The sequence below is a fragment of the Saimiri boliviensis genome, chromosome 2 (genome assembly GCF_048565385.1).
Source record: "Saimiri boliviensis isolate mSaiBol1 chromosome 2, mSaiBol1.pri, whole genome shotgun sequence".
Lineage (NCBI taxonomy): Eukaryota > Metazoa > Chordata > Mammalia > Primates > Cebidae > Saimiri > Saimiri boliviensis.
The window spans coordinates 157060674-157182569 of record NC_133450.1 but is presented as its reverse complement, the minus strand read 5'-3'; the positions used below and the strand labels follow the sequence as shown (position 1 = coordinate 157182569).

Below are 121896 nucleotides of genomic sequence, written 5' to 3'. Positions count from 1 at the left end.
CTTAATTTTTCTTATGGAGCCTTCCCAGATTAGAGATGCTTCAAGTGTGCTGATGCCCTGAGGCTTCCTTCCTGCTGACTTGGGTGCCAGGTCAGCTAACTTGTTTCCTTCAGCTATTTCACGTGTTCCCTTCTGATGTCCCTTACAATGCATCACTGCTACCTCTTGTGGGAAGGAAAACTGAGGATAATAACCTGTTAATTTCCTGATGGTATTTTATAGGAGATCCATTAGCAGTAAGAAAGCATCTTTCCTTCTGGAAGGCAGCATGAGCGTGGAGAACTAAGAAAGCACACTTGGAGTCAGTGTAAATGTTAGCTACCTTTCCTTTGCTTAATTCAAGCGCCCTTGGAAGAGCTCTCAGTTCAGCTAATTGAGTGCTTGTGCCTGGAGAGAGAGAGATGTACTTTCAGTGACATTATTTAGAGTGGCTACTGCATATTCTGCTTTACGAATCCCTTACTCTACAAAAGAGCTGCCATCTGTGAAGAGGGTCCATCTGTATAAATAGCCTATGAAGTAGCTGGGATTACAAGCATGTGCCACCAGGCCCAGCTAATTTTTATGTTTTTGGTGGAGATGGAGTTTCACCATGTTGGACAGGCTGGTCTCAAACTCCTGATCTCAGGTGATCCACTCACATGGGCCTCACAAAGTGCTGGGATTATAGGCATGAGCCACTGCGCCTGAACAAATTGTACACTTTGAAATGATGAGTTTTATGGTGTGTGAATTATATCTCAAACTTTTTTTTTAATCCACACTGATTATTATAGGGTGGTGAATATCATAGTTTGGTGACACAAATCCATTTCAACTCTCTGGAAGCGAGCCTTAATGCATGCTAGAGGCAGAAGGGTTTCTGCCAAGCAGGGAGACCCAGGAGAGTGTTCTAAAGCCACAAACACTGCGGAAGCATGCATCACTTCTAATCTACCTTGAAAGAATTTAGATTTTTAAATTTAATATGTCTTTTATCGACAGAGACAGCAGAGTTCCCAGAGTCTCAGTTTTAGTTTCATGGGTACTATGAGCTAGGCCTGGCACACCCATTTTGCTGGCATCAGCTATAGCTGAAGGTGTGTTGTTCTGGAGCCAGCAGAGGCAGCAATACCTGTCAGGTTCCCCCGTTTTTGATCAAGGCAAGATGGTGGCCCCATTGGAAGGCCAGCTTGCGTTTGTGGTAACAGTTGTAGGAATCACTCCTCAAAGTACAGCCTTGGAATTGCTTACATAGTTCTGATGATTTTCTAAGCCCCTGTTTCTGTATATTAAGTCTCTTTTTGTTTAATCTAGCTAGAATAGTTTTTGCTCCTTCAGCTAAAGCCTAATGGACGGACATGTACTCTGAGGCTCCTGCTAGCTTTCTCCTCCTGTCCTTCCTGGCCCTAGACTTTGTGTTCCAACCGTATCAAACTGGTATCGCTTTCCACATACACCCCTCTTTTTCATGACTCTGTGTTTTGTACCTGCTGTGACTCTAACTGGATCAGGTCATTTTCACTTCTTTGTGTAGTAGTAATTTTTTTAAATATATATTTTATTGCGTTGTAGGTTTTGGAGTACATGTGAAGAGCATGCAGGATTGTTGCATAGGAGCATACATGGCAGTGTGGTTTGCTGCCTTCCTCCCCATCACCTATATCTGGCATTTCTCCCCATGTTATCCCTTCCCAGTTCCCCACCCCCTGCTGTCCCTCCCCTAGTTGTGTAGACATTTTTAAAGCCTTAATTTAGAGTTCTGTCCTACCAGTCTCCTGGAACCCCTGCCCTCTTCTCCAGATCTGGACAGGGGTCTTGTTACGTGCACACCGTTACTGTAACGCTATTCCTGTCACAACACTCAACTTGCAAGTTGAGGTTATGAACACCTTGAGGCGCGACTTCTTCCTGCTCCGTACTGGCCTCTCAGTTAGCAGAGAATGGCACATTACAGGGCCCCATCAATGCTTGCAGAATTGAGCCAATGCCTATAAGCATTCATTCCTACTAATATTTGTGTGAGGACTAAAGATCAGCTTGAAAAAGTAAATTATCAGAATATACCTTAGAGAAAAGCTAATAATTTGAGGCTCTGTTAATAGGTCCATTATAGAGCGTTACTATTTCTTAATTTATGTTACCCCTCCAGGGTAACTTAAAGGTTTGTAGCAATGAGAAATACTTTCCACAAAACTGCACATATGGTAAAATTAGGGCATATTTTAATCTACTTATATAAAGAATGGTATCTAATAAATGAAGGGGATCTAAGTTTAAAATTTTTGTATGATTTGATAATTAGTTGATAAACACATCCAAAATTACTGTTATTTTCTGTTTATTGCCAAATACTACCTTAAACCTGTATTATGTATAAGAGACATATTTTTATGACTCTAAATGTGTATGCATACATACATGTATTTTAGGGTAGAATATTTCAAAAGTTGAGGATCTACAGTCTGAAAAGCTCACAAGATATCACAGTGATAGAAACTAGGTTGAAAATATGGCAGAGAAGAGAAAATAGGGCAGAGAAAATACTGGATTCTATGATTTCAGAGAGTGGCTTTAGTTTATAGATGGCTGGACACTCAGGGTCTCTCACCTGTGCACAAGTCTCAAGTTCTGAATTTATTAGAAAAATTTAACAGATGAAGACAGTTAAGAAAAAAACCTCATAGAAACAGGGAAAAATTGCAGCTTTGTGAGGATGGGGGCTGGGAGAATTGGGAGATGTTGGTCAAACGACACAAAATTTGTTAGGAGGAAGTTCAAGAGATCTATTGTACATCATGGTGACCATGGTTACCATATTATATACTTGCAAATTACCAAGAGAGTAGATTTTCTGTGTCCTCGCCCCCTCCACACACAGAAATAAGTATGCAAGGTAATGCATATGTAAAATAGTTTGATTTAGTCATTCCACAATGTATACATATAATTATGTTTTACACCATAAATATAGAAAATTTTTACTTGTCAATTAAAAAAAGCAAGATACTAATTATTAAGGAGGCTATCAGACCCAGTAAATATAATGTGCCACTAAGGTCCGTGAATGTAAAATATGTACTAAGGGTGGTTTTCCTATAAAGAGTAAGATATGGATTTCAATGATGTGATGAATTCATCATCAGTTATCTCCTCCACAAAAAAATAAGAAAAGTAAAAAGAAGAAAAAACAGGTGCTCAGGTCAGGAAAGCTCACAACTCACAATACAGCATGGCAGTTTTAAATAAAAGTGAGTTTGGAAGATATGCATATACACCATACTGTTTATGAATTTACACTCATTTTTGGGGGAATCTGTGAATTTTTAGGGGAATGTGGGAGGTCAAGGACACTCAGACTTGATTTAATCATTCTTGATGATGTACTTACCAAATTTCATGTCAAATGCTTTCTAATAATTCCCTAGAGTGCAGAATCATAAGGCCTTATGGATACATGACATTCACTTTCTGTGGCTTTGAATTTGAAATAATAATAGTTATTATTACCACTTCAAGGCATATGAGATATACACTCCATTTCTCTTTCTCTCTTTTTTGTAGAAATAACTTTTTTGTCTTTTCTTACTAAAAAGCAATGCGTATTAATTACTGGAAAAATTTTTATACGGAGACAAGCAAGAAGAAGTAAACCATAATTTTACCTACCAAGAAAAAAACACCTTTAAAACTTTATTGCCCATGCTCCCAGACACTCTTCTAAGTGTATATATTTTTTCCTTATAAAGTTGAGCAAAACATTTTGTTCTTTCGAAATACATGAGGAACAACTATCTGTGTTAACATTTTTGGCGATTTCATGGTGTCCTTTATGTGGAAGAACGAAAATCTATTTAATTAATCCCCTATTGCTTGACATTTAAATTATTCCAATTTTTCAAAAGTGCAAGCAGCACTGTGATGAAAAGAATTGCAATTAAATCTTTCCATACAAACTATATTGTATTCTGAGGATAAACTAACCAAACTGAAATTACTAGGGCAAAGGACATGGTCATTTAAAAAATTTTTTATATATATTACCAAATAACTCTTACAAAATATCATTTACACTCTTATTGTATGAGCATGCTATTTCTCTGCATCTTAGTCTACTCTCACTAAAATACTGAAAAAATATCTTTACAAATTTGGTAGACAAAAATTGTTATGTAACTCTTCATAGGTCTTCCAAGATATCCTCTTGTCATGTATTACAGCCTATTTTCCAGTTTGCGGTTTGTCTTAAGTTTATGTGCTTTTTAAGAATATATTGCCAAATATATTTGGTCCATTTTTCACGGATACTACGTGTAGTATCATGCCTGGAAAATATGTAGCTATTATACAGCCCAAGTTGGTATAGTCATTTTCCTGTGTGTTATATTTTTATGGTTTCATTTTTTCTTCATATAAATGTTGAATCTACTGATTCTTATTTTGGGGGGAGAAGTAACAGGTATATATGTAATTATTTTTGTTTCTCAAATGTTTATTTAATAGTCTCAATACAATAATTGAACAAATAATCCCATCCCCACTTATTTGTGCTTTCTAAAGTTGAAAAGTACTTCAAATGATTTGAAAATTTTCATGTGTTTTACAAAAACATGCTGATCTAAATATTTAAGCATCGTTTTGTTGCTGCAGTAAAAATACAAGTGCTATATCAGATCAAGTCCCTTAATGCCTTTTATAAAGGGACTTTAGATTCCTTTCTAAAGCGATGACGTGGAGTTAAATTATCATTTGACTGACAGTGGGGACACTCTGAGATAGTCATCTTGTCACTCTTTTTTTTTTTAAATTTTACTTTAAGTTCTGGGGTACATGTGCAGATCTTACAGGATTGTTACATAGGTATACACATGCCGTGGTGGTTTGCTGCCTCCATCTGCCCATCCCCCCATTAGGTATTTCTCCTAATGTTATCCCTCCCCAACCTCCCCATCCCCTGCTATCCCTCCCCTAGCCCCCCACTCCCTGTGTCCATGTGTTAACATTGTTCAACACACACTTATGAGTGAGAACATGCAGTGTTTGGTTTTCTGCTTTTGTGTCAGTTTGCTGAGAATGATAGTATCTAGATTCATCCATGTTCCTTCCATGTAAAGGACATAAACTCATCGTTTTTTTATGGCTGCATAGTATTCCATGGCGTATATGTGCCACATTTTCTTTATCCAGTCTATCACTGATGGGCATTTGTGTTGATTCTAAGCCTTTGCTATTGTAAACAGTGCCGCAGTGAACAAACATGTGCATGTGTCTTTATAATAGATCGATTTATTATCCTTTGGGTATATACCCAGTAATGGGATTGCTGGGTCAAATGGAATTTCTGTTTCTAGGTCCTTGAGGAATTGCCACACTGTCTTCCATAATGGTTGAACTAATTTACACCCCCACCAACAGTGTAAAAGTGTTCCTATTTCTCCACATCCTCTCCAGCATCTGTTGTCTCCAATTTTTAACGATCACCATTCTAACTGGCATGAGATGGTATCTCAATGTGATTTTGATTTGCATTTCTCTATGACCAGTGATGATGAGCATTTTTTCATATGTTTGTTGGCCTCATATATGTCTTCTTTTGAAAAGTGTCTGTTCATATCTTTTGCCCACTTTTTGATGGGGTTGTTTTTTTCTTGTATATTTGTTTTGGTTCTTTGTAGATTCCGGATATTAGCCCTTTGTCAGATGGGTAGATTGCAATAATTGTTTCCCATTCTGTTGGTGGCCAGTTCACTCTAATGATTGTTTCTTTTGCTGTGCAGAAGCTCTGCAGTTTAATTAGATCCTATTTATCTATTTTGGCTTTTGTTGCCAATGTTTTTGGTGTTTCAGTCATGAAGTCCTTGCCTATGCCTATTACCTGAATGGTTTTGCCTAGATTTTCCTCTAGGGTTTTTATGGTGGTAGATCTTATGTTTACATCTTTAATCCATCTGGAGTTAATTTTTGTATAAGGTGTAAGGAAGGGGTCCAGTTTCTGCTTTTGGCATATGGCTAGCCAGTTTCCCAACACCATTTATTAAACAGGGAAGCCTTTCCCCATTGCTTGTTTTTGTCAGGTTTGTCAAAGATCAGATGGTTGTAGATGTGTGGCATTACTTCCGAGGCCTCTGTTCTGTTCCATTGATCTATATCTCTGTTTTGGTACCAGTATCATGCTGTTTTGATTACTGCAACCTTGTAGTATATTGTGAAGTCAGGTAGCATGATGTCTCTGGCTTTGTTCTTTTTGCTGAAGATTATCTTGGCTATGCGGGCTCTCTTTTGGTTCTGTATGAAGTTTAAGGTTGTTTTTCTCCAGTTCTGTAAAGTTCAATGGTAGTTTGATAGGGATAGCATTGAATCTATAAATTACTTTGGCCAGTATGGCCATATTCACGATATTGATTCTTCCTAACCATGAGCATGGAATGTTTCTCCATCTGTTTGTGTCTTCCCTTATTTCCTTGAGCAGGGTTTTGTAGTTCTCCTTGAAGAAGTCCTTCACGTCCTTTGTTAGTTTTATTCCTAGGTATTTTATTCTCTTTGTAGTAATTGTGAGTGGGAGTTCACTCATGATTTGGCTCTCTGTCTGTCTGTTATTTGTGTATAGGAATGCTTGTGGTATTTGTGCATTGATTTTGTATCCTGAGACTTTGCTGAAGTTGTTTATCATTTTAAGGAGATTTTGTGCTGAGACGATGGGGTCTTCCAAATATACAATCATGTTATCTGCAAATAGAGACAATTTGACTTCCTCTTTTCCTAATTGAATACCTTTTATTTCTTTTTCTTGCCTGATTGCTCTGGCCAGAACTTCCAATACTATATTGAACAGAAAAGGTGAGAGAGGACACCCTTGTCTATTGCCAGTTTTCAAAGGTAATGCTTCCAGTTTTGCCCATTCAGTATGATATTGGCTGTGAGTTTGTCATAAATAGCTTTTATTATTTTGAGATACATTCCATCAATACCTAGTTTATTAAGAGTTTTTAGCATAAAAGGCTATGAATTTTGTCAAAGGCCTTCTCTGCATCTGAGATCATCATGTCGTTTTTGTGTTTCGTTCTGTTTATGTGATGGATTACGTTTATAGATTTGTGTATATTGAACCAGTCTTACATCCCCAGAATGAAGCCTACTTGATCATGATGAATAAGCTTTTTGATGTGCTGTTGCATTTGGTTTGCCAGTATTTTATTGAAGATTTTCACATCAATGTTCATCATGGATATTGGCCTGAACTTTTCTTTTTAGTTGTATCTCTGCCAGGTTTTGATATCAGGATGAGGGTCTCAAAAATGAGTTATGGAAGATTCCCTCATTTTTATTGTTTGGAATAATTTCAGAAGGAATGGTACTAGTTCCTCTTCATACATCTGGTAGAATTTGGCTGTGAACCTGTTTGGACCTGGACTTTTTGTTTGGTAGGCTATTAATTGCTGTCTCTACTTCAGACCTTGTTATGGGTCTATTCAGGGATTTGACTTCGTTTTGGTTTAGGCTTGGGAAGGTGTAAATGTCCAGGAATTTATCCATTTCTTCTAGATTTACTGGTTTATGTGCATTGAGTTGTTTATAGTAATCTCTGATAGTAATTCATATTTCTGTGGAATCGGTAGTGATATCCCCTTTATCATTTTTTATTGCATCTATTTGATTCTTCTCTCTTTTCTTTTTTTATTAGTCTACCTAGCAATCTATCTATTTTGTTGATGTTTTCAAAAAACCAGTTCCTGGATTTATTGATTTTTAGAAGTTTTTTTTTTGTGTGTGTCTATCTCCTTCAGTTCTGCTCTGATCTTAGTTATTTCTTGACTTCTGCTAGCTTTTGAATTTGTTTGATCTTGCTCCTTTAGCTCTTTTAACTTTGATGATAGGGTGTCAATTTTAGATGCTTCCTCACTTCTCATGTAGGCATTTAGTGCTATAAATTTCCCTCTAGAAATTGCTTTAAATGTGTCCCAGAGATTCTGGTACATTGTGTCTTCATTCTTACTGGTTTCAAAGAGCATCTTTATTTCTGCCTTCATTTTATTCTTTTTCCAGTAGTCATTCAGGAGTCCATTGTTGTTTCCATGTAGTTGTGCAGTTTTTCATGAGTTTCTTAATCCTGAGTTCTAATTTGATTGCACTGGGATCTGAGAGACTGTTTGTTATGATTTTTGTTCTTCTGCATTTGCTGAGGAGGATTTACTTCCAATTATGTGGTCATTTTTAGAGTAAGAATGATGTGGTGCTAAGAAGAACGTGTATTCTGTGGATTTGGGGTGGAGAGTTCTGTAAATATCTGTTAGGGTCACTTGGTCCAGATCTGCATTCAAGTCCTGGATATCCTTGTTAACTTTCTGTCTTGTTGATCTCTCTAATATTGACAGTGGAGTTTTTAAGTCTCCCACTATTTTTGTGTGGCAGTCTAAGTCTGTTTGTAGACTGTTAAGAACTTGCTTTATGAATCTGGGTTATCCTGTGTTGGATGCATACATATTTAGGATAGTTAGCTCTTCTTGTCACATTGATTTGATTGTTTTACCATGACCTTCTTTGTCTCTTTTGATCTTTGTTTAAAGTCCTTTTTATTGGAGACTAGGATTGTAACCCCTGCTTTTTAAATTTTTTTTTTTTTTTTTTTTTTTTTTGCTCTGCATTTGTTTGGTAAATCTTCCTCCATCCCTTAATTTTAAGTCCATGTGTGTCCTCGTATGTGAGATGGGTCTCCTGAATAGCACACTATTGGTGCTTGACTTTTTATCCAATTTGCCAGTCTGTGTCTTTTGATTGGACCATTTATTCCATTTACATTTAAGGTTAATATTTTTTTGTGTGAATTTGGTCCTGCCATTTTGATACTAGCTGGTTGTTTTGTCCATTAGTTGATGCAGTTTCTTCATTTTGTCAATGGTCTTAACCATTTGGTATGTTTTTGCAATGGCAGGTACTCGTTGTTCTTTTTACAAGAGCTCCTGAAGGAAGTAAGAGCTCCTGAAGGAAGTCACTCTTTTTTAAAATTAGAAATTCTTGAAAACTTGTAATAAAGATTTTCTGCATTAGAAGATCACTAGAAAAACATTGCTTAGTTACTCCCTAACAGGGAAAGAACATTGAAATTGTTCTACATCTTAAAATTCTAAATGTCTTATCTGTCTATTTAGTAACCACTTTGAAAAATGAAACATTAGCTGCTTTTGCACATCTTAAAAAAAAACTTAGTGCTTTAAGGAAACCTAAAAATGCCTCCAAAGTCATTGATTATTGTGATAGCTGGTGAAACAGAGCTGCACCTACTCAATAACTGATTAGATTGTTTCTTGTTTTGCCTTTATGCACACAAAGAAGCAAAAACATCAAATTATCTATTTTTCAAGGTAATTGAAGCAGTCATTGAATTAAGCCTAACTTATTGGTGTTAGAAATTACTTTTGAATGGGACAGAGATTTACTCAAATATCTAATAGCTTTAATGGTATTTTGAAGTCTATATTCACTTCTTAGGGATTTTATTTTTTCATAAAGCAAAGGTGCTGAGAATAGAGGCCTGTGTGCTATGAATGAAGGAATTAACATAAAAGGAAAAGAAAAAAATATATGTGGTATGGTGTAAAAAATAGGATAGCCAACGCTCACTTTTGGATGGTTAGAACAGTAATTTTTTTCAAACTTTCTTGTTTCACGCATGACCCTAGGATCTTAATATACGTATTCTGACTCAGTATCTAGGGTGGGCCTGAGAGTCTACCTTTCTAGCAAGCTTCCAAGTAATGCACGCTAATGGTCATGGAGAACACTTGGAACAAAAGTAAAGGAATTTGAACAAGAAATTTGAGTTCTTTTCAGCTCTATGATTCTAGATTAATGAACAGTAAGAGATTCTTCATTTACTTGGTAAAAAAATACTTAGGGCCTAATCTTTCCAAATATATTCCTGTTTTAATCATCCATGCTAACATCTAGCATCTTGATCCTCAAACAAATTACTTATCACCTGAAAGTAATAAGGAAGATGATTATGTGTTCTCAGATTTCTCCAGGCAGAAATGGGAAAACTACCACATAGCCAAGAGAAACTTGCTAGTGCAGAACGATGAAAATGCAGTGATAGCACATGTAACAACAACATGTGCAATATCTTAGATGCATAGAAAATGCCAATCACTGTGGAGTATCTCTGCAGTAACCTGTCTGAACTACACATGAGCTGCTTCTGGTTGGCCAAGAGTTTCAAAAGGCCTGACCATTTTTTCATCTGTTCTCTAATCTATGATAATCATTATCGGTGTGAAAAAGGATTTGTGAGGGAAATCTGTGTGCATATAAATTGGGGGATAATTTTAGGTTTTTTTGAATGAGTGTTTTAAGGCAAATGTAACCAACTGAAGAAACTTTTAACTGCAGATTTCCACTTGCAAGGTGTGGAGGATGTTAAAGTTCTAGCTCCAGATCTGCTGTGAACGAACCACACAGTCAGACAAATCACTTTACTCCCTGAGCTTCAAGTCCAAATTTTAAATAAGAAAGTTGAATGAGATGACCTCTAGTATTTTTTTTTTTAATTATACTTTAAGTGCTGGGGGTACATGTGCAGATTTTGCAGGATTGTTACATAGATATACACATGCTGTGGTGGTTTGCTGCCTCCATCCTCCCATCACCTACATTAGATATTTCTCCTAATGGTATCCCTCCCCAGTATCCCCACCCCCTGTCATCCCTCTCCTAGCCCTCCAACCCCCAACAGACCCCAGTGTGTGATGTTCCCATCCCTGTGTCCATGTGTTCTCTAGCTGTCTTATACAGCTTTAAAGTCAATGATTTTTTGAAAAGAGGTTGGCATAAAACTTTAACTTTGGGCTGGGCGCAGTGGCTCACATCTGTAATCCCAGCACTTTGGAAGGCTGATGTAGGCGGATCACCCTGAGGTCAGGATTCAAGATCGGCCTGGCTAACGTGGCAAAACCTCATCTCTATTTAAAATTACAACAATTAGTTGGGTATGGTAGTGTGCATCTGTAATCCTAGCTATTCAGGAGGCTGAGGCAGGAGAATCACTTGAATCCAGGAGGCAGAGGTTGCAGTGAGCTGAGATTGCTCCACTGTATTCTAACCTGGGTGACAGAGCAAGACTCTATTTCAAAAAAAAAAAAAAAAAAAAAAAATTAAACTTTGGCCTTGAGCCTTTTGATTTCATGAGGAATTAATAGATTCCATATTTTGTGACCATATAGTTCACTTTTCAAGCCAAAAGTACTTAAAAAATTTCTGATTCTGAAAATTGTTTATAATGGGACCAGCAGGTCAAGATATTGCGACTGTCCTGGCCAACATGGTGAAACCCCGTCTCTACTAAAAGTACAAACAATTAGTTGAGTGCGGTGGTGCACACCTGTAGTTCCAGCTACTTAGGAGGCTGAGGCAGGAGAATTGCTTGAACTCAGGAGGCAGAGGTTGCAGTGAGCCGAGATCCCACCACTGCACTCCAGCCTGGTGACAGAGTGTGACTCTGTCTAAAAAAAAAAAAAAAAAAAAATTTAGGAGCAGCTTCCTTTCTTTTGGCAATGCCAGTATACTTTTCATTCTTTTATAGTGGATTTGTTTTTTATTCTCTGGCTGCTTTCATTATTTTACCTTTGATTTGATATACTGAAATTTCACCACAATATATCGAAAGATAGAATTTATTTTCTGTATCCTGATGCAACTCATGCTCCTAGTATATAATGATTCATATTTTCCATTAGGTTTGGAAAATTCTTATCCATTATATTTGCAAGTGTGACTCTTCCCCTGTTGTCTCTATTCTCTCCTCATATAAGTTAAATATTAGATGTGTATTAGATCATCTTGCTGTGGCATCAGTCTTCTAACTGCTTTTATGGTTTCTGTCTCTGTCTTTCTCTCACGCATTCAAAAAGATTGCCTAAATTTGTTTTAAGTTCATTAATTCAGTCTGTCCAATCTGTTTCCATACTCTTTTATGGAATAGAATGGTGCTAGGCTTTATCTAAGTCCTCTACCTGAGCCTAGAGAACTGTACCACAGACCAAAGTCCCATGCACCATCATAAAACAGTTGATAAGAGACATGCAGGATTTTGAGAAGGTACAACCCGTAGTGAATTGGAGTTCCAGAAGGAGAAAAGAAGAAAAAATGAGCCAAGGGCTGTATGCAAAGAGATAAAGAACTAATAATTTTCAGTAACTTGTGAAAGGTGAATCTTTGACTCAACAGACCCCATGAATTCAAAGTAGAACAAATTAAAATGACGTAAACTCCAAGATATAATATAGCATAATCACAGGAACCAGAGAACCAGAGATTAAAATAAAGTAAAAATAAGCCAGAGAGGAGAGAAAAGGCATGTGCACCTACACGTGTGTGCAGTAATGTATGTAACATGATATTCATTGCAGTTTTGTTTGTAACAGCAAGTGATATGAAATAAACCTGATATAGCCTTATGAGGGAGTATGATACAGCCACTGGAAAGGCTGAAACATTTCTCTATGTACTGACATGGAATAATTGCCAAGATATATTCTTAAGTTTAAAAAATGCAAGATGCAGAACCCTTGATATACTTTTTAAGATGATATACAACAAGACACAGGATAGAGTGAATGTTGAACTTAAAATGGATGTAGCCAAACATGGATTGGTATGTATATAAGGTATCTGTAGAAGGGTACTCAACTGATAACAGTGATTACCTTTAGGAAGAAGAATTGGGGACTGGGGGTCAAGAGCATGAGGGAGACTTACTTTCACTGTGTATTTCTTTTCTACCTTTCGAATTTTGTAGAGCATTTATATATTCATCCTCTTGAATGAATAAATGAATAACTAGCAAATTGCCTAATTTCCCTTTCCCTACTACAGCCAAATCTTTTCCCTCTCCCTGGACTTACTCATCCTTTTTTGTTTGTTTGTTTAAAGAGGCCATGATACAGAGAGATACTATGGACCTTGGAGACTCATAAGGGGGAGGGTGTGTGGGGTTAGGGATAAAAACTGCATACTGGGTACAATGTGCACTACTTGGGGGGGTGAGTGCACTAAAATCTCAAACTTTACCACTATACAATTCATCCATGTAACCAAAAACCACCTGTACCCCAAAAGCTATTGAAATGAAAAAAAAAAAAAAAACAGTAAATTTTTTTAAGAGGCCATGCTGGAAATCAGTATTTAAAGAAACATCTCCTAAGAGGGCAGGGGTGTTCGTGCTGAGGGAGAAGGGATTTCTTTGTAGCTTTGCCTCCCCTTTTGAAAATGTTTTCCAGAAAGTGAGGGTATAAAGCATGCCATATTGCTGTGTCTTTATTTCTCATGAATGGTTCAGTTGTTCCTGCCCCTGACAACTTTAGCTAGACAGTTCTCTTTTCCACGTACTTTTTTTGAATGGATGATTATTTGTGCCCATTCAGATGTACATAGTTTTACTGAAGGAGCCCATGGTAAGTCCTTTCTGTAATGGCCAGCAGGTCTCTGCTGAACCCAGCACCAAGTAGGGCTAGCTCAGGGCATGAAGTGAGTGAAGCTGTACACTCTGCCCGGAAGTAGATCTCTGACCCGGACTCTTCCTCACTGCCCATATTTCTAGTTAGTCTCTTCTTTGCATTAGTGAAATTGGTTAAGACATATGAACTAAATCTCTTTGTCACTTAATAATGAGTGACTTGGTTGCATATGGGTTTGTTTTTCTCTGGACTGCTTTGTTGCCCAGCTCAAGGTGGAGCTATTTGCCTGAAGTTTGTATGGATGGTGATTAGTGAAGTTGTAGAAAAACAGCCTACACAATCATAGGCAGCAACCTTCTCTTACTGAATTGTGCATCCCTTAGGGCCAGGACGAAGCCATATTTATCTCAACATCCTCATTATCTAGCACACTCCTCATAGTAGATGTTTAATAAATGTCAAAGTACAATGAATTTTTATGAATTATACCGCTGCACATTTCAAACAGACAAGAGACAGTCAGTGTTGCAAGACAAAAAGCTTGAGATTTGGGGTCCACTAGATTCAGAGATGAATTGGAACCCATAATTTGCCAGTTGCAAACTTAGGCAAGTTGCCTTAACCACTTTTAGCTCCACTTTTCTCATCTCTAAAGCAACAGCCTTGAAGGGTGATTATGAAAATTAATTAAAGAATATACGTAAAGTGCTCAGCACATATTAGGTAGCCCATCCATGAAGATTTTTATTGCTGCTGACATTGCAATCACATATTATTATTGCTGACTGATGTTACTATTATCAGTATTATTTATATAGTAAAATTTTAAGTTTCCAAATAGCAGAGAGTATTTTTACAGTGGACACTAGGTGGCAGGGAAATTCTTTATATATATATATATATATATATATATATATATATATATATATATTGCATTTTAGGTTTTGGGGTACATGTGATGAACATGTAAGATTGTTGCATAGGTACACACATGGCAGTGTGCTTTGCTGCCTTCCGTCCCCTCGCCTATATCTGTCCTTTCTCCCCATGCTATCTCTTCCCACCTCCCCACCCCCATCCCTCCCCCGTTTCCCCCCAGTGGACCCCAGTGTGTAGTGCTCCTCTCCCTGTGTCCATGTGTTCTCATTGTTCAACACCCGCCTATGAGTGAGAATATGCAGTGTTTGATTTTCTGCTCTTGTGTCAGTTTGCTGAGAATGATGGTTTCCAGGTTCATCCATGTCCCTACAAAGGACGTGAACTCATCGTTTTTGATGGCTGCGTAATATTCCATAGTGTATATGTACCATATTTTCCCTATCCAGTCTATCATCGTTGGGCATTTGGGTTGGTTCCAGGTCTTTGCTATTGTAAACAGTGCTGCAATGAACATTCGTGTGCACGTGTCCTTATAGTAGAATGATTTACAATCCTTTGGATATATACCCAGTAATGGGATTGCTGGGTCAAATGGGATTTCTATTTTTAGGTCCTTGAGGAATTGAGGTGGAGGGGAAATTCTAAGTGTGGCTTCTCATTTGGACTGAACGTATCTACAGGCACATCACAGTGACTATTGTGAAGTCTCTTTCCATCCTATCCTTAGAATTTTTAAAAATCTGTTTTATTTAATGGCTCTTTAAGCTTCTAGAACCTACTCAACTTTAGTGCAGGCTGCAACTATTGCTTTAAAAATGAGGAGACCCCGTGGACAGAGAAGTTGTTAGCATGTAGCTGAGGTAGTACATGCACGGGGAACAAGTAGTCTTTGGGGTAGATGAGATGGCCGGCTTCTAATACCAGCTTCCCTGCTTTGACGAAAAGTATCTGAGTCTCATGAAGCTCAGTACGTAATGTTGGAAGTGTTTCATGAATGTCTGGCTTTTTGGTGGTTATTAATTTATTTCTTGCTGCCTTTTAGCAAGGATTGAAAATGTCTGCAAAGATGCCTAAGGAGCAATGCAGTTAAAAAAAAAAAAAAGTGAAGAGGCTCACTATGGGCTAAATGTTTGTATCCTAAAATTTGTATATTTGAAACCTAACCCCTTGTGTGATGGTATGAGGAGGTGAAGTTATTAGGTCATGAGGATGGAGCCTTCATGAATGAGATTATAAAAGAATCCAGAGAGCTGTGTCCTGCTTCTGCCATATGAACACATAGTGGAATCACAGCTGTCTGAGAACCAAGAGGCAGGTCGTCAGCAAACACTGAGTCTGCTAATATCTTGATCTTGAACTTTCCAGCATTCAGAACTCTGAGAAGTAAATTTCTGTTGTTTATAGCCACCCGGTGTATGCTACTTTGTTAAAGCAGCCTGAACCAATCAAGACAAATTTAGAAGGATTATTACTGATTAACAATAGTAATTTCTTATCATCCTTTTGCTCACCAAATCCTTAGTGAATGTGAAGTACAATAGCTGGACCTGAGGCATATGAAGACAAAATAGCCAAAAAGGCAAATTATAAAGACCTATCTAGCATTTCAAACTAATCTAAATATTTGCCTTAATGAAAGTATAAGAAGTTTGTCCTGATTTGAAATAAGATAACTCTACAGCATGCAAGATGGAAATAGAGCTTCAGAAGATCCAGAAGGCATGAATGAGTGAAGTGAGGGCAAGAGGGATAAAGGGAATCTCATAAGCCCGGATATGGATGTGAGAAGTGCTGGTTTATTCTGGAGGTGGCACATAGTTGGATAGGGCTAAAATGTGAGTTGAATGTTGGGAAATCAGTCTTAGAAGGTAGGCTGCAGCCAGACCATGGAGGATCAACATGAATTACCTTTTATAGATTAACATTTTCAAAAGGTTCTTATATAATTTTAGTCCTGAGGAATGTTTTCTAATAAAGGGATTTTTGGCTAATAAATTTATCAAATATTGCATATCTCCCTCTTACAGAGATACATGTGGTGTTGGTGTTTCTAGGAAAGAAAACTATTTTCCTTGGCAATGGATTTGAAAAATCTGTATTTAATAATGTTAAATAGGGTTATTGGCTGTTTTAGGACTTCTCAGAGCCTTGATAGTCTATAGTACATGGAAACACTATTCTAAGAGACTCAATATGGATAACATTTCTGCAGGCAAAGAGGTGCCATACAAGCATACTGAGCACTATCCTACCAGTAGCCACTGTGCTGGTATCTTCCATTTTATCCTCAAATGATCCTCTAAGCCTCCATGAAGGTTTAACAGATATATTTTACTTCTGGGAAAACTGGGGCTCAGAGTGGTTGCATTTTTTACCAAGTCCTCATGGCTAGCCAGTGATGGATTTAAGCCCAGTATTTGAGCTTATGATGCTCTGTCCCTAACCTTTGTAATGTTTGCTCCACTCACTATCTATGGGGACAATATGGAGGATGAATGGGGCACCAGAAAACTCAAGAAAGGAAAGACGAGAAAGGTGGGAGGATGCTTCAGCGTGCAGTTGAGGAGTAATCAGGCCCTGAACAAGGGCTGGGGCCGTGGCTGTGGTGAGAAGGGTGTGGGGAGAGTTCAGGAGTGATCCTGAGCTGGCACGTGGGGCACTGTCCTTTCTGTAACTGTCTCTGTTGGGTACTGTAAAGTCGTTGCTAGAATTGCTGTCACTCAATCTTTGAACGTCCACTCATTACTGTCTGGAATGGCCCTGCCCGAAGCCTTGTGGATCCTTGGCTTGATTAGTTAATGGCATTCAACTTCATGTCTAGCACCATGTGACCTGGCTGCCTTAAGCATTTCCTGTATTGCTCACATTTGAGGTTCTGCTTATTTGTTTTCTCTTCTTTCTGTCTCCCTGGGTGTGGTTTTATTGGCATTCATAATGAGAGCATGGAGAGTGCTCTTTGGATATGACTCTGTGCACCCTGAAGTAAAGTGATTAGTTTTTGGTTTAACTGAGTTGGAAGGATTCCTCTGGCAAATAATTTTCATCAGTGTCAACTGGGCTGTATTACTTACTTATATGTCAATCAGTTTAATTTGCTCTCTCCTGAGATACACGTGGGTCATAGATTCAGGAGTATCATGTGAATGCCTCCATTCTTACACACCAAAAGAAGTTTCTCTTTAATGTGACTTAGTTTATTGTTCAAATAGATATCCTGCTTTCGGAATAATTTGTTGATCTGTAATTCTAGCTATTCCACTACATTCTAACCTTCCCAATAAGATCGTATCAAAGAAATGCTTTGAGCGACAGATGGAAACTCAATTATTTTAAGCTTTATTGATGTATAATTGATATATGAAAAAAATTGCACCCATTTAATGTATACATTTTGATGAGTTTGAACATATGCATGTACCCACAATACCATCACTACAATCAGTATACTAAACATATCCGTCATCTCCAAACATTTCCTTATATTCGTGTGTTTTTGTTTCATTTTGTTGTTTGGATAAACACGCCACATGAGATCATCCTCTTAACATATTTTTAAAGGCAACATGTCCTATTTTTAACTGTAGGTACCCTGTTGTACAACACATCTCTAGGACATGTTCATCTTACATAACTGGAACTTTATACCCATTGAGCAACAATTCGCCATTCCTGCCTCCCCTCATCCCCTGGTAACCACCATTCTATTCTCTATTCACTGCTTCTGTTAGTTCAACTGTTTTAGATACCTCTTATAAGTTGAGACATGTAGTATTTGTCCTGTGACTGGCATATTTTACTTAGCCTAATGGTCTCCAAGTTCACTGATGATGTTGCAAATGCTAGGATGTTCCTCTTTTTGAAGGCTGAACAATATTCCATCGTATGTACATATCACATTTTCTTTATCCATTCATCCATCATTGGTCATTGGAGAATTCATCCATGTATCTGGTGATGCACATTTGGAATCTCAAGTCTAAAGAGAAGTTTTTATGCTATTCTGATTGTCAGTGGAAATAACTTATAAAGCCAAGAACTATGATCCACTCTTATTCAGTACAAAAGTTCCACCTGGGTCTGATGTTGTAAAGAAGAGTCTTAGTGAAAAATATGGGGCTGTAGTTTAAGATTTGTAAATTATAATCTGATTCAGACAATCAGTATTCTTTTTCTGTTGCTGTTAAATTTTGCTCAATTATAAATTTAATATATGTTAACTACATAAAATTTTCAAGGTGCAGGAAAACTCCAAAAGGATAAACAAAAAATCACCACATGGATAGAACTACTTTTGATATTTTGTGTATATGCTGATGTAAAAAATACAAAACGATTATTCTGAAAATATTTTGTATTTTTTTCTTTTCTATTACAATATATTTTGAATGTTTTCTCATGATTTTTTAAACTAAATATTTCTAATGGTTGAATGATACTGTTTCATGTGTGGACAGCTTTTATTTAATTAGTCTTCTATTTGAACTTTTAGTTTGCTTCACACTTGCACCATTATATACATTGTTACAGCAAAATGTTTTATCAGACACTGTGACACATTACTATAATAATTTTCCTAGAACAAATTCCTTTAGATTTGTGAAATCAAATATTGTAAATATTATGTAAGATTTTTGACAGATATTAATAAATTGTCCTACAGATCAAGTTATAATGATAATACTTCTGCCAATATTGTATGAAGGTGCCAATTTCCTTGAATACCCACTAATTCTGTATATTAAACATGTTTAAAAGAGTGAAATTTACAAGAAGAAAAAAAGTCCCCATTAAAAAGTGGGCAAAGGACATGAACAGATACTTTGCAAAATAAAACATTCATGTGGCCAACAGACATGAAAAAAAGCTCAATATCATTGATCATTAGAGGAGTGCAAATCAAAGCCATAATGAGATACCATGTCCTACCAGTGAGAATGGTGGTTATTAAAAAGTCAAGAAACAGCAGATGCTGGCAAGGTTGTGGAGAAATATCAACGCTTTTGCAATGTTCATGGGACTATACATTAGTTTAACCATTGTGGGAGACTGTGTGGTAATTCCTTAAAGATCTAGAACCAGAAATACCATTTGACCCAGGAATCCCATTACTGGGTATGTACTCAAAAGAATATAAATCAGTCTGTTACAAAGATACATGCACATGTATGTTCATTTTAGCACTATTCACGATAGCAAAGACATAGAATCAATCCAAATGCCTATTGGTGATAAACTGGATAAAGAAAATGTGGTACATATACACCATGGTATACTATGCAGCCGTAAAGAGGAACATGATCATGTCTTTTGCAGGGACATGGATGGAGCTGGAAGCCATTATCCCCAGCAAACTAACACAGGGACAGAAAACCAAACACTGTATGTTCTCACTTATAAGTGAGAGCTTAACAATGAGAACACATGGATACAGGGAGGGAAACAACACACACTGGGCCTGTTATGGGGTGGAGTGGGAGGAAGGAGAGCATTAGGAAAAATAGCTAGTGAAAATGAGCTCAATACCTAGATAATGGGTTGATAGGTGCAGCAAACCACCATGACACACAGTTACCTATATAACAAACCTGCATATCCTGCACATATATCCTGGAACTTAAAATTAAAATTAATTAAAAAAAGAAAAAACAAAGAAATAGTTGGCAGTTTTGTAGACAAAATGGTATCTTGGTTTAATTCATATTTTTTTGGAATACTAGTATTTTTATATAGTTCACATGTTAAGAGGCCAATTATAAATCTTCCTTGGAAATTGCCTCATAATATTGTTTATTCAGTCACTTGGGACCTTTTCCTTACTAATGTATATAAAACTTTTTGTTTATTAAGATAGTAATTTCAAATACCTTTTATATAAATATTTCCCAAGATGTACATTTTCTTAATTTTTCTATTTAAAAGAGTTTAATTCTTTCATTGTCACTATTTCTTTATATATTCTGCCTTTATATATAAACTTAAGCCTTATCTTTCCTAAGTTTTGAGAAATATTTCTCTATAATTTGGCTTATTTCTAAAATGTCTGCTTAAAAAGCCATTGTTTATTTAGGTTTAAGTTGTTAGGTGGGAATCTGTATCAGGTGGAATTCAGCTCAATTGCATATGACAGAAAACTCCCAAATAACAATGTCTTTAAAAATATTGAAGTCCAGTTTTCTCTCACATAAGTTCTGTAGTTACCAATCCAGTGTTGGCTTCAGGACATCTTTAGGTACCGCGCTTTCTTTAAACTCACTAGTCTGTCATTCAGTTTCTACTCACATTAATGGCTACAGAATGGCTAATAGAGCTCCAGCAATCACATTAGCTTTTGAGACAGCAGAGTTGGAGAAAGAGTGAAGAAGGGTGGACTTCCTCTATTTAAAGGAAATTTCCCCTCTGCAATGGAACTAAATTTGTTTATTCTTTGTTTAAAAATTAATTCATCCTACATTGACTTGAAATGCCATCTTTATAAATTACTAAATTATTAGGTACATTTATTTTTGTTTTTCTTTTCTCTCTGTTATGTTCGTTTATCTGTCCACTTATGTATCAATACAACACAACCTTCATTTATAATTTGTGATAATATTGTATCTGGCTTTTTATTCATTCCATTTCTACCCTCCAAGAAAAGAAATTCATAGATTTTTTTCATCTTTTTACTTTTTTGAACAAAATTTAGACTCATAGAAAAATTTTCTCATAAAACTGTTGGAGTTCTTGTTGGAATTACAGGTAACTTCTAGACGTTGCATTTATCTGTTCTTGATGCATCCTAGATTTTGCGGTTCTTTTCTGTTCATATGATCTGGTCCTTCACACATCTTGCTAAATTTATTTCTAATTGTTTTATAATTGTGCTTCTATTTAAAATAGAACTCTTTGAATTAGACTTTGTATAGCTTTGGTTTTTTTGCAAACATGTAGAGCTGTTTAGTAATTTTATTTCGTAACCAGTTACCCTTTTTGGACTCTTACCAGTGTTAATACGTTTTAAGTTGATCCTCTTGATTCTTTCAGATCCAAGATCAAACCATCTCCTTTGTAATACTTAGAACTTACTATAGTTGGGATTTCCCCCCCTCTAAATATCATGTTAAAATATGCTCCCCATTGTTAAAGGTGGGTCCTGGTGGAAGGGATTTACATCATGGGGGCAGATCCCTCAAAAATGGCTTGAAGTCATTCTCACAAAACCGAGTGAATTCTCATTCTTAGTTCCCTTGAGATCTGATTGTAAAAAAGCATGGCACTCCCTCCCCTCTGTCTCACTTTCTGCCATGTTATTTTGTACACCAGCTCCCCTCAGCCTTCTGCCATGAACAGAAGCCCCCTGAAGCCCTAACCAGAGCGGATGCTGGTGACATGCTTGTACAGCCTGCTGAACTGTGAGCCAAATAAACCTCTTTTCTTTATAAATTACCCAACCTTAGGTATTGCTTCATAGTAGTGCAAAAGGGCTAAGACAGACTTCTTGTTTATTTTCCTGCCTTATTACATTAGCTACAATGCTCAAAATAATGATCATTAGAAATTCAAAGAACAATTTAAATGAATAGAAATTGCTGCAAACTTACTGATCTTTATATATATACTCACATATATATTTATTTATACTTTAAGTTCTGGGGTACATGTGCAGATCTTGCAGGATTGTTACATAGGTATACACATGCCATGGTGGTTTGCTGCCTCCATCCCCCTGTCACCTACATTAGGTATTTCTCCCAATGTTATCCCTCCCCAATCTCCCCGCCCTCTGCTATCCCTCCCATAGTCCTCCACTCCGCAACAGACCCCCAGTGTGTGATGTTCCCCTCACTGAGTCCATGTGTTCTTATTGTTCAACACCCACCTATCAGTGAGAACATGCAGTGTTTGGTTTTCTGTTCTTGTGTCAGTTTGCTGAGAATGATGGTTTCCAGATTCATCCATGTTTCTGCAAAGGACATGAACTCATCGTTTTTTATGGCTGCAGTCCATGGTATATATGTGCCACATTTTCTTTATCTAGTCTATTATTGACGGGTATTTGGGTTGGTTCCAGGTCTTTGCTATTGTAAACAATGCCACAATGAACATATATGTGCATGCATCTTTATAATAGATCAATTTATAATCCTTTGGGTATATACCCAGTAATAGGATTCCTGGGTTAAATGGTATTTCTGTTTCTAGATCCTTGAGGAATAGCCACATTATCTTCCACAATGGTTGAACTGATTTATACTCCAACCAGCTGTGTAAAAGTGTTCCTATTTCTCCACATCCTCTCCAGCGTCTGTTGTCTCCAGATTTTTTAATGATCACCATTCTAACTGGCATGAGATGGTATCTCAATGCAGTCTTGATTTGCATTTCTCTAATGATCAGTGATGATTAGCATTTTTTCATGTTTGTTGGCTGCATAAATGTCTTCTTTTAAAACTGTCCGTTCATATCCTTCACCCAGTTTTTGATGGGGTTGTTTGTTCTTCTCTTGTTTTAGCTCTTTGTAGATTCTGGTTATTAGTCCTTTGTCAGATGGCTAGCTTGCAAAAATTCTTTCCCATTCTGTTGACTTATTGGTCTTATTTGAGACTTTAATAGAATTTCAAAAGTCCAATATTTATCTTTGGTTCAATACAAACATTCTTTTTGAAATAAAGGTGTACCCCAAATTGTTTAACATTTATTTTTCAATAAAAGGCTGTTGTTTTTTTTCCTTCTTCTTTTATTTTTCTGCATTGATAAAATATGGCTTGTATTTTCCTTTGCCACATTAATATGACACTAATATTATTGACTAGAGGAGCTGCTAAGAGTATGAGACCTGGAGCCATACTACCTAGGTTCAAATCCTGTCTCAACTTAGTTTGTTTGGGCAGCTATCACAAAATACCATAAACTAGAATGTTTGTAAACAAAAGAATTTACTTCTCACAGTTCCAGAGCCTAGAAGATGCTAGCATATTCAGTACCTGCTGAGGGCTGGTTCGGCATAGACAACACCTTCTCACTGCGTGCTCACATAGCAGAAAGGGAAAACGAGCTCCCTTGTGCCTCTTTCATAAGGACATTAATTCCGTTCATGAGAGCTTTGTCCTGATAATTTCATTACTTCCCAAAGGCCCCACCTCTTCCTTTCATCAAATAGCAGTTTGGAATTTTAACATACAGATTTTGGAGAGACACAGACATTCAGACTGTGGTACTATCATTTATAAGTTGTGTAACTATGGTACTTCTCTTCATGCTATCTCAGGTACTTCACTTGCAAAGTGGTGATTAGAGTAATACCTACCTCAGTGTTGTTGGGACGATGAGGTATTCATGCATATAAATGTCTTAGATCAGTGCCAGACAAATAATAAATGTGAGCATCATCATCATCATGATTACTTTTATTGAACCTGGAGTAGCCTTATATTGTCATACTATACTGTTATCTTATTCATCTTATCATTAGTAAAACTGCAGTTATGAAAAGGTGGAATCACACTACCAAGAAGATAAAGCTTGGGTCAGTGCTCTAACCCAGATGAAAAGCTATGTTGTCTCCATCTTGCTTCCTAATGGGAATTCATCTTTATTTTGGGAGTAACTTTGTCAAGTTTTATTATTGTATCATATTGGCTTTGTAAATGATTTAGGATACATTCCATCTTTTCCTTTGCTCCAAAGCAGTTTAAATAGCAGAGACATTACCTCTTCCTCAAATGTTTGGTAAAATATTGTTTGTGAAACCATCTGGCTTCAAAATTTTCTTGGAGAAAATTCTGCAGAGTCTTTTCAATTTTCTTCCTCAGAACCGGGCCAAAGAGTCCTGATTTACACTCAGGGAACCAGCATGTAGGGAATGTGTGTTGTGTGTAAGGCATTGAGGTGGGGGCTGTTGGCAAAAGGCAATGAGCAAAGCATCTGAAGGAGCTTATCAACTAAGAGAGTGATAAGACTGGTTCAGAAAGAGAAGATCAACAATGTATGGCAAGAAATGAATGTAATGAAGGCTATGCTTAATTCCTGGTAAGGTGATGCTCATGAGCCGGAGTGATTCTCTGCCCTTCAAAGTAGGGCTTAAAATGGGCTTTTAAGAGTAGCTAAGATTAAGTAGATAAGGGGATGTTTATACCTACTTATAAACAAAATACCGCATTCAAAACAGGATCCTAGAAGTCATATACAGAGAAATTTGAAGTCCCTTTCTTTGTCTTCCTCCCCACTGCTCTTTTTTAAAATTTGTGAAGGGAGGAGATACGTAATGCAGAGCAATGAGAATAGACTTTGAAGCAACAAAGACTGGGGTGAGCTGAAGCAGAGACTTAATAACCTAGGACCCCAGGTTTCATTTGTAGAATGGGCATAAGAAACTCCACCTCACAACATAGCTGTGAGGCACAAGTGAGGTAAATGATATGAAAATACTCAACACAGGCAGCTGGATGCTCAGTTCCCCTATATTTCTTCCTGTTACTATGAGCAATTGTTGTCAATAAAAATAGAAACATTAACTCTGGTAAATCAAAACCTTTAAAATCCCTGCTCTAATCTTCCTATGTAGACTAACATTTTAAGACTCATTACGCCATATCTACAAACCATGGGGAACCACTTGTTCCTGGACCTGTCACGCTCATTCATGATACATTTATTCACTAGCCTTTTATATAGACTGTTTCCTCTCCCTGTAACGACCTTTTCCCATCCTCCCCGTATGTCCTTTCTACTTGGCAAGCTCTTATACTTCTTCCAAGCCTCAGAGTCAATGTAATGTCTCCTGTGAGGAACCTTCCAGGCAAAATTCATTGCTTGTTTTTCTGAGGTACCATAGCATTTTGAATACACCTCTTCTCCTTGCACTGTGCACTCACTCAAGGCTATGGCTACAGTTTATTTATTTTTGCACGTTAGTGCCAATCGACAGTGTCTTTCTTACGTCAGATGCTCATAAATGTTGCACATGCCTGTTAAGAGTCAATCCCCAAATCAAGGCTTGCAGATAGATGTCACTTTCACCATAGACACTGCAGGGCAAAAACCAAAATGAATTTCTAAGGTGGCTCTTGACAGTGAAGTTATTTTATGTCTTTTCATTGGCAGCTCCCACTTTTTTTGTTAGTATAGCTGGTGAATCTACATCAGAGCAATTCTCCTTGAGTGGGGGACTACAAGAGGATAGTTAAGAGTTTCTCGAACCACAAGGAGAGCTGAAAAATCTCTACCCAGACAAGATGTAGACTCTACAATATTTGGTTACCTTAAAGAGACATTCACAATGAAGCCACATTTAAATTTGAGAGAGGCAGCATTTTAGGTAAAGTAGAAAGAATTTTACATTCCTATGGGGAAATGAGGTGCACATTTTCTAGATGTATTACTATAATGCAGAAAACATTTTAAATAAACCAATATATCCGAACCATTCACCAGTGTTAAAAAAAAAGTCAACTAAAAATACTAAGTTTTTGATTGACATTTTGTTATCTGTAATGCTCTTTTATTCTCTGTTTCTAATGTAGTTTAGAAAGCTAACAAGGCATCAGTGATTGTGTTGATTTGCTTGTTTAATTCAATGAGCATTTAAAAATTATGATCTATGTGCTCAAAACAGAGGTTTGTGTATTTGATAAGAAAGAGTTGGGATTGCAAAAAGGGAAAAATCGATTACTCCCTTTCTTGGAAGTGCTAGCAAAACAATGGACTCTCTGACACCTAGTTGCTTTTCTGCCTTGAATTTCAGGAATGCTGAAGAATTGCCAAGATGGGAGTTCTAAGTAAATTTGAGGGAGCAGTAGGTTCCTAGAGAAGTTGTTAGAGGCATGGCACACTATTTCACTCAAGACAGAATGAAAAGTTACTTCTGATTTGAAAATATTGCTCATAGAGGTGTTTAAAATTTCAGTGTGGAGTCAGCTTCAGCATTTATTTCTTTTTCTTCTTTCTGCTTTGGTTATGTGTAGGGGAAAGGATGTAGAAGAAAAGAGAGAATAGTTAGAAAAAAATTTTAAAGTTGGCCTGGAGGCTAAAAAGATGAGCATAGTCTGCTTTTTTTATTCTCTTTTATATGGTAAATAGGCCATAGGCATCTGAACTGGAATGATGCTGATGTGGTTCCAGTCAACTAAGCAGTTCTGGGTCCTTTCTGTATACCAGGTCCTACAGGGAAATCCAAGATGAGAAGGACGCAATTCCTGCCCTTGGGCAGACTGACATCTTGCAAAATGTATAAGACTGGGGTACAAATGGGAGAATAAACTAAGTGCTATAAGAGAGATGCACTGTGCTGTTGGGTTAGTGGAGTGAAGGAGATAACACATGCCTTTTGGGGTCAATCAAGAACAGTTCCCTGAAGACGATGGCATTTTAAATGGACATTGATGAATTAGGTAGAACTTTCAGTGGCAGGCAGGAAGTTTTATGTATCACTTCAGAAGTCCTATTCTTTCCATTTCACATCCCTACCACTACCATGATTATAAGTGCTTTTTGGAGAGAAGCTAGTAGTTGGTTTGCCTAGAATATGGCATGTTAAGGGGGAAGAGAGTTGGCTGGGCAGAAGCAGAAAAAGTGGCAGTGTAGGGGGCATGGGTTACAATTCCAGGCAGGAGAGACTCTATGCTAATATTCAGTGGGGGCCCTGGAAGGTTTGAGGACAGCGTTTCTGTGATTTCACCTGTGCTACATTAACTGTAATCTGGCAGTCGGGGTAGGATGAATTCATTTTCAATGGCAGGAGTAGACAGCAGTGGAGAGACTATCATGGTTGTCTAGTTGAGGTGTCTCTAGAATGGAAAGTGTCAAGGGATTCAAGGAAAATGTTCTTAGGCTTGGCACCAAAAGCACAATCCATAAAAGAAAAAATGGTTAAGTTGAACCTTATCAAAATTAAAAACTTTGGGTCTGTAAAAGATTCTGTTAAAAAGACGGAAAGACAAGGTATAGAAGGGGTGAAAACATTTGCAAGCCACATACCAGACAAAGGGCTGGTATCTAGGCTATGTGAAGAACTCTTAAAACTTAACAGTAAAAAACCAACAATCCAATTTGAAAATGGGTAAAAGACATGAACAGACATTCACCAAAGAGGTTACACAGATGGCAAACTGCCATATGAAAAGATATTCAACATCATTAGGCATCAGGGAAATGCAAATTAAACCCACAATGAAATATCACTGTACAGCTATCAGGATGTCTAAAATAAAAAACAGTGACAACACCAAATATTGCCGACAATGTGGAGAGACTGGATCATTCATCCATTGCTGATGGGAATGTTACATGGTGCAGTCACACTGGAAAACAGTTGGGCAGTTTCTCAGAAAACTGTAAGTGTGATTACCACACAACCCAGCAGTTGCACCCTTGGGCTTTTCTCCCAGGAAAATGAAAATTTATGTTTACACAAACTTGTACATAAGTGTTCATAGCAATTTTATTAATATTAGCCCAAAATGGAAATAACCCAGATAAATGGTTCAGCATTTGAATGATTCCACGAACTATGGTAAATCCACATAATGAGATACTACTCAAAAATACAAAGGAATGAAATATTGATACATGCAACAACTTGGCAGAATCTCCAGGGAACTTTGGTATGTGAAATAAAGGCCAATACTAAAAGGTTGTGTACTATATTATTCCACTTATATACCATTTTTGAAATGATCAATTTTTAGAAATAGAGATTAGTGGTTGACAGGGGTTAGAGAAGTAGGGTGGGGTGGGAAGGAGGTGGTGTGGTTACAAAAGGACAATGTAAAGGATACTTGTGGTATTAGAACTATTCAGTATCTTGACTGTTGCAGTGAATGCACAGATTTACATGTGATGAAATACATACATACACATAAAAGCATGCATAGATGAGCACAAGTAAAACTGGAGATATTTGAATAAGATTGGTGGGTTGTATCAATGTCAATAATCTGGTTGTGATAGTATACTAAATGTTACCATTGCAAAATGTTATCATTTGAGGAAACTAGGCAATATGTACACAGTAACTTTATATTTCTTTTATACAACTGCATATGAATCTACAGTGATCTCAATGACATTTTCAATTAAAATGTAGTAGGGGCTTTCATATAACACCTGGATTGGATTTGGTCGTAGTCTAGATCTGCGTCCATGTTAAAGAAAATACATCATTCTGCATGAGAAATGAACTGAAGTGGCCCTGAGACAGACACTAGTGCTGGCTGAGCCTCATTCTAGTCCCTGCCATGCATGAGTTGTGTGATTCAAGGGAAGTAACTACGTCTTTGAGACTCAGTTTCTTCAGTTGTAGAATTGGGCTAGGTTATCTGTAAGGTTCAAGTAAAGCTTTGACATTGCAGAATGGCAGGGCACATGTGGGACATCTTTGCTCTGCACCATGCTCTAGCCAGCGTCTGCCTGGCAGCTTCTCTTTTCATTTTTTAGCCATTTCACCAGCACCCTTCCTCTGTTCTCAAGCACCCATCTTCCTTTTAACAAGTAACCTCTGACCTTTTTGCCCTGTTACCCATCAGCCTTCTTCCCTTGCGTAAGGTATTAAGGCATTCACCTATTAGAAAGGAATTAATGTTTTAGAAGCAAAAGGTTCTTAAAGAGTGGAAAGTCCTAAAAAATGAATTTTTAATGGTAGAATTTTCAGGTTGAATTTCAGAATCCAGTTGAGCATAATCATTTTGGCTGGGGGTGTCTTCTCAGCTGCACTTACCTTTTGTGATCTTAGACAAGTTATACCAATGTATGTGAGCCTCGGTTTCTTCATCTGTAACATGGAGCTACCTCCCACAAACTGTTTCTGTTATGTGCCCTGTGTAGTATCCGTGACATAGAGGCATGCAAAACAATAGGCTTGCAGTTCCTTCTGCTTCTCTCTCAAGTGACTCTCAAATAATAGTGAGTCCAACATGATTAGCTTCATGAACTTGATGTTTAGTTACATCACATCACTTTTATTTTTCCACTTACCATTTTGAGGTTCTTTTTAAGCTCATTAAGCAAACATTTTCTTCAATGTCTCTCTCATTTTCCATCTAAGAACTTCAGGAGTTTACTTACTGTGAGGGGGCTGCTTTGGCTAACCCTATTTTCAACATAAGAGAGCCGAAGGGCCTGACTCAAAATTGGTCATTCAGCAGTTTTGACTGGTCATTGCTACCAGTACTAGTGTGGTTGCTTTTGAAAACCGATGCCCCACAGTCTCACCTGTCATTATCCAACTGTTACGGTTACCTACAGCGGCAGTTGACTATCATGCTCGATTTTATCTACTTGTTATGGTTACCTACAGCAGCAGGTGACTACCATGCTCGACTTTATCCACTTGTTATGGTTACCTACAGTGGCAGGTGACTATCATGCTCGACTTTATCCACTTGTTATGGTTACCTACAGCAGTAGGTGACTACCATGCTCAACTTTTGTGTGAATGTTCAGACTGATGACCCCACATGCATCAAGAGGCTATGAAAAGGTTTATTGCTAATGTAATTTAGATCCTGCCAAGAGCAGGGCAGACCTCTCAAGCAGTTCTGAATGGCTTGAAGGAAAGGAGACTGGCCTATGTTTTTATTGTGGTTAGGAGGTGGGACCAGGGTGGAAATTTCTGAACATGGGCAGCAGATTGCCTGTTTGAATCAGGAATGATAATGTAGGCTTTCTTACCAGTTTACCCAGATGTGGGTCACAAGAGGCAGATGGAGGGGTGGGGCTTAGAAGCTGTCAGTTGACAAATATAAAAAACTGATGACCTCTCATTTCGCCATTGCTGTGCAGGAAATCTCTATGTGTACGCACTCAAGGTGATAGCTCATTGGCTCACACTCAGCTGCTCAGTATTATGCTTGGGTAGCAAACATAAAGAAACTTCTAGATTCAGCCAAACTGTGTCAAAACCAGAATACCTGCAAACCCCACGGTCTGCTATTGAACCCATGCCCCTGGTCCAGACTCTCTCTTTCCTCATGGTGAATTTCTCACTGGGGAATGCACTGGCTTTCCCTGCTAAATGAATCTGCCTACCTTGGTCCAGGAACACATTATGGTAATATTGCATTTCAAAAAGGATAGAGTCTGGGGGCTTAGGGCTTTCCTTTTCAAAATGTATCTTGACCGCTGTGCAAATGCATCCACTTAGTTCTCTACCTTCTCTCCCTACGCTTGCTAAGAACGTGGCCTCTGGAGTGAAGCCTCCTGGGTGTGAATCATGGACCCACTAGCAGCAGTGCCATCTTGGGCTGGGAGCTTCATCTCTGGATGCTTCAGATTTGCAGTCTATAAAAAAACAGAGTAACATTTACCATTTCACAGAGTTTTCAGAATTATATGAGATTAGGTACATGAAGTGTCTCCCGCCTTATTTACTTAGTGCATAAAGTACTAAGTAAATGTTATTTATTATTTGATTTTTTTTTCAAAATAACACATTCATGTAATTAAAAGTCAAATAGAATTTTAAAGCTTATGTTGAAAAATGAAAGTTCCTTGTGCCATCCCTTCTTCTGAATCCATCCCCTAGAGGCAACCATGTTTAGCTTACTTAGCTGTTTTCCCTTCTTTTCTAGTGTTGACTCCATTTTCTAAAGAATCTATTTATGATAATATTTGATGATTTATCAATGTTGAAAATTCTCTAATGACTCTGGTGGGTGAAAATTTAATACCCTCACAGTATCCTCATAGCCTACCTTCTCTTCTGCCCCTTTCCAGTATGATTGTATGGTAATATTCTTGTGTTTATGCACATATTCTTTATTACAGCTGTGTAATTTCCTATCTTGTAAACATTTTTTGTTTAAAGTTTCCACCTGTGACATGAGCTGTCATCAGGGTACTTTCCATTACTCATTCCTTATATTTGATCTTAGAGAAAACCCTTCTCTCTGGCTTTTCCATTTATTTCTCTGTGTTGGTTATTATTACTGGGATGTTCTCTAATAGTTTCCTAATAAAAGGTTCTTGGGAGGTAAACTGTTTGAATTATTTAATTCCTAGAAATGTATCAGTCTACCTTTACATGCTTGATTGGCTGATTTGGTATAGATTTCTAGGTAAAAAAATTATTTTACCCTACAATTTTACAGAAATTCTTCAATTTACCTCAAGCTTCCAGGGTCACCATAGAAGTTGGCTGTCACTCTATTTCACTTTGTTCATCTGTGCCCTATTTTCTTTTCTCTTTATCTGGAGACCTTTAGAATTTTAATTTTATCCCTGATTCTCTGAACTTCACAACAATATGCCATGTTGTATGTAATTTTTTATTCACTGATCTAGATACTTGAAGAGTCTTTATCATCTGGAGACATGTGTCTTTGATTTCTGAAAAATTCCTGGTTTCTTTGCTAAATTCTTCCCCTCTGCTTTTTCTGTGCATTCATTCTGAATGAATGAATGAAATTCTATTGGTTGAACAGTAGAACATCAAAAGTAATTATTTAATGTTCTTCTCTTTTCTCTCATCTTTTTTTGGGTCATTTTTCTTCTTGTTCTATTACCTTTTTAGGTGACTTCCTTGACTTACCATTTAACTCTTCTATTGAATGTATTATTTCAGCTACATTTAAAAATTCACTGTTTTTCTTGTGCTGTGTTTCTTTTTTGTAACATTCTGTTGGTAGTTTATTAACATAATATTTTGATATCTTAGCCTCTAAAATGCTACCTGATACTTAGCGGGTGCTTAATAAATAATTGTTGAAAGAAAAAGCCTTCTATATTAATTACATTAAATAATTTTCTACTGTTTTCTGTTTAATCTCTGTCTCCTTGAAGTTCTATTTTCCAGCTTTGCTTTGCTTTTCATTTTGGAGGCTTTCCTCAGACAGCTGTTATACTTTGCCTGATCATTCATTTTGACATGAGGTTCTAAGAAGGAGTGTGGAAGTTTTGATTATTGGTATGACTTGCAGGGGTAATCTGGTGAGTAGCTGTCTGTACTAGGTTTTTATTGTTGCTTAACAAACTGCCCCAATCTTAGTGGCTCACAGTTTCAGTATGTCAGAAGTCCAGCACAATATAGCTGAATTATCTGCAGGGTTTCAGAAGGCTGAAATCAAGGTACTGGCTGGATTGAGCTCTAGTCTGGAGGTTCTGAGAAAAAAATCTGCTTCCCAGCTCACCTTGTGGTGAGCTGAATTCAATTCCTTGTGGTTGTTAAGACTGAAGTTCCACTTCATTTCTGGGTGTTAGCTGGGGTTGCTCTCACCATCTAGAGGCCACCCACATTTCTCATTCCCTCCATCTTCAAGCCTGTAATAACATGTTGAATTCTTCTCATACTTCAAATCTCTAACTTCCTGTATCTAACCTATAGACTCAGATTTAAAGGACTAATGAGTTTACATCAAATTCACCTAAAGAATCTCCAAAACCAAACCAACAACAAAACCAAACAACTATTTCAGTACTCATAATTGGTGGTGATATTATTAGTTTCAGTATTTTGAAATTGATGTATGCTTTTTAAAAGCTTTCTTTCCATCTCTTGTGGTTCCCTCATATTTCTCTCAACCTCACATCTCAACTCTAAAACTTCTTCCAGGTCTTTCTTTTCTAGCTTATTTTTCCGTTCTCTTCATTTCTCCTCTGCTATTCTTTTGGCCCTTTCAACCTGAATCAATTATTTTCAGTTTTTCTTCCCTATCATCACTTCAGTGAGAAAAACCTAAAATGTAATCTTAGAAACAGAATTATTCTTACTAGGTAGAGGAGGGACAGAATCTGTGAATATGAAATTTATTACTCTTTTTGTTACATCTCATAAAGAACTGTAGTATGATGAGTATTGATAGCTAATTTTAATATTAGGTTTTTTGGGAGTTCCAAATCATACATTATGGAAGTTTCTTTCTTTTTGAATTATGGAACAGATCTTTCTTTTCATTCATTATCTGTAGTTGTTTATTAAGAATAATAACTGCATAGTTATCTATATACTTTACTCCACCTGTATAGGAACTGCCTATATATTTTTTGTTACCCATTTCTAGGAAATACAGTCATTAGGTAGACTAATTTCCTATTTTTGGAAAGGGAAATATTAAGAGGGTTACTTAGCATAGAGTTGGCATCTATACCATATTATTAGGTAATAAGTGCTGTTCTGTTTAGTATAATAATTTACGGAAAAAAGTATTTTGTAGAACCCCTGTTCTAGATTGTGCCTGATATCTAATATTCTTGGTTAACTAGTCCTGTAGTTTTCGTATAAAGATTGGACTTTTGCATTTGCATAGGCTGAAAGGAAAGGGATATATATTTAAAAAGTAGAGAAATGTTGGTTAAGAGAAGCAAGGACAATACTCTTGACATTACCCCATGGTGTTTTCTATAGTTACTCATCTGGACTTGTAAAATGGGTGAATCCTGGATTTCTTGGTATGCCTTTGGAAGTTTTGTCAGATGAGGCTGGGGCAGAGGGTAGAGTAAGGCATCTGGAGTTGTTATAATTTTCTTTGAGAGACCTCTGGGCAAATGTGATTTTTCATCAAGGCTCTGGGCTTGCCTGAAGCTAAGTTCTGTGCACATGAACCTTTTCTGCTTGTTCTTTTGCTGCTGCTGGCAACTCAGGCCTTGCTCTTTGAAGAAGTAGCAAAGAGTGTTGCTGATGGAAGCAAAGTTCAAAAGTAAAATGATAAACACACAGAGGCAGCCAGCCAGCCAATTGTGTCACTGAAGAGATGAAATGGGATGATTGTGAAAAAGAGTCAGAGTGTTCTGCAAATGTAGTTATTCGTAGTTATTCATAGTAGTGGCAGTAATAATAACGTCATAGAAAGATAGCTGCCCTGAGCCTCAGACTAAGGCATCTGGGAGGCGGTACTCACCACTTCAGTCTCCATCAGTGTTGTGGTTGTTGCTTGTTCTTGGATTTATGTGTGTTCTGCAATAATTTTTAAATCGTATTTCATTTTCCTAATGTAAATTTTTTACATTAAAAAAGATGCAAGATACATTTCTCACTTGAGGATATATTTTCCCCTAAAATAGTCATGCTTTAATCTTGATTCCATTAGTTAACAGAAATCATTTAGAATGCTTGTTTTATGTATCAACCTGATTAGTACAGGAGAGAAAAAATATATATACTAGGTAACCTAAGAAGTTATAAGATTAGCAAAAAGGCATGGGAAGATGTTTGTTCTTATGGATGATTAAAAATGGGAATTAGGCCAGGCATGGTAGCTCATACCTGTATTCCCAGTACTTTGGGAGGTTGAGGTGGTCAGATCACTTGAGCCCAGGAGTTGGAGAGCACCCTGGGCAACATGGTGAAACCCCATCTTTGCCAAAAACAAAACAAAACAAAACAAAAACAATTAGCTGGCCAGGGCAGCATGTGCCTGTAGTCCCACCTACTCAGGAAGCTGAGGTGAGAGGACGGCCTGAGCACAGGAAGGGGAGGTACAGTGAGCTGTGATCACACTACCACACTTCAGCCTGGGTGATAGAGCCAGACCCGTCTTAATAATAATAATAATATTGGATACAGTAATTCTTCAATAAATATGTTTAAATGAAGTACCAATGAATAACAAATGAAAAAATTAATAGAATGAGAATACCTACTGAGAATGAGACTGTAATGAAATAGAATAATGGTAGTTCTTTTTGTTTGATTGCTTTTTACCAGATGAAAATAGTTTTCTTGTTTGCTTCTGATTGTAAAAATAGGTAGTCACCTAGAAAATTCAAACAAGGCAGAACTGCATAGAGGGAAAAATTAAAATGACCCAAAATCTCTTCATCAAGAGGGAACCACTGTTGACATTTTGATGAGTATATTATTATTATTATTATTATTACACTTTAAGTTCTGGGACACATGTGCAGAATGTACAGGTTTGTTATATAGGCATACACATGCCATGATGGTTTGCTGCCATCAACTCGTCATCTACATTAGGTATTTCTCCCAGTGCTGTCCCTTCCCTATCTTCTGACCTCCTGACAGGCCCCAGTGAGTGATGTTCCCCTTCCTGTGTCCATGTGTTCTCACTGTTCAACTCCAACTTTGGTGAATATCTTTTTAAACACCTTTCTATGAAGATAAACACAAAATTAAATTGCTGTTAAGATAGTATACATGTTGCCTGAAACCCGAACATGAGGTATACTATATTTGATTTAACCAACACTTGTAAGCGATGGACTCAGCTTCTCTGCATTTTCTAGCTATAGTAAACAACTCTAAGAACATCCTTTAATATGCATCCATCTACACATGAAAAAGTACAGCCTGGAAGAAATAATAAGTAGAATGTCTAGCAAAGAATATATAAATTTTAAATTTTGATTCCAATGGGTGGAATACATTCCAGAAATAAATACAGAAATGTACAGTTCCAATAATAGTCATTCGCTGATTTCTTATATCCCCACCAACATTTGATATTATCAATATATTTTTAAAAATTAATGATAAAAATATATTTTTTAAATTTATTATTACTGAGATTGTTTTTTTTCACTTTTTTGCTATCAGCATTTTCTACTTGCTAGTTGCCTATTCATACCTCTTACAAACTTTTATTCTATTTTTATTTTTATTTTTTTGAGACAGAATTTTATTCTCTTACCCAGGTTGGAGTACAGTGGCCCAATCATGGCTCACTGCAGCTTTGACCTCCCAAAGCTCAGGTGATCCTCTCACCTCATCCCCTATGGGCCACCACAGCTAGCTATTTTTTGTATTTTTAGTAGAGATGGGGTTTCAGTATGTTGCCCAGGCTGGTCTCCAACTCCTGGACTCAAAAGGTCCACCAGCCTTGGTCTCCCAAAGTACTAGGATTACAGGAGTGAGCCATCACACCCGGCCTCTTTCTTATTTTTCTTTTTTCTTTTTTTTTGAGACGGAGTTTTTGCTCTTGTTACCCAGGCTGGAGTGCAATGGCGCGATCTCGGCTCACCGCAACCTCCGCCTCCTGGGTTCAGGCAATTCTCCTGTCTCAGCCTCCTGAGTAGCTGGGATTACAGGCACGTGCCACCATGCCCAGCTAATTTTTTGTATTTTTAGTAGAGACGGGGTTTCACCATGTTGACCAGGATGGTCTCAGTCTCTTGACCTCGTGATCCACCCGCCTCGGCCTCCCAAAGTGCTGGGATTACAGGCTTGAGCCACCGCGCCCGGCTTCTTATTTTTCAATATGGATGTGCGTGCTTCTTATTTTTTAGAACTAATTGTATATTGGGAATATTAAGTCTTTTAATATTAAGGGAGAGGTGAAAAAGAGAATAATATATAGATAGGCATTTTGCAATTTATAAAAGTAGGCCAAAAAACTCAATTTATATTTTAATCAAATCGTAACAAACAACTACAAAACAAAAAAATTCTGAGTCTATCTGGTTAAAGAGAATGGAACTGGCTAAATTTTGAAGGTTTTTATCTTTTCTGGGATGGTATTCAATCGGTACATGAAGAAATGCTTTTACTGATTCAACAAATATCTATTAAGTATCAGGTACTGTGCTTTAGTTCTGACTCAGAAAAAGAAGGTATTGATTCTGAAAATAAATTACTACTGCCAGCAAAGAGCTTACAGGCTACAATAGTCATTTATGTACAAGGAGCCCAGAATCCTCCTCCCTTCTTTATCTTATTCTACGTCTAAACCATAGGAGAAACAGTTGGCAAAATGCTAAAAATTCTAATTTCTTGAAAAATATTTCTTGTGATTTCAAGAGAACATGCTTAGCAGAGCCCCCAGGTCCCTTCTTCTGCATCTGCATCTACGGTTGCCTCCCTGAAAGGAGGCACTGATGCCTTTGAGACACCAACTGGGCTGTAATAACTAAACCTGTAATCATGTTTGATGCCAGGAAAATGTTTTCAAAACATCTGCACTATTTAACCAGCCACGACATTTTGTGAAAAATATTTGTGAATGCTTTCATCTAGAGACACTCATTCACCTGAAATAACAGATGAAAACATTTGAAAATATGTGGTCATCTTAACTCTGTATATGTGAGCATGTGCATGTTGAATGTGTGTGCATGAAGGTACATATGCTCATGTGTAACAGTAGAATTTTATATATAATTATGTTTTGAAGTTAGTATACTTTCTGTATTTGATTTTATAAGAAAAAATGAAAGGCCTTAAGGATCTATATTAAAAACTGATGAAATGGTAATAATCCCTTATTATTTTAATAGTAGTTTAGAAATTATTTTATCTTTATTATTCAGTCTTCACTGAAAGCCTATGAAATAAGCACTGATATTTTCATTTTACATGATGAAAACATATGACTCAGTGTGATTAGGTGATTGAAATTCCTGTTTGCTTTCAAAGAGAAAAGTAAAACCTCATGTTTGTTGCTCTTTCCACCACACTACACCACACTATGCTAAAGCCTTTCTAACCTGTAAAAGGAAGGTTAGCAAGTTAGTTCTCAACTATCTCAGCTGCCTCTTTATCATGATTCATTGGCACATTGTGGTAGAAGGAACATGAGCTTTGGAGTCAAATACTGTTGAGTTTAGCCTAAAGCTGTCTCCTTGTAAATTCAGCCTAAAGGTTTCTCTGGACATAGTGAACTGTTGTTCACTATGATGTATAAACAGACTATAATCTACTCTTGTACCAATCACCAAGATTCAGCTAATCGCAGGCAACCAACTATTCAGGTAAGAACAAAGCTAAGCTCTCATCTATCCAGCTGATGCTGCACCTCACTTCGTTCCTTTCTCTGCACATCACCTTCCTGTTTTCTGTCAGTAAATCCTCCCCGACCACATCAAAGAGCCACAGTGGCTCTGAACCTATTCTAGTGTGGGAGTTTTCTGATGCATGAAGGAGTCTTTGCTTAATTAAACCTGTTGGATTAAATAATTTGTTTAAAGTTTTTCTTTTAACAATACCTAGGTTTGAATTCTAGTTCTGCCACTTAGTAGCTGTGCATATTTGGGCCTAAACTCTGCCTTGCCTTCACTAGGAATCTTGGCAATGATAACATGATGGAGATTTGTTGTGATGGCTCTGGCCAATAACAGGTGATCAAGAATGTCTTTGAGACAGTGGCTGCACTCTCCTGGGATGCTGTCAAGACACACACAATTGACTTGGGCAATCTTAAGAATTGTGAGCAATGGGGCCCTGGACATAAAAACAAGAGCTGATAGGAATGAATGTTGAGCCCTGCATTAATACACATGCAGAGAATTGGTAGGGGAGCTTTGGGAACATGAGAGAAAATGATGCTCATAAATAGTTTTTACAAAGGCTGAAGTGAGTTTATCTAATCCATTGTTTTTAACCCTTTATAGCCAATGGCGTCTGGGTCTTTAAAGGCTTACTCAACAGAGACACTGAAAGTTGCCGTGTGGGGAAGAAGTCCACCTTGATTACTCTGGTGTACTGCAGTGCTTTGCTGAAGTTTGAGTCTCATGCTGGTAAGTTTTGTGCCTATCTAGACCCCTGTATTATCCAAAGAATAATCTCCTGATGGGCTCACTTTCAGTGGTTACTGATTAGTTGGCTTCCCTGATACCAGTCAGTTCTCATGGATTGATGAAATGATTTTAAACTGGTCTTGGTACTTACTTGATGCCATAGCTAGAGAACAATCAGTCCTCTCTTAGATTATGAGAATGTTTTTATTCTTAGCCCTCCTTTTGGTCTTCCTTTGTCCAAAGCTGCAGGAGAGACCACCAAAGATTTTCCACATCTTCGCCACTGTTGTCAATTCTCCTTGAAGATGAGGTTGTTTGCAGAAACGTGACTTTCAGTTAGAGTGTTGGTCAGAACTTCATCCTGTTTTTGTCTTTGAATCATTTATTGAGCATTTTTAGACTTTGGACAATAAAAATCAAGCAACAGAGAAGTAAACTAAAGTGTAACTAGAAGTATTTTAAGAACGTAGTGCACCACCCCCTGAAAGATTTCCAGCCTGATAAAGAAAATTAGAACCAACAGTGCCTTGGGTCAACCTTAGATGGTTATGTCTCATTTCTTTAACTTAGATACAAGTTGTTCCATCTCACATATGGTGTTAATCCACATACGATGTAAAGTGCTAGTAATGATAGGAATTCTTCTTTGGTTAGCCAAAATATCCAAAGCTCTTTTGTGATTAACTACCTTGGGATAAAGAAGTTAAACTGCTTTCTAAACTGAATCTGGAGTCAGCCAGACTGAAGAACTTCCGTTATACATATATGTATCCATACATCTATCTCTCTATTCATCAATCTATCTTGTTTTTAATCATGAATTTCAGAGTACATTTTGTTAGTCAGCGTATTTCACCCCCATATACTTCAACTTGCATATCATTAATTAGAATTCAAAATTGGTTTATGATTTTCATTTGTTTCTGTTGAGGTTAAGTTTACATACTGCCCATTGAAATACACAAATCTTAAGATGCTGTGTTGTTCCTGAAAGTTACCTCATGCCCTTTCCCAGTTATTCCCCACTGCCCTCCTGCCAGAGGTAATCATCACTGTTTTGATATTTTTCCCACCATAGAATAACTGTCTTTTCTAGAACTTCCTATAAATGAAATTATTCAGTATATACTCTCTTGATTAAGGTAACTCAGCATAATGTTTTCAGACTCATCTATGTTGTTACAAGAACGAGTAGTTTAAATTTTTATTTCTAAGTAATAGTCACAATGTGTTTACCTATTCTTATTTTGATGAACATTGAGGCTGTTCCAGATTACGGCTATTGTGAATATGGCTGCTATAAATATTCTCATTCCAATATATTTTTATACATATTTTTTTCATTTCTCTTGAGTCAAAATCTGAGTAAAATTCCTGGGTCATAGAGTAAATGCATGCTGAGTTTTATAGGAAATAGCCAGAATTTTTTCCAAAGTGGTTATGGCATTTTACATTCTCAGCAACAAATAATGGATGAGAGTTCTGGTTGTTCCACATTTTTGTTAATATTTGGTCTTTCATGATATATGAGTTATATCCCATTACAGTTTCAATTTCCATTTTCCTGATGTCTAATGATGTTAAGCACTTTTTCATGTGCTTATGAATTCAAATCATTTGCCTGTTACTAATTAGTAATGTGTCCACAGAGTAGTTATTCTGTATATATCCAGGATACCAGGTTTGTATCAGATATGTAATTTACGGATGTTATCTCCCATTTCATAGCTTGCTTATTCATTTCCATAATGTTGTCTTATGTTGAGCAGACGTTTAAACATTTGAAGTCTAATTTATCATTTTTCTTTTTTGTGTATTGCTCTCTGTGTCCTAAGAACCCTTTGCTACTTTCAGTACTGAATGATCTATCCTAATTTCCTTCTAGAAGTTTTGTCACTTTAGCTTTTATATTTTACGTATGTAATCCATCTTAATTATTTTTCATATGGTATAAGGTATGGGGTCAAGAATTATTTTTAGTTCATATGGATATTCCACTACTCTAATATTGTTTATTGAAAAGACATTTTCAAGTCAAATGACCATATAAAAGTTGGTCTTGACCACTTTATTCTATTCCTTTGATTATCCTTATACCAATGTCATGGATTACCTTTAAAGTAACTCTTGAGGTCTCATAGCCTATGTCCTTCAACTTAGTTCTTTTTTGTCGTGATTGTTCTGGATATTTTGCTCCTTTGCATTTCTGTATACATTTATAATTAAGTTGTCAATTTCTACTAAAATGCTTGATCCAATTATGATTGAGATTGATCGAATAGATGAGAGTTATACTTTGAACAATTTATTGAATGTATTGAACAATTTATTGAATAGGAAAAAGAGAGCAACTGTACTTGACATTTTCCAGATTATAGATAAAAGTCCAATAGGCTACCATGAAATATATTATTTGTTGTATGTTTTTGTGGATGACCTTTCTCAGATTCGGGAAATTCCCTTGTATCCTTAGTTTGCAGGAAATTTTTATCATTATTGGGCATTGAATTTTGTCAAACTTTTTTAAAACAATTGATACATTCATATTCTGTAACTTTGATTAATTGCTTTGAATGATATATTTTGTGTAGAATTGGTATTATTTGTCTGTTAAATGTTTGATAGAATTCACCTGCGAATTTATTGAGGCTTGAAATTTTATTCAAGGAAATATTCCTGAGAATTCTTTAATATATATGGGGCTCTTCAGATTTTCTTCTTGTTTCAATTTGATATTTTATATCCTTTCATGAAATTTTCCATTTCATCGAGCATGTCAGATTCATTGGCAAAACTGTTCATAATTTGCATGTTTTCCTTTTAATTTTGTAAGATCTGTAATAATTTCTACTATTTATTTTCTGATATTTGTTATTAACATTTCCTTTTTTTTCCTTCATCAGCCTACGTAGGGGTTTATCAATTTTACTGCTTTTTCAACAAATCAAATTTGGCTGTATTAGTTTCTCTATAGTTTTTCTATTTTCTATTTAAGTAATTTCTAGTCTTATTTTTATTATTTTCTTCTCTCTACATTCTTTAGGCTTACTTGGATCTTTTGTTATAGCTTCTTATAGTGGAAACTTAGGTCACTAACTTCATTCTTTTATTTTTTTCAAATATAATTTCTTAAAACTATTAGGTTTCCACTAAGCATGGATGATCTATATAATCAAATTTTGGTGTGTTGTATCATCATTATTACTCAGTTCAAAATATATACTACTTTTTATTATAATTACTTCTTTGACCCCTGGGATAATGAGAAGTGGTTTAATTTCCATGTACTTGAGAATTTTCCATATATCTTTCTGTTATTGAAGCTGGACATCCTAAGTCTTGTGCTGTCAAGTGTCTGGATTTTGTAGCCTTCCTTTAAGGAATATTGAGGTTTGCTCAGATAGGCAGATTAGCTAGTATAGGTCAGCTTAATTTTTCTGAAGCTTATTTTTAGCTTTGCTGTGGCTAAGAAATCTTTATTCCGGGTCTAGTTTAGATATGATACTAAAGTGTGACCAAACTGTGTTTTCTGTTTTGTGTCTAAAGTGTTCAACAATGTCTTTCCACATTGACTGGTTGGAATTATAATTCTCCTTGTTGTATTATCTCTGGGAATTGTTCAGCTAGAACAATTAGAGCTCCTTAAAATTATTCTTTTCCAATAGAGTTTTTGTCCATCTGTGGAAACTTAACACTATACATGTGCCACTTATGATTTATTAAGCTAGAAACTCAAGGGGAGCCTTTTGCAGATATTTTGAGCTCTTTCTTGATATAACTCCTTTCTCTCTGATAATGTGCTGTAAAAATTTCAGCAGCAGCTTCCGCCTCCCTGAATGCCATTATTTATATTTTCAACTCAACAAGACTACTTTGCCCTGTTTTTCTTCCCATACCCTATGCTGAAGTCTGGATACTGCCTCAAGATAGAAAACCAAGTTAATCATAGCACTGTCCTTACTGGTTTACCTTCTTTCAAGGATCACAGTATAGCATGGACTGTTCTCCATCGTGTGGCAGGTATTGTTTCACATACTTTGTTTAGTTTTCTTATGGCTATGGGTGGGAAGATATGGTAGTAGTTAATGTCATGATTATGAGCAGAAGTCCCCCATATTTCTCTGACGAAAAAGAAATTCATACACTTAGAATCCTTTAGATTTGGATGAAAAGCCAGAATCAATCAACATTCCCATTCCTCTTTATTCTCATTCTAACACGCATTCTTGTGCATTTATACAATTGAACAGTTAGAACTGTATGCTCTCCAAGCCAGGCAAAAAAGACTTCAACTCATAATATTTGCAAATGCTTCCTTCTCTTCAATGATAGCTCAGCCTTTTTGACTTCGATATTCCTATAATGTATGCAAATGACATGTTTCTTTTTTTTTTTTCGTTTTTCCTTTTTTTCATTTTAAGACAGAGTCTCGCTCTCTCACCCAGGCTGGAGTGCAATGGTGTGATCTCTTCTCACTGCAACCTTTACCTCCCAAGTTCAAGCAATTTTCCTGCCTCAGCCTCCCAAGTAGCTGGGATTACAGTTGCACACCACCACACCAGCTAATTTTTGTATTTTTGATAGAGACAGGGTTTCACCATGTTGGTCAGGCTTGTCTTGAACTCCTGACCTCATGATCCACCCACCTTGACCTCCCAAAGTCCTGGGATTATAGGCGTGAGCCACCGCACCTGGCTGCAAATGGCATGTTTCAATTATCTTTAGGAATCCTTCTGTGACCTTAGTGTGTCTCCAAAATACTGACCACTGACACATAGGACTACCATTACAGACCTTATTAAAAAGCCAATTTTTTGATCAAGAATTGTGAAGAATCTGAGATTTTGTCCTATTTGCAAGGTGACAAGTTATATTGCCAGTGTTTCATGGTTGCTGACAAAGGACACAGGGATCCTGGGTCAGAGATAACAGGCTATCACTGAGAGAAAGAGCAGTATCCAGCATGTTGGCACATTGTCAGTTCTATGAGCCCCAGTTCCCACAGGCAGATGCAGAGGCTAGATGGTTACCTATAGATGCAGTCAGTTGCATCATAGGAGAGGACCACTGAGCTTGGAGAACCTGCTATTTTATAGCAAGAAGTAAGCAAGCCTGCTCTCTGTTACAGAGGGAGATGTCACTTCATCCCTTAAGGTTGCTTGCCACGTACATAACTCTGAGAAACAGCCCAGGCAAGGAGTGGTCAATATCTTGCATGCTTGACATACCCAGTAAAACCTGTAGGCACCTCAGTATTAGACTGATGGAGGAAAGTCTCCCAACACTTTTGCTCCATGCAGAGGAAGGAAAAGATATTCTCATGTATAGAGATGCAAACACTGAGAGAATGGTAGTATAGGAAGCTTAATTCATAAATCAGATCAAATCAGACACAAACCCATCAATGAACAATCTTTGTAGGAAATACAGGCATGGATGAGGGAATTTAGAATTTCTTCCGCAGCTAAGATAAAATGATATTTGTAGTGCAAGACATTCCATAGCGTACCTTTCTTAATTATTTCTTAATAATTCAATTGTGGCAAGCCTCATGTCTTGAAAAATTATGCCCCCACCAACTTCGTTGTAGAGAAGTAGGTGCTTCAGTCATTCAGTATTTCCTGAAAACTATAGAGAAACAATGTTGAATGAGGATAAATACCGGCCTCAGTGCTTTTCACTTATTTGAGGGGACCAGATATCCATCAGATAAAAATAAGTAGGCTTGAGACAGAAATACAACCAGATATATGGATAGCAATAAACCAGAAGTAATTTAAAAACAGACTCAGTGAGAGCAAAATCACTCTCTCGGCACAGTTAGGTATACCCCAGAAGTCAAGGAAGACAGGCCTGGAAATGAGGGGTTTGTAATTCGTACTTCTTGGGCAGTGCAGCTTGGTACAACCTGGTAGATCAGTCCATGTGGACATCTTGGTGGGTCCTTTATGTTAAAAGTCAAAGAAAAAAATAAACACTTTTTGAATACTGAGTTTTATCTGCAATATTACATATGAAAAAATTCTGCCTTCACAACCACTTACTCTCAGATAAAGAGAACCATGTTAACTTGAATTTATAGGTCAAATATGCCATCTTACAATTCTGCTTGGATTGCATTTGGGTCAGTTTTAATGAAAGTGAGAAATTCCTGTCTTCAGTAATGAAAATCAGGGTAAGCCTTATCTCAGGATGTGACTTGGAAGGTCCCTGATGGCCCAGATCCCAGGTGGCAGCGGATCTTGATTGTCATTTGTCAGCCTGGGTGTTGACAGAAGGCTGTCTACTTGTATCCCTGCCTATCAGATATGATCGCTGAGTTTTCAAGATGTGTGCTGCGTTCCTGGAATAAGAGGATGTGGAGTTTGAAATGCAGGGCTTTTATTTTATATTTAGAAGTGAGTGAACAGCTGCCAAGTATCTGTAACTTGGGTAAGAAAAAAATCTATTTTTACTGGGGAGTTGACCTGTATTGATAATTAGATGGCACCCCTAGGAAAGAAATGATCAAATATCCAAATATGACAGTGTGAGGACTACTTCTCTCTCTTCCTTCTTCAGAATTGTGACTCAGTGATTTCTAAGCCCAATTTGGTCATATGCCAGATAATCTCTAGTAATCTCAAATACTAGTATGAAATCTTAAAAAAAAATTTAATTCATTGTATTTTGGAGGCAGTGGGAATATTTAATGAGTGTCAAGTTTTTGTTTTGTTTTGTTTTGAGACACAGTCTCACTCTGTCACCTAAGCTGTAGTGCAATGGTGCTCGGCTCACTGCAAGCTTTGTTTCCCGGTTCAAGTGATTCTCGTGCCTCAGTCTCCTGAGTAGCTGGGATTACAGACATGTGCCACCACATCCGGCTAATTTTTCTATTTGTATTAGAGACAGGATTTTGCCATGTAGTCCAGGCTGGGCTTGAACTTCTGACCTCAGGTGATCTACCCGCCTCAGCCTCCCAAAGGGCTGGGATTATAGGTATGAGCCACCACACCTGACCAAATGTCAAAAATTTTTCTAAGTTACTAAAAAAAAGTTTTCTAATGGACTTACGGTAATATCTGTGAAGCATTGACTATGTACTTACAAGATACGTGCAAGTTAATTTCTGTTCATCTGTCCATTCATCCAGTCACTCATTCATTTAATAAATATTTGTTGAGAGTCAGTTATGTGCCAAGTGTTTCTTTATGTGCTGAAGAAATAGAAATTCTTAGTTACAAAGCTTACATTTTAAGGAAGGGATACAGACATTAAACAAATAAACATATAGTGAGTTCTGTGCCTAAGTGTGGAAAAGACAAACCAGAATAAGAAACAGAGAATGGGAATTAAATGAATGTACTGTATATAGGTAATTTTGGAGGGAGGTAGCCTCGTAATAAGATGACATCTGAGTAGAAAACTACAACGGGGATGGGAAGGAGCCATTGCATCTGCGCTAAGGCTGGTCCAGAGAGTGGGAGCAGTACTACAAAGCCACTGAGGCAAGATGTATCTCAAAGCATGGAGGAGAAGGCAGAAGACAAGATCAGATTGTTAGAGGTCTGGTCACGTGAGATACTGGGGACCATAATGAGGACCTGAGCTACGTTCTGAGGGAGATGAGAAGCTTTGAAGAACTTGTAGCAGGGGCTTGACATGGTGTTGGAATTATATCATGTTTATATGCTTTTTAAAGGCATTTATTTATACCCACTTTCATTGTAATTCTCATAGCAGACCTGTGACGTTGGTATACTTTTTGTTATCATTTTCAGCAGAGACGCTAAGGCTCACAAATATTAAGGAAATTGCTCAAGTGACAAAAATAAAATGTAAAGCCCCTTCTCTTTCCATGTCCTCCAGACCTCCCCTTCACCTTTTCTTGCGTTGGCTGCTGGCTGCCATCTAATGTAGAAAACTCATGTCATTATATGGGATGATATCAAGAACATGGGAAAACCAACTTTTAACAACATTTCACTAACTGACAGAAACAAATGAAGACATTGGGAGACTTTATTCTGGGGATTTATGAGTCATGGAAAAGTTTCTTCATAAATTTGAAAAATTTTCAGACTTACAGAACAGTTACATAAACATAACAGAAAACTTATGAATATGCTTTAAATAGATTCATTAATGTATAATATTTTGTCACATTTGGTTTATCTCTTTCTCTGTATGTGCACATATTTATAATCACATAATTTCATTTCTGAACATTTTGAGAGTAATTTACATATGACACATTCCTTTACCCCTTCTAATTCATTGGGTATTGCCTATGAATAAGAATATTTTCTTACATAACTTCCGTAGAGTTATCAAATGCAGAAATTTAACATTTATACAATATTTGTTTGATCTACATAGTCCAATTTAATAAATTGTCCCAATGTGTGGGTTTATAGCATATTTTTTCCCTCGCCATTCTGAATCTGATCCAGGAACAGGTCTTGCATTTAGTTGTCATCTTTCCCTTTAATTTGAAACAGTTTTTCAGCCTTTTCTTTCTTTCATGACACTGAGATATTCAAATAATAGGACCAGTTATCTTATGGAATATTCCTCATTTGGGTTTTTTCTGATTTCCTCATGAAAACATTAGTTTACACATTCCCAGACAGAAAACTACCCAAGTGCTATTGTGTCCTTCTCAGGATATCAGGTCAGGGAGAACCGAAGCCCATCTACCCCTCATTAGTAATGTTAGTTTCGATCATCACCAGGTCCAGGTGTTTTCCAGTTTCTCCACTGCGAAGTTCCCCTTCTTTCTCCATTAGCCAAAACTCATAAGCAATCTGTGCAAAAGCGCTTTGAGATTCCACAAATATCCTGTTCCTCATCATACCGCCTCCCCACCTCAAATTTAGTATCCAATTGTTATCCATTGCTTGGGGAAGACAGTTGATCTTTTTGTGTGTTAGGCTTGTATCCTTGCTAACACTTTGCTAAGTCACTTAGTTCTTATAAGATTTTTTTGTATAGATTCCTAGAATTTTCTACATAAATGGTTATATCACCTGTGATTAGAGACAGTTTTACTTCTTTCTCTCCTGTCTGTATGTCTTGGCTTCCTTCCTTTTTTTGCCTTATTGCACCAGCTAGGACCTTTAGTATAGTGTATAGTGCTGTATAGAAGAGAGTGAGCATTCTTGCCTCGTTCATGAACTCAAAAGCATTTAGCTCTCCCCGTGTTAGCTGTAGATTTTTTTTTTTTTTTTTTTTTTTGAGATGAGTTTCACACTTAATGCCCAGGCTGGAGTGCAGTGGTGCCCTCTTGGCTCACCATAACCTTCACCTCCCAGGTTCAAATGATTCTCCTGCCTCAGCTTCCTGAGTGGCTGGGATTACAAGCATGTGCCACCATGCCCAGCTAATTTTCTGTTTTTAGTAGAGGCAAGGTTTCTTCATGCTGATCAGGCTGGTCTCAAACCCCCAATCTCAGGTGCTCTGCCCACCTCGGCCTCCCAAAGTGTTGGGATTACAGGCGTGAGCCACTGCACCTGGCCAGCTGTAGATTTTTAAAAAATAGATGCCCTTTATTAAGCTGAGAAAGGTTCATTCTATTTCTAATTTGCTGAGAGTTTTTACTTTGAAAGTATATTTCATGAAATGCTTTCTCTGAATTTACAGCATTGATTATATCATTTTTATTTTACTCTGTTAATACAGTGAATTAAATTTATTGAATTTTTCAATATTAAAACAACCTTGAATTTCTGAGTTAAACCTCGTTGTCATGATGTATGACCCTTTTAATATATTGCTAGATTAAGTTTGCTAGAATTTTGTAAATAATTTTGATGTCTCTGTTCATTTGGTATTGCTTTGCAATTTTCTTAATGCCTTTGTGGGGCTTGGGTATCAGAGTTACATAGGCCTTATAAAATGAGCTGGGACATGTTCTCTCATCTTTGGGGAACTGTTTGTATAGAAGTGGTGTCATTTCCTCAAAGGTCTCATGTTTTGTCTTGATGATAGGTCTTGTCTTTTTATTTTATTGATTAGTCTAATGAGAGGCTTATCAACTTTATTGATTTTTTTCAAGGAAATGTCTTTTGTTTTCATTCATTTTTCTCTATTTTGTCATTTTCTAACTTACTGATTCTCTTGCCTTTGCTACTTTCCTCTGATTATGTTGCTTCTCTGATTACACTTCTCTAAGTTAAGCTTAGATTGTTAAGTTCTTTCCTTTTTGTAATGTACTTATTTAATGCTAGACATTTCTTTCTACATTATTCTCTAGCAACATCTCATAAATTTGAGTATGTTGTGCTTTCTTTGCTATACAGTTCAATATATTTTCTAATTTTTATTGTTATTTGCTCTTTGACCTATGGATTTATTTTTTCATTCATAGATTATTTGGGCATGTATCATTTAATTTCCAAACATTTGGGGATTTTCCAGATAGCTTTTTGTTATGATTTCTGGTTGAATGCTTTCGTGATCTGGGAAAATGCTTTGTGCGATATTAATGGCTTCGCATTGGTTGGAGTTTGTTTTATGGCCCTCAGTATGTTCCATGTTGGTGAATGTTCCGTGTGCACTTAAAAAGAATATGTGCTTTGTTATTGTTGGGTAGAGTCTTTTCTTAAGTATCAGTTGGGTCAAGTTGGTTGATCCTTTATGGTTCTTGTTCTACTTGTTCTATTGATTATTGAGGGAGGAGAGTTGGAATTATAAGCTACAGCTGTTCATGTTTTATGTCCCTTTTCTATATGAAAGATGATATTTCATTCAGTACATGTGAAGTTATGCTTCAGACAATGAGATATAAGAAGGCAAAAAGTAAAGACTCCAAGTTTCTAGCAGCTGTTTTTCAATTTTTTTCCAGCAGCTGTTTTTCCATTTTTTTTTTTCTATTATAGGGAAAACTCATACTTCACTTAAAGCCAGCTGGAGCATGACTGCTCCATGCCTCTCTGCTCTCAGTGTTTATTATAGTAACCATATTCTCTTGTCCCTGTTTCCTGCTGAGCATGTGCATAAAATATGCATTCTACTAAAAGATTTATGGGCAAAAAAACATGATGTCTGGAATCAGCTTTAAAATGTATGGCCAAAAAAAAAAAAAAAAAAATTTCCAAAAGGCATGCCAGTACAGATGAATTAAGACTGAGAAAATCTTAACAAATTTTGAATCTTGGGAATAGGATTCTCTGTATTAATCTATCTATGTACATTTGAAATTTTTTATAACAAATGTTTTTACGAAACTCATAATGTTTGAAAAGTCCAGAAAAACTTGATTTGGGGTGTGAGGAGCTACAAACAATGACGCTTATCTACAAGTTGATTGATCTGCTGGCCATCTAAAGTGTATTGATCAAGAGTTTTGGAGCTGCCTTGAAATGCCCTCTTAACAATTACAGTAGCAATAGCAGGAGGCTGGGGTGGCTGACTAGTAGAACTTGAGACTCTTTATAGTTTGGATTTTACTGTGTTTGACTATTAGCTTCTGGGAGAAGTAGGACATAGTTATTTGTTATAGGACACATGTGCTCAGCATTAATATTTGTATTCCCCTCTTTCTTCTTCAACATGCTTTCAAATGTCTTAGCTCTCTTAGGAACATGAAAGGAATATGGATCATATAAGTTAACACCAAAAAAAGAAAATAATAATAATGTTCTGGCAGGGTGCAGTGGCTCACGCCTGTGATCCCAGTACTTTGAGAGGCCCAGATGGGAGAATTGAGGCAAGAAACCAGCCTGGGCAACACAGCAGACCTTGTCTCTACAAAAAAAAATTAAAAATGAGCTAGGCATAATGGTATGCCTTATCATCCCAGCTACTCAGAAGGCTGAAGGGGGAGGATTGCTTGAGTCCAGGAGTTGAAGGCTGCAGTGAGCTAGGATTCTACCACTGCCCTCCAGCCTAGGTGAGAGAGCAAAACTCTGTCTCTAAATAAATAAATAAATAAATAAATAAATAAATAAAGTTTTAATAGAAAAAGTTTATTTAAGTTTCCTTATTCATTTAAAAAAGCTGTTAATGTGATATATTTATGATGATATAGGGAAAGAGGCATTGTCTTGTGTGTATGTATATGTATATATGTGTGTATATATGTATGTATATATGAGTATATGTGTGTATATGTATATATATGCATGTATATATGTGTATATATGTGTGTATATATGTGTATATGTGTGTATATGTGTGTATATATGTGTATATGTGTGTATATGTGTATATATGTATGTATATGTGTGTGTATGTGTATATGTGTGTGTATATATATGTGTGTATACATATATATACACATACACACATATTTTTTGAGGCAGAGTCTCACTCCGTCACTCAGGCTGGAGTGCAGTAGCATGATCTCATCTCACCACAGCCTCTGCCTCCTAGGTATAAGTGATTCTCCAGCCTCAGCCTCCTGAGTAGCTAGGATTACAGGCATCTGCCAACACACTTGGCTAATTTTTATATTTTTAGTAGAAATGGGGGCTTTAACAAGTTGGCCAGGCTGTTCTTGAACTCTTGACCTAAGTGATCCACCTGCCTCAGCCTCTCAAAGTGCTAGGATTACAGGTATGAGCCTCTGCACCCGGCCAGCAATATATTTTAAAATAAAATTTTAAAAAATACGTCTTTTGATCGGACTTCTAGAAATTTAAATTACCTATACTCACAAATGAGCACAATGAAATTTAAGAAAATATTAACACTAAATCATTATTTGTGACAGCAAAATACTGAAAACCACAAAAGTGTTCATTTTCAAGCTATGGGTGATTTGAACTACTATACAGCTGTTTTAAAAATACGAATCTCTGCAATAAACAATTAGAAATTTCAATTAAAAAATATTAATCTCTTTGTGTACTTATGAAAAGAACTTTTAGTTCTATTAAAATTTTCTGTTGTTGGCTAAAATTAAAGCAAGTTTATTAAGAAAGTAAAGGAATAAAAAAAGTCTTCTCCATAGGTAGAGCAGCCCCATGAGCTGCTTGACAGAGTGTACTTACAGTTATTTATTGACTATGTGCTAAATAGGGGGTGGATTAGTCATGAGTTTTCTGGGAAAGGGGTGGAGATTTCCTGGAACTGAGGGTCCCTCCCTTTTTTAGACTTAATGGGGAAACACTATTCATACTGTCTTTTTCTCAGTTTAAGAAATATTTATTCAGTGTTTAGAATTCCCAGCTATTCAGGGACTGTGATGGGTGCTAAGGATGTAATATTTTCTTTTATTGATTTTCTATTTCTTGAGCACTTTGTCACCAAAGTGCCTCCCGCAACCCTCTCAACTTCTCTTTGTGAGAGAAATCTCCTTATGCTTCCCAGCTAAGGTAGTGATACCCCCAAACCAGTTTGATTCATGGAATCTTAGGAGATGTTGCATTCTATGGGCCCACTGAGCACATATATGAAGAGGCAGTGTTCTACACTAAACCCATCTCAGTGAAGGAAACTCTTTATTAAGAATTTATTGATGAGACAATGTGTTGTTTGTCCACTTATAGAATTTCCATATTGGGAAATTTCTGTATTGTGCTCTCCAGTGTAGCTTTTTACAACCTTCCTTACTTTCTAAAGATACACATACTTGGCCTTCTTCACCTATTTATAGCACGGGTGTGACTGTGAAGGACTTGAGTATGCCGCCCCTTTCTAGGGTAAGCCATAGAGGAATAGGCAGAGACTAATGTGTGAGCTCAAGGACTATCATAGTCCACGTGGCACCTTGTGGAAATTGGGAAGAAAAGAAAACCTTCCTTAAGACAGTTTTTTTCTTTTATCTGTCAGAAAGTTATCATGATATACTAATTTTATTAGAAAAAAATAATTTACTACCATTTGCTAAATAATTTATAATAAACAAATCTGTGATGCTTTTGATCAAAAATGTCCCAGGATTTGTGCAGTGCACATCCTGCACAACTGTACGTGGCTGTCTTGTATATTCAAATTAAGTAAGGTCTGTATTTCATAAGGCAACTTACGGAAAATGTATAGGCTGGCCTGGGCATTCCATTAAGTGATCTGAGTTTGGAGCAGGTTGTTAAAAGAACAAGGAAGATCACAGAGTGACAGCAAGATTACCCTTATCTTATCTTCTCTTTGGTTAAGAGAAAACGCCTTGCTCTTTCTTAACAGGCAGCTGTTCTAGCTCAAACTCTGTTCTGGACCATTCTTTGGGGTAGGAAGAGCAAACTCTAGGGAGGGATGGCTGAATGGGAGAAGGAAACAAAAGCGGACATTTCTGAGAGGTGACGTCAAGGAGGAAAAGAGCTGTTTCCTCTTGGGCTGTGGCAGCTAGACCTTCTTGCCCATGCAGAAATGATCCTGGAAATCTGTTCTTTCTGGGCCTGAAAACGACTTATCTTATTAGTGATTAATGTTCCCTATTCAGGGTTCTTAAGAGAGGTGGCCCTTCCATTTTCATGTTCTGGGTTCAACATTCATTAATTCATTTTTATTTGTTCTTTATTCATTTATTTATACAGTAACTGTTTTTGAGCACGTGCTAAGGCAAGACCTGCCACAGATCCCTGTTCTCCTGGGCAGACCGTGTTCTAAATGGAGTTTCTGTCCAGGAACCTGCTTCAGAGAACCCCCCTCAACTGGAGATACGTTTTAATTTGTTCAGATTCCAAAGTTTATTTTTTATTATTGTATTTGAGATTAAAAATAAGGTTCATATATCTCTATTGGCATTTTGGTTTAATTATTTTCAGCATTTTTGTTTTATATCCATTTTTGAATAGTTGGGATTATTATTTAAATGCTATTTTATATTTACCATCTTCATTTAACATTCTATAATAAGCATATTTTCATGTTAGACTTTATGACTTCAGAAATATATAAATAATAGTCAACACAAGAATTCCTATAATTTGCTTAACCAGTTGCCTATAGTAGAATATGTAGTTTCTGCTTTTTCCTATCATAAATACTATTTTTTTCTATTATAATTAGTAATAGCAACTTTGAAAATTATAAATAAATAGACATCTTTGGGTGGGTAGCTTTTGGATGGTTTCATTCAAATCAATACTAAGAGGTTGGACAGCTCTGCCAAAGGATATGAACTTTTGTTTCTTTCTCTACTACGTGCTGCCAAATTGCTTCCCAAAACACATGTTCCGTTTTGTGATTTATGATGATTCCAGCAGTGTTTGAATGTATCATTCCATTGAAACCTCACAAAAATTGGACATTGGAGGTTTTTAAAAACTGCCTTACTAATTCAGTTGTTGTACAAAATAGTACATCCTTTAAAAAATTTGTATTTCTTTACATTCATTGATGTGAAATTGAGGAGGATTTTGTTAGCCTACCAGAATTTGATCTTGGGGCACTGGTTGGCATCATCTCTCTGCCATGGAGAAGCCATCTACTCAGGCAGTGGTGGTCATCAGAGCTGTTCACGGGCATTCATTCTTGTCTCCTTCTTCTAGTCATGTGATGAGATTGCACTTCCCTACTCCCTTGAAGTTAGGCATGGACATACGGCTTGCTTTGTCCAATGAGTGTGAGTGAGGGCAATATGTCACTTCCGGCTGAAAATTTTGCACATCATTGTGGGAATCATCGTGTTCCTGTTTTCTTGCATCTATGATCCCAGACACTTTCTAGCCTGGGTTTTTGTGTGAGGGTAACATGAAGCAAAGGTCCTGCAGTGACCTGTGCTGGATGTGCAAAATAACTGAGAAGTCAATGTGTTCTAGGCCACTGAGATTTGAGGAATGTATGCTACAAAGCAGAGCCACCTGTCCTGCCTGATTTGGCCAACATGAGCAGTTGACTTGCCTGCACTGCTGTGCCGTGGCGCTAGGGTGCCAGGCCACTGCAACACCACAGAGCACTGCCGCGCATCTCAGAGTCAGGTGCTTTTCCAAACAAGGAAAGAGTTCAGTGGTATTTATGTATAATCCATTCACTTCCAAGCAACAAAGTGGGTGACAACACTATGCCATCTGCCAGCTCAAATTATTTTTGTCATCTCAGATTAAAAATTCTGTTTTAATATTCAGCAGGGAAATGACTTAATGCTGGTTGGCTTCGGGCAACTTTTTAAAAATTGCTTTTCTTTTACAACAGGCCCATAAAAGCTAATAAAAGGAGCCAACGTGTATTGATCATTCATTGTGCTTTAAGGGGCTATGCCAAGCATCCTACCAACATAATTCCCTTTATTTCTCCTCAAAAAATCATGGGGTCAGTGCTGTAATCATCACTGGTTTACAGATGAAGAAAGAGGCTCAGAATCAGTATCTCTTGTCAGGGTCATTTGCTGATTAATAGTAGCACCAGGATTTGAACCAAGTCCCATGTAGTTCCAGGGGCTGAGTACAGCCACTGCACAACAGTGGGCACACTGGTTCTTCCAAAGCTTTCTCAAGGCCCCTCGTTTGGCCCATTTGATTCTGCCAGGTCATTGTTCTTTATTGCTTCTTTCCTTATTTCCTGCCTTTGCTACATTGGCACCAAGGCTTTCATCCTGTGCGTGATTTCGTCCATCCGAGACTCACCCAACAGACACCATGCAGATGCTAGAGATGCAAAAATCAATAGAACTTAGTTCCTGCCCTCTAGGAGCTTACACACCAACTAGTAGAAGTATAAGCCATAAATGCAAGCCTCAGATGTACATGTTAAAAAAGCCAAAACAAACAGGTGACCTTCATTTAAATAATATATTTCATTTAACCCAGTATCTGAAAAGTGTCATCATTTAAACATGAAAGCAGTATAGGAAATTTGTAATGCGCTATTTTACATTGTTTTCCTTTTAACTATGCTTTTGAAATCTAGTACATTTTATTTTGCAGTTAATAGCACACGTGAATTTTGATTAGCCCGGCTCCATCACCTCCTGTCACTAGTGGCTGTCGTATTGCTCAGCGCACTAGTGACAGATAAAGGAAAAGATAAAGGCTAGATGGTTATTTGAGGGAAAGATAAAGGCTAGATGGTTATTTCAAAGTAATGGGGAGAGTGATGGGTCAGAAGTCCAGGGAGCATTGCGAGACCACAGCAAAGGGATGCTTAGTCCAACCTGGAACTCAGGGAAGCTTCCAGAGAAAGACACCGGGGCTGAGTTAAGGCAGAACGAGGCTCAGTCATGAAGAGCCTTGTAGGAGAAGCCCAGGAGTGTCATTCTGTGTGCATGACCCTCTGCAGCTTTATCATGTCCTTCCATAGGACGTTTAGGAACAGCAGCCGCCCTTGAGCGAGGCATGTGTGGTGGTGGAGAAGACTGCTGTCTGTCTTCCCATTCTATTCTCTTCTCCCACGCTAACAGAAGTCCTATATTTTTTGGCGTGGCAATGAGTGTAGTTAAAAATCTGCACCTTCCAATGAGCCTTGCAAGTAAAGATGGTAGCTGAAGTTGGGTAGAGGTTCTGGAAAATTTCCTTAACACAGGCCAACTCAGAGAAAAGGTCTGTCATTTCTTCATGGCCTCTTCCTGCTTCTTGCTGCTGGGAATGTAGACATGATTTCCAGAGCTGCAGCAGTCACTTTGTGACTTCAAGGCACTCTAAGGATGAAAAGTGTGCTCTAAGCACATCAGAGAAGGATGCCTTTGCCCTGTCCTTGCCTGTTCTGCGTAACTGTGGAACTGCTGAACAGCCATACACTCTGGACTTGTGTTATGAGAGAGAAACATAAATCACTAATTCATTTAATCCACTATAATTTATGAGAGTGTTTTGTTGTTATATGCATGTAAATCAAATCTTGACTCACACAAAATACGTAACTCGCAAATTAACTACATTAGCTCATCTTACAGGGAAGTTCACAAAAAATCTGAAAAATTAAGTGACCCAATAATGATCATACAAGGAGTAGTAGTGTCAGAGGTGAAAGTGAAGCCTGGGGATTCTGGCTTCTGAAGCCTGTGCTTTATTTATTATACCGTTTTGTTTTCCAAGGATATGCTTTTCTGCTACCCTCGTCCCTCCGTTTCTGCACGTTTTCAGGATAGCTGTGCAGAACAGTAGCTGCAGAGTACCAGGCCACAATGAGTGACATCCTGTATGGGGCATCTGGTCTGAACCAGTATAGTGGCCACTTTGTCCCAGCCCCTACTAGGACATGGTCCTTTGCCTTGACCATCTGGTAGGAGGTCCATAAAATATCTGGGTAGTCATGTGACCATCTCTTCCCCTTTCCTGAGCCCCCCATCCCAGGGCTGGTTTCTAGCCTCCAGGGTTCCCTGCTGGTTCCACTGGGTTCTCTTGGCTAAGCAGAGAGAAGGTTCAGCTGAGCCCTTCTCAGCCTGCTGGTCCTGGATTGTGCAGGCACCTGGCTTGTACCTCTCTCTCCCTTCCTGCTGTCTGCCTCTGGCTGTGGCATTCCTCAATGACCATCCTTAGCACACGGTGGTCATTCTCAAATCTGTCAGTTTCGCAACTTGTTGGCTGCTCTACAGAGAGCCCGGTGGGAAAGGAGGTTGCTGACTCAAAAAGCTAAACGTAATTTTATATCATCTGTAGAACTCAGTCAACCGCAAGACCCATATTGCTTGCAAGTTGGCCAAATCAATCAATGGTTTTTTGAGCATCCTCATTGACCTTCAGAGCTACCGTTAGCTTTACCCTCGCTGCCGAGCAATGTCCTGAGCCAAGCGCCTGGTGCTGCCTGCCTTACTGGTTTTGGGTGTGGTCAGGCTGTAGCCATGGCCTTTGGGATAGGATGTAACTAAGCCGACCTGGCACTCATCACTCCAGGGCTTCTCTAGCCTTGCATGTCAATCTCTCTTCAGTTTTGGACAGAGGAGCATGTCTACCTCTTAGTGCATCTGGACCTGGAGCAGGGATGAAAACTTTTTTTCTGTAAAGGGTTAGATAGTAAATACTTCAGGCTCCATGGGCCATGGGCATTTTGGAAGCTCTCAGCTCGGCCACTGTAGCATGAAAGCAGCCATACACAATATGTACACAAATTGTGCCATTGAATGGTACAATTTGAATATGCCTGTGCTGCCACAACACTTCATTTATGGACACTGAAATTTGAATTTCATATGATTTTCATTTATCACAAAATATTATTCTTACTTTAATTTTTTTTAAACCAATTAAAAACATGAAAACTATTCTTGGCTGATGTACTATACAGAAAGAGACAGGGAACTGAATTTGGCCCCGGGCCATAATTTGCCAACCCTTGATCTAGAAGCAGAGGAATAAGGTGGTTAAAAGCATGGCCTTATGCAAAACCTGGGGATGTCAGCAATCAGCTGTGTAACTCAGCGTCTGCTGCTTCATCGTTCTACTCTTCAGTGTCCTCATTTGTGAGGTGGGGGGATAGTTCCTGTGCATACGACAGAGAGCTGCTGGTTGATTAAATGAGATAATCCAGCTACTCGGGAGGTCCTCCTGAGCCCAGGAGTTCAAGGCTGACATGAGCTATGATTGTGCCACCGCACTGCAGCCTGGGTGACAGAAAAAGACCCTGTCTCAAAAAAAAAAAAATAAAATAAAATAATAATAATAATAATAATAAAGGAAAAAGGAAAAAGGAAAAAAAAAAAGACGTCTCTTTCTCAGGACACTGTGAGGCTCCACTGTGGGCCCAGTGGTGAGCTAGGCACTCTAGGAGATCCAAAACTGAACCAGACACAGCTGCACACTCCCCAGGAACATGGAGTCTAGCAGGGAGGTGGCTGTGTGCCCCAGTAATTGTCACGCATGGCAGAGTGATCTTGTCTGCAACGGAGGCACAGCAGTGACAATTTGTCATCTCACTGTGTGCAGTACTGCTTCTTAGGGTTTTGGAATGCTCATGGTGTTTGCTCAAAGAGACAGCAGACCCACCTGGGACTGCCACGTAAGGTCAGTCCTTGCACTTCTCCTAATCCCCTACAGCACACAACTGCGCTGCAGCACTTTAAATCCAGCATCACCAGAGCCTTTGCCAGCACCCCTTGCCTGTTCATCTGTTCACAGTCCCTTGGCAGCCACAGGGGTAGAACTTCCACTTACCATCATTTGTAATATAGTCCAGCTCAGCTTATGGCAGATAGCACCTTGTCATTGGTGAATTTCTATTAAATAGAAGGCATTCTAATAAAATGTATACAGTTTTTGGTAAGTCATTTACAAGTGAGGTGAGAAATATGGTAATCTATGCTTTTATGTGTTTGCATTATTTTAACTTCCACTTAGAAATGAATCATACTCTTAACCTCTTTTTGTAAGAAAACTTATTTCACCCAGTCTGGCCACCAACCAGAGTCCTAACTGGGCTCATCACCTGGGGACCACATAGGCTATACTTCTGTCTTTAGTTATAGAAGTTTTAAGCTCAGCCCTTACAGACAAAGATAACAAAGTGACAAGTGACTTCTTGTCAATTACTGAAACCTCCATATGGTTTTAACGGCATATAGTTCTCTAAATTGTTTTCTTTTATATTATGTACAAATCACAGGATATATTTCTGAGACTAAAACAATAAAAAGCAATGTTTAGATACTAAGAGCTAATCTCACTTCCAGAAAGAATTGATAAGTCCCTTAGTAACCATCCTGATAATTTCAGTTTTTCTCCTGAAGTCTTCCTGGATCAACATGACCCACGAGTTCTTTTGTGTGCTTTCTGCTCACGTCCTGTGCTGTTCCATGCCCTGCTGACCGCTCAGGCTCTTGAATCAGGGATTGGATAAGAACCGCAGAGCTTTTTTTCTGTGTCTTTGACTGTAGTGACTCAAGTTCATGCTTTTAAAGTAGTGATCTTTCCATTCTTCCTTTTTACAAACCCTTTAGGAAAGTTCTTGTCTTCCAATGCCTGTAAAAATGCTGCTGCAGTTACCAGCTACCTTGGGAATTACTTCTCTTATTTTTGCACTGCTACAGTTTCTTTCTCCTCTGTCCGCTCTTTGATCTGCCCTCTGCTGTGATGGCAGGAAGGGTTTTAAGGTTATTCTAGAATTTTGAAGTATTAAAGGAGTTTCCAAGTTGTGTATGACATGAAAAGCTTATCTGCACAGGGCTCCTATGTAACTTAATTCCAAGGAACACTGTTCTCTTCATAGCCTGTGTGAGTGTTGTAAACTGGAGTTGTGCACTGCCCAGTCTGCATTGGTGATACCCCGCTGCCCTGGGGTCGCAAAGGACAGGACTCATTTGAGGTAGTGATGAGGACTGTATACTATTGCCTTACTCATGAAGGAAAAGGAGGAAGAGGAGGAGGATGCAGAGAAAGGGGAGAAAAAGAATAGCAGTGCTTCAATGGAGCTTCTTTTGTGCTAGGCATTCTACGAAGCCCTTTATACGTATGTGATGGTTAATATTGAGTGTCAACTTGATTGGATTGAAGGATGCAATGTATTGTTCCTGGGTATGTCTGTGGGGGTATGGCCAAAGGAGATTAACAGATGAGTCAGGGGATTGGGAGAGACAGACCCACCCTCCGTCTGGGTGGGCACCATCCAATCAGCTGCCAACATAAAAGCAGGCATGGAAAGAGCAGACGTGCTGGGTCTTCTGGCCTCCATCCTTCTCCTGTTGTAAATGCTTTCTGCCTTCAAACGCTGGACTCCACGTTCTTCAGCTTTTAGAGTCTTGGGCTTACACCAGTGATTTGCCAGGGGCTCTCGGACCTTCGACCACAGACTGAAGGCTGCACTGTCAGCTTCCCTGCTTTTGAGGTTTTGGGATTCAGACAGGCTTCTTTGCTCCTCAGCTTGCAGACGGCTTATTGTGGGGCTTCACTTTGCGATTGTGTGAGTCAATATACTCCCCTTCATATATACATCTTTCCTATTAGTCCTGTTCTTCTACAGAACCCTTACTAACACAATATGTTAAGTTTTAATTACTAAATAAATGGCTGGGTGTGGTGGCTCACACTTGTATTCCGGCCCTTTTGGAGGCCAAGGTGTGAGAATCACTTGAGCTCAGAAGCTTGAGACTAGCCTGAGCAACATAGGGGGACCTCATCTCTGTTAAAAATAAAAAACCATTAGCCGGGTGTGATGGCATATGCCTGTAATCCCTACTCTGGGGGCTGAGGTGGGAGGATTGCTTGAATGCAGGAGGTCAAGGTTGCAGTGAGCCCTGATGGTGCCACTGCACTCCAGCCTAAATGACAGAATGAGACCCTCGTCTCAATAAATAAACTAATTGATTAGTTAATAGGAGATTTTTTTTTCTTATTCATCATAGGAATGATTGGTTTCTGCAATGCACCAATTACTGTCCTGGATAATGGTGAACAAGCCAGAAATAGTATTCCTTCTCTCTAGGTTGCAGCCTAATGAATTTTGATGGACATGATCATAAAGTCAGCTAAGATATCCGTGGCAGGACCAAAGTCCACACAAAGAAAATTGCCAAAATTGCCGTCAGACCCTTCTCAAAAATCCACACAGTTGCATACAATGACAAATCCAACCTTATATTTAACATTACATTGCCAAATCGACTTTCCGTTTAGTCTTTATTTTTTCTGTAACTCCATATCCCAGTTCTTTCACAATGGAAAATCAGGCCACACCTTTGCCTGCATAGTGACTCCAAATCCCCCTCCACCACCCGAAACTTGGCCTCAAGCCCTTACCTTCCTTCCTCCTTTCTGCCTCCTTCTTCCTTTGCCTCACAGTTCACTTCCTCTAAGCAGCCTTCCCTGATGGAATGCACAGAGCTCTGTCTCCCTGGATCTTTGAATACAAATTATTCTAAAACCATTTTGTGTGTAATAGCGTGTTGCTTTGCAGTAGTTTTCATGTGTGTCAGTTTCTTCTGTCTCCATCTCCTCTCTCTCTCATCACATAATCCTTGAGGGGGAAGTCTCATTTCTAATTTTGTTTGTAGCCCCCCTCCTTAGCCCCCACTCCTGTGCCTAGAACACAGCAGGTGATCAATAAATCTTTTTAATAAGGAGCTGACTCACCGCCAGCACTCTGGCCCCCTTGGCTCAGGTTGTTCTGAGGCATGCAGCCTTCCAAGAAAAGCTGGTTTTTTTGGCTTCCTTCCATAGTGCTGGTATGAATTTCAATGCTAGACCTTCAAAGAAAAAACTCAGAAAGGGCCATCCTACCGTGGGGTAATTGTGAAAGAAACAGATCCCCAGTGGAGAGGAGACCTAGGGGCCACTTGGATAAAATTCACACCTATGTCCATTTTTCTTTATCAAAATGTAACAGAATTTCCAACCTAAGCTAACACTCATTTAAGTGCTTACTCTATGATATCTACAAGGGTGTGTGCATGCCCATATGCACTCATGTGTAAATAGGTATTAACATATAACACATGGACATATAATATATATGCATGTGGATTTTATCTGTTTTCTAGCAAGAGAGAAAGAGAGGGAGACTCTGAGCTCTCTGTCTCTGCACTGCCTACTTCTATAGCTCTTATGATTAATTCATGTCTTTGTGTGTGTTGTGTGTGTGTATACATGTGTATGTGTACCTGTGTGTAGATAACACAGGAAACAAGGTGCAATATGGTATAAACTTGGTGTTCTTGTTGCTTTACTGTAATAAATCACACATTGTGTAATTGATAGACACCTGCTTTATAAAGACAGGAGGAGTTCAGCTAGAGTATTTTTTCATAAATTTCTGGCAACACTCTGCCAACCCAGAATAATAGATAACTAGTTTTCAAATAATTCGCTCCAAGGGAAAAACATCTGCAGTTTCACAGAGAACTTTTTACTATCTTGATTTTGTAATATTTGGGATCAAAAAACATTTCCCTGTCTAGCCAATCTTTCTAGTTGAAGCTGAAGTCATTTCCCTGTTACTTGTGTTACACGAATATGTTACGTCTTAACTTTGTGTGCGTCTTTTTTACCCATCTTCAAGTGGTACACAAATACCTTATTTCAAGGAAGAACATGCCCCTCAGGATTGTCCTATGTTTCAGAATTTCCCACTTTCTGGAATGCAGATATTGGTGCCAGAATGAACAGTGGCCTGGCTGGTTTGACTCAGAGCAAACTGTGTCTGTATCTCTCTTCCATCTGTTTGATGGAGATCATACTACCTCTTGTCAATGGGGATTGGATTAAGTGACACCATAAGTATGAAAATAGCACTAAATGAAGCACTCTTGAGTGTCTGTTTGCTTTTGACCCTGGCTGAGACTGGCAGCAGGAAGCATCTCCTCTCCACTCCCGATTGTTCTTTTGTGTTTCTCTCCCCTTGTACTCCTTTCTCCCAGCCTCCTCCTCTTCACTTTGGTTCCTGGGCAGCTGCTACTGTGAAGACAGTGCAGATCCCATCTGCTTTCAGCATATGGGACCAAGGCTGTTGCTTCCAAAGTGCTCGTGTTTGCTGTTCAGAGCAGGGTGGGTTATTATGTGGAAAGTGAGGCAGAAAATTGCAGCATGATTTAATCAGTCTCTGTTAAAGTTTGAAGTAGTATTGATGGGCTTAATCGATCAGTCTTTCAACTGATCTGTTTATCCATCTATCCATCCATTCATCCATCTATCCATCCATGTATCCTTCTCCTAACTCTTACCACAGAGAGTTTGAGTTTCCTCACACATCTCTAAAGTAAAATATAAATAGATAAAGTTCAAAATTAGAGAACATATAGAAAGCACAAGTCTGAGGCCAAGAGGAAATTCAGACGCAAATATGCACATTAGATAGAGGACCCATAAGTATTACTGCCAACCAATGATTTTGACTCTGAGCATCTCGGCATTTGAGCAGAAAAGTGAATTGACATGATCTCCAGAGTCCATAAAAGGTAGAGCAGTGGCGGGAGGGCAGAATACGTCAAGCAAAGCTTCTCTTGGCATTGGTTTGAAAGAAAAATTTTTGTATGGGTTCGCAATAGGACTTAGAATGTGCCTTCATACCAAAGTGTCAAGGATTCTAGACCCAGTGTCATTCAATAGCTGCATTCCCGATAAGATTTGGAATATCCCTTTTTATCAAAGTATAAAAGAGTTGTAGATTTGACACTCATTCTAGACCTGGATTGCAGTTAAAGCTGCAGGTAAGCTGCATATATAAAAAGATCTGCTCGTTGTGGTTATAAAAATATTGAGTAATAACCAATATCCCTGGATCGAATCCCCCTGACTTTTGTACCATGTTATACCCTATTCCATATGTGGAAAGTGCAGATGGATGACAACCGGGAAGCACTAATTTAACTATTGCTGGATCCATTGGTTGCTTGTCGTAGAGTAGATGGTTGATCACTTTGTTAGGGAAGGATGATAAAGCAGTGGGTGCTGTGGGCATCCTCTCTGAGTGGAATCACTCTTTGATATAGATGTTACACTCTAGGGTGCCATAGATCATCAGTAATTATACAGGAAGGTTGGGGAGGTGAATAGTCTGAGAAAAACCCACTTTCAGGGCTGAAGTCAGTCAACAGTATCATATTCAGATATGTCGTTTGGAAGTGATAGTGACTGACTCACCAGAACTTATCTGATAGCTCTAGACTTTGAGTCTGAACCTGCACAAAAATAACCAAATAAGGCCATTGCCAAGAAACTCAACTACTTCTCTTACACATTTAAAATAAAACCATCAATTGATTGATAAAAGCAGACAATAATATGTTTAGTTATCATTTTTCTTAGCTTTTATGATTTTGTGGTGCTCGAAAACAGAATGGAAATACTGATATTTTAAGTTGCAGACTTGTTGTCCATGAAGTTTTATAATGGGGCCTTGAGTATACAGGAGGCACAGACCCAAATGCCTACATGGCCCAAGCAAGTCCTGGAAATACATGAAGTGGGCTGGTTGCAAAGAAGAATGGGGCACCTATGGCAACTGGAGACCTCATACCCATTTAAAAGATCTCAGTAGCTACTTTCCTCACGTTGATTTTTGCTACACAGTAATTCAAACCCAAGTGTGCCCTGTAGAAATCTACATTGCCTCTGACATTCTTCTTAGTTTTAAAACACATCATGGCCAAATTAAATATTCCTACAGACCAGATTTAGCCTCTGCTGATTTTGCACCCAGTTGACGATCAATATAAATATGAAAGAGAAAACAAGATAAAAGCAAAGACACTCAGCTAAGAAGACAGATGCACATCATGCTTTTAGCCAATTATCATAGATTCACTTCACTGAGAACTACAGTGGGTACATTTTGCTCTCTAAAAAAATGAATACAAGCTGAATTTCTTGAATAGGATTAGGTAGCACAGCCATGTAGAATTATTGTTAAATCCATGTCTGAGTGGGAAGAGAGCTGGACCTTAAAAATCGCCTTGCAAAACTAACAAAGTAGTTACTTGTCATCCAAACTGGTCTTTTTATGTGGTTTGCAATCTCGTCTTCCAGGTATAAAATACTCTTTCCTCTGTCTTGTAACAGCTGTCGCATTTCTCAACTGAGTTTATAAGTGTTTTTGTCTCATTCATTTATGGATAATGTGTAAAGGTAAAGCCCAGAGAGATTTGGAAGTCTACCTATTATGTAAAATTTTCACTTGGTAAAATAAAGTGCCCCAAGCATTATGTAGTGAGGGTACAGACTGCTATTTCAATTGTTTAAATACTATGTTGGATTACACTAATGCTTCTCCAAAGTTATTTGTTAGGGGAAAGGAGGGAGTATAGCATAAGCAGTCATGAAAATGTTGATTTCAGTTGTCAAATGCCATTTTTTAAACAGTGTAAATCTAATCAAATTGGAAATGTGCCTGTATGCCACCTGTTTGGTGTTTACCTGTGCTGCTTTACTTGCTGGGAGGCATGCAGAGCCTCAGGAAGCTAGGAGAACTAATTGAATAATAGCTCATGCTGCAACATACATAAATTAGTCCCTCTGTGAATACATGTTAAATGCTCCAGAAGGTAAATTCTGGCCTTACTTAGTGAATGAAGGTACCATTTGTCTTTCTACAAGTTTGGTGACCTTCAAATGACTAAGTGGTTGTTTCAAATTCCATCTTCATCCTAAGTAATATTAGTATGGGGTGGTCTTCACTGCATTAGTTAAAGCACAGTGGTAGAAATTGCAAATAGACTGATTTACCTCTAGCGTTCAGAAAAGTATGGTACAGATTTTAAAAGCACTTGAAATGAGTAAGACAGTAAAATATATAAAATCATTAGTAAAAACAAAAATAATACACTCTGAGCAAACTCTAGTGTCTGGCAATGACCCAGAAAAAAAAATACCTTATTGTAAATTGGGAGAATTTCAGTTTTAATCAAAGCTACCTATACAAAGTAGCTCAAGTCAAAAAGAAAAAGGCATCAAAGTGAACTGCCTCCTGGAATTTAAGGCATATCAGGCACAGACAGTGTCCTGGGACCATGGTGGGGAAGCAGATATTTTGTCTCCAGCTCTCAGGTGTTGCATGGTGTCCTCGTAAGCATCTTTCTGTCTCCCCATCTCTCTCAGTTGTGAGTGGCTCCCTCCCCAACAATTCCATGAACTTACAGGCAGGATGACGCAATCATTTATCATCCAAATTAGGACTCTTTTGAGTGTGAAAGGCAGTGGGATTGATAATTTCTCCAGGACAATAGGTATAAACTGAGATATTCCAGGTGAACCAAGAGATAGGATTACCCAACCACCAGCAACAACATCAGAGCTCCAGAACCTGTCCCTCTTTGATTACAGTGCCTTAGTCTTTTCGTTCAGGCTGAGTTAACCCCTGGTCAACAGCTCATTCTTAATCTACTGGTTTGTTATGGGGTCCAATGGTGTAAGCAGAGCATCGGGAGCTAGGAGCAGTGCCAGCTATTCTTAGCAAATGTAGACAGAGAAACAGTGCTGGCAACGCTGGGGACTCAACACATTATAGAACCGGAGATGTTCCAGCAATTGTTTTGTAGTAGCCTGTTGCCATAACCACCTGCTGCTGGAAGCTAAATCTGGGTTTAAGCTAATGCAAGTTCCAAGATTTCAGAAGCTGAGGAGCTGACTGGGCATTTTCCATGACTCGCCTTCTTCCCATTTGCCCCCAAAGCATACAGATTTTCTCAGTCCAGTTCCTTTCTTTTAGCCTAGTCTATAATGTTTCTACCTCTTTTTCATTAGCAGTGAACCATGATTTTTTAATCTACTCTCCTTTCTTCTGATAACAGAAGCCCAGTCTTCCTTGTGGGTTTAGATAAGGCTGGCTCAAAGCTAGTCCATTGGCATTGATCCCCTGACCATAAAAATAGATTCAGAGATGGGTCTTTAATTTGACGTGGCTCAACAAGACTCAATATGGGACATTTTGGAAGGACTGAGGTTGCTGAGCTTGTAGCAGTGTTGTTTTAGGGTTGCTGGTGATGATCTTGTTCTATGAGGGGGAAGCCTGCCCAAGGGGGAAGTGAAAACAGAGAAATGCAGAGCAAGAAAGCAAGAGAAAAAGAAAGAGAGCAAGAGAGTGAGAGCACACACAAGTGAGAGGGCAGGTCCTAACCACAGCAGTGGAGAGCTGGAAAATAGCTCTTCTTGAAAATGGAACTTTAATCCTGCCTTTTTTGGTTTTGTGAGCTGTAAAACTCCTATTCAAGTTATACATAATTGAGTTTTCCACTACTTGTTAATAAAAGAGTTTTCACAGATATACCTTAGAATCTTGGTTCTGTTCCAGTTCAGTCAATTATTCCTCTATTAAAGTTGACCGTCCATCTGCTTATTGGAGACCACATAGTTCTTAAATCTTGGGCTGTCTTTGTTGATGGGTGGGGAGTCAAGGGAAGTTCACCAGGATTCTACAGAGATTAGGGAGCTTTCCAAACAAATGAACAAACCATCTTTGCCTTTATAAATGCTTAACCTTACTATTTTACTAATGTTTAGGTCACTACTTGTTGTCTCAATAAGTGTTTACTGGTTTTGAAGATACACATGAAGTTATCTCTGATTTGAAAAAACATGATCTCAATTGTTTTTCCACAAGATTCTTGACAGTGAAAGATTTGACGAATACACAAGATACTCCCAAGGGTCCTACCCAGTGCTTTGCACCAATCTTTTGGTTGGACGAAAATAGTGTTAGGTAAGTGTTATACAACTTCTGAACTGTAGGTCTGGTTGCTAATTGTAAGGCTTTGAGTAAAGAGGAAACCCAAATAATGTATTCAGTTTCTTAGAACTTATAAGTAACTTTGTTTTAAGAGAGTTTGATTTGACAGCTGCTTTCAAGGACTGCTGACAAGTTCTTTTTAAAGAGGAGACAAAAGAGCTAAAAGGGAGAAATTAGCTTGAAGTTTGATGAAGCTGTGCAATTTTCTGGTTTTTTCATGTATGCAATAGGAACATACAGTGTCTTATAATAATGCTATTTGTATTGGGCACTCAGAGAATCTGCTTTATATCTAAATGCTTTTTGCTACTTTAGTAAGAAAACCTGTATGAGGTGTAAGAAGGGCCACCCTTATGCTGAATCTTACTCAGCACCAAAGTCCCCTGTTCATATACATGTTTGAAATATATTCATTTTCTTATACTACTTCAACTCTCACCACCTGAGATTGCTGTGCCTTTCTCTGGAAAAACCCACACAGTATATCTGTATAAGAAAATTCCTAAAATTTGGTTTATGTTTATCTAACTTTGAGAATTGGGATGAAGAAGGTATGGGAACAATCTTATGCACATATATCCCTATCAATTGAAAAGAAAGAGAAGCAAAAATATATTGTCATATTTAGGAGTTCAGATAGTAAATAGATTTTGACTTGAAATACATAATGGATCAGGTAATTTGGTTTTGCCACTGAGACATAAAGAACATTTTGATTAGGCTTTTTAAGTAAATAGATGGAGCCCAAAATAGTTGCTTACACACCTATGATTAGGGAAGAAATAAGTCAATGAGAAAATAAACTCCTAATTCTCAGGTAATTGCTTTAGAAGATGTGAACCAGCCGAGAGGTAGAAGTCAAAATGGATTGAAAAATAAGAGGAGGGAGAGGAAAAATAAAAAGAGGAAGAAGAATTTAAAAAGGAGGAGGAGAAGGAGAAAAGAAGAAAAATAAGATTTAGAAGAAGAAAAGAATAGATAAAAGAGGTCGAAGGAGAGGAGGAGAAGCAGGAGGAGAAAAGAAAGCAGAAAAAGGAGAAGGAAGAAGAAAGGAAGAAAAAGAAAGAACGCCTTCATTAACTCATTTACTTACACATTCAATGATATTTATTGCATTCTTATTATGTGCCAGGTATCATACTTAGCTCTAGGATCTGATGGTGAATAAGTCTTTGTACTCTCTTAATCTTTTAAGCTTACATTCTATGGAGCAAGATAGAAAAAATGAAGTAACTAGACAAAATAATAATTATTATCCTATATGTTATACAAAGAATGAATAAGAGGCAGACACAGAGAAGAAGACCAGTATTCCAGCTGTAGACATCACATCCATTGCTTGAATGATGTTCTGAGTGTAATCCCACGTCTCCCAGTGATGGGGAATATAGGGAATCTACCCTAAGGCAATCTACCCTAAACCAGATCCCTCTCAAGGGGGAAAATGCTCAGACCATGAAACTAGGGGAAGAAGAATTAAATGAGACAAGTGGTTAGTGTTCCTCTCTTCTTTGCACGCTGATTAAAATGGTATCTTTGTCTTCGTTGAGTGCCCAGTAAAGAGAGCCTAGTTGCGTAAGCTCACGCTGATGGACTAGAGAGAATTGAAGTGAGCTGTCCGCAAATTCTTCAAGATAGCCCTGAATCCATTTTGCAGCGATGTCTAGAGTTTGACATTTTTTATAAAAATCCACATCATGACTAATATATTGACAGCTGTATATTTTCTGGTGTAATATTGGGACATGTGGCCAGAACAGCTGAGGTAGTCAGACAGGTATTATCCTTTCCTGGCACAGAAAGACGCTAGAGTCTTGGTAAATAAACTCCTCGTATGGAAAGCACCACAGACAGTATGACTTGTAAATAGCAGCTATTTAAGAGAAGCAAGCAAACAAAAACAGATCCCTTCAATCTGGTCTTTTAGGAGTAACAGAGCAGAATGAAAATGGTACATCTCAGTAGTCTGTATTGATTCATGAGTAGAAATACATACTGAAATTGAAAAATAATGGTTTGTCAGGAGGAAGACTGAGTCAAGCCTGAGAATGGAAGGAAAACAATTGGAATCATGGCTGTAGCATAGAGCTGCTATGTCCTTGGTAAACGTTTACATGATATAGAAAATTACATGTGTGTATTTGTGACCAAAGAGAATGACAAGACACAGTGGTTTACAGCCTGAGAGTTTATCATAGTGGTTCCAGCAGGTCATTCCTTTTAGAAACAATGTGGGTAGATTGTCATTTGAAAGAAGTTCTTGTTTTACTCATGGTGTGCGCTTTAGTCAGAAGAATTTGGCCTTTATGAATGATTGAGGGCGGTCTCCCATCCTTATATACTCACCCCACTGCCCTCAGGCTTCCAGACCATATCCCCACAGGGACCTCTTTATTCCAGAGCAGCAGTTCTAATCCATGTCTTTGCACCTCTTCTTCTACCCTAAGCAGCTGAAGGGCATCCATTTTGACTTCCTTGTATTCTACACAGCTGGCCTTTCTTCCCTCTCCTCTGATAACCATTCCAGCTCTCCAGAATTAACAGTGTCCTTCAAATAAATGGTACCTGTAGATCAAAATGCTCCTCCACATCCAAAGAATAAAAATAAAAATAAAAACAATAAGGACTCCTCGCCAAAATGTTCTCCAAAGGCAAAATTACCTGCTGAATTTAAAAAGCCCTTCACTCTCCTTTCCAAAATTCTGTCCCCCATTTTGGACTGAGGAAGAGAGAAGAAAAGGTTATTAGTGTTTCTTTTCTTTTGGGTTCTCCAAAGTAGCTAAGGAAAGGGGAGAAATCAACAATTAAGTTTCTTTTCCTTTTTACAGAGCTTATTTGTTTATTAATTTTTTTGACTCTTTATACATCATAGACACTTTTTAAATTTACATGCATTTATTTAACCATTAAAATAAAGGTGAGAGTAAATTGTGAAAAAAAAAATTCTTCTGACAAAATTCCCCACTGGCAAGAATTAATTGGTGATGATTCCTGGACTTGCCAGGATATTCCTGATTTTCTAAATCCCATCAATCCCATAAATACACCTTTATTTCTTTTTTGGGGGGAGGGGGACAGAGTCTTGTTCTGTCACCATGCTGAAGTGTAATGGTACAATCTTGGCTCACTGCAACCTTCGCCTCCTAGGTTCAAGCAATTCTCCTGCCTCAGCCTCCCGAGTAGCTGGGACTAGAGGCACATGCCACCACGCCCAGCTAATTTTTTGTATTTTTAGTAGAGATGGGGTTTTACCATGTTAGCCAGGATGGTCTGGCTCTCCTGACCTCGTGATCAGCCTGCCTCGGCTTCTTAAAGTGCTAGAATTACAGGCGTAAGTCACTACACCTGGCCATAAATACATCTTAAACTTGTCAAACAAAAGGCTGTGATTTTTTGTTTGTTAAATATGGTCTCTGTACCAAGATTATAAAAAGTTGTAACTGTAGTGTCTGCCATGGATGGAATTGTGTCCCGTCCAGATTCACACGTTGAAATCCTAACCCCAGTGTGGCTGTATCTGGAGTTAGGAAGAAATTAAGTTTAAATGATATCATAAGGTAGAGGCTTGGTTCTGCAGAATTCTTGTCCTTGTAAAAAGAGATATGAGAGAGCTCAAGAGCTTGCTGTCTCTGCCGTATGAGGACACATTCATAAAGGCAGAAAACTACAAGCCAGGAAGGGAACCCTTGCCAGGAACCTAACCATTTGGCACCTTGACCTTGGACTTCCCAGTCTCCAAAACTTTGAGAAAATTAATTTCTGTTGTTTAAGCCACCCAATTTGTGGCATTTTATTAAGGCAGCCTAAGCAAACTAACACTATTAATAATGTAATAAATTGGATTTTTAAAATATCAAACACAGTAGAATGAACACATCCAGCATAGTACTTATTTTGTAGGCATTTATGTAGTGCGGGGATGCTGGTGTAACACAGAACGTTGTTGGAGCTTCTCTTTTACATTTTCCTTTTGGAGCTAATTGGTGAGCTCTACAAGAAGACCAGCTGTATAACTTTATAGTCAAAATCTTGTTTTTTAACCAAAAATGATACTTTTCAACTTGCCATATATTCTATTAATTGGGCAGCCATTATTTTGGGTTGTATTAAGATCTCGAATTTCCCCCAAGGGATAGAGACTTGAAACTGTTGAGAATATTCAAAAGATTATTTGTTGAACAAATTAATTTACCATGGGCTTTGAAAGCCCAAACAACAGAGACTCAAAGAGCTCACAGATGGGTGACAAAAACTACTGCTGGCAATCTCTGAGAACTCAGAGAGAATTGGGGAGGTGCCAGGAAACTAGAGCTGGGTAAATATTGTCCATATCTTTTTAAAAGAGAAAAATGCAAATATAGGAAATTGTAGCTTAACAGACTTGATATTTTTGACTCTCAATCAAATTTGCTAAGCAAATAGTTGGGTCCAGAATTTGAGGGAACATAGTCACAAAGCATTGTTGAAATTAAGATCTACTTAATCTCTGATGTTGCCTCTGAGAACAAATTGGAGAAATGAGCAAAATGACATGATAGTTAAGGAGTGTTGTAGCTTTATGTGTAGTTGAATGAGTCTCCTAACACCATAAAAACCCTAGAAGAAAACCTAGGCAAAACCATTCAGGACATAGGCATAGGCAAGGACATCATTATCAAAACACCAAAAGCATTGGCAACAAAAGCCAAAATAGACAAATGGGACCTAATCAAACTCCACAGCTTCTGCACAGCAAAAGAAACAGTCATCAGAGTCAATCATCAACCAACAGAATGGGAAAAAAATTTTGCAATCTACCCATCTGACAAAGGGCTAATATCCAGAATCTACAAAGAACTCAAACAGATTACAAGAAAAAAAACAAGTCCATTCAAAAGTGGGCAAACGATATGAACACTTTACAAAAGAAGACATACATGAGGTCAACAAACACATGAAAAAATACTCATCATCACTGGTCATTAGAGAAATGCCAATCAAAACCACATTGAGATACCATCTCATGCCAGTTAGAATGGCGATCATTAAAAAATCTGGAGACAACAGATGTTGGAGAGGATGTAGAGAAATAGGAACACTTTTACACTGTTGGTGGGAGTGTAAATTAGTTCAACCATTGTGGAAGACAGTGTGGCAATTCCTCAAGGACCTAGAAATAGAAATTCCATTTGATCCAGCAATCTGATTACTGGGTATATAACCAAAGGATTATAAATCATTCGACTATAAGGACACATGCACACAAATGTTCACTGCAGCACTGTTTACAATAGCAAAGACCTGGAACCAACCCAAATACCCATCGATGATAGACTGGACAGGGAGAATGTGGCAGAGATACACCATGGAATATTATGCAGCCATCAAAAACGATGAGTTCGTGTCCTTTGTAGAGACATGGATGAACCTAAAAACCATCGTTCTCAGCAAACTGACACGAGAACAAAGAATCAAACACCGCATGTTCTCACTCATAGGTGGGTGTTGAACAGTGAAAACACATGGACACAGGAAGGGGAGCATCACACACTGGGGTCTGTTGGGGGGAAATAGGGGAGGGACAGCAGGGGTGGAGAGTTGGGGAGAGCTAGCATGGGGAGAAATGCCAGATATAAGTGATGGGGAGGAAGGCAGCAAATCACACTGCCATGTATGTACCTATGCAACAATCTTGCATGTTCTTCACATATACCCCAAAACCTAAAATGCAATTAAAAAAAAGAATGACTCACACAAGAAAAAAAAAGGTGTTGCCACATAAAAACACTAACAGTATATTGTTAATAGTAAAAAAGCAGGCTGTAAACTAATAGAGTACAATACTATTGTTACATATAATATAGAAATAGATATAAAAATGTAAAGAAAAATTCCCGGGAAAGTCCCAAAATGTTATTAGTGGTTATATCTGGGAATTGTTTTTCCTTTTTGGCTTTTCTGCATTTCTGAATTTTATATGGTTAAGTTATAGACCATTTTTTTTTAATTGCGAAAGAAAATGGTCAAGGCCAGGCATAGTGGCTCACACCTGTAATCCCAGCACTTTGGGAGGCTAAGGCAGGTGGATAATTTGAGGTCAGGAGTTCAAGACAAGCCTGGCCAATATGGTGAAATCCCATCTCTCCTAAAAATACAAAAATTAGCCAAGGGGTAGTGGCTCATGCCCATAATCACAGCTACTCAGGAGGCTGAAGCAGGAGAATTCTCTTAAGCCTGAAAGGTGAAGTTTGCAGTAAGCCGAGATTGTGTCACTACACTCCAGTCTGGGCAACAGAGTGAGACACTGTCTTAAAAAAAAAAAAAAAAAAAAAAAGAAAGAAAGAGAGAAAGGAAAAGAAAAAGGAAAGGTCAAAAGAAAAAATATCCCAGGAGAACAGAAATATCAATCAATACTTTGATTTTATGTGTAGGAGGATGCTGTGAAAAATGGCATTGCTTTTACCCTAATAGGATATTCTTTTTATTTATTTATTTATTTTTTTTTTATTGCATTTTAGGTTTTGGGGTACATGTGAAGAACATGCAAGATTGTTGCATAGGTACACACATGGCAGTGTGGTTTGCTGCCTTCCGTCCCCTCACCTGTATCTGTCATTTCTCCCTATGCTGTCTCTTCCCACCTCCCCACCCCCCAGTCCCTCCCCCATTTCCTCCCAACGGACCCCAGTGTGTAGTGCTCCCCTCCCTGTGTCCATGTGTTCTCATTGTTCAACACCCGCCTGTGAGTGAGAACATGCGGTGTTTGATTTTTTTTTTTTTTTTTTTGTGGAAGAGCTGTAGAAAGAGGATGGGAAGCGGTGTTTGATTTGATTTTCTGCTCTTGTGTCAGTTTGCTGAGAATGATGGTTTCCAGGTTCATCCATGTCCCTACAAAGGACACGAACTCGTCGTTTTTGATGGCTTCGTAATATTCCATGGTGTATATGTACCACATTTTCCCAATCCACTTACTACAGGAATGTTGCCATAATTTATTGACTTATTGACTGAAATTTTCAAAACTCTCTTAGCACCAGAATTACCAGGGACACATTTCTGGGTTTTTTCATTCTGATACAATAGACTTGGAGTGAGGCTTGGAAATTTAGTCACATCCCTGTGGCTAAATTGGTCAAATTATGGCACATTATTGAGCTGAAATCATATATCCATTAGCAGTGAGGTAGAGAAGACTATTTAATGGCCTAGGAAGTTATTCATAGCATCTTAAATGTGCTGGTTATAAAATAATACAATATTATTTGTTAAGTCAGAGGAATTTTTACACACACACATACAAACATACCCAAAATGTTAAGAATAGTCACGTGTATAATGAAATTATTCTTTTGATTTTATTCTTTTTGATTTGTTGCATTTTTCTAAATTTTTTATACTTTTAATATGTTGGTTTTGTAGTTATTTTTAAACCATCATTTGGATCCTTTCCTTTGTAGGGGTATAATTGCAAAAGATAAAGTTGACAGAAATTCCCATAATGAAGATGCATTTTTAACAAAAGAATCCTGTTTTCATTAAAAACATCACATGGAAACATTAGCTAGGTGAGGTTTATTACTTGAGATGAGCCCTCACACATTGGTGAAATAGTGATTGTTCAAGATATACTGTAAATCTAACCCTGTTCTGTATTTCCATTAAGAACTCCTCCATTTAGCCTTCTCTGGGTCCTTTAGAGGAGAGGGCATTCCCTTGTGCAGGAGGGGCAGTGGTTACATGTATTTGCTTGCTTATTTTCTAGAAGATCTTTTTTCAAATGATCTATCCCCACATGGGATGGCTCCAGGGCCTTACAGGCTGCCTCTCCAGTTAAATAGTTTCACCAAGTTCATTAGTCATTTCCCAAATGTATTGAATTTCATTTCAGACTTATTTATTGAGTTGGCTGCTACATTAACACCATATTCTAGAGACTTGAGATAAATGAGGCTTAAACTTCTAGTATGATTTGAGTATCACTAGCAAAAGTCATATTAAAATTTAATTGCCTTTGTGATTGTACTAATAATTGTGACTTCTGGCTGGGCATGGTGGCTCATGCCTATAATTCCAGCACTTCGAGAGGCCAAGGTGGATGGATCACCTGAGGTCAGTAGTTTAAGACCAGCTTGGTCAACATCGTGAAACCCTGTCTCTACTAAAACCAAAAATTAGCCTGGCATGGTGGCAGCCACCTGTAATCCCAGCTACTTGGGAGGCTGAGGCAGGAGAATCACTTGAAACTGGGAGGCAGAGGTTATAGTGAGCTGAGATTGTGCCATTATACTCCAGCCTTAGTGACAAAAGCAAACTCTGTCTCAAAAAAAAAAAAAAAAGCGTGACTTTTAAGAGGTGATTAAGCCATTAGGGTTCCACTCTCATGAAGTGGTTAATGTCAATAGAGTGGGTTGTTATAAAAGTGAGTCTGGCCCGCTCTCTCTTGCTCTTGCATTCGCTTGCCCTCTGTCTTCTGCCATGGTAAGACACAGCAAGAAGGTCTTCACAAGATATTGTCCCTCAACCTTGGACTTCCCAGACTCTTGAACTGTAAGAACTTAATTACTGTTCTTTATATTACCCAGTCTTCGGTATTCTGATGTAGCAACACAAAATGGACTAAGACACTCTCTAAACAGTGCCCCCAAAACTTGATTTGGGTAGAGAGATGGGGATTTTTAAAAATCTGCAAGTTCAGTATAATATGAATGATGATGGTAAGCTTAGAACATGAAATTGGAAGGATGTTTGTCATCCTTGGCTACACAGAAGAATTTACTTTGGAGGCTTTTTTAAAAATAGAGATGTCTTGTCCCTACCACTAGAACATTGAATTACTGGATGTAGGGTGAGGGACCAGTATCCATAGGTTAAAACACTTCCCAGGTGATTCTGATCTAGGGCTGAGTTTGAGATCCACTCTATTACAGCAACTGATTCTGTCTATGATGTTCCGGAATACAGCAGTAAGGAAATACTAGTTGAATAGAGTCTGGGAGGTTGAATAGAAGTTTGATGTCAAAAGACAATGTAACAGAAAAAATAGGGGGATTCAAAGTCAAGCTGCCTGGCTAGGACTGGGTTGATGTGGGAATTTATAAGTGGCTTAGCATGGTGAAAGCATGGAGGCCATAGGGCGGGTCTCATGTGTTAAGGAAGAGAGCATAGAGAGGGTTCTGGAAAGGGCATAGAGGTTACTGGACAGGATCATCTAGAACATCTAGGTTGGGTCTAGAATGTGAGGGACCAGAGCTTATCATGAACCAAGTGTGTGTGGGCATTAGGGATCCAGCGAAGCCTATAATATAAGGGAGAGACCTGATTACAGTGCCTGTGGTGGAGTGGAAAGAGGCTGCAGACAGCAGAGACTACTGGATGGGATTCAGGAGACGTCGCTGAGGCAGAAGTCACAGGAATTGGCCACTGTGAACACTGTGTCATCTATCAGCAATATCATTTCTGGAATTTTTTGAGCTTTCATTTCTATATTCTTTCCTCAAATGACAAAGCATTCCTTTGTATTCACATATGCCCAGTTATTTTACCATTTCTCTATATATCTGGATAATACTGAATGAGAGAGAAAAAACTGTCATGACAATAGAATGAGGTTATGTAAATATATATATGTGTGTATATGTATGTATATATTCTATTTTTTGTATTTGCATATATATGTATATATATATATATATATATATATATACGTATATATATATATTTTTTCTTATCATCAACAATCACCTTCCCTAGAGCACTTTCTGAGTATAAATCTGTGAGCTTTGTAAGTGCAGCACCGAGCACTGGGAGAATTTCTGGAGACCAGTCTCTGCCTTTGTTTCCTAGTGCTCTCTCACTTGATGTTTCTGAATGCAAATATGTCTGACAAGTGTAAATAAGGGTGTCACAGCTCGGAATAGTACCCATTTCTGCCTTGCCATCTCTTATCATGGATGTATGTGTTCAGGGATGAATGTGCCATTTTCATCTTCTAATATTTTCACAGTGGAATTTTTTACAGAGTGCAATGGCGAGCTCTATGGTTTCCAAGGTGAAGAAATGGATCTGCTTTTTATCCTTGCAGAATTCACCGAGTTTGCAAATACCTTGAAAATATGCCGAAATCAGAAAAAGGAATACTCAGTGTTCAGCTGGTGGACAGAAGAAGTGTCTGCTGCACAGTCCTTCCAGGTCAGGAGGGTCATCCTGGGTGGAATAAATTGATTTGTTTCAAGGTGTGCCTGTGAACACACCTGGGCAGGGTGGGTGGAGAGGAGATATTGATATTCTATTGCAGTGGTTCTCAGAGAGTGGCCCCCAGATCAGCAGCATCAGCATTACCTAGATTCAAATCCTGTTCTGCCACTTACTACATTGTCAGGACTTGGGCAAGTTGCTGGATCTCCTCAGCTTTCTCATCTGAGGAACTTAATTTGCCTGATTGTTATGATGCATTAATTTAATTAGATGAGACTGTGAAGCACTTAGCATGGTACCTGGCATATGGAAGCCCTACCAAATGATGGCAGTTAGGATAATATTTCTTAGCAGTGTTCAGGGATTTATAGGTACCACATCACCCAACTGGCTTGCCTCTGTTTCCATCAGGATTACCATGATCACTACCTTCTGTGCCACCTCCACCTCCCCCAGAATTTCTATCCAGTTCTATTTTCCTGTTGAGGCTGATGGGGCTCATCTTTTGGCCCTGGCTCCTTTCTCTCTTGACTCTATTATTTTTTTTAGACAGGGTTTTGCTCTATTGCCTAGCCTGGAGTGCACTGGTATGATCGTAGCTCACTACAGCCTCCAACTGTTGGGCTCAAGTGATCTTCCTACTTTAATCTCCTGAAGTTCTGGGATTGTAGGCGTTAACCATCCCAACTTGTCTATTATTCTCACTCTCTCTCATAACTGCTGATTTAGGAAGGGGCCTTGAGTGCTTATCTCACCAATATCTAGACCTGAATCTACTGTAGTAGATGGTAGAGCAGCAGGCAGAAGTCTGGGATCTACTTAGAATTCTGTGCTTTACATATAGGACCAACATGGCCAGGTCACTGTGTCTCTCGGAGACTCAGCTTCTCTGTTTGTGAAAGACCGTGTCTGCCTTGACCAAAGTGGCTGTCAGAACTAGCTGCTCATGACTGTGCTGACTTTGTGGGTTGTTTACTCCCCCTCGTTTCTCTTTCACTTATAGTTTTATGGCTGCATTTCTCAACAGCGGAACATGATGCAAGATTTTGTGAGGACAGCCAGTTACCACAGAGCCATCCAGAATCACATTGACTTTAGAGACAAGGTAATGTCGGCAGCATGTTATTAATCTCACACATTTCAAAAGCCTTTTCACTTCCACAATAAAGATGAGGCTTTAGTAGAATGACTGTATGACCAGGGAATTCCCCTCCTACCTGTATACCCAAAAGAATTGAAACAGGCATTCAAGCAAATGCTTGTACACAAATGTTCATAACAGCACTATTCAAAATAGCTAGAAAGTGGAAACTGTCCAAATGCCCATCACCTGATAAATATATAAGCAAAATGTGGTATATTTACATATGGGAAATATTATGAATATTACTCACATTTGTATTATTCATAAGAAGGAATGCAATGCCGATACATGCTTCAACATGGATGAGCCCCAAAAACATGCTAAGTGAAAGAAGTCAGTCACAAAAGATCACGTGATTTCATTTATGTGAAGCATCAGAATAGGTAAATTTATAGAGACAGAAAGTGCACTAGTGGTTGCCAGGGATGAGAGGGAAAGGGAGATGGGAAGTGACTGCTTAATGGTGACAGAGTTTCCTTTGGGGGTGATAAAAATATAACCAGATAGAAGTAATGGTTGCCAATGTAATGAATGTATTAAATGACACCATACTGCATACTTAGTTAATGGTTAATTTGATGGTATGTGAATTTATCTCACTAAAATTATTAGCTTTTGAGTGCCAGGAACTGGAGAGACTGAATCCACTGTTGTGGTGCATTGAACAGTTTAGGAACTTCATTGCTACGTCATAAATAGCTCTTCATGAGACACTCTGCTTCAATTTTTTCATAAACTCCACAAGTGCATGCATTTATTTTCTTCATGAAATGGATATGAATGATGCGTGGTAGCCAACACATTATACAACTGTTGTCCAGGGTTCTTCTATCTGTTAAATAGCCAAACTGTTCAAAACACTAAACAGCTTATCTCTGAGGCAACAGTACCATTCCAAAGACTTGGCAGTATGAGATCTAGTTTCATTTTTTCTCCTTAAGTAGCTGTGTGATCTTAGGCAAAATGCTGAACTTCTCTAAACCTCACAGTCTAGTCTACTGATGTAATAATTGTAGATCCATGGTCTTCGAGCTTTGCAGCCTTACTTCCCCAGGAAGGGTATGGTAGGATATTGAAATAATTATCCCGGTAATCATGCCTGCCTGTATCCACACATACATAGTCATAAAGCTGCTTCTTTCCTCAAGAGGCATTCTAATTTTTTGCCCCTTATCTCTGCACTGGCTTTGTGACTTGCTTTGACCAATAGAATGTGACCGCGGTGATGTTGTTTGAGTTCCAAATCCTGGGCCGTAATGAGCCTTACAACTTTTCCTCTCACCCAGTGACGGCCATGCTGTGAAGGGGTCTAGCCTGCTAGAGTTCAGAGGTCACATGGAGACCTCTGGCACCTCGGCCCACAGCCAGCACCAACAACTGCCAGACCTGTGAGGGAGGCCATCTGGGGTCTTCTACTCCAACCAACCCTCCTGCTGGATGCAGAAACATGAACAAATCCAAGCAAGACCAGGAGAGAAACTGCCCAGCCCTCCCACAGAATTGAGAGACCTAATCAATTGTTTCTGGTTTAACTTACTGAATTTTGTTGCATCTTTCCTTCTGTTTTCTCTAACTATTGTTGCATAACAATAGTTATAGTTGTATACAAATATATACAACCACGTACAAGTATATACAACTGTATGGTATTGTTATACAATAGTTAGTGACATCAGAGGGAAAGATGCATGAAAAGTAGGGATAAATAGGCACCCAGCTCGAAGCTGGTTTGCACATGGTTTTCTATTCTTTGTCATCTCCATTCTGCTCCTGAGCCCATCAGTGAAGTTTTTATTTTGGTTATCATATTTTTCAATGCCAAAATTTCCATTTATCACTTTGTTATATCATCTATTTCTTCGCTGAGACTTCCTAGTTTCTATTGGTTTTAGCGGTGTTCATGATTGCCAGCTGGAACTCTTTGAATAACAGCAACTTTAAAAGTCTTTGTCATATTGTTCTGACATCTACATCATGGTACTGTTAGTTTCAGCTGATTATCTTTTCCCATAGGAGTTGAGATTTTCCCAGGTCTTCTTGGTTGGCTTTGGGCTGCAAGTTCCCTCCCCATAGTTGGTCTTCTGAGAGCTGTGTTGCATATGTCAGCTCATTTTTCAAAGCTTTGCCAGTGCTATTTGGATCTGTCCTTTGTGTATGTCACTCAGTGGTCAGTCTGGTACCTGGGCAGAGTTCTCAAAGTTTTGGTGTACTAATTAGTATCAGATCCACTCATTTGCAGGCTGAGGATGACCCCAGGAATTTAAAAGAAACTGTGTGGAGCTGCTTTGCCAAGCTCCTTCCTCTCTGTGATACTTTTTGGTTCCCTATGACCACTTTTCAGTCTATTGCCAATGAGATTACTCTGCCGTGTATTTCCATGACTTTGCCTGCATATTGAACAAGCAGAGAGAGGACTAAGAGAGGAAAAAAAAAAGCACTGGGGGTTAGTCCAGTCTTTGGAATGACAGCTCCACTGAATGGGGAGGAAGGTTTCTTTCCCTTATAGTTTGGGGTAATGCAGGCTGATGTTGCCAGTACCACAAGATTCTTGGGGACAGGAGTGTGGAAGAAGGGAGGAAAAGGAAGGGAAATAGAGGGAAGAGGAAGGGGAGAAGAGAGAAACAAGGGATTTTCACACCTTGACTTTTAGGAATTTACTTTTGTGCTGCTACAGCCGGTACTAGAGGGTATCTCAGGAGCTCTCTTTGTACCCTGGTGACCATTTCTGGTGTGCTGACTTTAGGCCAGGGTTTACTGGAGTAAAAAGAGGAGTAAATTCACTGTTGGTTGGGTAATATTTCAAATCCCAATCTTATTTCCTGATATGGTTTGGCTGTGTCCCCACCCAAATCTCATCTTGAATTGTAGTTCCCATAATCCCCACATTTCCTGGGAAGACCCAGTGGGAGGTAATTTCATAATGGGGAGGTGGTTACCCTCATGCTGTTCTCGTGATAGTGAGTGAGTTCTTACGAGATGTGATGGTTTTATAAGAGACTTTTCCCCTTTTGCTCAGCACTTCTTCCTGCCATCATGTGAAGAAGGATGTGTTTGCTTTTCCTTTTGCCATGATTACAAGTTTCCTGAGGCCTCCCAGCCATGCTGAATTATGAGTCCATTAAACTTCTTTCCTTTATAAATTACCCAGGTACGTCTTTATTAGCAGTGTGAGAATGCACTAAAACATTTCCTAATCTGCCTGACATTCTTAACTCTTTGGAGTCCTCAAGTAGTTGCTCCAAGCATTCTGTCCAGTTGTTACAGCTATATTCAGTGAGAGAGTGAAAGGGAGAGAGAGGGGGTGAAGTGGGCTTCTTCCAACCCACCAAGGACTGGACACTGTCGAAAACCACCTGTATGTGCTCTGATGGGTGAGAGTAATGGGTAAGAGGCAAAAGAGTGACCAGAAATGACGGGGTTTGTTCAAAGAGCCTTATAGGTCATGTGTCTTGAGGTGCCCAGCAAATAACCTTGCTTTGCCACTGGGACATGCCTGGTTAACAATTATGAAGTAAACATTCCTGGTGAAGAGGATCTGCTATGATAGAGGGCAGGATGAAGACAAAGAAGAAAAAGTAGTTTATTTTTTGCGTTATCTGCTCTTCAAGGCTGGGAGTAAGCAATCTTGTCAACCTAAGATAGATTTCTTCCCGTTGAAATAAAATGTAACTCTGAACTGCCGATTTCTTCTTCATGATTTGAGCGTATTTCCTGGAGGTATTAGTTTTATTTAGGGAATATTATCTCTCTGTATAGGGACCTAGTTTTACTCTATAATTTTTTTTTTGTATTTTCTATGATCTATTTTGAAATCTGGTTACAGCTTTAAAGACCACTCCCTCAACTACTAATGACACTAATAACTTATGTTATAAAAGTCTTTCACACATTTTCGCATGGATTGTATCACTTGGCCATTTCATTTTTGTATCTTTTCATCTATAACAATGAATATATTAGACTAGATTATCTTTAAGGTCTCTCCCAGCTCTAACTTCATTTGATTTTACAAAATACCCTTTCCCTGCCTTCCTGAAATAGGTTCATCTGCCAGTGAAATGAAATAGGCATCCATCTGTTAGGGGTTATGAAGGTGATAATTAATCACATGGTTGATAATTAATTATGTCCCTTTCTTTCTTTGAGTTCTGAACCAATTTAGGAACAGACACAGAGGTTGGGAAGAAATCACAATATCAACTTTATTGTTGCTGTTTGGAGAACAGGGTTCAGACCTATGGTCAAATACAGTTGTCTAAATCTTCTGCTTCCAAACTGAACTTTTCCACTCACTTACATGCTGAACAACTGGTCTCCCAGACAAGTCCAGAGCCTGCCCCATAATGTTCTCAAATGGGGGACTCAAGGGTACACACCTGGGTGGGAGCGGGCAGGCCGACCCCTCCCATGCACATGCATTATGCTTGCTCCATCCTATTTTCCAGAGTCATCATTAAGGTGAATCATTCCTGCTAAGAGGAAAAAAGAGATAAGAGTAAATGACCACTCTTACTGCTGCCCTCTCCTGGGAGTAAGTATCTCCGCCCCTCTGAAAATTGAAGGAGAAAACTGACACTACTTCAGTGTCCCAGGAATCCCCTGGGTTCCATACAAACCAGGATGGTTGGAACCTCTCAGTCCATATCCACCAAATCCATCACAAATGCAAAATATTTTTTAGTCCTTTTTTTGTTTGCTTACATCATACTGCAGAGCATTCTGGAATAATGCCTGAGAGTCTGTGGAGGATACTGCTTTTTGACTAAATCCTTGTATTCTTGCTTAATGAGATTGACTAAAAGGGCATTGAAATTGACCGCCTAAAAGCACAGGGGTTTAGAATGATCAATAACAATAACTATTATTTATTGAGAAGCTTAGTATGGGCAAACACCATGCTAAGGGCTTTCCACACACTGTTTCTTTTAATCTTCAACACAACCTTATGAGATAAATATTAACATTATTGCCTTTTTAGAGATGAGAGAATAAAGGCCCAGGAAGGTTGATAATTTACCTGGTTTTATATAACTAGGAATAAAAAGGCCATGATAAGACCCACTTAGTCTAACTTTGGAGCCTGCAAACATAATCCTTGAAAGGCATTGCCCATGAGAAGTTTGGCTGAAATTGCTAAGGGAGATTTTTATTTCTCCAGGACTAAAAATGGGATAAAGATGTATTGGTTACTTAAATATCCCCATGAATACATGAGGTTGCATTGCACAATGGTTACATTAATGCGTTCTGGAGCCAGAGAGCTGAATTGAAACTCCTGCTTGACCACTTACCATATACCTGCCATATACCTGTCCTAAACAGGTCTTGAGATCTTGGGCAGGTTGTCCACAGTCTCTGGGCTCTGGTTTCCTTATCCATAAAAGTAGGAAAATGACAAGAGTAGTAGCTACTTTCTAGAACTTTTACAAGTTCAAGATGATACAATACATATGAACTCTATATATTAGCAAGGATTATTATGATTGATGGTCATGGGTCATAGTTTCCAACTCTACTATAACTTTAAAGCTTTCAGGTCTTGATATTTCATTCTGCCTTCTCCATGCAGTTTTAATGAAAATCCTTTCTTGGCCAGAGCACTGCTGGCTAAGAACTTCATTTGGAATCCATCCAGGAAACTGACCCCACTAGAATCCAACCCATCTCCCCTTCTTGGAGTTTCTGTTAATTGCCATCTGGCTATTTTTAGTTTCTTCAAGTGTGCACTGGGTATAAGCAGGGAAAGTCTGTCCTGCTGAGGGCATGGGGCTGTGTGAGCTGTGGGGTTTAAATTTGGAAATGTTTTGACATTTCATTTGTCAGGGCACCAGTTTCTGAAAACTTGTGAGAGTGAGCAGGAGCCGAGAGCTTATTATTTTTTTAAATCAGTGTTTTCACAAAGGAGAGAATCCCCAGTTGCAACAGCTGCTTAGTGCATCCAAATGTGAGTTTGGCTTAGGCAGAAGGGATTTAGAGATTTGAAAGCTTAAAAGAAAACATAAATAACAACAAACATGGAAAGCAACCTGTTCAGGCTGTCAGCTGATAGTCGGATTTGCAGAGCCTGAGCTTTGGTTCCTCTGATGTGAATTTTCTTTGGTGTGGGCTTACCATCAGTTTGGTCAAAGGCCTTTGAGTCCATTTCTAATCCGTTCTGAAATTCTTCACTTTAGAACACTGCACACACTAATGAGGTCTGACCTTCATCAATGACCGGAATAAAGGCTACAACCTGGATCTGCCACTTAGTCCTGTGTGTAAATGCTTGCTTCCTTCCATTTCTTCTGACCCTCTACTTCTCGGCCACCAAAGATGTTAACCCTGTGGTAGCAGAACCCTTGTTCAGAGCCTGTGGGGTGGGGGGCAGAGATGGTAGAAAAAAAAAGGGAATTACTTATGATTCCTGCTAGGGGCTTCACATACCCTGTATAATTTAATCCTTGTGTGTTAGTCACAGTTCCTAATTGCCAGCATCAAAAGCTAATTGTACTAATTTAAGGTGGGGGGAAAGGATTTCCTTAAAGGTTGCAGTAACATCAAATAATGAGTCTTAGAAGTTACTTATCTGGAATAATTTTGAAAATTATCTTGCGGAATTGATCTCAGGAAGATAGCAGTGCAGCCAGACATAGACTCTGCAACCTGCACAACTTTCACTAAATACCAGTCTTGAGTCTTGAGTGTTGTCCCCAGAACTTCCCCTCTGATGCTATGGGATCTGGAGGTAGCTGTGATCTCACCAGAGTGGATTCTGTGTCGTCCCTACATCTTCACACTCTGAGCTCCCATACGAAGTGCATCTTCCTGGCAGACCTGGTCATGCTGTGCTTTAGCTGACACCTTCACTTCCCTAGCAAGAGGCTGTTGCTGCCTTAGGATGTGGGGCATTCCCCAAACATAGGAAGGGAGTTCTGATGCCGAGAGGTACCAAAGAATGGCAAATGCCCCCTGCGCTGTACAACAAACAAACTAATATATATCGTTAGGCTAATAGTACAGATAAAGGGATTGGAGTTACAGAAAGTTAACTAACTAGGCTTTAGCATAAACAGCTGCTACATGGTAGAGCTACGTGCAAACTCAGGTCTGTCTGTATGCAAAGCCTGTACTGCAGGATGATTTTAGGGGTGACAGAAAGTCATTTGTTTTATGTTCTAGGTTGATAAACTGACATTTAGCTATGTGATTTTTGGAATGTGAGGGGAGCAGGACAGGACGGTAAGAAACAGTATCTACTTACATATGTGTATTCTTTTTTCTGTAGGTTGGGCTTTGAAAGCTGATTTAGTTTTCTGGAGGTGCCATAACAAATTACCACAAAGTTAGTACATTAATGAAATGTGTTCTATCGTCGTTCTGGAGGCTAGAAGTCTGGAATCAAGACATCTGCGGGGCCATGCTCCCTCTGATGGCTTTAGGGGAGGAGCCTTCCTTACCTCTTCCTGGCTTCTGCTGGTTGCTGGCAGTCCGTGGCGCTCTTTGGCTTATAGATGCATCGTTCCAGTTGCTGCCTCTTGTTACTTAGCATTCTCCCACTACGTGTTTCTGTGTAAGCTTCTCTCTTCTCATAGTGACACCAGCCATATGGGATTTAGGGTCCACCGTAATTCATTATGATCTTATCTTAACTTGATTACATTTATGAAGACCCAATTTCCAACGAAGGTCACATTCACAGGTTCTGGGCACGAATTTTGGGGAGGTAGACACTATTTAACACAGTATAGAGACTAGGTTCATTAAGTTAGATATCACAATAACACATTCCTGTGACTAAACTCTGTAATCGAGGTAAAGAGAAAGTGATAGAAAATGAGTCTAGATTTTAACTGGTCTCTTTGGTTCCTCAAGCCCAAAGGGGACCCTCTGCACCGATCTTCTGCCTGTGGATAAAGCAGGAGTATATCTGTGCCGGAATCCTGAGCTCGAATAGAATTGCTTCCTGAAAGATTACTGGAGAAAGATGCCAGAGTCAGCAAAAGGAAATGCTTTCATTTGGTGTGAAAGCAAAGTGCAGCTCTTCAGGAGAGCCAAGAAGACTATGAATAAGCATGGGTCACCGACTGATTTTTAGGGTAATTGGGAAAAAGGAAGCTGAGGGCTTTAGAGTATAATGCAATAGGTGGATTTCTCACCAAGATATTTGTGCTCAAAGCACATCTCTGCTCCTTTCAAGATGGCGACATGTGATCTTGATCTTTTTGAGGTTAATTTTAAAGTGCAGTAAGATCACTTAACCACATGGTGGCTCTAAGAATTTAGTAAGCAACTTGGAGAATCTTAGCGCAGCTCTGGAATGCTACACATACGACTGGGGAATCTGAATCAGAAATCATGGGACTCTCAAAGATACAGCTTATCCAGGCTCGCAAGTCAGGGCTGTGCTGCTCTAACAATCAACTCCTAAATCTCAGTGGCTTTAATCCAACAGAGATTTATTTCTCTAGTTTGTATCATTCTCAATCCAGGACCCAGGCTAATGGAATGGCCTCCATAAAAAGCATTACTACTTCCTGTTGTAGAGAAAAGGAAGACCTGGTAAATCACACAGCTAGTTCTCAAATCTTCCACCTGAAAGTGGCCAGTATTACTTTTAACCATGTTATGTTAGCCAAAACAAGTCATATGGTCACTCCTAATTTCAACAAATCAGGGAAATCAAATCTATATCTGCCCATAAGGAGAACCAGAAATATTTGGTAAATGGCACTATATATTACCTTTGCAAACTCATTAAAGTAAGGACAAATTGATAAGGTGATATTCTCAGTGTACCAGCTGTGCATGGGAGGGTGTTAGAAAAAAGGAGGGGCTAGATGGATTAATACTTTGCTTACAGGATTTAATTGAAATTAACTTCTGCCTGATGGATTGCCTATCCACTGAATGCAAAGCATTTTAGAAACTTCCTAGAGTTGAATTTCCAACCTTTTCACTCTTCCTCTAAAACAGTGCCTTGAAGGGCCAATTTGTGGCAACTATTGACTTTCTAAAGGCTTATGTATTACGATGTGTGTGACAGTAATATCTAAAATAGTAATATGTAAAATAGATGACTTTGTTTTTATGTCTGCTCTCCAGGCTAAGAATGTAAGTAAATAAAGAGAATAAGGTTATTAAAAAGCAGTTAAATTGGACAAAGCAACCAACGAACAAGCTCTTCAAAATACTGTATTTTCATCCCTTGGTATCCTTGGGAGGTTTTTCCAGGACACACAAACCCCCCAGATTAAAATTTATGGGTGCTCTAGTTTCTTGTAGAAAACGGCATGACATTTGCATATAACCTATGCACATCCTCCTGTATGCTTTAAATCATCTCTAGATTACCATAATATCTAATACAGTGTAAATGCTATATGGATCATTTTTGTACTGTATTTTTATTTGTATTATTTTAATTGTTGTATTGTTAAATTTCTAAGGTGTTTTGTTTTAAATATTTTTGATTTGTTAGTTGAATCCTGGAATGCAGAACTCACAGATACTGAGGGCTGACTGTATTAGACCCTGGTCTTTTCTGGCACTGAACCAGAAAAATTCCGATGAATTTGGAGCTTCTGCCTAAATCTTCTTTTCACTTAATTTCCTGAGTCCGTAGTATTGGCCTAGCCACTTTAACTTCAGAGTGATGGCTTAGGTTTAGATGAGAAGTTTCAGAAAGCCAGAATAGACAGAATCACAGGAAAATGTCAATAAACATGTTGGTTTTCCTGTAACTACCACCAATTTCTTAGCCTAGATTCCCTAAATTGCAGACCATGAGCAAAGACTTCTGGACTGGCATTTTATCAGTGAGTGTTAATCTCAGGAAAACAGGAGTAGGAGAAAGGAGAGTGTGGCAGGGAAGGAGGGAGAGCAAGTAGAAGGGAGCATATGACTGAGCTGTCCACGCTTTAGGAAAAAACGATTGCTTGCTGTCTTAGGACATCTTCAAAGGGGCAGCATGAAGCTGCTTCATCCTCAAATAATTCCTCTGGGGGGAGAAAGAGAGAATGATTTATTCATTGGCTGCCATCTCCTGTTGGTCAAAGTATTCCCTCACTGGGTATCCACTCTATTGCCCTTCAAGGGAATACATGCATGCGTGTCAAGTAGGTGCCACAGTACTTTCTCCTGCCTAGACAGAAACAAGGAAATTCCACTCTAGGAAGCAGACGGTACAAAGTGTGCACTGTTTGTTGTGCTAATGAACCATATGAGGACCTAGAAGAAACCATTGCAACGGGTTCCTCAGGAAGTAGTGAATATAGCAGCAGCAACAGCAGCAGCAGCAATAGCAGCAATAAAACCCAGCTCCAGGATTCAAACACCAGTGCAAGCAATTTCTAGGAGCCCTCTGCTAGATAGCAAGGCAAGTATTCTCTTCTGGCATGAGGCAAAACCAGAATGCGTTATAACCAGTCACTCAAACCAGGAACCTGGGAGTCCATCTATACTTCTCATTCTCCTTTCAAGACTAAAGCCCTTAGATTTGATGATCTCGGCATTTCTTCAACCTTTTCATTTCTCCTGTCCCATAGTGAATCCCTAGTACTTATTTTTATTGTATCTTTCCTGAAATATTGCAAAAGTTTTGCAGCTACTTTTCTGGCTTGTACCAGTTAAGATATCTTTGACTTGAATTAGGAAAAATCCTTACTCAAATTGGCTGAAACAGTCAAGGGTAATGTGACTTCATGGATTAAAATACCTTTGACTGTTTTTAGCCAATTACTTTGAGCATCACTTTCAAATTTAACCACATTCAGGAATAGGAGGCATCATTTTTGTGTGTCTCCTTAGAGGGAGGAAATCTTTCTCAAGTAGTCTTTCTTAGTAGACTCATGAAGAAAGTCATATCACATGCCTAAACCTAAACCTATCATTGGCACGAGGAATAGAACAATGACCTATGATTGCCCTAGACCAATCAAGATCCCCTCTCTGGATCTGCAGATGGTTAACTACATAGAGGAGGGCAAATACTCAATAAAACTGAAATCCTGATTAGAAGGAGAAAAGGACAGGGGACTGATGCTGGTGAGGAATTACTAGGTTCTGTTACCTTTGATCTTGTGGCCCTTCAATCCATGCCACGGGTATGATGTTGCTGAAATTCAAGTATGAAATAATCCTTCCATTTAAAACTTTCTGATGATTATTCTTTGCAGAAGAATCAAGCCAAGTCTTGCACAAAAGACTGTTGATGATCAGGCATCTGCCAGCTTCTCCAGATTTTGCTCTTACCATGTTCGTGTCTTAACCATGCCACACTTCTACCTCTGATACTCCCATCATGCTCCTGATGCACTTTACTGCCTCCCTTATGCAACTGGCTCTATCATTCTTAGATGCCTTTGTCCATGCTTCCTGGAGCTCCTGCATCTCCCATCATTTAAATGGCACAATATTGATTTACTTTTCAATTTTCAGTACCACAGTCACCTCAGTGAAGTCTTTCCAGATCCCATGGTAAAGGAGGCTCTTTGTCCTTCTACTCACACTGTGCCCGTATGTAATTCTATGACTGCCACTGTAACACATGGTTGTACTTCTTTATTATGCCTGTTCCTCCTCCTGGACAGTCCTTGTCTATCCATCTTTGCATTTTCGGCACCTGCATTTACATTGGTGAATGGATGAAAGACTGTTTAAGGGACTAGAGCTCAGTGATCATGCCCAAGTCTAAAGCAGGGTTAATTTTGAGGAGATACACTAAACACGATTACATGTTTTGAATATTCCCTAATTAGAGAGGAAAATACTGGTAGAAGGGTGGTTAAAAGATTGGTAATAAGTTTATCTGTCCTCTGCCAGAAGACCCAAGCAGAATGCAACACAGGTGCTCATAAGCATTAATTCTGCATTATTTAAACACAGGCAACCCTCGGTGCAAGCAAGTTTCACTGAACAGCCCATGTGGGGTTCTGTCTTAGGAGGAGCTATCACTGCAGAATTTTCCTGCCATAATGAAAGTGTCAGTTACACAAACAAGATTTAAGCAAAGGCCATAAGAGGATGTCTTCTGTAGTCTTTGAGATGCATTTTCTTCTCTGATAAAAGCTGGAGTAGGAGGTGCGATGGACTGCAAAAGTCTGTGCAGTCTCCTCTTTCTGTTATTTCCCGGAACCTGCTCAGTCAACCTGTCAGTCCGTAGTTTGGGTATTGGAAGATCTGGATACTGAATGCAGTCTATGGAGGTGGGTAACCTGTGGCAGCCAACAGTGATGATGAAGCATATGAGACTGTGCACGAGCTTGAGCCACACATGGCTTTGGGCTGTCTAGTTAGCTGACTACAGATGGAATAAAATGAGGTCAGGTCAGGAAGGAGTGATGGCTGTGGACGGAGGAGATGGAACACAGGAATATAAGGCATACAACAACAACAAGTATTGCAATCCAGAATAGCCACTGATAAGCTCAAGAAAATAAAGAAGAATTAATAAAGGATAACTGATATCACTTGAGGAACCAATTGTGGGATAATCGAAACCCTGATAGTTGAAGACAATTATAAAGAGCTGGGTGAAAAATAAGGCTAAATGTGGCCAGTATTACTCTAGTTTGAATAGAACAAAGAATAATTTAGAATTGAAGTTGAGTGACTGATAGTATAGGATTCAAATTAGAAGATTTTTTAGATCTCATCTCTGATTCTCAGCCTCCTTATCTACAAAGTGGAGAAAATCATAATTCTTATCACAGATTAAAAAGGTAATGCCTACACAGTCCTAAGCAGGCATAGCATATAATAAGTATACAAGAAGTAGTAGATACAACAGTCCTTCATATTTGTGTGCTCCATTTCTATGGATTCTGGATCATGGATACAACTATCTGTGAAACAAAAATATTTGGAAAAAAGATAGGTGGTTGTGTCTGTACTGAACATGTACAGATATTTTTTTCTTGTCATTCCCTAAACAATATAGTACTCTATTTATGTAGCACTTACATTGTACTAGGTATTATAAGAAATCTAGAGACTGCTTAAGATATTCAGGAAGATGTGCCTGTGTCATATGCAAATTTCCACAATATTTTATATAAGGGGCTTGAGCATCCAAGGATTTGGGTATCCAAGGGGGCTCCTGGAACCAGTCCCCCGTGTATACCAACAGATGACTGTATTTATTTTTATTCTTTTACTCAAGGATAATTTTTTCATACTTTCATAAGGATCTAGATGTTCCACATTCTTTTTAACCTACTAAATCCAAATGAATAGTTTTGAATCCACTTGGAGCTATGTAAGCCCTTTCTAAGCATTTTGCAGGATTTCTTTGCCCAGAAAACCACAAGAACATGTAATTAAAATAATCTGTACAAACAAAATGATAACCCGTTATTTCTAATATTTTCAAAACTTTTCTTACTAATAAATTCCAAGGACATTTGGCCATGATTACATGGACCTGTTGTTAACTTTTCCCAGTTAGTCCTGCTAGGGATTTCATACTATTTTTGGGTGCCACCCTGTATAAGCCAAAAAATAGCCATGTCTGTAGTCACTGCCTGTATATCCAACAGGCAGCTGAGGATGAATTCCCTGTCTAGAAGAAGATTGTCCACAGGAGCTAACTGGATGGTAATGTAGGGAGAATATGGCAAGGTCAAAAGAAAGTCATCCTTTGAAAGATTCTTAATTTCAGCTGTTTATCATAATAAAATTTATTTCTGGCTCATGCTATGTCTAGTGTGTTCTGAGTGGGTCTTACCAAAGTGGTGATCTGGAGATTCAGGCTGTTTTCATCTTCCGTATAGGGAAGGTATGCTGGACCTTTAACCTCCTTGGCCCGGAAGTGACCCTCATCACTTGGCTTCACATTCCAGTGGCCATGCATGTAAATAAAAGGGGGTGGAGAGATGTAGTCTGGGGTAGGCAGCTGCTTCCTGGGAGCTGCATTCTGAGAGAGCATGAACATTTGGTATGGGGTGATGGGTGCTACTGCCACAGGCGATTGCACATGAGGGAGCGCAGAGTGAAATAAAGGGACATGATTCCTAGCCTAGGGTGTGTGTGCAAGAAGGGAGAGGGGTACAGAAGAGGCCAGAAAGGTCCGTCATTACTAGATGGCTCAGGACTAAGGACAACGTACCAGAGAGACCTTCTCCTTTTCCTCCAGATGTGGGGAACTATTAGAACTGTGATACAGTCAGATTTATGTCTCTTCACTGTCCACTCATTTCTCTTTTTTTTTTTTTTCTGTCCAAAAAGAGAGCGAGAGCTAAACCCAGGATTTTCATCTCAACTCTGCCAACTGCTGCTTACCAACCATGCTATCTACTTGGGCTGGCTACTTGGTATCTCTGAGCCTCTGCTTATCAATGAAATGGGCACAAAACTATGTACTCTCTATTCCAGAGAGGCATGAGGATCAAATAGATAATGTCAGGCAAACATTCTTTGGAAACTGTAAACTGCTCTACAGATACCAGGGGATTTAGTTACTCTGTTTTGCCTCTGCCTGAGGGGAGATATTTTTTTCCCAGAGCATGAAAGTATAACTTAATGTCTGCCAAGTCCCTGAAATATATCCAGTTCTGTGATGATCTACCAATGGTAGAATAAGAAATGAGCTCAATATCACATCTATGAGAACAAATAAATACAATTAGAGGCTGCTCCAATACTTCCTAAGGTGCTATGTAAGAAGGCATAATGGAATTACCTGTGTTAATGACTTTTGTTGTCCCACAGTCTTGGAAACCGCAGCTGGAAAGGGCTGAGGTAGTATATTTCCATTGGAGCCTAAATATTTGCTTTGACTAGTTTTTTTCCTGCAGAATTTACCCTTGGTCCTCCAAGGCTTTGTTTTCCAAAGTTGCATGGTTTATGTAGAAAAGGGGAAAGTAGGTACTTCCTCATCATCTCTTGCTATTGCATGACTGAAAATTTACTTGTTAAGATTTTTTAATATCCACATAAGTGGGCAGCAGATGGACTTATCTGGACAGTGCTAGCAAAAGACTGGATTCTTTTTCAAGGTCTAGACTCTGTTTTGAAATAGCCAAATGATTAAAGTTACTTTGGCTTGCATTTTTAGAAAATTTTCTCAGCTTATAATTTGTAACTACTTCTCTAGATATGGCCTGGGTCTATTAACGTATCCTTCTACCAAATGGACCCATTTTCCAAAAGCCTAACCACATAAGGCTCCCTCCCATCTCTGTCTCTTTTTCTCAGATAAAGAACTCCATTTAACATTTCTGGGGCACCTGTTCCCAGATGTAATTTCCATTGTCTCTTAACTTTGCATCATACCTTGGGCTGAACTTGAAATCTAGGGTGTTGTATTTTTAATCGAAGAAGGTTCTAGAAAGGTTCTTCCGAATGTAGTGCATTTTTCTTTGGGACCATGGATTGCATTCTCTAACTTAACAGCCTCCATTCCTTAAAATGCAGTTGTGAGTGTTCTTGCAATAGACCATGGCCACACGAAGATGATGTATTTCCTGGGGAGGATGAGGAAAACAGAACACTGATGTTTCTAAAAGTATAGCCAATTTTGGAATCTGGGTGACATTTTAAATTGGTAATGCTTCTAATTACCCAAACCCTAGGAAACCGTATGGCATACAGCCACAGCTCTAGATTAATGTAAGTGAGCACTGTGAACCCATTACTAACAGCATGTTCTCTTAGAATAATGGCACAGTATCTGTGTCATCACAGTGTGAGATTGCAGTTACAGTGTGCGTGCACACACACGCACAAGCATCTTAATATTTCCTGGTTTTTGGCAAATTTTCCCTGCTATAAATTTTTTTAACTTTTGTAAATTTTCCAACAAAACATACTATTTTGTTTCCTTGTCAACCATTGTCTATTACAGGCATCCCCAAACTACGGCCCGCAGGCCGCATGTGGCCCCCTGAGTCCATTTATCTGGCACCGCCCCCCCACACCCTGCCGCACTTCAGGAAGGGGCATCTCTTTCATTGGTGGTTGGTGAGAGGAGCACAGTATGTGGTGGCGCTCCAACGGTCTGAGGGACAGTGAACTGGCCCCCTGTGTAAAAAGTTTGGGGATGCCTGGTCTATTGCTATTGCTGTGTTGAAATGTCAGTTTTATAGAGGACGAATGTCAGTAAGCAGTGTATAAGAATACAAAACATGAGCATGAAGGCAGACATGTTCAGAGTCAACCCTTAGCCTCCTTACTTAGTGCCAGCCGAACTTGAGGTGGTTGTTTAATATCTCTGAATTTCAGGGTTTTTTTTAACCTATTAAGTGGGCATAATAATGTTGTCTACTCATATTGTTATTGTGAGGAGGTAAAGCCAAGTAAAATGTCTTGTTCAAAGCTAGTACCAAAAGATGCTGAGATTAAGGGCATCAATGAGACAGAAATATAGTAACTTGAAATTTCAGTAATCGGGCTGAGATTCAGGCCTCAGCTCCGGCAGTGCCTGGGGAGAGGGGCTGACCATGTGCCACCCACCCTTTGCATGCAAAGTTCGTGTTGGCTTCTTTATGCCAGAATGGTGGATTTATTGATCTAAGATCCAGGTGTGAACACAGAGAGTGGAAGAAAAATTTCGTCACTCCACTACCTTCATCTGTTCTCACCCTTCATAGAAACCTCCCCAGTTTGATGGAGGGGGCCTGGTGAAAATGCACACGCCTCACTTTTGAATTTTTCAAGAGTTATCTTCAGTGATTTCTAAACATAGGTATATCATTCCAAAAATTACTGGCCACAGTTTTCTTTTGTTTCTGCTGATAGAATTGGTGGAGCAAGCTCATTTGTGACACTACTTCTTTTGGCCCTAAGCATCCTCGAAGCAATCCATGTTTCAAAGAAACCATAATAATAGCAATAATTTGTGAAACACTGATTATGTGCCAGATGCTTTTCATACTTTGATATTGTTTAATCTCTACATCCAACTCTAAGAGTGGTTGTTATTAACCCCATTTAACATGTAAGAAAAACAAGTCTCAGAGAGATTCATAACCTTGCCAAGGTAAGACCACTAGAAACATTAAAGTTAGTATTTTAAAAAGTCTGATGTCAGTGCCCAAAGCTGGCTTTGTGCCAATAGCCAAGCACTTGTTTGTGTTTTCACACTTTTTTTGTCTTCTTTCCTTTCAGCTTGTTCTAGACATTGGCTGTGGATCAGGAATCCTGTCATTTTTTGCTGTACAGGCTGGAGCTAGGAGAGTTTATACAGTTGAAGCCAGTTCAGTAGCATGGTATGTGGAGGCAGGTGGTTGTATTATTTAAGGTAGTTACTAAGTAGGTCTTTAGTATACTTCAGGGTACCCAGTGATGGAGTCTTCCAAGTAGGTCATTTAGAATATTTTTTTAACCAGTAATACGGCTTGGCTGTGTCTCCACCCCAATCTCATCGTGAATTGTAGTTCGCTTTATTGCCATGTGTTATGGGAGGGACTCAGTGGGAGAGAGTTGAATCATGGGAGCAATTGCACCTATACTGTTCTCATGACAGTGAATAAGTCTCACAAGAGCTGATGGTTTCATAAGGGGAAACCCCTTTTGCTTGGTTCTCATTCTCTCTTGTCTGCTGCCACGTAAGACCCTTTCACCTTCCACCATGATTGTGAGGCATCCCCAGCTACATGGAACTAAGTCCACTAAACTTCTCTTTATAAATTACCCAGTCTTAGGTATGTCTTTACCAGAAATGAGAAAATGGACTAATGAAACCAGTCTCTAATTTTTGCTCTATTGGAATGTTTCTGCCAATCAAGCCTGATTTCCCTGGAGTGATTGATATGAAACAATTAATTTTTTAAAAACTGTCACTGATACTGAAATTGTAGCAAAACCTTCTCCCTTCCCATCCACTGGGTGGCAGATGGAGCTGGGGGCAGAGGAAGGGAGACATGAACGTTTTCTTATCTTTAATGACCTGGGTGAGGAGTAATGTTTCACTGCAGCTAGATTAATTTTTTTTTCTTTTTAAGTACTGTAATGACAGTAGCTGCACCACTCACTTTAAATTTTACTTTTGGTTTAAGGGGCTGTTGCTACATAGTTGTAATCAGAGGAAGAGACAGGTGTCTGTGTCTCGAGGTACTTTTTAAGATTTCAGTTTCTGATTGGAGGACAGGGAGATGATTTGTTTTAAATGTAGTGCTCTATTATCATTGTGAAATGTGTACAAATATTATAAAATAAGTCAAAGTCAAAATTCAGGTAATAATGGCTTTCAGTAATATTTGGATGTAATAACCCAATCAAACTGCAGAAATTGCATATGTGTGCACCCATGTGAACAGAGTAATGCGCTTGTCATTCATACCTGGAGGAGGCCTGAATTTTAATGAGGGGTAGGATGACAGATAGAGAGAAAACTTGGCTGCTGCTTCAGATGAGCATCATGAAACCCTCCTCCAGCCCCGGACAACTGGTACCTCTGAGTGATAGTTGGTTTTGGCATAAGTAAGCAAAGAGGACAAGAGACAAGTAGACAACTCTGGCATGTTTGGAGGGAAAGATTGTCGGAGCCTCATGGGTGGGTAGGTGGTTGTATTCTCTTTTCTTCTTCCAGCAAGTCCTGAAGAAAAGATTTTCAGTTATTTCTTTCTTTACCAATTCTTAAATGTCATTTTTATTAAATATTGACTACATACCAAATAATATTTGTAAATATATATTGCGTAAAGAATAACAATACAATGAATATGTGCCTACTTCTTTAAGAAGCAGACCATTCGCATTGCCGTTAAAAGCCCGTGTACCTTGTCCTGATCACATCCCTTTTTTGCCCTGAACAGAGATAGTCACGACTGTGAATTTTTGTTTATCATTCTCCTATTCTTTATACTTTTACCACATATGTTTCTATTCCTAAAAACATCATTTATGAACTTTCCATGAATTGACTCATAATGTATGCATTTGCCTGCAATTTGCTTTCCTTTTCACCCAAGATTGTGTTGCTGAAGGCCATCTTTGTTGGTGCAGACAGCTGTTGTTTATACAATTTTCAATGTACAAACAATGTAGAGTGTCTCATGGTATGACATGCTTCAAGTTGTTAGTCCTGTTGGCAGACTTTGGATGGTTTCCATTACAAAAGTATTATTATGAATATTTTTGCACAGTCTCCACTGTGTCTTTGCTGAAGTTTCTCAGGCATACACAGGAGTGGAATTGTTGGGTCACACGGTGTGCATACCTTCGACTTTGCTGTATATAATGCCAACTTGTTTTCCAAAGTGGTTGTGCCCACTTTTACTCCCTCCAGCCGTATATGTGTACCATTGTCTGTGTCTTTGTCAGCACTTTGATAATGTCAGACTTTTGTCATTTTTGCCAATCTAGTGGTTATGACAGGATCTTTTTGGTTTTAATTTGTTTTTTCCACTTACTAATGACTTTGAACATATTTGCAAGTATTTTGGCCATTTGTGCTTTCTATTCTATAAAATGCCTATTCAGGTTTTTGACAGTTTTTCTTTTGAATGTTTGTCTAATTCTAGTTGATTTGAAGGGATGAATTCTATATTCCAGATATTAATCCTATATCAGTTACGTACGTGGCAGATATCTTCTTCCAGTTCGTACCTTACGTTTTCTCTTCCTAATGTCCCTAGGAAGCTTTGGATATAGAGGTCTGAAAAAGAATAGAGAAGAGGAGAGTAAACATATAGAGCGAGAACTGCACAGATAAAAATGCCTCTGCTTAGATATTAGTAGATTTTAAAATAAATTCTTCAGGGGAGGGGTTGGGTTTAGAACTTTGTTTTAGGTGCTGCTTATTCATTTATTCATATCTTTGCTCAATTGCCTTCTACAAGTGTGTTGTCGGGTAATATAAGAGAAACAGTAATAGGCTGGGCACGGTGGCTCAAGCCTGTAATCCCTGCACTTTGGGAGGCCAAGGTGGGTGGATCACGAGGTCAAGAGATCGAGACCATCCTGGTCAACATGGTGAAACCCCGTCTCTACTAAAAATACAAAAAATTAGCTGGGCATGGTGGTGCGTGCCTGTAATCCCAGCTAGTCAGGAGGCTGAGGCAGGAGAATTGCCTGAACCCAGGAGGCGGAGGTTGCGGCGAGCTGAGATCGCGCCATTGCACTCCAGCCTGGGTAACAAGAGCAAAACTCCATCTCATGAAAAAAAAAAAAAAAATAGAAATAGTAATAATCAAGGTCTCTTCCTATATTCAAAGAGCTTTGATTTTTAATAAGGTATTGATCCTGTTGTATCTTACACAAGAGACCAAAAAATGAAATAAAAAAGTGGCATAAATCATTTGGAAGTTTATTTCCTAGAGTTTGTTTTTTCATATATTTTAAAGTGGTTTGGGATACTTTATTTACTTTTACAACCTTAAACATTTAAAATCTTTGGATATAGTACTTTAAGGAAAAAGCAGAAGTTAGTTGAAGATATTCTCACCTTCCTGAGCCATAATCCTGTCTCCAGCCGTAGCAATTGCAGGTGCACTGTGATTGTGCCTGTGAATAGCTACCATACTCCAGCCTCAGCAACATAGCAAATCCCTATCTCTAATAAGCCAATAAATAAATAAAAACAGTTCAAAGACCAGTCAAATTCCCTTTCCCTAGATTCACCTATTGTTTACATTTCACACTGTTGGCTTTATCATTTTTTTCTAGCTTGCCTTCCCACCACATGCAAATGTACATTAATATTAATCTGTATACACATATGTGTACGAACATACATGTATATGATCACACGTTTATGAACACACATGAATATGAAGGTATATATGAAAATACACACATGTGTATACAAACACGTATGTCAGCATGTGAATATACATACGTGTGTTGTATATACATATATGTCCAGTGATATAGAGACACACACTTTTTCTGTGGGTCAGTTATATATATCATAGCTGTAGCCCTTTATCATTAAGCATTTTATTGTGTATTTTCTAAAACTGAGGCTTTTATCTTATATAAACCAAAAGAGAACTTCGTTTAAAGCTGAAAAAGAAGCTATACAATGACTTGCTCATTGAGTCTTTCAGTGCTGGTGATAACAGGTGTTTGGGGAGGTCCCAGCATGAGCAGGGAGACTGTCACCATGGTGCTGAGGTGAGAGAAGTCTATACTTAACTGCCTTCCCTCCCTTGCATAGTATTTCAAAAAACACTTGATTTTTTTTTTTTTTTAAGATGGATTCTCGCTCTTTCACCCAGGCTGGAGTGCAGTGGCATGGTCTTGGCTCACTGCAACCTCTGCCTCCTGAGGTCAAGCGATTCTCCTGCCTCAGCCTCCCAGAGGCTTGATTTTTAAAGCATTAAAACCAGAGTTCTAATGAAATCCAAAGCACCACAGTTTATCTTTGGTTTCAGCTTCTGTAGAGGATGTGTGTGTTACAGCAATCCTTCTTTTCTGTGTACATCTGGGGCAGCTTGGGGACAGGGGTGGCTTTCCAAATGCTGTCAGGGACTGGTGCGAGCCCTTGAAATTCTTGCTCACAAGTCTGTTTTGCTTCTGAGGCTTCCCCTACATGTGGTCCTAAGAACAGCCTGGTTAAAAATGTATTCAGTGCCAAGGATGATTAGAATCTTCTCAAAGTGTGGATTTAACAACAGGCTGGTCCCTCCTGAAATCCATGGCCTCTACTCTGCCCGTGGCTCCTGCGTGGGTGTCATGAGATGCTCTCCAGAGGCCAAGGCCCTTTCACCTTGTGGAGGACGGTCTGTACCAGCTCGTGGTTTTTGCTTCTCACACCAACACTCATCTGTACAGTTTGTGGGTGGCAAAATGCAACTGTGAACAGCACGGAAAAGAATTTTACTCTAAGAATAGGCTGATCTAGCGGCTCAGCACACTGTGCATGGTGTTCCTTTCGACCTTTTCATTATTTGGTAATTGAACCAGCAGACATTTAATTCTTTTCTCTGGAGTCTTCATTAAATTGCTCGGAAAAGATAAAATTGCAACAAGAAAGAAAAATGTACAAATTTAACTACCATCTCCTGTCCCTGGATTCTTCTTCACACACCAGGCTTCTGGGCTTTAAGTAAACAGAATTTTTTCAAATTGCATTGAATTCAATTTCAGCTTCACTTAGTGGAACAGCCGGATTTTGTAAGGGTTGGTTCTTGGTAGGCAGGCTGATGCCAACGACTTCTTGTCTGTACGGCAGGCATGTCTGGTCAGTTTTTGCAGGAGTCACAAGCTTGGCAGGCTGTGGCTACGTGCTCTCATTGTGGGTCCCATGTGACATTTCTGGGTCAGTAATAAGATATCATTCCCATTTAAAGGACAGGGCAGAGCTAAAGGTTCCCCGGGGATCTCCAAGCTGTGAACCTGCCCACCTCAAGCTGGAAGCTATCTCTTGCTCGTTGGTCTTTTTTTTTTTTTTTCTTTTCTTACATATGAAACATAAAGCAAAGTCCCTGAGATTATATAGACCAAATGGCAAAGAAATAGCATTCATCAAATCTATACAAGTATGAAGTCGAGGAAAGGGAATTCCTTAATTTAAGTGTATACACAGATAGATGTTCCATCTCTCTACCTAAATGAGAAACTCCTTAAAGGACCACCGGGATAATAGACAATTAAAGTGCATGATTATTACTAGATTTTTGTGCTGTAAACAACTTAAACTTACAAGAAAGTTCTTTGGCACTCAGATTTAACAATGTTCAGAATTATTATTGGGCCACTTTATAATTAGACATCACTGGTTCACAGTTCCTACATATGCCTCATTAGAATGATTTTTAAGGGGTCAGAACAAGCATTTCCAGATCATGGGTTGGTGGAAGTAAAGGCATATGGAACTGAAGCTGTTCTGACACTACTTCTGTAAAGCAGCTCATCATCTTGAGCTGCTCTGTGCAGTGTGGTAGCCATTGCATTCACGTGGCTATTTAAATATAAATATAAGTCAATTAATAATAAAAATTAAATTCCTGGCCAGGTATGGCGGCTCATGCCTGTATAATTCCACTACTTTGGGAGGCTGAGGCCGGCGGATCGCTTGAGTTCAGGCATTTGAGACCAGCCTAGCCAACATGGCAAAACCCTGTCTCTACTAAAATAGAAAAATTAGCCAGGTATGGTGGCACACACCTGTAGTCCCAGCTACTCAGGTGATTGAGGCATGAGAATCACTTGAACCCAGGAGGTAGGGGTGCAGTGAGCCAACATCATACCACTGCTTTCCAGCCTGGGCCACAAAGTGAGACTCTGTCTCAAAAATAAAATAAAAGTAAAAAATTAAATTCCTTGGTCACAGTAGCATTTCTCGTGCTCAGTAGCCACAAGTAGCTATTGGTTATGGCATTCGACAGGACAGATGTATAACATGTTTCCATTGGCACCGAAAGTTCTACTGGGCAGCAGTGATGGAGACCACATTAGCCGAACTTCACCTTTCTGGCATGTGATGGCCAGGAAGATGGCTGTGTTCCCTGCCAGGAATTGGTAGCTATGGCCATACTGGTCTGGCGTGACTTTAGGTGAGGCAGCCCTCTGTCAATTCTCCTTGCTCTGGACATTATTTGTCCTTCTCTTATTTATGCATAAGATCTGTTATAGAGCAGCTTCTCTAGGAAACAGACTCTTATGTGGAGGTTTGTAATTGGGAAGTGTATCGGAAAGGGCTTTCAGGAGCCTCACTTCTGGGGAAGTGAAGGAAGCAGGATAGATTGGCCGAGGGGGCAGTTAAGCTGCAATATAGTCGTACTAAAGGACTCAGCCAATTGCACAAGGAGTTTTTGAGTTGGGGTGGCTCTTCAAAGTTGAACCCCCTTGAGGTGGGGGATTTTTATATTCCACATTTTTTTATGCACACACACTGAGGAAGAAGTGTGACGTTGGGTAAGGTGGCTCTTCTGGGCTGAGGGAGCACTTAGAACGTGACCCACCTGAGAGCCATCATCTGCCAATATTCCCAGCAGCTAGAGGAATGAGTGCCTTGGTCCAGAAGCAAGGACTGGCCTAGTATGCTGCAGCATGTACTTCAAGATCAAGATCAAGATCCAGGATTCTGACTTTGGGCTACTGACAGGAAGCTTGGTGGAGGACAAAGAAAAGAGGACACTAAATCAAAGGAAGAGAACTAGAATGAGAGAGCAAGCAGGTTGATATCAAAAGCTTAGGAAAACCTACAGGATGTGAGGCTATGAGTCCTTTAGTTGTCACCAGAAGCTTTCTAGAAATTGAATACATCACCTGATCTGATGTAGTCTGTATTATTCTAAGCCCTGGGAGGACATAGAGCACATAGCTTAAAATCTAGTTGGTTTCCAAACAAATGAAATTCCTGACACAGAGTGAATCACAAGTGCCCAAGAATGGCAGAGATTGATGCCATGCCAACACAAAGAACCATTCCCATGAGCTGGGTGGTTAGGGAAGCCTGTAGAAAAGATACGTGACTTCAGTTGGATCCTGAAGGATGAGAAGAAATTCAGTGTTCCTCTTTTCATTTTTCATGTCTTACAGCAATGAGATTTTTTTTTAATTGCATTTTAGGTTTTGGGGTACTTGTGATGAACATGCAAGATTGTTGCATAGGTACACACTTGGCAGTGTGGTTTGCTGCCTTCCGTCCCCTCACCTGTATCTGTCATTTCTCCCCATGGTATCTCTTCCCACCTCCCCACCCCCCCGCCCCTCCCCCATTTCCCCCCAACGGACCCCAGTGTATAGTGCTCCCCTCCCTGTGTCCATGTGTTCTCATTGTTCAACACCCACCTATGAGTGAGAATATACGGTGTTTGATTTTCTGCTCTTGTGTCAGTTTGCTGAGAATGATGGTTTCCAGGTTCATCCATGTCCCTACAAAGGACGTGAACTCATCGTTTTTGATGGCTGCATAATATTCCATGGTGTATATGTACCACATTTTCCCTATCCAGTCTATCATCGTTGGGCATTTGGGTTGGTTCCAGGTCTTTGCTATTGTAAACAGTGCTGCAATGAACATTCGTGTGCACGTGTCCTTGTAGTAGAATGATTTATAATCCTTTGGATATATACCCAGTAATGGGATTGCTGGGTCAAATGGGATTTCTATTTTTAGGTCCTTGAGGAATCGCCACACTGTCTTCCACAATGGTTGAATTAATTTACATTCCCACCAACAGTGTAAAAGTGTTCCTATTTCTCCACATCCTCTCCAGCATCTGTTGTTTCCCGATTTTTTAATGATCGCCATTCTAACTGGTGTGAGATGGTATCTCAATGTGGTTTTGATTTGCATTTCTCTGATGACCAGTGATGATGAGCATTTTTTCATATGTTTGTTGGCCTCCTGTATGTCTTCTTTTGTAAAGTATCTGTTCATATCCTTTGCCCATTTTTGAATAGGCTTGTTTGTTTTTTTCTTGTAGATCTGCTTTAGTTCTTTGTAAATTCTGGGTATCAGCCCCTTGTCAGATGGGTAGGCTGCAAAAATTTTTTCCCATTCTGTTGGTTGCCGATTCACTCTACTGACTGTTTCTTTTGCCGTGCAGAAGCTGTGGAGTTTGATTAGGTCCCATTTGTCTATTTTGGCTTTTGTTGCCATTGCTTTTGGCGTTTTGGTCATGAAGTCCTTGCCTACACCTATGTCCTGAATGGTTTTGCCTAGATTTTCTTCTAAGGTTTTTATGGTAATAGGTCTGATGTTTAAGTCTTTAATCCATCTGGAGTTAATTTTGTTGTAAGGTGTCAGGAAGGGGTCCTGTTTCTGCTTTCTGCACATGGCTAGCCAGTTTTCCCAACACCATTTATTAAACAGGGAGCCCTTTCCCCATTGCTTGTTTTTGTCAGGTTTGTTGAAGATCAGATGGTTGTGGGTATGTTGTATTTCCTCTGAGACCTCTGTTCTGTTCCATTGGTCTATATCTCTGTTTTGGTACCAGTACCATGCTGTTTTGATTACTGTAGCCTTGTAGTATAGTTTGAAGTCCGGTAGTGTGATCCCTCCTGCTTTGTTCTTTTTGCTTAGAATTGACTTGGCTATGCGGGCTCTCTTTTGGTTCCATATGAAGTTTAAGGTGTTTTTTTCCAGTTCTGTGAAGAAGGTCATTGGTAGCTTGATGGGAATAGCGTTGAATCTGTAAATTACTTTGGGCAGTATGGCCATTTTCACGATGTTGATTCTTCCTAACCATGAACATGGAATGTTTCTCCATCTGTTTGTATCCTCTCTTATTTCGTTGAGCAATGGCTTGTAGTTCTCCTTGAAGAGGTCCTTTACGTTCCTTGTTAATTGTATTCCTAGGTACTTTATTCTCTAGCAATGAGATTTTTGAAAACACTTAGGCTCCCATGGGATTCCCTATCTTAAATGTGTTGGTAATGTCTTCATAAATGCTTTGAAGGCCAATTATTGGAAAGTTACTTCTCATTTTTAATCTTGAACCCTGGAAAAAAGCATATACTTTGAAGTTTTTCTGTATGACTGTATCCTGATTTCAACTCTTTGAGCTAGGGTTTTTCTCCAGTTTCTTAAGTGTCTCCAATTGCTAACTTCTCCTTCCTCCTCACTCTCCCACAGACACCAAATGCCTGAGTCACAAGATTCCATCCAGCCTGTCAACACTTTTTATTTTTGCACTGACAATGAAGTTAAAAGGTGGCAATAAGGAATCTGTTAAGGAAACAATAATAAGCATTTGGCATAGCTGAAGTTTTTGAATTTTGAAAGCATTTCCACATCTATAAACTCATAGATCTTCAGGAAGAGTCTGTGTAGTATTTGAAGCGAACAATACCATCCCCACATTACAGTTAAGAAAGAAACTCAGAGAAGGTGGTCATGAAGGTGGGACATGACTTGTGAAAACAGCTCCTTGCTGCTTCCTTGTAGAATGTCCAGGTAAGCAGGAACTGGTGGTTCTCTTGAAAGTGAAGAAGTGAATGTGTTTGACTAGCAGCTGGAACACCACCCCTTTAGATAGTTCATTCAGGAAGCAGGAGAAAAACCATCTTTCTCTTACCAAGCAACCTATTAGGAAGCACTTAAACATGGAGACGGTTCTGCCCCACAAGGAGGAACCCTTCTACATTGGCAAATTCAGCTCGTAGCACGTTTAGAGGAGGAGTTTAAAGTAATCCACGTGGAATGTCACCCTGCTTGCGGCAAAGCCTCGTCCAAGAAATAAAGAACCTTCTCATAGCTAGATTGGTGATTGATGAGGCAAGAAGACAGCTTCGGAGAGAATACCCATGTGTCTTGATCTCACTCAACACTCACTTCCCTGTGGGTAGTTCCTAAATACCTTTTCAAGGATTCAAATTGAGGACAGGTTCTGGAATCAGACAGTGTGAGGTTATATCCCTGCTCCTATGACCTAATGGCTGTGTGACCTTGACAAATGTATTAAGTTTTCTATTGCAGCTGTAAAAACTTAATGCAAATGGTAGCTTTAAAAAATACAGTTGTATTACCTTACAGCTCTGGAGGTCAGAAGTCAAAAGTGGGTCTCATGGGGCTAAAACAAAGGTGTTGCAGAAATCTGTTCTTGCCTGAAGCTCTGGGGAGAATCAGCTGCTTGCCTTTTCCAGTATTTAGAGGTCGCCCACATTACTTGGATAGTGGCTATGTCACTCTGACTTCTGCTTCCATGATCATATCTCCTTCTCTGATTCTGACCCTCCTGCCTCCCCCTTTTAAGGACTCTTGTGGCCATTTTGCACCCTCCTAAATAATCTAAGATAATCTCTCAATTTCATCATTTTTTATAGCATCTGCAAAGTCCCTTTGATATGTATGATAATACATTCACAGTTTTCAGGAATTAGGATGTGGGCGTCTTTGGGAAGCCATCATTCTGCCTACCGTACAAGTTACTTGACCTTTCCCTACTGCCTTTTTTTAACTTATAAAATTATAGATAACAATAGTCCCTCATTAGGATATTATAAGGATTAAATGAGAAAACCCATATAAAATTAGCATAGTGCCTGCCATTCTCTAGCTAGAGCTATAATGGTTATGATTATCATCAACATTATTATGGGGCCTCATTTCATCCATATGTCTGTATAAATTAACCAGACACATACCGTGGAAAGGAAATCACTAGGCAATACTGGGAAGCACTGGGCCAGGCAGAGCACTTTTTTTCAAGAGCATGTTGTTTCAATTGCATGTTAAAATGTCTTTTGCTACTGCTTTTTAAAACCCAAACATTACAGATGCTGATGCTGTGCTTGTTTTCCACCTCTTCTCGAAGGATCCAAAGACTTAGCAGGGCAGCGTCTTGAGCAGCTCTCTGATATCGGATCCTCAGGAGGAATTCACAGTTGTTCCTAAGTCCTTGCCCCACTTGCTTCTTCCCTTGCTCACCCCAGTCTACTCAGTTCTCCTTGGATGGTCTCAGTATTGGCAACTGTTCAGAAGGAACACAACTCTTTAGCATCAGGGAGCAATACGATGGCCCTCAAAGAGGTACACTAGAATCCCCTGAAAGGCTTTTAAAACACAGATTACCGGGTCCCGTTTCCAGAGGGTCTGCTTCAGTAAGTATGCGGAGTCACTTGAGAATTTGCATGTCTAATAATGATGCTTCTGGGATCACACTTTGAGAACCACTAGGATTATATAACACTGAAACCAAAACAATCCCTAAAAATAATTTACCACAGTGCTTTTGAAAGATGCACCAAGAAGTCTCTTCCAGGACTGAGTTAGAGAGTTAAGGGAGCTTGAACAGCAACAGCAAGCCTACCTCCCCAAAACCTCTGTCATGAGAATAATACCTCTTCTATCTGTTTTACTTACTGTGCTTCTGGATCAACTTTTGTTTGCAGAAGGAGATCAAGAAAAAACTGTAGAAGCTGAGATCCAATTTCCTCAATTAACTGAGGAAGCCTAGAGAAGTTAAGTGTTTTGTCCAAATCCACAGTTGCTTTTCCTTTTGCTATAGTGTCAGCGCCCCCAGTATTCATTACTGAAACTTAAATTCCATCGTGATGGCATTAAAAGGTGGGGAAGACCTTATAAGAAGTGATTAAGTCATGAAGATCTGCCTTTATGAATCTATTTGTACCCTAGAAAAGGACTGGGGACAACCGTTTGGGGTGTTCCCTTTTGCCCTTTCATTTCTCTGATGCATGAGGACACAGTGTTCATCCCCTTTTACCGTTATCCATCCCTTCCACCATATGAGGACACCTAGACAGAGCTAGCTACATAGGATGGGCCTTCACCAGACACCAAACCTGCAGCACTCAGATCTCAGACTACCCACACTGCAGAGCTGGGAGGAATCAGTTTCTTTTCTCTATATTCAGTTTCGGGTATTTTGTAACAGCAGCACAGACAGACAAAGACACCTCTGCCATGGGAAGTTGCTCTCATTTCCAACGTTGACATGTCTGTCAATTCAGTATTTAAACCACAATTGAAGCAACTTCTTAGCTCACTTTGCAGCTTCTGAAATCTACTTTTCTTAAGCCAAAGTCTTTCTCTCAGCCACCCACTTTTTTCCTTTAGTTCTCTCTTACCCATCTGCTCCTAGAAGCCATGATTTTGTGTTGCTGTCATGGGGCCCTATTTAAGGACCCATTTGATTCTGGGCATTAGAGGAGAGAAGCAGCATGTTTAGAGAAAATGTTTGTTGATCTAAAGCATTCTTCTACTGCGGCAGCCACGCATTCTAGGGGGATTGTGATTAGGTCTCATGTTTTCTTGGCAAGAAGAGAAGGAATGTTGGGATGGACTATAATTTAAGCACAGTAAATAATTGATTTGGCTTCGATGATAAATAATTTGATATGACTGGAGGAATACCACAGTCCTTGGTCTCATGCCAATTCAGATAAAATGCATGGATACATATGGAATGGTTTTAAGGAATGGGGAGCTTATAAGTCAAGAAAGAAAGAAGGAAGAAGAAATTAGCTCCCCTATAAAGAGACAGAGGTGGGGGGACTCAAATAAAGAGACATCCCCTGTGCAGCAGAAAAGTGGTTGTTTATATTGGGATGCTGGAGGAGGTGGTGTCTGGTTTGCATAGGGCCCAGGGGATTGGTTTTGATGAGGTGTGTCATTTACGTCGCCTGTGAAAAACCTGGCCCTCCTGCCTTAGTCCTTTAATATGCAAATATGAGTCACCATGATGTTCTGAACACATGGTGTTATTTGGAGGTGGCCATGACTCTTGGCACACCTGGTGATAAGAAGGAGGAGGCAGGAATAGCCATATTGGGTGGACGGTTTCTAATGGCTGGCATTTGCATACCAAAGCTTGCCAACCTGGCCCTTCAAACCATTTTCTGTTAGAAAATATACGGTTCAGGGATTGCTTTTATTAAAAGAAAAAGCCTTACCAAGAACTCCTTTTACCCTATCTGCCAAAAAATTATTTCTTAATAATTCCCAACTCAGAAGCATCCAGATGGTTGATTACTAATCGCTGCTAATGACGTCTTAGCACTCCTTTCACCCTAGCAGGGAATTGGCCTCACTTCCCCCCCAACTTCCTTTTCCAGCTGGGTACCTCAAGAGTTTTACCCTGGATGTACAAGGTGCTGCAAGAGAGAGAAAACCAGGAGCAGTGACTTTGGGTGTATGAGACTTTTCAAAACTAGATCAACATCTGAAAAGGAAAATCAGTCAAATCAACAGGTTGGCGCCTGCACAATGCCAAGTAATCACTTTGACTCCTTATTTTCCATGGCATTGATGAACTCTGTTTTGCTCTGGGCTGATGGTTTTGCCATCATGTAGCCACAGATTGGTGTCCAATCTTGCTCTTTTATCTACTGTAGCTGAGAAAATGATAACTGGGTTTGCCACCTGGGTTACTTTTTAATGATCTGAAAGACCACAAGGAGCCAGCATTTCTTTTGTGCAGTTCCTGATTCAACAACCTAATAGCTATCTGAAAAGCACTTTCCTGAAAAGAAAAAAAAAAAAGTCTTCTCCTCTCAGGCAGAAGGGATAATACCGCATGATTCTCTGATTAAACTATCACACTGTGCGTATTACGGGGCATCTGACTTGCTTGAAACTGATTTGCTGCTGAAGTTTCTTGGTATTTGCACTGTTGTTTTTCTGCCAACAAGCCGTGAAATGACAGATGAGTGTCCCTAAACTGTAGCGTGAATGGCAAGTAAAGTGCCCAAGAAACTGCTGGGGCCCAGCTGCTCCTGGGGCAATGTTGGAAGGGGAAATGTGTTTTTCTGTAGGGGAACCCTCTGTGCAAATGAACTTCAATCATGGGTGAAACTAAAGCTGTCACCACAGGGTACTTTACTGGACCAAAAACACGTTGCACAGTCTTCTCACTACCCCAGTGGACAGACAGCCTCTGCTAGCAATGACCAAAGTTAGAAGTTAAAGCAGGAAAATCATTCTTTCTTTTCCTTAAACTCCTAAAAAATATAACATCTTAAACTTTAAAACCTTCAACTGTAGTGTCTGATAAAACAAATTCGTAAGTACTGTGGCAGCTAGCACTTAAAGCAGTGACCTGGACATTACTATTTATATACCCATCGGCAAGGGTTTGGTTGTGTATCGTGACCAGTGAACATTTGAGGCAATCCTGCCAACAAATACATAGTGATTTATTTTGGAAGCTATTTGTGTATTACCATATTTATACTTTATGTATGTTAGAAACATTCTCCAAAGTTAAAAAGATGAGATGCCACTGTATACCCACGAATAGCTAAAATTTGAAAGCATGACAATAAGCAAGAAGACAAGTGTATGGAGACAGTGGAACCCTTATATATTGCTGGTAGAAATAGAAAATGATACACTTTCAAAAACAACTGGGCAGTTTCTCGTAAAGTTAAACATCCACTCCCTGTGAGCCAGCAATTCCACTCCTTTGTGTTTCCCCAAGAGAAATAAAAATTTATGTCCACACAAAGATATATACTTGAAAACCTGGAAACAACCCAAATGTCTATTAACAAATGAAAGAATAAACCAATTGTGGTGGATCTAAACAATGGAATATTGTTAAGCAATAAAAGTGAACTATCTATGCACATAACAATATAGATGAATCTTAAAAACATTCTGCCAATTGAAAAAAGCATATACTGCATGAATCATTTGTGTGAAATTCTCAAACAGGTAAAACTAATCTACAGCGACAGAAGGTGGAACAGTGGTGGCTGAGGGATGGTGGATGGATAAAGGGGGGTGGGGTGAACTGTGAAGAGGCGTGTAGGAAGTTGGAGGGGATAGGTATTTTCTGCTTTTCTGGTTTTTTGTTTTGTTTTGTTTTTGAGACAGAGTCTTGCTTTGTTGCCAGGCACCAGGCTGGAGTGCAGTGGTGCAATCTCGGCTTACTGCAATCTCCACCTCCTGGGTTCAAGCAATTCTCCTGCCTCAGCCTCCTGAGTAGCTGGGACTGCAGGTGCGTACCACCATGCCCAGCTAATTTTGTATTTTAATGGAGACGGGGTTTCACCATGTTGACCAGGATGGTCTCGATTTCTCGACCTCGTGATCCACCCGCCTCAGCCTCCGAAAGTGCTGGGATTACAGGTGTGAGCCACCGTGCCTGGCCTAGGGGGATAGGTATTGTCTATATCTTGATTGTAGTGGTGGTTACATGGGTATATATATTTATTAAAACACATTGAACTATACGCTTAAAATTAATGTTTCATTATATGTAAATCATACCTCATAAACATGATTTTAAAAAACAAAAGTAAACTTCTAGTCAACATGTACTTCTAGTCATCCATGTTGTAGCCTATGTCAGTATTAGGGCAATAATATGAAAAATAAAAGGATTTAAAGAGGGAGGAAATAAGAGATAAGAATGAAATAATATTTTAAAAATCTATATATATTTCACTAAAGGCACACAAAAACCTATAGGGTTATATAATTGTACATATTGATTGATTGGTGAAATTGTGATTTAAAGATCTGATTGCATGTTAAGTTTAACATTTGGTTATAAGGGCTGTTGCGACTATTAAAAAAACAAGCATCAGATATGCAAATTCAAAAGGAAGAAAAGTAAAATGGTTTGAGCTAAATAAATAATAATATTCATTTTTCAACCAATTCACCATTATGCAAGCATATGAAATTCAGCTAATACATTTCTCTTTGTCCTGATGTCAATCAGAAGCTCTTAAAAATGAATCAATATGTATGGCATTTTTACTTTTTTTTTTTTGAGACACTGTCTCCCCCTGTCACCCAGGCTGGAGTGCAATGGTGCAATCTCAGCTCACTGCAACCTCCGCCTTCTGGGTTCAAACAATTCTCCTGCCTCAGCCTCCCAAGTTGCTGGGATTACAGACACCTGCAACCATGCCCAGCTAATTTTTGTATATTTAGTAGAGATGGGGTTTCACCAGGTTGGCCAGGCCAGTCTCGAACTCCTGACCTTGTGGCCCACTTCAGCCTCGCAAAGTGCTGTGATTACAGGCATGAACCACCACGCCTGGACACATTTTTACATTTTTAAGAAATAAATTTAAAATTATTTAAATTATCCTTTTGAAATATTTTTTAAGTTATAAAATATTTCCATGTTTTTAAAATTTGCAAATATAAGGTTTTTATTTTATTTTTAGCAACAAAACCATATAACAATGAAATGTTCCAATGAGCCACTTTCAAAGTGTTCTTTTCATAGCATGAGTTTCTTTTGAAAAATAGTTTCTCTTGCATTCATTACTAAAAAAAATCATCATTATTTCAGAATGGCAAGATAAGTTTATTTTTTTCAAAAATACTTCCTGGGTGGGATAATTTTGACAGCTACTTGTCATTACAGAATGCTACAACTCTTATCTTTAACAAGAAAATTCCATAATTGATTTGTAAGTGGAGCAACTCTCTTAGATACTTTGCTATTAAACAACCAGTAAAGGCCCATTCCTGAAAAGATTTTCCAGGACATCTCCATGTTACTCCAAAGTACTATTAATAGTCTACTATCTCTTAAAGGCCAGTTTTTCAAATTTTTGTTGTGATGAAGCACATACACCGTAAAATTTACTGTCTTAACCATTTTTAAGTGTACACTTCAGCGATAATAACTACATTCACATTTTTGTGCAACCATCACTACCATCCATCCACAGAACGCTTTTCATCTCACAAAATGAAACCTCTATGTCCATTAAACAGTAAGTCTCTATTCTTCCTCCTCTCAGCCCCTAGTGACCACTGTCTCTGTGATTTTGACCTCTGTAGGTACTTCATATATGTGGTATCATACAGTATTTTTCTTTTTGTGATTAATTTATTTTACTTATAATAATGTTCCCAAAGTTCATCCATGTTGTAGCATGTGTCAGAATTTCCTTGCTTTTTAAGTGTGAACAATATTCCATTTTATGTGTATGCCACGTTTTACCTATCCATGCATCTGTTGATGAACACTTAGGTTGTGTCTTAGTCCATTTTATGCTGTTGAGGTATTTTCTACTCAACATACTGAGACTAGGTAATTTATAAAGGACAAATATATTGGTCACAGGTCTGGAGCCTGGGAAGTTCAAGTTAAAGGGGCCAGCATGTTTGGTTGTCTAATGAAAGCTACATCCTCTGGAGGGTAGAAACACTGTGTCCTCACGTGGTGGAAGGCAGGTGGAAGAGCAAATGAACTGAATATTGCATGAAATCTCTTTTATGAAGGCCTTAATCCCATTCACAAGGGAAATGTCCTTATGGCCTAATCACCTTGTAAAGGCCCTGCCTGTTAATACCATCCCAACTGAATTACAGAGGGTACACATTCAAGTCAGAGCAGGTGGTTTCACCATTTCACCTATAAGAATAATGCTGCTATGAACATGGGTGTACAAATATATCTTCAAGATTCTGCTTTCAGCTCTTTTGGATATAAACTTAGATACAGAATTGCTGGATCATATGGTAACTCTATGTTTAATTTTTAAGGAACTCCATATTGCTTTCCACAACAGCTGTATCATTCTACATTCCCACCAGTAATACGCAAGGATTCCAATTTTCCCACAGCTTCACCAACACTTTTCTTTTTTTATACTATCCATTCTAATTGTGGTTTTGATTTGTGTTTCTCTAATGACTAGTGATGTTGAACATCTTTTTATATGCTTAGTGACCATTCATATGTCTTCTTGGGAGAAATATCTATGCAAGTACCTTCCCTTTGATGAATATGTTCATTAATTTTAACAGGTTTCTGTGGAATACTGAAGATTTTCTACATATAAGGTCATATTTTCTGTGACCTTATATTTTACTTTTTCATTTATAATTTGGGTGTCCTTTCTTTTTCTTGCAAAATTACCTGTTAGAATTTGGTGAAAATGGGCGTCCTTGCCTTGTTCCTTATCTGAGAAGAAAACCTTTCAGTCTTTCACCATTTAGTATGATGTTTGCTGTGGGATGTGGATATACGGCTTCCATTATGCTGAGGCACTTTCCTTCTATTCCTCTTTCTTGAGTGCTTTTATCATAAAACAGTGTTGAATTTTGTCAAATAGTTTCTGCATCAATTGAGATGATCATGTGGGTTCTCTCCATTTTATTCTGTTATAATAATATCATGAATTATTATACATTGAACAGTTCTCATATGTTGAATCATCCTTCCATTCAAGGACTAGATCTCACTTGGTTGTGGTGAATAGTACTTTTAATATGCTGTTGAATTTTGTTTCCTAGTATTTTGTGGTGTTGTATCAGACCAGGATCGATGTACATGATATTGGTTGATAGTTGTATTTTCTTGCAGTTTCTTTGTCAGGCTTTGACATTCAGAGGATAGGGGCTTCATAAACTGTGTTATGAAGTGTTTCCTCCTCTTCAGTTTTTTGGAAAACTTTGAGAAAGACTGTTGTTAGTTCACTAGTGAGGCCATCTGGTCCAGGGCATATTTTTGTTGAAAATTTTTTTATTGCTAATTCAATCCCCCAACTAGTTACAGGTCTACTCGGAGTTTCTATTCCTTCATAATTCTGTCTTTGTAGGTTTTATGTTTGTAGGAATATTTCATCTAGCTTGTACAATTTGTTGGCTTATGATTGCTCATAATATTTTCTTATAATGCTTTTTATTTCTATAAATTCAGCAGTAATGTAACAATTTCATTTCTGATTATAATAATTTGAGGCTTCTTTTTTTCTTTTTCTTGGTCAGTGTGATGGTTATTATTGAGCGTCAACTTGATTGGATTGAAGAATGCAAAGTATTGTTCCTGGATGTGTCTGTGAGGGTGTTGCCAAAAGAGATTAACATTTGAGTCAGTGGACTGGGAGAGGCAGACCCACCCTCAATCTAGGTGGGTACCATCTAATCAGCTGCCAGTTGGGCTAGAATAAAGCAGGCAGATGACATTGGAAAGAGTAGGCTTGCTGAGTCTTCTGGCCTTCATCTTTCTCCCATGCTGGATGCTTCCTGCCCCCAAACATTGGATTCCAAGTTCTTCAGCTGGACTCTTAGACTTACACCAGTGGTTTGCCAGGGGCTCTCGGGCCTTTGGCCACTGAAGGCTTACTGTTGGCTTCCATACTTCTAAGATTTGGGGACTTACTAGCTTTCTTCCTCCTCAGCTTGCAGACAGCCTATTGTGGGACTTCACCATGTGATCATGTGAATCAATATTCCTTAATAAACTCCCCATCATATGTACATCTATGATATTAGTCCTATCCCTGATAGGATAGAAGCCATTTCTCTCCAGCATGGGTAACAGAGCGATACCCTGTCTTAAAAAAAATTCTCTCTTCGTCTTTGATTAATCACAGTTTGATTATAATGTGTCTCAGTGTGGGTCTCTGAGTTCATCTTATTTGGAGATGAACCTTGACTTATACAGTCAGTCTAGCTAACAATTTGTCAATTTTGTTGATCTTTTTAAAGAACCAGTTGTTGATTTTGTTGATTGTCCTCTATTTTTTTTTTATTATCTATTCCATTTATTTCTGCTCTAATCTTTATTGTGGGTTTCTTTTGGCTAACTTTAAGTTTAGTGCTTCTTTTTATAGTTCCTTGTCATTAAGGTAGGTTGCTGATTTGAGATCTTTATTGCTTTTTTAATGTAAGAATATATAGCTACTTGACTAGCCTTAAAAAATAAAAATAAAATAAAATAAAGAATATATAGCTATAAATTTTCCATCTGCATTGTTTTCACTATGTTTCATAAGTTTTGGTATGTTGTGTTTTCATTTTCATTCATCTCTGAGTGTTTGCTGATTTTCCTTCTTTTATTTAATCTATTGGTTGTTTAAGATGGTGTTCTTCAATTTGCTCAAATTTGTGATTTTCTTTTTTTCTTTGATTATTGATTTCTAACTTTATATCATTGTGGTTGGAGAATAAGCTTTGTATAACTCTCTTTTTAAATGTTTGAGACTTAATTTGTGACATAACATCTGATGTATACTGGAGAATGTCTTATTTGCACTTAAGAGTAATGTGTATTCTGTTGTTGGATAGAGCATTCTGTGTATGTCTGTTAGGACTAGTTGGATGGTGGTGGTGTTCAAATCCTCTGTTTCTAGCTTTCTACTCATTTTAATTCACTGATGTCACTAAATAACATCCTTGTTACATTAATTTGCTTGATTATGACAGTAATTCACAATGCATATACATATTAAACTATCATGTTGTATACATTAAATACCTGCAATATTTATTGGTCAGTCATACCTCAATAAAGCTGACGGGGATGATTACATCTCCCATATAATGTAATTGTAACCATTACATTATTGTGGTTACAATTACATTATTGTGTGACCAAAAACATAAACTAGGCCAGGTGTGGTGGCTCACGCCTGTAATTCCAACACTTTGGGAGGCCAAGGTAGGTGGACCACCTGAGCTCAGGAGTTCAAGACCAGGCTGGCCAATGTGGCAAAACCTCATCTCTACTAAAAATACAAAAATTAGCCAGGCATGGTGGCAGATGCCTGTAATCTCAGCTACTTAGGAGGCTGAGGCAGGAACATCACTCGAGTCTGGGAGGTGGAGGTTGCAGTGAGCCAATATTGTGCCACTGCACTCCAGCCTGGGAGACAGAGCAAGATTCGGTCTTTTTTATTTTTATTTTTTGAGATGGAGTTTCACTCTTGCTGCCCTGGCTGGAGTGTAATGGCATGATCTCAGCTCACCACAATCTCTGCCTCCCAGGTTCAGGCAATTCTCCTGTCTCAGCCTCCTGAGAGCTGGGATTACAGGCATGCACCACCATGCCCAGCTAATTTAGTGTATTTTTAGTAGAGACAGGGTTTCTCCATGTTGGTCAGGCAGGTCTTGAACTCCCAACCTTAGGTGATCTGCCCCTCCTTGGCCTCCCAAAGTGCTGGGATTGAGACAGGTGTGAGACACTGTGCCTGGCCCAAACTACATCCTAATAAACAACAGCAACAACAAAACATAAGTTAGCAATTTTTTAAGTTAATTTTTCTCTTAAATCACATAGAAAATGAAAAGTAAGGTTACAAGCAATTGTTAAAACAATACTAGCCTTTTCCGGCGGTGATGACCTACCCACGAGAACATGCCTCTCGCAAAGGATCTCCTTCATCCCTCTCCAGAAGAGGAGAAGAGGAAACACAAGAAGAAACGCCTGGTGCAGAGCCCCAATTCTTACTTCATGGATGTGAAATGCCCAGGATGCTATAAAATCACCACGGTCTTCAGCCACGCACAAATGGTAGTTTTGTGTGTTGGCTGCTCCACTGTCCTCTGCCAGCCTACAGGAGGAAAAGCAAGGCTTACAGAAGGATGTTCTTTCAGGAGGAAGCAGCACTAAAAGCACTCTGAATCAAGATGAGTGGGAAACCATCTCAATAAACACATTTTGGATTAAAAAAAAAAAAAAAAACAATACTAGCTTTTATAATTGTCCATGTATTTACCTACATTGATACATGTTTTTCTTCATACAACTTTGTGTCCCCCTCTAGTATCTTTTCTTTTAAACCTGCAAGACAGCCTTTGGATTTCTTGTAGGACATGTCTAGTGTTAACAGATTCCCTCAACTTTTGTTTATTTGAGATTGTCTTATTTAAGAGTTTCTCTCTGACATTTGAGGGACAGCTTTTCTGGGTATAAAATTCTTGGTTGACGGTTGACTTTTTTTTGTTTTTGTTTTTGTTTTTAGTTTTAGCACATTAAATATATCCACCAATGCCTTCTGGCCTGCAAAGTTTCTGATGAGAAATCTGCTTGCAATCTTCATATATATGAAGTTATATATGCATGACATAGTGGTTTGCTGCACCCATCAACCTGTCATCTACCATAGGTATTTCTCCTAATGCTATGCCTCCCCTAGTCCCCCACCACCCAACAGGCCCTGATGTGTGATGTTCCCCTCCCTGTATACTTGTGTTCTCATTGTTCAACTCCCACTTATAAGTGAGAACATGTGGTGTTTGGTTTTCTGTTCCTGTGTTAGTTTGCTGAGAATGATGGTTTCTAGCTTCATCCATGTCACTGCAAAGGACTTGAACTCATCCTTTTTATGGCTGCATAGTATTCCATGGTGTATATGTGCCACAATTTCTTTATCCAGTCTGTCACTGATGGACATTTGGGTTGGTTCCAAGTCTTTGCTGTTGTGAACAGCGCTGCAACAAACATACACGTGCATGTGTCTTTATAATAGAATGATTTAGAATCCTTTGGGTGTATATCCAGTAATGGGATTCTTGAGTCAAATGGTATTTCTATTTCTAGATCCTTGAGGAATAGCCTGTCTTCAACAATGGCTGAACTAATTTACACTCTCACCAACAGTGTAAAAGTGTTCCTGTTTCTCCATGTCCTTTCCAGCATCTGTTGTTTCCTGCCTTTTTAATGATGGCCATTCTGTCATGAGATAGTATCTCATAGTGATTTTGATTTGCATTTCTCTAATGACCAGTGATGATAAGCTTTTTTTCACATATTTGTTGGCAGCATGAATGCTTCCTTTTGAGAAATTTCTGTTCATATCCTTTGCCTACTTTTTGATGGGGCTGTTTGCTTTTTTCTTGTAAATTTGTTTAATTTCTTTGTAGATTAAAGATATTAGCCCTTCATCAGATGGATAGATTACAAAAACTTTCTCCCATTCTGTGGGTTACCTTTTTACTCTGATATTAGTTTCTTTTGCTGTGCAGAAGCTCTTTAGTTTAATTAGATCCCATTTGTCTATTTTGACTTTTGTTGGCATTGCTTTTGGTGTTTTAGTCATGAAGCCTTTGCCCATGCCTATGTCCTGAATGGTACTGCCTAGGTTTTCTCCTAGAGTTTTTATGGTTTTACTTCTTACATTTAAGTTTTTAATACGTCTTGAGTTAATTTTTGTTTAAGGTATAAGAAAGAAGTCCAGTTTCGGTTTTCTGCATATGGCTAACCGGTTTTCCCAACACTATTTATGAAATAGGGAATCCTTTCCCCATGGCTTGTTTTTGTCATGTTTGTAAAAAAATCAGATGGTTGTAGGTGTGTGGCATTATTTCTGAGGCCTCTGTTCTGTTCTATAGGTCTATCTATCTGTTTTCGTACCAGTACTGTGCTGTTTTTGTTACTGTAGCCTTGTAGTATAGTTTGAAGTCAGTAGTGTGATGCCTCTAGCTCTGTTGTTTTGCTTAGGAGTGTCTTGTCTATACAGGCTCTTTTTTGGTTGCATATGAAATATGGTAGATTTTTGTAATTCTGTGAAGAAATCAATGGTAGCTTGATGGGGATAGCATTGAATCTATAAATTACTTTGAGCAGTATGGCCATTTTCATTATATTGATTCTTCCTATGCATGAGCATGGAACGTTTTTCCATTTGTTTGTGTCCTCTCATTTCCTTGAGCAGTAGTTTACAGTTCTCCTTGAAGAGGTTCTTCACACTTCTTGTAAGTTGTATTCCTAGGTATTTTATTATCTTTGTAGCAACTGTGAATGGGAGTTCACTCATGATTAGTCTCTCTGTTATTTCAGTATAGGAATGCTTGTTATTTCTACATTGATTTTGTATCCTGAGACTGCTGAAGTTGTTTATCAGCTTTAAGGAGATTTTGAACTGAGATGATGGAGTTTTCTAAATATACAATCATGTCATCTACAAATAGAGACAATTTGACTTCCTTTCTTCCTGTTTGAATAACCTTTATTTCTTTTCCTTGCCTGATTTCCATGCCCAGAACTTCCAATACTATGTTGAATAGGAGTGAAGAGAGAGGGCATTCTTGTCTGGTGCCAGTTTTCAAAGGAAATGCTGTCCTTTTTATCCCATTCAGTATGATATTGGCTATGGATTTGTCATAAATAGCTCTTACTATTTTGAGACATGTTCTATCAATACCTAGTTTATTGAGTGTTTTTAGTATGAAGGGGTGCTGAATTTTCTCAAAGGCCTTTTCTGCATCTATTGAGACAATCATGTGGTTTTTGTCATTGGTTTTGTTTATGTGATGGGTTATGTTTATTGATTTGCATACATTGAACCAGCCTTGCATCCCAGGGATGAAGCCTACTTGATGGTGGTGGATAAGCTTTACAATGTATTGCTGGATTTGGTTTGCCAGTCTTTTATTGAGGATTTTAGCATCTATGTTTATCAAGGATATTGGCCTGAAATTTTCCTTTTTAGTTGTGTCTTTGCCAGGTGTTGGTTTCAGGATGATGCTGGCCTCATTAATTGAGTTAGGGAGGAGTCCCTCTTTCTCTTTTGTTTGGAATCATTTCAGAAAGAATGGTACTGGCTCCTTTTTGTATCTCTGGTTGAATTCAAATATGAATCCATCTGGTCCTAGGCTTTTTTAATTGGTAGACTATCAATTACTGCCCTAATTTCAGAACTTGTTATTGATCTATTCAGGGATTTGACTTCTTCCTGGTTTAGTCTTTGTAGGCTGTATGTGTCCAGGAATTTATCAATTTCTTCTAAATTTTCTAGTTTATGTGCATAGAGGTGTTTATAGTATTCTCCGAGGGTAGTTTGTATTTCTGTGGGATCATTGGTGATCTCTCCTTTATTGTTTTTTTGTTCTGTCTATTTGATTCTTCTCTCTTTTCTTTATTAGTCTGGCTGGTGGTCTGTTTTGTTGATCTTTTCAAAAAAACAAGCTCCTGGATTCATGGATGTTTTGAAGGGTTTTTTGTGCCTCTATCTCCTTCAGTTCTGCTCTGATCTTAGTTATGTCTTGTATTCTGCTAGCTTTTGAATTTGTTTGCTCTTGCTGATCTCTTTCTTTTAATAGTGATGTTAGTGTTTCTATTTTAGATCTTTCCTGCTTTCTCCTGTGGGCATTTAGTGGTATAAATTTCTCTCTAAACATTGCTTTAGCTGTGTCCCAGAGATTCTGGTACATCATGTCATTGTTCTCAATGGCTTCAAAGAACTTATATATTCGCCCAGCTAATTTTTGTATTCTTAGTGGAGATGGAAATTCACCATGTTGGCCAGGCTGATTTTAAACTTTTGGCTTCAAGTGATCCACTCATGTTGGCCTCCCAAATTGCTGGGATTACAGGCATGAACCACCATGCCTGGTCTCTCTTGCTGTTTTCAAGGCATTCTCTTTGAGGCTAAGTGCTGTGACTTACACTGTAATACCAGCACTTTTGGAAGCTGAGGCAAGTGGATCGCCTGAGGCTGGGAGTTCAACACTAGCATGAGCAACATAGTGAGAGCTGGTCTTCACAAAATATATAGTAATTAGGCATATATGGTGGCACATGCCTGTGATCCCAGCTACTTGGAAGGCTGAGGTGGGAGGATTGACTGAGCCTGGGAGTTCAAAGCTGCAGTTAGCTATGATCATGCCATTGATCTGCAGCCTGGGTGATAGAGTGAGACCTTGTATTAAAAAAATTCTCTCTTTGTCTTTGATTTTCCACAGTTTGATTGTAATGTATCTCAGTGTGAGTCTCTTTTGAGTTCATCTTATTTGGAGTTTGTTGAGCTTCTTGGATATTTATTTGGGAAGTTTCTGTGATTATTTTTTCAGGTAATCTTCCGCTCCATTTCTTTTTCTCTTTCTGAACTCCATCAGTGCACATGTTGGTCTGTTTGATCGTGCTGTATAGGTCCCTTCGGCTTTGTTTATTTTTGTTCAGTCTTTTTCTGTTTTGT

General features: G+C 38.7%; 2 protein-coding genes across 2 annotated transcripts; both read left to right on the top strand.

Annotated features, from left to right (window-relative positions):
* Positions 1-16790: 16790 nt before the first annotated feature.
* LOC141582317 (histone-arginine methyltransferase CARM1-like) lies at positions 16791-80251 on the top strand. Its single transcript, XM_074390244.1, has 5 exons — positions 16791-16911; positions 38562-38687; positions 77692-77798; positions 78808-78909; positions 80159-80251. Exons 1-5 carry the CDS (start codon positions 16791-16793, stop codon positions 80249-80251), a joined length of 549 nt encoding a protein of 182 aa, XP_074246345.1.
* Positions 80252-117308: 37057 nt separating this feature from the next.
* On the top strand, positions 117309-117592 carry LOC120360699 (small ribosomal subunit protein eS27-like). The gene has a single exon (XM_039461438.2). It carries the CDS (start codon positions 117336-117338, stop codon positions 117588-117590), a length of 255 nt encoding a protein of 84 aa, XP_039317372.1. The 5' UTR covers positions 117309-117335; the 3' UTR covers positions 117591-117592.
* Positions 117593-121896: the final 4304 nt, after the last annotated feature.

What these genes read in the sequence shown, in the direction of transcription:
- LOC141582317 (XM_074390244.1), top strand. Translation starts at nt 16,791, where the DNA reads ATGGAGGATGAATGGGGCACCAGAAAACTCAAGAAAGGAAAGACGAGA. An exon ending in GGGCTGGGGCCGTGGCTGTG is followed by an intron (nt 16,912 to 38,561) that starts GTGAGAAGGGTG and finishes AACCCTTTATAG; the next exon opens with CCAATGGCGTCTGGGTCTTT. An exon ending in CTGCTGCACAGTCCTTCCAG is followed by an intron (nt 77,799 to 78,807) that starts GTCAGGAGGGTC and finishes TTTCACTTATAG; the next exon opens with TTTTATGGCTGCATTTCTCA.
- LOC120360699 (XM_039461438.2), top strand. Translation starts at nt 117,336, where the DNA reads ATGCCTCTCGCAAAGGATCTCCTTCATCCCTCTCCAGAAGAGGAGAAG.